This window comes from Schistocerca americana, chromosome 2 (genome assembly GCF_021461395.2).
Source record: "Schistocerca americana isolate TAMUIC-IGC-003095 chromosome 2, iqSchAmer2.1, whole genome shotgun sequence".
Taxonomy (NCBI): Eukaryota; Metazoa; Arthropoda; class Insecta; order Orthoptera; family Acrididae; genus Schistocerca; species Schistocerca americana.
This window is the reverse complement of record NC_060120.1, coordinates 327,568,134-327,712,312: the sequence shown is the minus strand read 5'-3', so window position 1 is coordinate 327,712,312 and position 144,179 is coordinate 327,568,134. Positions and strand designations below refer to the sequence as shown.

The 144,179-nt window shown below is 43.4% G+C and overlaps 1 long non-coding RNA gene across 1 annotated transcript; it reads left to right on the top strand.

The window, feature by feature from the left end:
* The first annotated feature begins 48,131 nt into the window (after nt 1-48,131).
* LOC124596650 lies at nt 48,132-113,872 on the top strand. Its single transcript, XR_006978335.1, has 3 exons — nt 48,132-48,256; nt 74,156-74,325; nt 113,729-113,872. It is a non-coding gene; the product is annotated as an uncharacterized LOC124596650 (long non-coding RNA).
* The last annotated feature ends 30,307 nt before the right edge of the window (nt 113,873-144,179 follow it).

Here is a 144,179-nt window from a genome sequence, read left to right as displayed (position 1 = left end):
TCCACCCCACAGAGTTCGTCTTAGCTTGCGGGAAGTATCCCACGTCCAGAAAGAGAAGCAGTTGAGTAAGTATCTAAAGAGGAGTCGTACGGGTAATTAGGGACAACATCTGTCGTACCAAGAATCAGGCACCTCTCACCAATCTGCAAACCAGGTGGTGCTCGCCTATGTTCAGAACATCACAGTCGACACACAGCGGGGTGTCTGCGAGGTGAATCCTGTGAAGGCGTGACCGTCATACATGCTTCCCACTGACAGTAAGGTACCATGCAGGCTGGACGTCAGTGTCAAGATAAGGAGCGCACACTGATTTCCATACGGCACGCCAGTCGGCATGAGGAAGCTTCCCTTCAACCACGTACGGTGAACTGTACTGCTGAAGGAAACCATAGATAGCCTTCGTGGATGTCAGTTGCGCAGTACGGACGTAGCTCAGTTCAAGGAAAAACTGGCGGAAGTAAAAGAAGGGCGGCGGAACTTCCGAAAGTCACTCTCTGTGAGAGAGTGTGGTGCAAGGGTCTCCAGCAACAGGCTGGTAAGGCACGTAGGACTACGGCGTCACAACGTCATTTGAGAGCCAATGAAAAGGGTACATGATACAGACCTAAACAGCTCCTACACCGCGGGAGAGTGGGGGTTTCCTACCTTATATTGAACAGCAAGCCGTGGTAAACAAACGAACCCAGTGCTGCTAGCATGTGGCGGGCCATGGATGGCGAAATAGGAAGTGTCTGTGCCACTTGGCGGATAAGTGACGCCAAATATACATTTACGTATTATGTGCGTTGCAGAAGATCGATTGCTCGTAAACAGTGATCTAAGAGCCCGGCTCGTAGTTGGAAAAGTAGTCCCAGATCACTTGCGAAGTCGAGTCCTAAGCATTGGAGAGTATCAGCTACACGCAAAGGAGCAGCACTGTCCGCAGGAAGTCCCGCACCTATACTCATGGCGCTCGCTTTGCGGATGTTAAGGCAGCTCCCAGAAGCTTCGCCGTAGGTGGTGACCCATGCCAGTAACTCGCTGACCTCAGCACCGCTGCGAAGTACGATAACGAGATCGTCTGCATGTGCAGTGCAGCAGAATGCCTGGTCACCGAGAGACATCCTAGAGATGCGTTGACGGAGGCCGCATAGCAACGGTTCCATGGCGAATGCATACAACAGTGCAGAGAGTGGACAGCCTTGACGCACTGATCGTCGGATCGAGATGGGAGGAGTAAGACGGCCATTGTAGAGTACACGAGATGTAGCTCAACGTAAGAGATGCATTACGACGTCGACGGTAGTACCAGAGTAGCCCATATTGCGGAGCACTCCTTCCAGGAAGTTTTGATGGACTCGATCGAAGGCCTGACTGAAGTCAAGAGCTGCCGTAAGTCCAGGCACAGGATGAGCCTGAGCAAGAGTGATTATGTTCCGACACTGGCAGAGGGCAGTGCCGATGTTATTGGTACCTCCCAAAGAAGTTTGATAGGGGGAAACCACGTACCGAGCTGTTCCATTTAAGCCGTGGAAGCAACAGCTGGGTAAAGATTTTTGTGTTGAGTAACGTCAAGGGGCGGTAATCGCAGATCTGATATCCCATTGGGTATCAAATCGCTGCCCATCATCGGTCTTAATAACATTCATCGAATTCCTCCGACGGTGGCGTCGTTCCGCTATGACATGATACGTAGATGGACGCTTTTGCACTAACCCATTGTTTGTGCGCCCCTGGCCATACCTTCTTCAAGGATGCGGCGAGAGAAGAACGTGAGATTAATACGATTCACTATCTCCTGGCGCTCTGGCGAATATGGCATCATAGTGCATTCCCGGAGAATCGTGAAATAGAATTCCTGAGTCCATCGCCACCACGCCGCAACCTCCCTTTCGTAACCAATCAATGCCTTGCGGGGAGCAGGCTTTTGCCGGCCGGGGTGACCGAGCGGTTCTAGGCGCTACAGTCTGGAACCGCGCGACCGCTACGGTCGCAGGTTCGAATCCTGCCTCGGGCATGGATGTGTATGATGTCCTTACGTTAGTTAGGTTTAAGTAGTTCTAAGTTCTAGGGGACTGATGACCTCAGAAGTTGAGTCCCATAGCGCTCAGAGTCATTTGAACCATTTTTGGAGCAGGATTTGCACAGAGCACCCACCAAGACAGGGCAGACTGATAGGCATCACGGCTTCGACGACAAGCTCCGCTAGTGGTCTCGATGAGCTGCCGGCAGTCGGATGAAGTAAGGTAAATCGTGTTCAGTTTCCATGGTCCACGGCCGCGCCACATCCTCTGGCGCCAGAGATTGATGGCGCTGATATATGAGCCATGGTCAGAGAACGCAGAGGGCCAGACTTTAGCAGCCTGCACCCCATTGACAATATCGAGGGAGATATAAACACGATCGAGTCGGCTGGAAGAATGGCTAGTGAAATACGTAAACCCCGGACGATCGTCATGAACATGCTCCCAAGAATCCATTAGTCAGGTGCTGGAGAATTGTCGCTAGCGCTGCACACAGAGAGTGACGTGTTAGCTGGTCTTTGGGTGTCTGGGAGCTGTTGAAATCGCCTCCCATGATCAACGCATCTTGCCGACCCAGGAAGAGAGGGGTCACTGTCTCTGAGAAGAAGGTGGAACGTTCACGGCGGCGACACGAATTAGATGGCGCATAGACACTGAAGCACAGGGAACTCCCTGTTAGGCCCCCACAGAAGGGCACAGCACTGTGACGGGGAGCCAACCCGACCAGAATGTCCATCCTCAGCATCGACGTCGTCCGCCTAGCAGACAGACCTGTGACCAGGCCGGTTTAGTGGAACATTATCAGAGGTGCGCCCACAGGTAGCGTCAGGCACAGAAATGGAGGCAAGCGCATCAGGCGCAAGTGGGGGAAGGTCAGTGTCCGGAAGGGACGCTGACTGGAGATGGAGGCAGGGAAGGACGTCGCGTCGTCAGGTGTCAGGACGTCAGACGACAGCGCACCGTCAGTAGCAGGGCCGTCATCCTGTGCAGACATCCGATCGACGCAGTCGTTAGAAGGGGTACGGCGTTGTCTCCTCCGTTTCCTCGGCGACCGTTGCTTCCTAACATGGTGTTCAGAGTCGGATAGCGGGCGGCTATCGTCCGACATGTGGCTAGATGGCAGAAAGGCGGAGATGGGTACATCTCCATGACCAATAGCCATGGAGTCGGGACAGACATCTTGTGCCTGCTGACGGTCGTCGTTAATTTGTACTGCCTCCGACAGGGGTGTAGGAGAGACAGGCGCAACGTCCATCGCATCGTCGAGAGGAACCGACACCGGTACCGACTGATTCAGAGGGGGTGCAGCACGCAGCACTGCCGCAGACGCGTAAAACAGAGGTAACACAGTGGGCGCCGCAGGAGGAGCGACGACTCCGATAGGCTTCTGAACCAGTCTACGTCGGAGACATTCAGAACAGACATAGCCTTCCTGGCCATAGCCTGAACAGGTGCGCGGTTGGCCATCGTACATGACGATAGCCCTGCAGCCGGCAATAACCAAGTAGGAAGGAACCTGTTTCCGTAGTTCCATTTTTTTCTGACGGACACCACTGAGGACACGGTACGTTTCGGACGTCTTCCACTTTTCAGCCACGCGACTGCCGACGTTGCCGTAAGGTTTAAAAGCGGCCACTACAACGTCCGACGGTACTTCAAACGGGAGTTCAAAAACCCGCAACGTTTGGAAGCCAAAACCAGCGCGACCAACCACGACAGTCCCTATATGTCCGTCAGAGTATCGGAACTTGAGATCGTCACCGTGACGCCGCACAACGTCGGCGCACAGCTCGTCATTCGCCAGCTTTATGTATACAGGAGTACTGAGGATCGAAAAATGTATTCCGAGAACATCTTGTGACGGGAGACGCATTTCTTCCCGTGTAAAACGTTCAAATTCATACGCTTTCGGTCGTTCGTGATCTAACGGAATTTAATTGTCGCTCGGCGGTAAGAATACGCCATGATGATCAATGAAGTAGGAAACAAGCCGGTACGCGGATGTAAACAAACACGCCCTCGCTAGCAAGCAGCACAGCAGGCGAGACTCAAACAAGGTGTGTGCGGCTCACCACAGCCAGAGGACGACTGGCCCTAGACCACAGGTGCTACTACTAACCAATCGAATATAGGAATTACATTTCTCTGCCATCCTCCACACCTACGAATCCTATGCTACGCAAATCCAGTCTGGATATGTTTCACACAAGTTCCATCACTCTTTCCCAATCCTTAACACCATACACTCAGCCTTACTTTCTGCATCCATTTACCTTTCCCTACAAGAACCCTTTACCAGGTCATCACTTCCCCTTCCCACATACATCCAACACCTCAGTATATATTCCGCAATCTCGACTCCAACAACGCTATTTTTCCGTTTATTGCCATTCCTGGTATTCTGCTGCACCCATACCTCCATTCCTCACTTACACGATTTTTACAGACTCCCTCTCCCAGACAATGAAATTCAACCAGGTATTTACAGCTCCCGCTCTTCCTATCCAATCCTCACTCATTCTTTACGCCTCACCACCATGGCCTGGTCTCCATACTAGTTACAGCTATCCTACACAGAGGTGACAACAGTCCTGGCATACCTCCTAACATCTTGTCAGACTTCCTTTGCCCGACTTACGGCAGTAACTCCACATGGCATGGTGTCAACAAGACGCTTGAAGCCCCCTGCAGAAATGTTGAACCATGCTGCCTGCATAGCCGTCCAAAATTGCGAAGATTTTGCCAGTGCAGGATTTTGTGCACGAACTCACTTATCGATTACGTCCCATAAATATGCGATGGGATTCATGTTGGACGACCTGGATAGCCAAATCAATCACTCAAATTGTCCAGAATGTTCTTCAAACCACCTACGAACAATTGTGGCTCGGCAACACGGCGCGTTGTCATCCATAAAAATTCCATAGTTGTTTTGAGAACATGGAGTCCATGATTGGCTGAAAATAGTCTCCAAGCAGCCGAAAACAACCATTTACAGCCAATAATAAGTTCAGTTGGACCAGAGAACCCTGTCCATTCCAATGTAACAACAGCTCACATTATTATGGAGCCACTACCGGTTTGCACAGTGCCTTGTTGACAGCCTGGGTGCGTGGCTTCGGATGGTCTGCGACACACACAAACCCTACCATCAGATCTTACCAGCTAAAATCGGTACTTATAAGACCAGACCACGGCTTTCCTGTCGTCTGGAGTCCAACCGATACGGTCACGAGCCCAGGAGAGGCGTTGCAGGCGATGTCGTGCTGTTAGCAAAGGCACCCGCGTCCTTCATGTGCTGCCATAGCACATTAACGCAAAATTTCGCCGCACTGTCCTAACGGATACGTTCGTCGTACGCCCCACATTGATTTCTGCGGTTATTTCATGCAGATGTTGCTTGTCTGTTAGCACTGACAACTATATGCAAACCCGGCTTCTGTCAGTCGTAGGCCACTACGTTATCCGTGGCGAGAGGTAACGCATGAAGTTTGGTATTCTCGGCACTGTCTTGTCACTATGGATCTCGGAATACCCCATTCCCTAACGATTTCCGAAATGGAATATACCATGCCTCTAGCTCCAACTACCATCGCGCATTCAAAGTCTGTTAATTCCCGTCGTGTGACCGGAATCACATCGTAAATCTTTTCCCATGAATCGCCTGAGTACAATGCACTGACCTTTTATACCTCGTATGTGCGATATTACCGCCATGTGTGCATGTGCACTTCGCTGTCCACGAGTTTTGTGACCTCAGTGTAATTCACATATTTCTCTACGACCTGCACTCCCACATTACGCACATTTCCTATTGTCAGCCCTCTCCATTGCCCTAAAAGACCAGATGTTATTCAGTGGACTCAGCGAATGGCGGCGGATTATACCGGTATGTGGCCGACCAATGTTTAATATTTCAAATTTGACGCAACGGTACCTGGACTCTAGTTGTACATTTCACTGCAGTACGCACAACATTAATTTCTGTGCTGGCGAACTAAATAAGAAGAGACTGTTGTACATTACAACAAGCCATATTTGCCTTGTACCGTAATTTCGTTTTTTGTGAGTTGACTGGGTCCGCACTTTGTATCACTGGTGGATCCAGATACACACCGCCTGACAAAAAAAGTGAAGCGTTTAGAAGGAGAGGAGGGAACGAAATGTAGCTTCACACCTTGAGAGCGTATGTGATGTTATTTCAGTGATCCCAAATTCGAGTCAAAGTTACAAAGAACTTGACAGTATAAGCCCACTTACCGGTATGACGTTACATCCTCTCTTACCTGAATGCGTACACTGATTGGGTTAGGAAGGGTGTCATAAATACGTTGTAGCATCTCCTGAGGCAAACTGGTCCACTAATCCTGGCCCTGGCATGGAGCTGACGTCCGAGCTGATCCCACATACGTCTTATCGGGAACAGAGCTGGGGATCTTACAGGCCAACATCACGGACACTGTTCACAGAGACATGTGTCATATGTGGATGAGCAGTCTTCTGTTGAAAAATGTCACTACGGTACCGTCGGATGAGAGATAAAACGTGTGGATGTCCGTGGCGTACCGTTTAGCCGCCAGAGATCCCTCAGTTACTATCAACTGTGACCTGAAGTCATACCTGATGGGTCCCCACACCGTGACGCCAGGAGTAACACCGCTGGGCCTTCCCAGAACATCTGACTAACGGGGCCCCACCCCAGGTCACTATCATGATGGGGATCCGGGATATTGCAAAACCGAGATTCATTACCGAACACACTGCGACGGCATTCATTAGCAGTCCATGCTTTCCAATCAGGGACGACTCCAAACACAGCCGTTTTTGCTGTGATGTTACCAACAGCCTATGCGTGGGACGGTAATTCCCTAGTCCAGCAACGCTAATCTCCGGCCAACGGGGCAAGATGGCGTAGAATGTTTCAGGGTCTCCATTACTTGTTCTTGCATGGCAGATGCAGATATGAAGAGGTTGCGATATGCTTAGTGCACAATGCGGCGATCCTCCCTTGTGATGGTCAAACGTTGTCATACACTTTGTGATCAAAAGTATCCGGACACCACCACAAGCATACGTTTTTCATATTAGGTGCATTGTGCTGTCACCTACTGCCAGGTATTCCATATCAGGGACCTTAGTAGTCATTATACATCGTGAGAGAACAGAACGGGGCACTCCGCCGAACTCACAGACTTCGAACATGGGTGACTGGGTGTCACGTGTGTCATACGTTTGCACGCGAGATTTCCACACTCCTAAACATCCCTAGGTCCACTGTTTCTGATGTGATAGTGAAGTGGAAACGTGAAGTGACACGTACAGCACAAAAGCGTGCAGGCCGACCTCGTCTGTTGACTGACAGAGTTCGCCGGCAATTCAACAGGGTCGTAATGTGTATTAGGCAGACATCTATCGAGACCATCACACAGGAATTCCAAACTGCATCAGGATCCACTGCAAGTACTATCACAGTTAGGCGGGAGGTGAGTAAACTTGGATTTCAGGGTCGAGCAGTTGCTCATAAGCCACACACGACGGTGGTAAATGCCAAACAACGCCTCGTTTGCTGTAAGGAGCGTAAACATTGGACGACTGAACAGTGTAAAAACGTTGTGTGGAGTGAAGAATCACCGTATACAATGTGGCTATCCGGTGGTAGGATGTGGGTATGACGAATGCCCGTTGAACGTCATCTGACAGCGTGTGTAGCGCCAACAGTAAAGTTCGGAGGCGGTGGTGTTACGGTGTGGTCGTGTTTTTCATGGAGGGGGCTTGCACCCCCTGTTGTTTTGCGTGGCACTATCACAGCACAAGTCGACATTGATGTTTTAAGCACCTTCTTGCTTCCCAATGTTGAAGAACAATTCAGGGATGGCGATTGCATCTTTCAACACGATCGAGCGCCTGTTCATAATGCACGGACTGTGACGGAGTGGTTACACGACAATGACATGGCTATAATGGACTGGACTGCACAGAGTCCAGATCTGAATCCTGTAGACCACCTTTTGGAACGCCGACTTCGTGCCAGGCCTGACCGACCGACATCGATACCTCTCCTCAGTGCAGAACTCCGTGAAGAAATGGCTGCCATTCCCCAAGAAACCCTCCAGCACCTGATTGAACATATGACTGCGAGAGTGGAAGCTGTCATCAAGACTAAGGGAGGGCCAACACCATATTTAATCTCAGCATTACTGATAGAGGGAGCCACGAACTTGTAAGTCATTTTCAGCCAGGTCTCCGGATACTTTTGATCACATAGTGTATGTATCCTTGACAACGGGTAAGACTGCCTCTGCTGTCCTATAGACTTCTATTTCAGCCCACTGTCACATACTAATGCCGCAGGAATCTGGATATTGCACGATTCGACCATTGGGACAAATGGAGACCCTCAATGAGGGTATGAGATGTTGACAACGCGGTCTCACACGATTACGTAGCACCTCTGCGCCTTTCACAGTGATCGCTCAACGATTGAGGCTGTCCACGTCCCTTATACATCCTACTCCATCTGGTAACAGACTAAACAGAAGCAGTACTGACGTCGTTTTACCTGTCATAAAGAATACATTTCAACTCTTATCATTTACGTACCCGCCGACACTATGTTATTGTGGCATCCGACATCATCGAAGTACTTTATTTACTTTGTCTGGAAGAGTAATCTGGTACTGATCAAAGCGTTTAAGGGCTAGTTCTACAAAGTAGTTAATTGTACTCGTAGATTAGAACAAATATGGACTTCGGGGAAATTGGACTCAGGAATCTGCTGTGTATTAACATTTATCGCAGAGTATGTCGTCACGACCTAGAACTAACTCTGACTACCAAACTTAAGCAGATCAAGTTCAGTTCTGTTGTAGACGTCGGTTTACAATCTAGTGACATCGTAAAAGTAATGGATTTAGTTTCGCACAAACGGAAGATGAATAAAATAAATAACAAAGAAACTATTGTTGACACGAAAACGTAAGTAAATTGATGAATACACTGAAGTTCAAAATATTTTTCTCGTCTTCAGCTCAGTTAAGTAAGGTAACGGGAACGTAACTGATAGGTGCACACAAAAAATGCTCCTATAAGATTTCTTGGAGACGACTCGCATTTTACGTGAAAAAATTTATTAGCACTTCGTAGACTTTTAGCGGCAGAATAAGAGAGGCAAAATCGAACCATCTGTAGTGAAGAGTAAGAATATGGAGTTCGGCAGCAACTAAAAGTAACTGGACATCTCTTAAAAAATATTCTATAGTCTTGCCTAGCAGTAACTACACTCTTTGTATCAAATACTATGCAAGCCGGTGATCGGAGATGAGCTATAATGTAACTACCGAAAGGTTACATGATGCGTAAACTGCCATGATAGGTGCACCCCGATATAGGTCAATCATACGCGATATCTCTATACCCAGCAAGTTAGAGCTTTCGTCCACACAGAAAACGCTAAAATAAGTAGCCAACGAACTACAATATGTAAATTTGCATCATCCTAAAAAAATACTTAAAAGCCTGAGGAAACGCAATGGTCGGCAATAGTTTGTGTTCGACGTCAAATTGTACGCGACAACTGGAGGCCATCACCTATTGTCATGTATTTTCTCTATTGCACATTGTTGTTGTTGTGGTCTTCAGTCCTGAGACTGGTTTGATGCAGCTCTCCATGCTACTCTATCCTGTGCAAGCTTCTTCATCTCCCAGTACCTACTACAGCCTACATTCTTCTGAATCTGCTTAGTGTATTCATCTCTTTGTCTCCCTCCACGATTTTTACGCTCCACGCTGCCCTCCAGTACCAAATTAGTGATCCCTTGATGCCTCAGAACATGTCCTACCAACCGATCCCTTCTTCTGGTCAAGTTGTGCCACAAACTCCTCTTCTCCCCAATTCTATTCAATACCTCCTCATTACTTATGTGATCTACCCATCTAATCTTCAGCATTCTTCTGTAGCACCACATTTCGAAAGCTTCAATTCTCTTCTTGTCTAAACTATTTATCGTCCATGTTTCACTTCCATACATGGCTACGCTCCATATAAATACTTTCAGAAACGACTTCCTGACACATCTATACTCGATATTAACAAATTTCTCTTCTTCAGAAACGCTTTCCTTGCCATTGCCAGTCTACATTTTATATCCTCTCTACTTCGACCATCATCAGTTATTTTGCTCCCCAAATAGCAAAACTCCTTTACTACTTTAAGTGTCTCATTTCCTAATCTAATTCCCTCAGCATCACCCGACTTAATTCGACTACATTCCATTATCCTCGTTTTGCTTTCGTTGATGTTTATCTTATACCCTTCTTTCAAGACACTGTCCATTCCGTTCAACTACTCTTCCAAGTCCTTTGCTGTCTCTGACATAATTACAATGTCATCGGCAAACCTCAAAGTTTTTATTTCTTCTCCATGGATTTTAATACCTACTCCGAACTTTTCTTTTTGCTTTTGCTTGCTCAATATACAGATTGAATAACATCGGGGAGAGGCTACAACCCTGTCTCACTCCCTTCCCAACCACTGCTTCCCTTTCATGTCTCTCGACTCTTATCACTACCATCTGGTTTCTGTACAAACTGTAAATAGCCTTTCGCTCCCTGTATTTTACCCCTGCCACCTTCAGAATTTGAAAGAGAGTATTCCAGTCAACATTGTCAAAAGCTTTCTCTATGTCTAAAAATGCTAGAAACGTAGGTCTGCCTTTCCTTCATCTTTCTTCTAAGATAAGTCGTAGGGTCAGTATTGCCTCACGTGTTCCAATATTTCTCCGGAATCCAAACTGATCTTCCCCGAGGTCAGCTTCAACCAGTTTTTCCATTCGTCTGTAAAGAATTCGCGTTAGTATTTTGCAGCTGTGACTTATTAAACTGATAGTTCGGTAATTTTCACATCTGTCAACACCTGCTTTCTTTGGGATTGGAATTACAATATTCTTCTTGACGTATGAGGGAATTTCGCCTGTCTCATACATCTTGCTCACCAGATGGTAGAGTTTTGTCAGGACTGGCTCTCCCAAGGCCGTCAGTAGTTCCAATGGAATCTTGTCTACTCCGGGGGCCTTGTTTCGACTCAGGTCTTTCAGTGCTCTGTCAAACTCTTCACGCAGTATCGTATCTCCCATTTCATCTTCATCTACCTCCTCTTCCATTTCCATAATATTGTCCGCAAGAACATCGCCCCTGTATAGATCCTCTATGTGCTCCTTCCACCTTTCTGCTATACCTTCTTTGCTTAGAACTGGCTTTCCATCTGAGCTCTTGACGTTCATGCAAGTGGTTCTCTTTTCTCCAAAGGTCTCTTTAATTTTCCTGTAAGCAGTATCTATCTTGCCCCTAGTGAGATAAGCCTCTACATCCTTACATTTGTCCTCTAGCCATCCCTCCTTAGCCATTTTGCATTTCCTGTCGATCTCATTTTTGAGACGTTTGTATTCCTTCTTGCCTGCTTCACTTACTACATTTTTGTGTTTTCTCCATTCATCAATTAAATTCAGTATCTCTCCTGTTACCCAAGGATTTCTACTAGACCTCGTCTTTTTACCTACTTGATCCTCTGCTGCCTTCACTATTTCATTCTTCAAAGCTACCCATTCTTCTTCTACTCTATTTCTTTCCCACATTCCTGTCAATTGTTCCCTTATGCTCTCCCTGAAACTCTGTACAACGTCTGGTTCTTTCAGTTTATCCAGGTCCCATCCCCTTAAATTTCCACCTTTTTGCAGTTTCTTCAGTTTTAATCTGCTGTTCATAACCAATAGATTGTGGTCAGAGTCCACATCTGGTTCCTTTTAGTTTCTCCAGGGTTCTTCCATGTATACAATCTTCTTTCATAATTCTTGAACCAAGTGTTAGCTATGATTAAGTTATGCTCTGTGCAAAATTCTACCAGGCCGCTTCCTCTTTCGTTTCTTAGTCCCGATCCATATTCACCTACTACGTTTCCTTCTCTTCCTTTTCCTACTGTCGAATTCCAGTCACCCATGACTATTAAATTTTCGTCTCCCTTCACTACCTGAATAATTTCTTTTATCTCATCATACATTTCATCAATTTCTTCATCATCTGCAGAGCTAGTTGGCACATAAACTTGTACTACTGTAGTAGGCGTGGGCTTCGTGTCTATCTTGGCCACAATAATGCGTTCACTATGCTGTTTGTAGTAACTTACCCGCACTCCTGTTTTTTTTATTCATTATTAAACCTACTCCTGCATTACCCCTATTTGATTTTGTATTTATAACCCTGTATTCACCTGACCAAAAGTCTTGTTCCTCCTGCCAGCGAACTTCACTAATTCCCTCTATATCTAACTTTAACCTATCAATTTCCCTTTTTAAATTTGCTAACCTACCTTCCCGATTAAGGGATCTGACATTCGACGCTCCGTTCCGTAGAACGCCAGTTTTCTTTCTCCTGATAACGACGTCCTCCTGAGTAGTCCCCGCCCGGAGATCCGAATGGGGGACTATTTTACCTCCGGAATATTTTACCCAAGAGGCCGCAATCATCATTTAATCATACAGTAAATCTGCATGCCCTCAGGAAAAATTATGGCTGTAGTTTCCCCTTGCTTTCAGCCGTTCGCAGTACCAGCACAGCAAGGCCATTTTGGTTAGTGTTACAAGGCCAGATCAGTCAATCATCCAGACTGTTGCCCCTGCAACTGCTGAAAAGGCTGCTGCCCCTCTTCAGGAACCACGCGTTTGTTTGGCCTCTCAACAGATACCGCTCCGTTGTGGTTGCACCTTCGGTACGGCTATCTGTATCGTTGAGGTACGCAATCCTCCCCACCAACGGCAAGGTTCATGGTTCATTGCACAGTACTCCACAAAAGTTCACTTTCTCACACGCGACTGCTTTAATGGTGTTTTATTAATTATACTGTCGTAAAACACTGATCAGCCGGAAAGTAATGGCCACGAACCTATTATCTGTGTATAGAATGGGGAAGGCAAGCGATCTATATGAGTTTGACCGAGGGCAGATTGTGATGGTCCGAAAGCTCGGTATGAGTATTTCGTAAACTGCACGACTCTCCGGGTGTTCGAGGACTGCTGTGTTGAGTGTCTTCAACACGTGAGAAAGCGAAGATGAAACCACGCCTAGACGTCGTGGGGTTGGGCGGCCACCCCTCATTACAGATGTTGGACATCGTAGGCTGGGCAGACTGGTAAAACAGGACAGGCGGCGAACTGCGGTGGAACTAACACCAAGCTTTAATGCTGGGCAGAGTAAAAGAGTGCCTGAACCCACAGTCCACCAAACACTCCTAACGATGGCCCTCCGCAGCCGACGAACACCGCGACATCGGCAACTACGACTGAAATTCTTGACCATCGGAAATGGACTTCGGCGCAGTGGCAGAAGGTTGCATGGTCTGATGAATCCTGATACCTTCTTCACGCTGATGGGAGGCCGAGAATCCGTCGACTTCCAGGGGAACAGCTCCTTGACGCCTGTGCTTTGGGGGTGGAGACAAGCCGGCGGCCTCTGGAGAACTTTCACCTGGGCATGCATGGGTCTGGTGGAGTTCGTGTAAGGCATCATGATGGTCAAGAAGCATCGCACACCGGTTGCAGACAACGTACCTCCCTTCATGACGATCATGTTTACCGACAGCAGTGGCATAGCAGTGGCATTTTTTAACAAGAAGCATGTCACAAGGCCAGAAAGTGAATGGAGTGGTTGGGGAACACAGCGTGAGTTCTAATTGGTGTGCTGGCCTCAATCCCGCCAAATCTAAACCCGATCGATCACATCTGGGATGTGAATGTGGCGTCAGAGCTAATCGCCCCCCTTCCCATAATTTATGCGAATTAGGTGAGTTGGTTGTGCAGATGTGGTGCCACCTCTCCCCAAAGACACTGTTGTCTGTGCCAAAGGTGGACACACTGGGTATGGTGCCTATAGTGGTCTGGCAGGTGATCATAATGCTCTGGCTGATCAGTGCATATTTTTTAAAATTTTCCGTCCTCAGTATGTTACCATATATGGTTCAAATGGCTCTGAGCACTATGGGACTCAACTGCTGAGGTCATTAGTCCCCTAGAACTTAGAACTAGTTAAACCTAACTAACCTAAGGACATCACAAACATCCATGACCGAGGCAGGATTCGAACCTGCGACCGTAGCGGTCTTGCGGTTACAGACTGCAGCGCCTTTAACCGCACGGCCACTTCGGCCGGCTATGTTACCATATTTTATGTATTAAACTCAATGGTGACTTCTTTGTTGGGCGTATTGCCTTATCATTTTTTTGCGCTATCTTGTATCCTTATACCGGTCGAAACGATTTCTATCAATGAATCTTGTCCGCTATAGAGAGGTAATGCTTATTTTCCTCCATTCTTACGGTACGAAACCGTCAGTAATAAATTTGTATCTACTAGATCACTGGTATCTACGATGCTCGATTAACGTCTGCGATCAAAGCGATAATCGTCTCCATAGCTGAATTATTGTGTTCCCAAGTGCGTTTCTTGCTAATTTAGATCAACACTGAACATCGTTCATTTGATCCAAGTTTAATATTACACAGCATAGCGAATTAGCGAATCCGTTTCATTTGCTGACCTTAGGTAAAATTGAGCTCCAGTCAGCAAAGTTTATGCTATCGGACCTAAAAGCTCAAACTGGATTCCATTTTGCAATGATCTGAAAGCATGTATTAAATTTTTCAGAAAGAGAATCTTATCAAGTGTCTTTATTTAGATGAAGATCTAGCTGTTTCATCCCAGATATTATTGAAAGATTGTATACCTGAAAAAATTAGGAGGTATAACGACTAATGGTGTTCATCATCGATTAAATACAGTAAAGCACAATTTTGGTAGTGTGTTAGTTCTGTCCTGCCACGGTGCATTATCTATGGCAATAACAATGTAGCAGTCGACAGCACTCGTGTCTCGAAACTCTGTCACAAGTTGCACATCTCGTGCAGCTGTTCCCCTGGAAAACGGCCTGTCCTGACATGTAACGCAGTTCATCTACCAAAACAACTTGATTCTACTGCTACCGTCCCTATCACATTATCCTCTGTCCCCTGCAACATCAATCGACGACATCATTCACCCACAAGAGAAACAACGTTGGGTTGTCATCTGCGGAGCCCAGAAATCAAAATGTGTCATGGACCACATGATTCCAATCATCCTCGACTTGCTCAGCTTTCGTCTCCGCCAAGCATTGGCGCCCGTTTTACAGGGCTGTACAGAAGGGGAAAACCTACGGTATCCACCTCGTTGGATGATGCGAGGATGGCCGACACCTTTTCATCTTCTTGCAGTTGACCGTTATTCGTTCATTTTCCACAGCTCGACGTAGGCGGTCACAATTCAAGTATTGAATCACCGTTAATAATGTACACATATGAGAATCCTCTCGAACGCTTCTTATCTGATAGATTATAATTTATTCGCCGCTAGTAATCGATGGTTGTCATTACCCTGCTGTAGATCAGATCTGCGTCTTACGCACTAAAGTAAAGGGAATTCTAATGAGCACATACTTTTCTAAGGAAAGGTGTTGTGTTCTTTGATTATTTGAAATTTAAGTACATTACTCCATTTCTGAGAACAGACACGACTATTTGAAGTTTCTCAAGTTGCGCAATATAGGAAAACCCAGCACAGTACCCAGTTTATATGAAGCGCATACGCCTTACTAAATACAGCAATAATTATCTCTGTTTGCTCTTTATAATCGCTTTATCCCAGAACTACTCTTCTTGTAGGAGCAAAGTGTGCGTTGTAATGAAACTTCATGGTAAGTTAAATCTGTATGTGGGATAAGAACTCAAATTCGGGCCCTTTGCATCCGAGGGCTAACCAGTTACTGAGGTCCTATCCAAAAGTGTCTCACAACATGACTCAAGGAGTCAATACGGCCTACTTCTGCAGCGATTCGCCTGTATCTTTTGCTGTACTTTAATTGGGGCAGAAGAGGAAATCTAAATTTACTCTACCAGAAAGTTTAAGTAAAAACCCAGTTTCTCTGTAACTTATCGGAGTGTGATGAATTCCATTCCAAGTTTGAGGTACCATAGGTAACACTTCCGAGGTATGCTGTACTTCATCCTTCAAATCGTAGGCTGACAAAGAGAGTCCAGAGGTTGTCAGCCAAAACAAAGACTCAGTCCACGCGAATAATCAGTACCTTCGTCTTTGTTTTCTCTCCTGTTGCTTCATGTGCTAGCTGAAGTCATCCTGGCCTGCGTACAATGTTTAACAATCTAGTAAGAAATTAGAACAATGGACTATCCCTATAGCAAGCGAAGTTTTGAAGTGTGTGAGAAAAGTGATGAGACTGGCAACACCGCGTGCCATCTGGCAACGCTGTGCTGTTCTAATCGTCTGTTCACTCTCTCGCAGATGCTCACTCCAAATTTCGGCTCCGACCAGGTATCAAATGATTTTTGAGAGCGCCATCAGTGAAGTTGTGTTTTTGTAGTTTGTTATGAAAACGGAACAGCGGAATTTAGTGCAATGTTATGCCATTAAGTTTTGTGTTAAACTTGGGAGTGTAACCTAGGAAAAGTTGAAATAGGCCTATGCCGAACATTCCTTAATGAAGAGTACAAGTTTTTCACTGGCATAAATCATTTTTGGAAGGCCGGGCACACGTTGAAGATGAACCTCACTCAGGATGACATCGAACTTCAAAACCAACTGAGCAGAAGCACAATCCGAGAAACGTGTGTGTTGATTTTTGAGAGGATTGCGAGTGGTTCAGTCGTGTGATCACAGGTGATGAATCCTGGATTTTTGAGTTCGATCCTGAGACAAAGCGGCAAAGTTGAAAAATGGGTCTGAGAACTACGGAACTTAACTGCTGAGGTCATCAGTCCCCTAGAACTAAGAACTACTTAAACCTAACTTACCTAAGGACATCACACACATCCATGCCCGAGGCAGGATTCGAACTTGCCACCGTAGCGGTCGCGCGGTTCCAGACTGTAGCGCCTAGAACCGCTCCGTCACTTCGGCCGGCAGCGGCAAAGTGAGGAGTGGCACTCACCTTGATCGAAGAAGCTCGAATGAGCAAATCAAAGATCAAAACAGTACTCATTTGCTTTTTTGACAGTACGGGTATCGTGTTCCTTCAGGACAAACTGTCGACTAAGTGTTTTGCAAAAACGTCCTTGAAAGGAAATGAGCGCATCGAGTGAGACCATGCATTGTAGGCAATTGATGCTGCATCACGACGACGCCCAATGAAACACGGTCACTTCCATCACGGAACTATTGACCTCAAAAAGCATTCCTGTTGTTCCACAGCCCCTCTATTCACCTGATCTGAGTCCTTGTAGGTTTTTTCTTTTCTCGAAATTGAAAAATGCCTTAAAAGGACGTCGTTTTGGGACTCTGGAGAACATTCAAAGCGATGTGAACGACATGTTCAAGGCTCTACCACTTGAAGCCTTTCAGTACTGCTACCAAGACTGTGAAGACTCCGTCGGTGTATAGCTGTCAAAGGGGACTACTTGAAAGGGGCAATATTATTGTTTGAAAAAATAAAAACTTCGGTAGATAAAAAAATCAGTCCCATTGTTTTTCTCGCACACTTCGTATAATAAGTAAGTACTCCGTCACAAGACTACGCTCAGAATTATCGCTATCCCTCCACAATTGGCCCATGAAAAATTGATGATACCATGTCAGGTCGACTACCAGTTCGTACAGCAAGACGTGCAGCGCGCTAACTTGCGAGACAGGGAAGTGAACCACGCACTTATCGAATCCGCACGGCGGGTTAATGAAAGTGGGCTTGTACACAGGCCAGTATGAGTGTGTTTTGCAGGCAGTTTCCCACACTCTTTTAGGCAACTGGTTCTCAACTTCAGAAAATACGGCACACAAACAGTTAAAATACGATCACAAACAGAACACAGTTTACATAAAGACTGACAGATGGCGGACGTAACTTCCCTCACTTAGGTACCTGATGACTGCATCTAACCGAAAGAATTAAATAAAATAAATTTCACAGTTTTGGGTACAGTGGAGCCCGTACTAGACGGAATTAACACAAACAAGAAGAAGAAGAAGAAGGACATCAAGTCGACTTAGTTCTCAATTTTCTTTTCTCATTTTCAACTTGGATTTCAGGTCTATTACGCTTGAATAAGTGGATTTCTTGCACAGTTTGCACATTGATGTTAGTAACGTTAGGTCTAACCATGTCGTAGGGAACTTAAAAATAGATGCTTGAGATCCGAAATCGGTACTGTGCAAGTGAGACTGTGTACTGCATAGTCTGACCACTTGCTGTTACTCCGTGCAACAATGACAAAGGAAATTTTCGAGATAATTTTCTGATGATGAGATCTCACTACATACACTTGCTACCCGACACTATTCTGCATCAGCATCAGAAATCACCATTACAATCTGTCACATTCCCAAATGGCCAACTTTATTTTAAGCATATTTTAAATTAATTCTAACATTTTAATAGTATACAAAATTTTATTTCAGTCTTATTTACACGCAGGCTGATCATAAGCTGATTAACAGCCACTCCCCGATAAAGGCACAGAATGAAACGACTGAAAATATACGTAGACCAGTCGTTCCACATCGTCATATTTGGACTATGGGAGCTACAAATCAAGAAACACATCCACAAGTTGTAGATCCGATACAGGATACATATGTCTGGTTAAACTCAAGAGGTTCGTGTACCAGAAAGATTAAAAGGATTATGCCTTGATTATTTCCCCTCAAACAGTGGAAAACGCCAAATAAGATTCTGGAACAAAACAAATTCATTTGTTGCTTTCCTTTAAATTTTACAATCTTTTCTGTCAGTGGTTCCCTGTAAAGAAAGAGTGAACAGTTTATAAATTGACTGCGCCATATACCCATAGCAGAAATCTAGCAACGTTCGTTTTGACTCACTGATTAACTGAGATGGAAAAGTCGCTCGAAATGAAATAGCGTTAATCATATAGATTTGAGTAAACAATGTTGCAGGCCGGAATCAAAAAATACCCCTTATAAGATAAAATATCAAAACTAGTGGTTTAATAAAAACTGAAATATTCAGCTGAGTGACATAAATATTTCGTTTAAGAGGAACAATTATTGGATCTATTTTTGAATTGGAACTAGTTAATATCTTTCTTGTAAATGGAAGTGAAGAAGTGGGTGTCTGAGTAGTTGAAGTATGTAAAATGTAAAAATTAATTCTCTGTTTACTGTGCTGAATGCTGAAAACGTAAATGAAACATCATAAAAATCGCCTTAAACATATCTTCAGCACTCACTGTCAACGAGTGCCCAACATCCCTGACCTACTGCCATTATGTATCCATTGGAAATGGGCGTTAGTTGGTAGTTACGTAACAAAGTGATGTTTGCTTAAGTAAGAGTACAAGATTATCACGCCACTCGCAACAGTTATAACAAGGCTATGTTACAGAGGAAATTAGATAACGGTTATCGATAAGCTAAAGTAATGAAGCCAATAAAAAAAAGATAATTGCACGTAGTTGAAATGTCCTTCAAGATTTTTCTGTTCTAAATGGTATTCCAACAAACAAGAAAAACAAATATTGCGTGAAGAAGTTCAATAGAGTTGTTAAAAGTGAGCTAATCGAAGCAACAACAGAACTTAGGCAGAAACATTCTGGAATACAAATGAGTCATTGGAGTGTTGGTTAAAAATGGCGGATTGTACGGATTCATTAGTGTTTTCCGGGTAAATTTTTTTCCAAAATTTATTCCCGTTAAATAGAGTCTTGAGCCTTAGTTCAAAGTAGCGATTTTTCTGCAGGTATACTTGCGAAGCTCATCTTCTGCTTCATGCCAAGTTTTCCGAAAGAATATCCTTTTATTCTGGGCTGAATAGACTTGATGCGAGGACATATCTCTTGTCCCGTAGAGGAAGGACCTGTCAGTCGGACCCCTGCCTTCAAATCTCACTGCATGGGAAAAATATAAAAGCATGTGGCGGGAATGACATCAACCGCAAACTTACAAGTAGATTTGAACTACACAACCTGATACTCTCTGCATTTCAGAGATTGCTTCGTTCTCAACAGTAGAATACCCCAGAACCCACCTAGGCGAATTCTGCTCACCTAAAATGTCCTGACACGACCTAGAATCTACTGGAAAAACCACGAATCCGTTAGAGGCGGTAAGGACAAAACAGTTTTGCGAAGTAATACTGAATACATTGTCTCGACATCTGCCTTGAACGACTAGACAGATAACCAACACGCGGAAGAAATATTTTGCATCTCCTGGCTACTAACAGGCACAATCTTTTCGAAAATGTCACTGAGGAGCCACGTATTGTTGAGCATAATGGCATTACAGGAACAGTAGTCACCAAAAGCGCAAAGATCATCTCGAAAGCTAGGAGAGCATTTATGATTCGTCAAATATTAGTCACTACCAACTTAATTAAAGGACGAAATGAGAACATTTAGTTTATGTCTGGCAAACGAAGAACAATGCTGGTTAAACTTGATATACATTATACACTGAGGAGACAAAAGTCGTGGGATAGCGATATGTACTTATACAAATGACGGTAGTGTCCTGCACATAAGGTATAAAAGGGCAGTACATTGGCGGAGCTGTCATTCGCTCTCAGGTAATTCATGTGAAAAGGTTTCCGACGTCATTATGACCGCATTACGTGAAGTAACAGACTCTGAAGGCGCAGTGGTAGCTGGAGCTAGACGTGTGGGACATTCCATTTCGGAAATAGTCGGGAATCCAGTATTCCGAGATACACAGTGTCAAGAGAGTGCCGAGAATACCAAATTTTAGGCATTACCTCTCATATTGGACAACAAAGCAGTCGACGACCTTCACTTAACCTCCAAGAGCAGCGATGTTTGCGTGTAGTTGTTAGTGCTCACAGACCGACGACCTCACTGTTTGGTCTCCTTCCCCAAAACAACCCAACCCAGTGCTCACAGACAGGCAACACGGCTAGAAATCAATGCGGAACGTATGACGAACGTATCCGTTAGGATAGTGCTGCGAAATTTGGGCTGTGGCGGTAGATGACCGACGCGAGTGCCTTTGCTAACGCCGCGGCATCACCTGCAGAGCCTCTCCTGGGCTCATGCCCATGTCGTTTGGACCCTAGGCGACTGGAAAACCGTGGCCTAGTCAGAAGAGTCCCGATTTCAGTTGGTAAGACCTGATGGTAGGGTTTGAGTGCGGTGCAGACCCCACGAAGCCATAGACCCAGGTTGTCAACAAAGCACTGTGCAAGCTGGTGGTGGCTCCACAGTGGTGTGGGCTGTGGGGCATGGACTAGTGACTGGAAATGGTTGTGATCGGCTATTTGGAGACCATTTGCAGCCATGTACTTCATGTGCCCAAACAGCGGTAGAAATTTTTTGTGGATGACAACGCACCATGTCACCGGCCACAATTGTGCACGAGTGATTTTGTAACGCCAGAAATGCATATCCTTCTATTTCCATCTACTGTACGATAGATTTTTCCTTATTTTTTTTACCTGAAGATATGACATTTCTGTGTCTTTATGTATTGTAATTGTTTTACTATATATATATATCCCCCCATGAACCATGGACCCTGCCGTTGGTGGGGAGGCTTGCGTGCCTCAGCGATACAGATGGCCGTACCGTAGGTGCAACCACAACGGAGGGGTATCTGTTGAGAGGCCAGACAAACATGTGGTTCCTGAAGAGGGGCAGCAGCCTTTTCAGTAGTTGCAGGGGCAACAGTCTGGATGATTGACTGATCTGGCCTTGTAACATTAACCAAAACGGCCTTGCTGTGCTGGTACTGCGAACGGCTGAAAGCAAGGGGAAACTACAGCCGTAATTTTTCCCGAGGACATGCAGCTTTACTGTATAATTAAATGATGATGGCGTCCTCTTGGGTAAAATATTCCGGAGGTAAAATAGTCCCCCATTCGGATCTCCGGGCGGGGACTACTCAAGAGGACGTCGTTATCAGAATCTATTGGTTATGAATTGCAGATTGAAACTGAAGAAACTGCAAAAAGGTGGGAATCTAATGAGATGGGACCTGGATAAACTGAAAGAACCAGAGGTTGTAGAGAGTTTCAGGGAGAGCATAAGGGAACAATTGACAGGATTGGGGGAAAGAAATACAGTAGAAGAAGAATGGGTAGCTCTGAGAGATGACGTAGTGAAGGCAGCAGACGATCAAGTAGGTAAAAAGGCGAGGGCTAATAGAAATCCTTGGGTAACAGAAGAAATATTGAATTTAATTGATGAAAGGAGAAAATATAAAAATGCAGTAAATGAAGCAGGCAAAAAGGAATACAAAGGAATATAATAATTCCAATCCCAAAGAAAGCAGGTGTTGACAGATGTGAAAATTACCGAACTATCAGTTTAATAAGTCACAGCTGCAAAATACTAACGCGAATTCTTTACAGACGAGTGGAAAAACTGGTAGAAACGGACCACGGGGAAGATCAGTTTGGATTCCGTAGAAATGTTGGAACACGTGAGGCAATACAAACCTTACGACTTATTTTAGAAGAAAGATTAAGAAAAGGCAAACCTACGTTTCTAGCATTTGTAGACTTAGAGAAAGCTTTTGACAATGTTAACTGGAATGCTCTCTTTCAAATTCTGAAGGTGGCAGGTATAAAATACAGGGAGCGAAAGGCTATTTACAATTTGTACAGAAATCAGATGGCAGTTATAAGAGTCGAGGGGCATGAAAGGGAAGCAGTGGTTGGGAAAGGAGTGAGACAGGGTTGTAGCCTCTCCCCGATGTTATTCAATCTGTATATTGAGCAAGCAGTAAAGGAAACAAAAGAAAAATTCGGAGTAGGTATTAAAATTCATGGAGAAGAAGTAAAAACTTTGAGGTTCGCCGATGACATTGTAATTCTGTCAGAGACAGCAAAGGACTTGGAACAGCAGTTGAACGGAATGGACAGTGTCTTGAAAGGAGGATATAAGATGAACATCAACAAAAGCAAAACGAGGATAATGGAATGTAGTCAAATTAAATCGGGTGATGCTGAGGGAATTAGATTAGGAAATGAGACACTTAAAGTAGTAAAGGAGTTTTGCTATTTAGGGAGTAAAATAACTGATGATGGTCGAAGTAGAGAGGATATAAAATGTAGACTGGCAATGGCAAGGAAATCGTTTCTGAAGAAGCGAAATTTGTTAACATCGAATATAGATTTAAGTGTCAGGAAGTCGTTTCTGAAAGTATTTGTATGGAGTGTAGCCATGTATGGAAGTGAAACATGGACGATAACTCGTTTGGACAAGAAGAGAATAGAAGCTTTCGAAATGTGGCGCTACAGAAGAATGCTGAGGATAAGGTGGGTAGATCACGTAACTAATGAGGAGGTATTGAATAGGATTGGGGAGAAGAGAAGTTTGTGGCACAGTTTGACTAGAAGAAGGGATCGGTTGGTAGGACATGTTTTGAGGCATCAAGGGCTCACAAATTTAGCATTGGAGGGCAGCATGGAGGGTAAAAATCGTAGAGGGAGACCAAGAGATGAATACACTAAGCAGATTCAGAAGGATGTAGGTTGCAGTAGGTACTGGGAGATGAAGAAGCTTGCACAGGATAGAGTAGCATGGAGAGCTGCATCAAACCAGTCTCAGGACTGAAGACCACAACAACATATATATATATATATATATATATATATATATATATATATATATATATATATATATATATATATATGTCGATGTATAATTGGTTTGTTTTGTGAATATTATTTGTATTTATACGCTGGGTCTGGCCTAGGGAAAACTATGCTATCGAACGAATACATCGATAGGTCGTGTGGAGAACCAAAGTGTTTAGGATGTTTGGTAGGGTTAACTTTGTCGCGTGGAGCGCGGGCAGAGGGGGAGTCTGGCTCGAGTAGGGCAGTGGAGCAGGTGTGTTGTGTGACGCTCCCGCGAGTTGCCGCGCTTCCGGGGTTTGGAGCATGTAATTGCGCTCGACTTGATATGATAGTTTCTAGCACGGTGTCGCGGACGGGAAGCATTAGCTGACACACATCAAGAGCCCGTTTCGCCTGGTGATCGTGTCGAGAAGAAGGCGCGCCAACATCCAGCTTCTGTAACAGCGACGGCCGACAATGAGTGACTGTCGCCATCTCCTCGATCGGCGAGGAAGACTAAAAGCATGTAAAGTTTCAGAGCTGTACATCAGACCTCAGCTTTTAAAATTATTGCATCACAAAATTACAGCAACTTAGCATGAACCTTTGCATTCCCAAGCAGGGTCCCTTTTTTTCCAGAATGAACCCGAGTGTTGTTGAAATTAATACGCCAGCATTAAAGTAATATCATTCCATTTCACTGCTTTAAGTTCAAAGTTCAGTTAAAGTATTCATAGCTGGCTACAATATTTAGATTACACAAGCACAAATTAAGAGTGCGAGTTTTGTTGCCATATTTTAGCTTACCTGTGACTGCAGCTCAGCTTGGTACGTACTAAATTTTACTATTGTTATTTGTTCAGAATCATTTAATTCAAGTTCAAAGTTAAATCTCTTATTTCAAAATTGCGTAGATTCAAGTAGCTTTTGAAACGATTGTTGAGGTAGCCTAAGACTAACCGTATTTTACTGAATTTCGATGTGCTTCAGAAACAAAGCTCACTATTAATTTCAGTCACTAAATTAACTTTCAATTTTCCGGTTTTATTAATTCTTTTGCTATATTAAGTCAGAGTGTAGCGAAATTTATTACTTCTGACAAACATTCAGTTTTCACACTACACGTGTGAAACTTCAGTTGCCACGCTTCTAGTGCTAATTATATGTGCAATAACCTTTCTTTTTCAGTTACTATAGTAATTGTCCATAGGACTGGCGACCGTAATTTTCCCCAAATCTCAAATATCTAATTACCGCTAGTTACTTGTTAACATAACGGCCGCACATTTACTTTCTTTATTAACTTTACCCCTTTTCAAAATTAATTTCCACCAGTTTCATTTGCATTTTTCCTTTCATTTAGATGTATCCCTTTCCTCCCTCTTTACTGACAGATAAACTTCGGTGACGATTGCTTTTCCCAAATTCCCATTAGGTACACGCGGTTTAATTTTTCACTGTCATTAAGGTCGATAAGTGAGGGGGAGGTTACAATTTGAAGACCATTCTGGACAGTTCGAGCGAATGACTTGGCAACGTATCGAATATTGGTGGGTCATTACTGAGAGGTCAGTTAGTGCACAAAATCCTGCGCCGGCAACACTTCTGCAATTATGGATGGCTGTAGAGGCATCATGGCCGAATATTTCTGCAAGAGACTTCCGACGACTTGAGTCCATGGCAAGTCGAACTGCTGCATACGCTGGGCGATAGGAGGTCCGACACGATATTAGGAGGTATCCCAGCCGGCCGGTTTGGCCGAGCGGTTCTAGGCGCTTCAGTCTGGAACCGGGCGACCGCTACGGCCGCAGGTTCGAATCCTGCCTCGGACGTGGTTGTGTGTGATGTCCTTAGGTTAGTTAGGTTTAAGTAGTTCTAATTTCTAGGGGACTGATGACCTCAGATGTTAAGTCCCATAGTGGTCAGAGCCATTTTTGAGGTATCCCATGACTTCTGTAACATGAGTGTAAACTACGTTCTAGGTAAGTGCGTTCCAAGTAAAATTATAAAATGTGGCAAAGACTCATTCTGATCTTACTGTGTCATACGAAGAATTCTGTGAAAAAACATGCTATTACACTGCCGCTATAAAAGAAAAGACTGCAAGGAAGCCGAAAGAGAAAACCATATCAAGTCGTGCATCCATTAGATGGCCCTTGCGTCAGACTTACAATAATTTTCTCTGACATAGGCTAATGGCAGATGTGTCAGAAAATTCTGGGAAGTCCTGGTCCACCGTAAATTCAATAAGAGGGTTCAAACCTTGCATCTAATGGTGGATCTGCCTAGTACTGAAACTGAAGACAGCAGACAAACAGTTGAAATATCAAATTACGCACGCAATAATTCGTTTATGCTTTATGCTATGGCACCATTACTAGACGGCCACACAGAGTGGCATGTTGGTAATGTACAGTTCACAAGATTAGGTACACACGTGACGTCATTTCGAAGATGGAAAGAGCTATCCATCGACAGGCAGCTAACAAGGAACCCCTTGAGTGCGGAGTCGCAAAAGGCCTATGAGGTTCACGGCATTCGACGCTCCACATGTTGCCTGTCATGTAACCACAATATTGGCTACTAATGGAAACAGCATGAGGCTACAGTACTTAGTTGAACTGCTTAGTAGAAGAGTAACAACTGTGCTGCAGTTCTAGTGGTGTTGACACAAAGCAGAGCAACAGTAACAGTAAACAAAGCAAACACGGCTTTATATCTACAACAATAGTTGCCAAAATTGGCATTTCGTCAGAAAGGAACCCAAAGAATTTCACAGAGTGGGAATGAAGTGGCAGATACAATACTGGCGTTTATGCAAGATGAGGAGGTAGAATGTGTGTGTCGTATGCGCTCCACTGTGCGGACATGTACATGAGGAATACATTGAGGGCGATAGTGATTAACGAGGGTATCGAGCCATGTAGTTCACCATCCCTATCAGACAGGAAGCCACAAATCCTGTCTGCAGTGAAACATAGTAAAGGACAATCGTTGTCCAAGCAACATGGAAGAACATCCACTGCATAGTAAAAAAAAAAAAAAAAAAAAAAATATGATCATACTTCAAATAAGTCTGTAACAATATGACCGTGTAGTGCTTAAGAAAAACGACGGATATTCTATGATGCTGGACAGAATTTTACAGGATGTGCATGTTAGTGACTCTACGTCATGCCATCAGATTTCGCGCTATATAGATTACAGTGATCTCAAGGAAAGCAGTGGTTGGTTGCGTAACTGCAAACACTGCTACAGAACTGGAAGACGCAAGATAACGAAATATCAAACAAGGCGTCAACTTGACGATGCACAGCGAACTGCGGAATTGGCCTGAAAGTTTGTTAATGAAATATAGAAATTTATCCCCTCACCCAGTAAGGAATTTGTTTTCAACTCCGACTAGTCGGGATCAGAAAAGGAAATGCATACGAAAGGAATCCTGGAAATCAGAGGAACCAAGGCAATTGTGTCAAGGTCAACTAACATCAATGCCTTAACGCATTCGTATAGAATTATATCGAATGTTAATCTGGATCCTAAATTGGCTAGAAAGTTATTTATTGTACTGCGAGAAGTTGGACGTGCTCTGCCTCCTTCGATTCATTATCGTGTGCGTGATCTTGCAAGGATAGTGGGGAACACTTGCGTCACAGCAAGCAAGAGTGGGAAAATGGATGACCTCGGGAGGATGACGGTTCAATCCCGCGTCCGGCCATCCTGATGTAGGTTTTCCGTGATTTCCCTAAATCACTCCAGGCAAATCCCGGGATGGTTCCTCTGAAAGGGCACGGCCGACTTCCTTCCCCATCCTTTCCTAATTCGATGAGACCGATGACCACGCTGTCTGGTCTCCTTCCCCAAACAACCAAACTATGGTATGACCACTGCTTTTGGCCAACAGCAGGTCGAAATAACTTGCTTTTGGTTGATTCCTAGTCTGCTTATAAAAATCATACTCCTTTCGTGCAAACTATCCCTCCTGAAACTTGTGTGATATTGCAATTCATACCACCTGGAACCACTGGACAAATTCAGTCTCTGGATGTTTCTTTTCTCAGTGTCTACAAAACATATTACAGCACTACCTGCAGCTACGCCTTAAAGGATAGCCTGTTTCACTATAAGCTCCACGACAGACTGTCTCACATCCGGGTGCACGCCATCACATTCCACGAGTTTTCATCGTCCCGTTACACCAATATGATTCCATATGCATTCTGTTAGAGTTGATACCTAGCCGAACGTCCCGCACGGTTTGTAACTCCCAAGGAGTTCGCCTTCGATTTTGATGGTGCGAAGCTCTGTGATCACTTTGGTGCGCCATTTTTCATTCGTTGTTCACGGCGCAAGTTAATGGTTTGTTTTGAACATTTCTTGAATGTCGAATATGTCCATTTTGTGAAGTGTAGTACGTACAACTAACAGAAGGTTGATCTCTACATTTCCTGGACACTCATTTTCTGTCGCCCTCCTGAGTTATTAGCAGCTATTATTTTTCCTGTCATAATCGTTAACAACACTTTTAGATGATTCTTACTAAAGACTGAATTTGCGACCTCGGACTCATAAGTTCCTCGTAAGGAGACAGCGTTGGATGCTATGCTTTTTCTTTACTGCACGTAACGTTAACCTCGAAGTTACGTCGTTCACAGATGTGTATAGAGAGAGCAGAGAGAAAGACCATTCTTACATATACACAGTATCAAATATTACAGGACATACTTCTATTAAATTAACGGGGAAGTCCCAGAACGTTTCAGAAATGTGAAGGAGAAAAAGAAAAAAGAAATGTGGACACTGCAGGACGCAAACCAGATATTTTACGCTTCGTAACCCTACATTTATAGCCACGACATCACGGTGAACCTGCGAAATTTCAGCATTTGTTCTGTAACGACACTCTCATGAAGGCTTTAACTGCCAATATGTCATTACGAGACGTTTAATTATAACAAATCGTCGGATCGTCGGATAGACCGTCAGTGACAGAACACCTCGTGTTCCTGCTGCTAAGAAGGAGAGTACACCGTTCGTTTGTTGTACATTTTTACGAGTTTCTAGCAGGAACGACTTACTAGATTATTTTTGTAATTTCTTGCGTGTTCGAGTGCTTACTACGCACAAGCTTTTATTTTGATAACAGTGTAGTGTACAGTACCGCTGTTGCTATCGACCCTCGCATCGACTCACGGATCGTACAGGCTTTTGTTTGTTTTGGTTAGTGTAGCTCAGTGTCGGATAGACCATCAGTGACAGAGCACCTCGTGTTCCTGCTGCTAAGAAGGCGACTACACCGTTCGTTTGTTGCATATTTTTACGGGCTTCCAGCAGGAGCGACTTATTTATTTACGGGTACCAGTGTAGTTACTAGATTATTTTTGTAATTTCTTGTGTGTTCAGATGCCTACTAGGCACAAGCTTTTATTTTAATAACAGTGTAGCGTGCCGTCCCGCCGTTGCTATCGACCCTTACATCGACGCTCGAATTGTACAGGCTTTTGTTTGTTTTCGTTAGTGTAGCTCAGTGTCGTTTAGACGGTTAGTGAGAGAGCACTTCGAATTCCTACTGCTAATAAGCTGAGTATACCGTTCGTTTACTGTATATTTTTACGAGCTTCAAACAGGAGCGACTGCAATAATGGATAAGAACTGTGATTGCTGTGCACAGATGCAAGTTGAGTTGGCTACACTTCGCTCACAACTCTAGGCTGCGTTGGCTTCCGTCACACAGCTTGAGACTGCTGCCAAGGGGCATCACTGTGGGAGGCAGATGCGGGGATGTGAGAGACGTCGAGCACATCCCACGTGTCCCCCGTTCGGTCCACTGCTGTGGCCGCCCCGGGTACTGCCTGTACTGAGGTTGACCCCTCACCCATGGTCGAGTGGGGGATCATTCCAAAGTCTGGCAGGCAGCGAAAAACTTTCCGAAAGGCCGATCGGAGGGCCTCCCCAGTTCGTTTGACGAACAGGTTTCGGGCGTTATCTGTGGCTGACGATGTCCCTGAGCCGGATGCAGTCTTCCACTCTGTTCTGGAGGAAGCCTCTCGGCCCGCAAGGTCTGGGTGTTCACAGAGGGTGGATTTTCTGGTAATTGGGAGCTCCAACGTTAGGTGCGTAATGGGCCCCTTGGGAACATGGGTTCCAAGGAGGGGAAGGAAGCCAGTGTGCACTCCGTGTGCATACTGGGGGGAGTCATTCCAGATGTGGAAGGCTGCTTCCGCATGCCATGAAGAGTACACTGTGCAGCCAACTGCAGGTGGTGGCTCATGTCAGTACCAATGATGTATGTCGCTTAGGATCGGAGGAGATTCTCTCTGGTTTTGGGTGACTAGCGGATATGGTAAAGACCGCCAGTCTTGCTTGCGAGATTAAGGCGGAGCTCACCACTGCAGCATCGTCGATAGTACTGACTGTGGTCCTTTGGTGCAGAGCCAAGTGTAGCGTCTGAATCAGAGGCTCAGGCAGTCCTGGGACCGTGTAGGCTGCAATTCCTTGACTTGCGCCATCGGGTGGTGGGTTTCCGGGTTCTGCTTAATAGGTCAGGAGTCCACTACATACAGAAAGCGGCTACACGGGTAGCGGGGGCTGTGTGGAAGGGACTGGACGGTTTTTTAAGTTAGAGAGCCTCAGGGAACCACAGAAAGGGCGTACATCTAAAACGGGGCAGGTGAAACACAGCAAGTTAGTTGTAGAAACAATCGGTATTGTAAATTATCGTAGCTGCGTTGGGAAAGAACCAGAGCTCCAAGCCCTAATAGAAAGCAATGAAGCTCAAATAGTTATAGGTACAGAAAGCTGGCTAAAGCCGGAAATAAATTCAGCAGAATTTTTTTCTAACGATCTAACAGTGTTCGGAAAGGATAGATTAAATACAGTTGGTGGTGGAGTATTTATTGCTGTCAGAAGTAGTTTGCCTTCTAGTGAAATTGAAGTAGATAGTTCCTGCGAAACAGAATGGGTAGAGGTTATACTTCACAATCGGATTATACTATATAATTGGGTCGTTTTACCGAGCCCCGACTCAGAAGATATAGCTGTTGAACAGTTCAAAGAAAACTTGAGTCTCGTTTCAAATAGGTACCCCACTCATACAATTACAGTCGGTGGTGACTTTAATTTAGCCTTGATATACTGGAAAAATTATACGTTAAAAGCCGGCAGTAGGCATAAAACGTCATCCAAAATTTTACTGAATGCTTTGTACATCTACATCTACATCTACATCTACATGACTACTCTGCAATTCATATTGTTTGGCAGAGGGTTCATCGAACCACAATCATACTATCTCTCCACCATTCCACTCCCGAACAGCGCGCGGGAAAAACGAACACCTAAGCCGGCCGCGGTGGCCGTGCGGTTCTAGGCGCTCCAGTCCGGAGCCGCGCTGTTGCTACGGTCGCAGGTTCGAATCCTGCCTCGGGCATGGGTGTATGTGATGTTCTTAGGTTAGTTAGGTTTAAGTAGTTCTAAGTTCTAGGGGACTGATGACCACAGCAGTTGAGTCCCATAGTGCTCAGAGCCATTTGAACCAAACGAACACCTAAACCTTTCTGTTGGAGCTCTGATTTCTCTTATTTTATTTTGATAATCATTCCTACCTATGTAGGTTGGGCTCAACAAAATATTTTCGCATTCGGAAGAGAAAATTGGTGACTGAAATTTCGTAAATAGATCTCGCCGCGACGAAAAACGTCTTTGCTTTAATGACTTCCATCCCAAATCGCGTATCATATCTGCCACACTCTCTCCCCTATTACATGAAAATACAAAACGAGCTGCCCTTTTTGGACCCTTTCGATGTCCTCCGTCAATCCCACCTGGTAAGGATCCCACACCGCGCAGCAATATTCTAACAGAGGACGAACGAGTGTAGTGTAAGCTGTCTCTTTAGCGAACTTGTTGCATCTTCTAAGTGTCCTGCCAATGAAACGCAACCTTTGGCTCGCCTTCCCCACAATATTATCTATGTGGTCTTTCCAACTGAAGTTGTTCGTAATTTTAACAGCCTTGAGAATTGTACTATTTATCGAGTAATCGAATTCCAACGGATTTCTTTTGGAACTCATGTGGATCACCTCACACTTTTCGTTATTTAGCGTCAACTGCCACCTGCCACACCATACAGCAATCTTTTCTAAATCGCTTTGCAACTGATACTGGTCTTCGGATGACCTTACTAGACGGTAAATTACAGCATCATCTGCGAACAACCTAAGAGAACTGCACAGATTGTCACCCAGGTCATTTATATAGACCAGGAACAGCAGAGGTCCCAGGACGCTTCCCTGGGGAACACCTGATATCACTTCAGTTTTACTCGATGATTTGCCGTCTATTACTACGAACTGCGACCTTCCTGACAGGAAATCACGAATCCAGTCGCACAACTGAGACGATACCCCATAGGCCCGCAGCTTGATTAAAGTCGCTGGTGAGGAACGGTGTCAAAAGCTTTCCGGAAATCTAGAAATACGGAATCAACTTGAGATCCCCTGTCGATAGCGGCCATTACTTCATGCGAATAAAGAGCTAGCTGCGTTGCACAAGAACGATGTTTTCTGAAAGCATGCTGATTACGTATCAATAGATCGTTCCCTTCGAGGTGATCCACAGTGTTTGAATACAGTATGTGCTCCAAAACTCTACTGCAAACCGACGTCAATGATATAGGTCTGTAGTTCGATGGATTACTCCTACTACCCTTCTTAATCACTGGTGCGACCTGCGCAATTTTCCAATCTGTAGGTACAGATCTATCGGTGAGCGAGCGGTTGTATATGATTGCTAAGTAGGAAGCTATTGTATCAGCGTAATCTGAAAGGAACCTAATCGGTATACAATCTTTCTCAGTAAATTATTTTGAACAGTTAGTTCATGAGCCCACTCGAAGCGTCCCTGATAACCACGCTCTTTCAGAAATCCCCACAACCAGAAGTCATATGGATTTCGGTTGGAGGATCTGAAAGGCCACGCAGTTTGAAATTGCTTAGAGATGATGTCATCGTTACCGACTGTTTCTCGAAGCAAATTATTCACCTGATAAACGACATGTTGTGTCGCCTCATCTTGTATGGAAATAATGGTGAGAACACAGTTGCGTTCTCGCAAAGATGGCATCACTTGTTGCACAAGGAGGTCCTTATCACGTGCAGATCTCACTGTACACGTAAGAGGTCCGCAAGGTGTCATCTTATCGAAGAAATACGGATCGAGAATAGAGGAACTTCTGAAACCACATCACACAATGACATAAAGTGAATGCAGTGGATGTTCCGGCACAACATGTGGGGGAGTAGAAGTTTTGTGCATTCACGGCACCATACAGAATAAAATGTGCCCATCCAAAGAACACTCCCCAGCCACATATCATTCATTTCCATGCTTGCCAAGAAACGAAGGGCAACATCACGGCGTTTTAGCCTATCTTGAGGTTTCATTTGGTGCACATTCTGAATCTTGTAGGGATACCAATGTAAAATGGGCCGCAAAATATTTGGAACTGTTCACTAGGGCAGAGACGATTCCCATGTCACAGCTCGAGCACCGGCTGCAGAATTTGAGGCATCTGCTGCACTGTCGGCTACAGCAACTTCATCAACTACTGGCATGGGAGTGGGCAGCCTCCCTCTCCCTGCTGCAACACCTAATTCGCCTGTTTCTTCAAATTTTTTGATCATATTCTTCAGTCTATTTACTGACGTGAGGTTTCTTCGCAGCTGTATCCGACGACGCCATTCCCGCAATGCAGTGCTGCTATTTCTACCTTTATGGTAAAACAATCATACCAGCAGTGCACTGACTTTCTTCACAATAGCCATTGCATTTCTTTCGGAAAACTTCTTTTTAACGCTTTACATCACACCTCACCCCACAAAAGAAATCAGCGCGCGTTGCCAAGCGACAAACAGCATAATGACGCCAAAACAGAAAACATCTGACATTCTGACTCATTAGAGCATCATATTTTTACTTGGTGGCAGAAAGTGGAACTATTAATGTTTTTCAGCATTCTTCGCGAGAGCACCAGTTAATGAACATAACTACGATGTTTCAGCGTCCTGCGACCCATGCAGCTCGCACTGAAACTCTTGGAACACCATCACTTTAATTATAAACAGCCGGCATATTTCGTAAAGAGAATATGAACTGAGAGATCGTAGAGATTAGGGCACGTACAAAGCCATACAGGCAGTCATTTTTTCCTTCGCTCGATACACGAACGGAAAAGAGAAATGAATGGTACGACGTACTCTCCGACATTCACTGTATAGTGGCTTGAGGAGTCTCTGAACGATTCACGAAGTATTATAATGGGTTTAACAGGATGCCTAAGTCCAACTCCACGCAGCGTGATACAACTGTTTATGAGCACAGTACCTCCATATGCCAGTCCAAGAACAGCGCGTGGCTGTCAGAGCCAACTCTCAGATCAATTAAGGCTTTCCTGGAGGCAACTGAGCAATCACCATCTTTGTTAGTTTTGTTTCTATATTCAGTCACCTTTGTTTGTATTGTTTTAATATAAGCGTCTCTCTGAAAGCCATTGTAGGAACAGTCCAAAGACAGTGACTCAAGGCTTGTTACTGACCTGCATATCAATAACAACGCACAATAGAGCCGATAGTGTAAGTACATTAAAAGATCGATGTTGCATGATAGTTGCAGCTTACAAGAGATATCATCTAAATGAAGCATTAGATATTTGATAAAATTGTGTTTCTTTGTATCTTAAGGAACGACGTTACGCAACAGCAGCAAAAGTTGTTATCAAGCATTTCGATTGGTGGGCTGAACACCTAAGATGGCTTATCAAACATAAAGAAACACACAGGGAAAATTTTGCTGAACGCAAGCAGAGAGAAGAGACAGGAGACGGAGGTACGGAGATTCTTCTAACATGACGGGCGGTGACCGATTAAGCCAGCTGCCGCCATAGCCGCAGTCGCCTTCCTTGCAGTTGACCAACTCAAGACTTCTATTTGTTATTGACTGCAAACGATATATTCGAGTTCATTTTCTATACTGCTGTTGATAAATGTAACTAATATCTTAGCTTCTCAAATGCAACACAACAGAAATTAGCTTACCAAAAATGGCCTAACAACAGTAGCACAACACATAACACCTGCCCAATATTGGGCCAACAACAAATTTGTGGTGGGGTTTGGGGTTGCGCTCAATAGGTCACGGCTCCACCACACACACAGGAGGCGGCTACATGGATAGCGGACAAAATACAGAAAGGGCGTCAGTCTAAAAGTGTGCAGACCGAACACAGGAAGAGGTTAGACATTGCAGCAGCCGGTATTGTAGTTGTAAATTGTCGTAGCTGTGTTGGGAAACAACCAGAGCCCCAAGCGTTAATAGAAAGCACTGAAGTTCAAATTGTTATAGATCTTAAAAAACTGGCTAGAGCTCGATGTAAGTTCAGACGAAATTTTTACAAAGGACCTAACGGTGATCGGAAGGGATAGATTAAATGCAGTACGGCCCGTTTGTTGCTGTCAGAAGTAGTTTATTATATAGCGAAACAAGTATGTAGGTCCTACGAGTCAGTATGGATAGAGGTCATGCCTGACAAATGGAATAAATTAATAACTTGTTCCCTTAACCCCCGCCTCAGATGATACACTTGCTGAACAGAACAAAGAAAGTTTGAGTATCATCTGAAAAAGGTACCCCACTCATACAATTATAGTTGGTGGTGACATCAATCTAACGTCGACATGTTGGCGAAAATACATGTCCGTAGCTGGTGGTAATAATAAAACATCTTGAGAAATTGTACTATACGCTTCCTCAGAAAAATATTTTGAGCAAATAGTTCCGGAGCCCACTCGAAGCGTAAACGATTGCCAAAGCATACTTGACGTCTTAGCAACAAATAATCCTAAGCAAATAGGAAGCATCATAAAAGTGCGGGAATTAGTGTCTACAAGATCGGTTTAGTGAGACTGACAACAACAAAATTCAAATACACCAAAAGTGAACGAAAAATATACATATTTAAAAAGTAGATAAAAATTCGCTTGACGCCTTCCAAAGAGGCAGTCTCCACTCCTTCTTAACCAGCTATGCAACTATAGAACAGATGTGACTTGAATTCAAAGAAATAGTATCTGCGGAAGTTGAGACATTTATAGTGGATACATTAATAAAACGTAATCTGACCTCCCAGTTCAGGACACTGCTGCAGATGCAACGAAAAATGCATGCCAAGTCCAGAACATAAAAAAAATTCCAAAGATGGCGATTTTTATTGAAGCTCGAAACTTAGCGCAGACTTCAATGCGAGATGCTTTTAATGGCTTCTACAACGAAACTCTGTCTCGAAATCTAACAGAAAATTCAAAGAGACTCTTAAAGTACGTCAGTGGCAAAAGACAATCGATACCTTCACTGCACGATGCCAATGAAAGTATTTTCAGTGACAACACTACTAAACCGGATTCATGAAACACAGTTTTCCAAAATTCCTTCAACAAAGATGACGAAATAAATATTCATGAATTCGAATGAAGAACAGCTGCCAACATAAGTAACTTCGAAGTAGATATCCTCGGTGAAGCGAAGCATCTTAAATCAATTAATAAGGCAAGTCCTCCAGTCCAGACTTTATACCTTTCAGGTTCCTTTCGCAGTATGCTGATACAACAGCCCCACACTTAGTAGTTATATACTGCCGCTCTCTCGACGAAAGAACTGTAGCTAAGGAAATATGAGTGTTCCGGTGAATTACAGACCCTTATCATTGGCATCGTTTTTCAGTAGCATTAGATACACTGATTTCTAACATCATGAATTACCTCGAAAGTAACGGTATATTGACTCATAGCACGGATACAGAAAACCTCCTTCTTATGAAAAAAAAACTAGCTCTTTATTCACACGAAGTAGGCCTAATAAGAGCTATCGGCAGGGGATCTTAAACTGATCCCATATTTATAGATTTCCAAACGGTTTTTGCCACCGTTCTCACAAGAGACAATTATTCAGAATGCGTGCCTATGGAGTATCGCTTCAGTTGTGCGACTGTATTCGTGGCTTCCTGTCAGAAAGTTTACAGTACGCAGCAATCGAACAAAAATCGTGGAGTAAAACAGAAGTGATATCTACCGTTACCTAAGAAAGTGACATATGTTCTTTACTTTTTCTAGTCTATACAAACATTTAAGCGCCTAGTAAAGTTATCATTGCAAAATGACTTAGACACGATATGATACGGGAACTAGCAACTGTCTTTGAATAAGGGAAAGTGTGAGGTCAACCACATTAGTTGTAAACAATATCCGTTAAATTTCGGTTGCACGATAAATCACACAAATTTAAACGCTGTCAATTCAACTAAATATCTTCGAATTACAATTACGAACAACTTAAATTGAAAGTGTCTCATGGATAATGTTGTGCAGAAAACACACCAAAGACTGCGTTTTACTGGCAGAGTACTTGCAAGGTGCAACAGGTCTACAAATGAGACTTGTTGCACTACGCTTGTCCGTCCTCTGCTTAAGTATTGCTGTGTGATATGAGAGTCATACCAAATAGGACTGACTGAGGATATCGAAAAAGTCCAAAGAAATGCGGTTCGTTTTGTGTTACCGCGAAATAGGGGAAAGAGTGGCACGGATATGAAACCGAGTTGGATTGGTAATCATTAAAACAAAGGTGTTTTCCGTTAAGGAAGATCTTTTCACGAAATTTCAGTCACAAACTTTCTCCACTGAATGTGAAAATATTTTTGTTGTCGCCGACCTACATAGGGAGAAATGATTATCATAATAAAATAAGAGAAATCAGAGCTCGTACAGAACGATTTTGTGTACATTTGCGTGCTGTTTTAGAGTGGGTCGGTAGAATGAAAATGGTTCAAATGGCTCTGAGCACCCTATGTGACTTAGCTTCTGAGGTCATCAGTCCCCTAGAACTTAGAACTATTTAAACCTAACTAACCTAAGGACATCACACACATCCAAGCCCGAGGCAGGATTCGAACCTGCGACCGTAGCGGTCGGGCGGTTCCAGACCGTAGCGCCTAGAACCGCTCGGCCACTCCGGCCGGCGGAGCGGTAGAGAAATGGTCTGTAGATGGTACTAGATGGTACGGTGAACCGCCTGCCAGACACTCAAGTGGGGATTGCAGAGCAGTCTTTTAGTTATAAATATAGATGCAAATGTAGATACAGTACCCTATACTTTGGGGGGGGGGGGGGGGTAATATCCTCTTCCGTGCTTTGTTGTATTATTTTGTAATCTGGTATCCCACACCTGCAAACAATACTAATAATTAAAGCATAGACAGCATGATGTTTGTTACAGTGTTCGTATGCTTCAACGCCAGCCATCTAGATGTGTGTGAGGTTCTCATCTGAATAAGTTACTTTAAAAAAAAAGGGGGGGTTGTATGCATATAATGCAATCAGTTCCATATTAAATAAATGGATACGATAATAAAAGCAAATTTCTGCAAGAGCAGATATTCTGTGTCATCGTGCACCAATGGTCGCAGATTGACAGTGGCCGGACTAGGGAATTACTGTCTCAGCCGTAGACTGCCGGCGACCCACAACGGCAATGGTTGCACTTGGGGTGGCGACGAGACCCAAGACGCATGGACTGCTGATGAAAGGCGTTCCATCGCGTTCAGCGATGGATCTCGGCTCTTAGCTATTCTAGATGACCATCGTCGGCGAATATGTCGGCGACCTGGACAGAGGTCTCGTTCTTCCAATGTTTTGGGAAGGCGCAGCGGTGTTGATCCTGACGTCATGGTGTGGGGAGCCATCGGGTATGACTTCAGGTAAAGGCCGGCAGTGATTGAGAGAAGTCTAACGGCACTACGTCACGGACATTCTGCGTCATCATGTGTTACCACTGTACGTCCATGTCGTAGTGGCATTTTCCAACGGGTCATAAAAGCTCGTCCACACATGGAACGTGTCTCTATGAACCGTCTGAGTGATGTTGAGGTACTTCTGTGGCCAGCAAGCTCATCAGACTTGTCACCGATAGAACATGCGTGGGTCCAACTCGAATGTCAGCTACATCCCAGCGCCAGTATCCAGATATCAAGGACCAACTAGAACAGTTATGGACCAGTTTACCTCAGGAGATGATACAACGTCTTTGTGAAACCCTTCCCATCTGAATCAGTGCATGCACCCGGGTCAGAGGGAGTGCAACGTCATAGTGATAAGTGCTTTCAGACTGCTAGATTCTTTATAATTCTGACTAGATTTTATAAACATTGAAATAGCTTCAAACGCTCTCTCAACCACTCCAATTTTGGGTACTTCAAGCACTTTATAGTTCTTTTAGATTATTGAGGAAAAAAAAAATAAAAGCAGAAGAACATTAACTTTCTCAGAAGTGATATTGTGACAGTTACACAATGACTTCCATAAGGTACAGATTAAGCAATACGTACAAACGGCGCTATCTCGTGACAAACAGTACGTAATCTGTTAAGTTTTACACACAGGATCGCCATACATGTCTTAAAAACCCGCATTTGTAATTAATTACCGAAGACCATGGGGAAAATCTCTAGCGTACTAAGTCTTAAGGACAATTTGGTAAGCGATAGGGACGTATCTATGTAATTACCTTTTTGTAACCTTCATGAAATGAGAAATAATTTCGTTATATCACTTCAGAACGTGTTTAATCTATTTGTACGTCTCTTCCCCAATAAACTAAAAGAATTGAATTTGTTGCCTGCTACCATTATGTATGAGAGGAATATAGAAGAAGACTTTTTTTCGTTCATCATATGCGATGTTTATGGAACGTCTGCAACGACGTCATTAAGTAAATAATGAAACTGCACCGGTTACGCGTTTTTCATGCTTAGCACAACGCGTTCCAAGAATTTATTCTGAAGTGCAAATTTTTACTTGCGAATTATGTGTGATGTTTGCATGTGTGTTTCTCCACCTCTCATGCAAAGTAGTCGTCTTTATGAGGTTGTACTGCAGTCGGAAAACTGGGCAAAATAAGTCTTGTGATATTACATTGTCACATTTAAAATATCCACACAGAATTGCTGACGAAAAATGACGAAGACCTAGACCGATAGACTGAATTAAAGGAAAGTTTAGAGTCACTGTCTTTGGTGCTGAAGGACCCGGGTACGTTCCCCGATCCTCCTCAGGCCTTTGCTGAGGTAAGAAGGTCTGACGCAGGGTTCACTCAGCCCTTGCCTATTCACAATAACAGCTGGAGGGATTGGCGACTTGCTGATGAATGTCCCACGATCATAGCTCACTCCTCAGACTACCTTGTACGTACCAGTCGGAACAGGCCTCAGGCCTAAGGACTAACCTGTAAGTGGTGTTTACTTGCTTTGGATGAAAGTAAACTCGAAATAGCGTAAGTATGGTTACCATAACTGTGTTATACGTCATATGGAGAGTGGAACTGAGATCACAGCTATTAGACAGCATTTAGCCTGCTCCAGGCAAGAGAATAAGATTTTAGATGACATAACAGACTGGCGGAACTTCGTACAGTAGGTGCTTATATTTTATTCAGCCAGGCTGAATACGACGCAGAGGGAGTCCCAGTTCGGTACGTCTGGGAGGCGACTTCCCGTTCCAGCATTAAACAAGAGAAACCTTCCAAAAAATACCTGAGACAAAGTTCTCCATAGACGCAGGCAAAGATTGAAACTTTGTGTGTATATGTCTGTATGTAGGTAAGTGTATAAGTGTCCCAACAACCAATGCTCAGACGATACATTGCTTATTAATATTTGCTAGTAGAGTTACCAGCCACGAGAGAGAAGTGTTGGCAGATAAAACAGGAGACGAATTCAACAGCTACGAAACGGAAGTCGCAATGTCTTACTTAATCTACTGATTGAGTCGTAGAAGAAGAACGAATCAACGAGCAGATTATTCAGTGTCTTTCTTGTAAACAAACTGACTCCGCCACCATCCACATGATAAAGAAACACTCGGAGGAAAATGTGGGAAGTGAAGCAGATATATATTAGACCTGCATCTATACTCCGCAAAGGTAGTGTATCAGTGTCCTTTCACCTTGTCCTGTTCGCGGGAAGAACGATTGCCGGTAATCTTCCGTGTGCTCTTGAATCTCCGTAAGTTTAAATTCGTAGTCTTTTCGCTAAAAACACGTAGGAGAAAGCAATATACAGGGTGTACATAAAAAAAGTCCAGGAACACTTTCAATAATTTATTGCACAAGAATCAAACATTGTACAGATATCATACATAAGTGATTTTGAGGAGATATCCTGAAAGTTTTTTTTTTCCGTGTATACCGCCACAGCATAGTTTGGAAATTTGCCGATAGTCAGCGCTAGTCGCAAACATGGCGAGTTTAGGTACAGTGTGAGATTTCTGTGTGTTGGAGGTCGACAAAAACAAGTGTGCAAAAGCTGTTCAACGGATGTTTAGAACCAAGTACGGTAAGAAGCCACCAACTAGGAAGGCCATTTACCACTGGAACAACAAATTCGTTACGACGGGTTGCTAGTGCCCGGCAAGGAGAAGTGGACGTCCCAGTGTGAGTGAAGTGAATGTGGAGCGCGTACTAGAGACATACATAAGGAGTCCAAAGAAATCGGTGCATAGTGCAACCCGTGAACTCGAAATTACTCCAATAACAGGGTTGGAAGTCCTGCGGCAGAAGCTGTCTACGAAACCATTCAAATTGGAGTTAGTGCAGAAGCTCAATGACGACGACAAAGACAAGCGTTTAGAGTTTTGTTCGCAGTTGCAACAATTGAATGAGGATGGGGATGGCATTGTTGATCGCTTAATTTTTAGCGACGAAGCCACTTTTCACACTAATGAGAAAATGAACAGGCATAATTCTCGAATCTTGAGTACAAAGCATCCACACAAATGCATTGAATTGGAGCGTGATTCCCCAAAGGTAAATGTTTCTTGTGCCTTATCACGTCGAAAACTGTGCAGGCCATTCTTCTTCGCCGAGAGCACTGTCACTTTATATTCCTACTTGGACATGTTGCAGCAATGGCTGATGCCTCAAATGCAATCAGACTCTCTTTTCCTCTTTCAGCAGGATGGGGCTCCAATCCATTTTCATAGTGAAGTTCGTGGGTACCTGAAGACGGATCTGCTGCATAGATGGATCGGCTGTGCTACAGAAGGGGACAGCTGTTTCGTCAAATGGCCTCCCCGATCACCAGATCTCACTCTGTGTGACTTTTTTCTTTGGGGACACATTAAAGGTCTGGTGTATGTACCGGCGCTACCATATGATGTAGCAGAGATCTGGGAGAGAATACGGGAAGCGACTGTCACAGTCGACGATGCCATGCTGGGACAAGTATGACAAGAATTCGATTACTGCAATGAAGTCTGCCCTGGTCGCATATCGAGTGTTTGTAAAAAAAAAAAAAAAAAAAAAAAAAAAAAAAAAAAAAAAAAAAAAAAAAAAAAAAAAAAAAAAAACTTTCGGCAGAGTTTCTCTTCAAAATGCAATATGTATGACATCTGTACAATATTTAGTTCTTGAGCAATAAATAATTGAGAGTGTTTCTGGGCCTTATGTACACCTTGTATATGTTGAATCTTAGGGGAACGTTCGTTGTCAGAACTTCGACAGTAAACCACGCCATGATGGAAAGCGTTTGCAACTAGAGTTGGCTCAGCATGTCGGTGATACTTTCGGGCTTACTAACCGAACCTGTAGAGAAAAGTGCAGCTCTTCATTGTGTCTCAATTTCCTCTACAAATTCTATCTGGTGCGGATCCCAGACTGACCAGCGGTATTGAAGTATTGATTGAACGAATGTTTTGTAAGCTACTTCTTTTGTTGATGGATTACATTTCATGAGGATTGTTCCAATAAAAGTCAGTCTGGAATCTGCCAGAATTTTATGTGCTTCGTTCCACTTCATATTGCCATGTACACATCCTCCTATATATTTTTTGAAAGGAACTGCCTCCCTTGATTATGTGCAATTGTGTAATCTACAGTAAATGATCTATGTATTCGCAATACATTACATTTTTTATGTTGGGGATCAAATGGCACTCGCTTTACCAAACGTCGAACCTATACAGGGCTTCCTGCATTTTGCTGCGGTTTTCTAGCCTTGCGACTCCTCTGTATACTACAGCATCATCCGCAAAAAGCCTCGTGGAACTTCCGACGTTACCTAAACTGCCGGAAATAAAATCGCAGTACCAAGGAGGAACTGAGCGACATAAACGAAAGTCCGTATGTGTGTTTCTACATCTGAAACACGATACACGTTGAAATTTTAGGCCAGTCATATACAATTTGTACAGAAACCAGATGGCAGTTATAAGAGTCGAGGGGCATGAAAGGGAAGCAGTGGTTGGGAAGGGAGTGAGACAGGGCTGTAGCCTCTCCCCGATGTTATTCAACCTGTACGAGGTGCATTCAAGTTCTAAGGCCTCCGATTTTTTTTCTAATTAACTACTCACCCGAAATTGATGAAACTGGCGTTACTTCTCGACGTAATCGCCCTGCAGACGTACACATTTTTCACGCTGACGCCATGATTCCATGGCAGCGGCGAAGGCTTCTTTAGGAGTCTGTTTTGACCGCTGGAAAATCGCTGAGGCAATAGCAGCATGGATGGTGAATGTGCGACCACGGAGAGTGTCTTTCATTGTTGGAAAAAGCCAAAAGTCACTAGGAGCCAGGTCAGGTGAGTAGGGAGCATGAGGAATCACTTCAAAGTTGTTATCACGAATAAACTGTTGCGTAGCATTAGCTCGATGTGCGGGTGCGTTGTCTTGGTGAAACAGCATACGCGCAGCTCTTCCCGGTCGTTGGGAAGGAAGGAATTTGTTCTTCAAAACATTTTCGTAGGATGCACCTGTTACCGTAGCGCCATTTGGAACGCAATGTGTAAGGATTACGCCCTCGCTGTCCCAGAACATGGACACCATCATTTTTTCAGCACTGGCGGTTACCAGAAATTTTTTTGGTGGCGGTGAATCTGTGTGCTTCCATTGAGCTGACTGGCGCTTTGTTTCTGGATTGAAAAATGGCATCCACGTCTCATCCATTGTCACAACCGACGAAAAGAAAGTCCCATTGATGCTGTCGTTGCGCGTCAACATTGCTTGGCAACATGCCACATGGGCAGCCATGTGGTCGTCCGTCAGCATTCGTGGCACCCACCTGGATGACACTTTTCGCATTTTCAGGTCGTCGTGCAGGATTGTGTGGACAGAACCCATAGAAATGCCAACTCTGGAGGCGATCTGTTCAACAGTCATTCGGCGATCCCCCAAAACAATTCTCTCCACTTTCTCGATCATGTCGTCAGACCACCTTGTGCGAGCCCGAGGTTGTTTCGGTTCGTTGTCACACGATGTTCTGCCTTCATTAAAGTGTCGCACCCACGAACGCACTTTCGACACATCCATAACTCCATCACCACATGTCTCCTTCAACTGTCGATGAATTTCAATTGGTTGCACACCACGCAAATTCAGAAAACGAATGATTGCACACTATTCAAGTAAGGAAAACGTCGCCGTTTTAAGTATTTAAAACAGTTCTCATTCTCGCCGCTGGCGGTAAAATTCCATCTGCCATATGGTGCTGCCATATCTGGGACGTATTGACGATGAACCCGGCCTCATTTTAAAACAATGCGCATGTTTCTATCTCTTTCCAGCCCGGAGAAAAAAAATCGGAGGCCTTAGAACTTGAATGCACCTCGTATATTGAGCAAGCAATAAAGGAAACAAAAGAAAAGTTCGGAATAGATATTAAAATCCATGGAGAAGAAATAAAAACTTTGAGGTACGCCAATGACATTGTAATTCTGCCTGAGACAGCAAAGGACTTGGAAGAGCAGTTGAACGGAATTGACAGTGTCTTGAAAGGAGGGTATAAGATGAACATCAACAAAAGCAAAACGAGGATAATGGAATGTAGTCGAATTAAGTCGGTTCATGCTGAGGGAATTAGATTAGGAAATGAGACACTTAAAGTAGTAAATGAGTTTTGCTATTTGGGGAGCAAAATAACTGATGATGGTCGAAGTAGAGAGGATATAAAACGTAGACTGGCAATGGCAAGGAAAGCGTTTCTGAAGAAGAAAAATTTGTTAACATCGAGTATAGATTTAAATGTCAGGAAGTCATTTCTGAAAGTATTTGTATGGAGTGTAGCCATGTATGGAAGTAAAACGTGGACGATAAATAGTTCAGACAAGAAGAGAATAGAAGCTTTCGAAATGTGGTGCTACAGAAGAATGCTGAAGATTAGATTGGTAGATCACATAACTAATGAAGAGGTATTGAATAGAATTGGGGAGAAGAGGAGTTTGTGGCACAACTTGACTAGAAGAAGGGATTGGTTGCTAGGACATGTTCTGAGACATCGAGGGATCACCAGTTTAGTATTGGAGGGCAGCGTGGACGGTAAAAATCGTAGAGGGAGACCAAGAGATGAATACACTAAGCAGATTCAGAAGGATGTAGGCTGCAGTAGGTATTGGGAGATGAAGAAGCTTGCACAGGATAGAGTAGCATGGAGAGCTGCATCAAACCAGTCTCAGGACTGAAGACCACAACAACAACGTATAAGAGTTACACTAATAGCGTTACTGTGAGGATGCAAATCAGGTATGCTTTAAATACGTGGGTCTAGCGGTGACGAAAGTTAGTTACCTTTGAAATTGGACTAAGTGAGCTGATGGTAGTCAAGAACCACTTTAAGGCGACAAAGACGCCATGATCAACAGCTGACTGAGTTTGAATGAGATTGTATAATAGGGCTACAAGAAGCTGGATGTTCCTTTTGCGATATTGAGAAAGACTTGACAGGAACGTAGCCACTGTAGACGACTGCTGGTTGCGGTGGTCACGGGAACGTACGGTTGCAAGAAGAGAGCCACGTGTCAGTACCGAGAGCGAATACCTCTGCCCTGGTGCATCGTGATGCATCTGCAGCAGCAATCTGAGCAGCAGTTGGCACCACAGTGACACTACTAACTGTCATAAATCTGTTACTTCAAGGATAGCTCCGAGTCAGACGACTTATAGCGTGCATTCCACTCATCTCAAACCATCGCCATTTGTGACTTCAGTGGTGTCAAGCGAGAGCTCATTGCTAGAGGCGCCTTCTGTTTTCTGATGAAAGGGATTTATTGCTAGCACACTCGAGCAGGTGTAATTTCGATGGATTGCTCATGCACTGCCTGCGATATGTAAGCTATAAGAGAATCTCAGACCAGAGAGCAGTGTTGGCTGCAGTAAGGGCAGTGGCAGTAGTAGTAGTAGGTAGCAGTCTGGTGTATGGAGTTGGCGGGACCGGTCGTGGGGACCGATGGCGATGCCTGAGCGATGTAGTATAAGGTAAAAGCAGCCGCGCGCATATGTAGTTTGTTACAACAAATACGTTCTATTGTTATATCAAGTCCCATGTAAATGTTTCAAAAAAATTTTTAGTAATAATCCTTTTTATAAAATTAACTTTTTGACAATCATTCATCTGAATTTAAAGAATTTATTAATTTCTGCAATCTATGGTCATCCCGATTATCGTAAGGAAAATCAGTCATTTCCTTTTATACATGACAAATCTAGCGGCCAGCATTGCACTGGAACGTGCCAGAAAAATTTCTTATAGGAGCAGATATACACGCGTTATCCGGCGACTTCATTGAGGTAAGAGTTTTCAATTTATCCAGAATGCTCTTTCAGGGCCATGAAGCAGCACTGCTGACGTCCAAAATTTACCAGTTTAAATTCACAGTCAATTATTGAAAGGTTATAAGTAAGTCACAGTTTTACTGAGAGATTAGTCACATTTTATTATTCCGAGGTTATGGAAGTAAACGGTTGGGAGGTTACACTAAAGGTGAATGATATACATAATTTTTACTGTTAGGAGGTTACATGGTTAGAAGGAGGCCAGTTGAGGTCCCAAAACCAACCTGTTTGCATAATAGACACACTGGAGCTACATTTGGAGTTATGGTCTGAGGTGCGATTTCTAATGACAGGAGAGCATTCTCGTGGTTTCGGACGCGCCCTGACTGCAAATTTGTACATTAATCTGGTGATTCAAGCTGCTGTGCTGTCATTCGAGAACAGCACTCCAGGGGTGCTTTCAAACAGGGTAACGCTCCCACACACACCGCTGTTGTAACCCGACATGCACTACAGGGTGTCAACATGTTGCCTTGGCCTGCTCTATTACCATCTTTCTCAATGACCACATATGGGGCACTATTGGACAACAACTCCAGCGGCATCTATAAACAATATTAACTTTCCAGTCTCGTACACTTTTCAAAGTGCCGTCAATGCGAACAAGAGGTGACCGAGACGTGTAACCAATGGCACCCCATACCATCACGCCGTGTGATACGCCAGTATGGCGATGATGAATACACGCTTGTAATGTGCGTTCACCGCGATGTCGCCTAACACGGATGCGACCATCATGATGCTGTAAACAGAACCTGGATTCATCCGAAAAAATGACGTTTTGCCATTCGTGCACCCAAAGTTCGTCGTTGAGTACACCATCGCAGGCGCTCCTGTCTGTGCTGTAGCGTCAAGGGTAACCGCAGCCATGGTCTCCGAGCTGATAGTCCATGCTGCTGCAAACGTCGTCGAACTGTTCGTGCAGATGGTTGTTGTCTGCAGACGTCCCCATCTGTTGACTAAGGGATCGAGACGTGGCTGCACGATCCGTTACAGCCATGCGGATAAGATGCCTGTCATCTCGACTGCTAGTGATACGAGGCCGTTGGGATCCAGCACGGCGTTCCGTATTAACCTCCTGAACCCACCGATTCCATATTCTGCTAACAGTCGTTGGATCTCGCCCAACGCGAGCAGCAATGTCGCGATACGGTAAACCGCAATCGCGATAGGCTACAATCCGACCTTTATTAAAGTCGGAAACGTGATGGTACGTATTTCTCCTCCTTACACGAGGCATCGCAACAACGTTTCACCAGGCAACGCCGGTCAACTGCTGTTTGTGTATGAGAAATCGGTTGGAAACTTTCCTCATGTCAGCTCGTTGTAGGTGTCGCCCCCGGCGCCAACGTTGTGTGAATGCTCTGTAAAGCTAATCATTTGCATATCACAGCATCTTCTTCCTGTCTGTTAAATTTCGCGTCTGTAGCACGTCATCTTTCTGGTGTAGCAATTTTAATGGCCAGTAGTGTATGTCACCGAAGCCAATGTATTCCCGAAATTTCATTATTCTATATTAATTATTTTTTGGTGTTGAGGTTTTTCATTAGTGTATTAGGTAATTTAAATATAATGGTCGTATAACACTCCCTTGGCGCACGCCCGAAGTTACTATTACGTCTGAAGAATACTCTCCGTTCTGAATGACATACTGTTTTCCCTTCAGTTCAATCACACATGTGGACTGATATACCGTGCGCTCAGGTGTTGTCCATTAGGCGGCAGTGTGTAACTACATCGAACGCCTTCCGCCTTAGCAAGCGATAAGAACCGCTATTAAATGCCTCGGAGATCTGCCGAAGCATTAGACGCTGGTCGATAGCGATTCGAGACTCCCGCCGCCATGGATCGCAAGCTGCTACTGACGTTCGCCCTTCTGCTTGTGGCCCTCGTCTGCAGCGCCGCTGCCGAGGAAACCAAACCTGCCGGTATGTGACGAGGCACAGCAGTTGGCTTCTGGGAAACATTCCTGTAGCTCCATTGTTTACGTATTACGTCAGAATCCAGGCCTCATAGCAACGATTATCTGTGTCTTTAACCGGAAGCCTGAGTTATAGACATATACAAAATGTTTCCATATCTGTCTATCTATATAAATAAAAATCGGTTGCCGATGTATGAAAGATCATCTCTTGAGAACGTCTCGCCCGATTTGGCGGACTTTTTGTGTTCTTAATAATTGTCAAGACATGGTTCGTATGAAAGAAAATTTTTGGAAAAACCCACTGAAAAAGTCGGAAATATGGTGGTATTTTTGTATGAAAACATCGATGAAAGAAATTTGCCTGTCGATTTGATAGTTTTGTTGTCACATGTTTTCTCAACTACAAAAACAACAAATGTGGCATTCACTGTCGCATGTTTTCGTAACAACAACAAATTCCGTATTGAATATTGATATTTTGCGAAAAATAATACAATTGAAAACGATATTTCAGTGTGTTATCGGCGGGAATCATATCTCTGGTGTGTTGTAAAGATTGAGTTGATGACAGTTCGAGGTAATGTGGTGGGTTGCGAGCATTCGATTGATTTCAGTTCGTCGTTTAATTCCTTGGAAAAAGAAAATGCCACCAGTGAGGCGTCGAAATATCCATCGGCGTAACAGCAACACAAGTCAATGAGACTGACGAGGGGCGTCTGAGGGTTTGAATGCGGGGCACTAAGGATTTCTCACGCGCGTTCCACTATGATTCCACGGTAGTCAATTCCGATGTAACATAATTCATTTCAGTACATACATTTCTTAGATAACATTCGGCTTGATGAATCTATTCTCGATTCCTGAGTGACGTACAACGAATAATATTCGGCTTGATCTATCTATTCTCGATTCCTCATTAACGTACAACGAACAACCCCCTGCGATGTGTTTTTTATTTTTAATGGACTTGTAGTCCAGGGTGATATTATTCTCGATTCCTCATTTACGTACAACGAACAGGGCAGTGACTGCATCACTGCAATTCACTTTGGATGTGTGGCGGTGGGACTTGTAATCCCGTACCACTCTCTGACGGTGAGAGCGCTGCATGAGTCTGGCAGAAAAATTTTATCCAACATGGGCAGGTGAAGTTGTGCTGCGATGTCATTAAAGACATGTTATATAACAAAAACTTTCTTGCAAAACCAGCTGCGAGAAAGAACATGCTAAGCTATGCTGTAAAATTTGCGGTTTTTCCTTTTCGCAGTCGTTTTCAACATAAAAGAGGAGGGTTGTGTTTACGGCTAACTTTATAATCCTACCTGTTAGTAGATTAAAACCATGCAAAATATTGTCATTTAAGCTATTATCCTCACAGATCCACCAGCTGGAAAAGTCTCTCTCATACTCCGTGTACTAATAATTCCAATCGAATTACCCATTCATTTTGACTTCTGTTACCAATAAAGGTTTCGTTTGCAACACCAATAAATAAGAATAGGGGTGGGGGGAGGAGAATATGGACAGAAGGAGGGAGGAAATTGATATATGGTAGATGAAAGAGGATGTGGTCAGAGAGATGAGGGAGGAGATGGATAGATAGTGTGGGAGTGGAGAGGAAGGTGACGCACAGAGATAGGGGAGAGGAGGAAGAAATGGACACAGGCAGGGGGCAGGACGAAGGGGATATAGAGAAGGGGGCAGAAGGAGATCAGGATCTGTATACAATTCCCATACATATTTAGCAATTGCGAAGTATTGCTGGGCCCACTCGTAAATAGATAAAGTAACACAATCAAACTGTCGTTGATTTGTTTTCACTTAAGTATTTAGTAATCTGACTGTCGTTGTTAGTACCGTAAGTACTAGTATCTTAGGCATAATATAAAACCAGGAATGATGCCACGGATTAAAATTGTCTGCCCGAACATAATCAGAACACCGCGTTGATTCTAGCCACACAAAATGTCCCCAACAACTAAAATAACTTCCCTTTTAACTTTATTTTCAAAATCAAGCGCACAAAACTCGCTGAAGAAAGGCTGTGTAAAAGATCAACTAAAAGAAAACCATGATGTAGTAAAACAGCGAAGTATGCTAGTTCAAATACCAAAGAAATTAATATTTCATTGTTGATGCGGGAAACTATAAATGTGAACAATAGATTGCGTTGAAAAGCAACACGTTGCACTATATGATCTTCTAATGCCCCAACCAAATGAATTTTAAAATTAGTGTAGTCGACGTTCGTGCTTCGGTGCCCTACTCAATAATTCTTCTTTCTTTTATGGAACTTCGTAATAAATAAACAATCAAGTAAAAACCACTGAAAATTTTCAAACGTTAACAATCTTATTTGTTTGATGTTTTATTCAGAAATAACACAAGTACTTTATTCACTTTTAGCCGATTTAGTTTCTTTCAGTTTAAAAGTACAATAAATTTTTCTCAATCTATAGCGACAGTGTGAGACATAAAATAATTTCAGGAGAAATCGGTTAAAAATACTTATGAATAACAAAGCTCTCTTTGATATAGCATGTGCGACAGAAAAATTATGAACATCTGAGCTCTGTTTGATGTAGCATGTGCGACGGAACAGTTACGGTTGATGAATAAACGAAAAATATATCTATTCAAAAAAGCAGATAAAAATTCTCTTGACGGCTTCCTGATAGACAATCTCAACACCTTCCAAATTAATAATATAAGTGTAGACCAGATGTGGCTTGAATTCAAAGAAACAGTATAGGCAGCAAGTGGGAGATTAATACGAAATAAATTAACAAACGACGGAGCTGATCCTCCTTGGTACACATAACGGGTCAGAACACTGTTGTAGAAACAACGAAAAAACGTGCCAAATTTAAACAGACGCAAAATCTCCAAGACTGGCGATCTTTTGCAGAAGCTCGAAATGTAGTGCGGACTTCAACGCGAGATGCTTGTAACAGTTTCCACAACGAAACTTTGTCTCGAAACCTGGCAGAAAATCCAAAGAGATTCTGGTCGTATGTGAAGTATGTTAGCGGCAAGAAACAATCAATGCCTTCTCTGCGCGATAGCAATGGAGATAATATCTAAGACAGAGCTGCCAAAGCAGAGTTACTAAACACAGCCTTCCGAGATGCCCTCACAAAAGAAGACGAGGTAAATATTCCAGAATCCGGATCAAGAACAGCTGCCAACGTGAGTAACGTAGAAGTAAATATCCTCGGAGTAGTGAAGCAACTTAAATCACTTAATAAAAGCAAGTCTTCTGGTACAGACTATATACCAATTAGATTCCCTTCAGAGTATGCTGATGCATTAGGTCCATACTTAACAATTATATACAACCGTTCGCTCGACGAGAGATCCGTATCCAAAGACTGTAAAGTTGCACAGGTCACAATATTCAAGAAAGGTAGTAGGAGTAATCGACTAAATTACAGGCCCATATTGTTAACGTCGATATGCAGCAGGATTTTGGAACGCATATTGTGTTCAAACATTATGAATTAACTCGAAGAAAACGCTCTACTGGCGCACAGTCAACATGGGTTTAGAAAACATCGTTCTTGTGAAACACAACTAGCTCTTTATTCACATGAAGAGTGCTATTGACAAGGGATTTCAGATCGATTCCGTATTTTTGGATTTCTGGAAGGCTTTTGACGCTGTACCACACAAGCGGCTTGCAGAGAAATTGCGTGCTTATGGAATATCGTCGCAGTTATGTGACTGGATTTGTGATTTCCTGTCAGAGAGGTCACAGTTCGTAGCAATTGACGGAAAGTCATCGAGTAAAACAGAAGTGATTTCTGGTGTTCCCCAAGGTAGTGCTATAGGCCCTTTGCTGTTCCTTATGTGAGACAATTTGAGCAGCCGTCTTAGGTTGTTTGCAAATGACGCTGTTGTTTATCAACTAATAAAGATATCACAAGATCAAAACATATAGCAAAACGATTTAGAAAAGATATCTGAATGGTGTGAAAATTGGCGGTTGATCATAAATGACGAAAAATATGAGGTCATCCACATGAGTGCTGGAAGGAATTCGTTAAACTTCGGTTACACGATAAATCAGCCTAATCTAAAGGCCGTAAATTCAACCAAATACCTGTTGTTGTTGTTGTGGTCTTCAGTCCTGAGACTGGTTTGATGCAGCTCTCCATGCTACTCTATCCTGTGCAAGCTTCTTCATCTCCCAGTACCTACTGCAACCTACATCCTTTTGAATCTGCATAGTGTATTCATCTCTTGGTCTCCCCCTACGATTTTTACCCTCCACGCTGCCCTCCAATACTAAACTGGTGATCCCTGGATGCCTCAGAACATGTCCTACCAACCGATCCCTTCTTCTGGTCAAGTTGTGCCACAAACTTCTCTTCTCCCCAATCCTATTCAATACTTCCTCATTAGTTATGTGATCTACCCACCTAATCTTCAGCATTCTTCTGTAGCACCACATTTCGAAAGCTTCTATTCTCTTCTTGTCCAAACTATTTACCGTCCATGTTTCACTTCCATACATGGCTACACTCCATACAAATACTTTCAGAAATGACTTCCTGACACTTAAATCTATACTCGATGTTAACAAATTTCTCTTCTTCAGAAACGCTTTCCTTGCCATTGCCAGTCTACATTTAATATCCTCTCTACTTCGACCATCATCAGTTATTTTGCTCCCCAAATAGCAGAACTCCTTTACTACTTTAAGTGTCTCATTTCCTAATCTAATACCCTCAACATCACCCGACTTAATTCGACTACATTCCATCATCCTCGGTTTGTTTTTGTTAATGTTCATCTTATATCCTCCCTTCAAGACACCATCCATTCCGTTCAACTGGTCTTCCAAGTCCTTTGCTGTCTCTGACAGAATTACAATGTCATCGGCGAAACTCAGAGTTTTTATTTCTTCTCCATGGGTTTTAATACCTACTCCGAATTTTTCTTTTGTTTCCTTTACTGCTTGCTCAATATACAGATTGAATAACATCGGGGAGAGGCTACAACCCTGTCTTACTCCCTTCCCAACCACTGCTTCCCTTTCATGTCCCTCGACTCTTATAACTGCCATCTGGTTTCTGTACAAATTGTAAATAGCCTTTCGCTCCCTGTATTTTACCCCTGCCACCTTTAGAATTTGAAAGAGAGTATTCCAGTCAACATTGTCAAAAGCTTTCTCTAAGTCTACAAATGCTAGAAACGTAGGTTTGCCTTTCCTTAATCTTTCTTCTAAGATAAGTCGTAAGGTCAGTATTGCCTCACGTGTTCCAGTATTTCTACGGAATCCACACCGATCTTCCCCGAGGTCGGTTTCTACTAGTTTTTCCATTCGTCTGTAAAGAATTCGTGTTAGTACTTTGCAGCTGTGGCTTATTAAACTGATTGTTCGGTAATTTTCACATCTGTCAACACCTGCTTTCTTTGGGATTGGAATAATTATATTCTTCTTGACGTCTGAGGGTATTTCGCCTGTTTCATACATCTTGCTCACCAGATGGTAGAGTTTTGTCGGGACTGGCTCTCCCAAGGCCGTCAGTAGTTCCAATGGAATGTTGTCTACTCCGGGGGCCTTGTTTCGACTCAGGTCTTTCAGTGCTCTGTCAAACTCTTCACGCAGTATCGTATCTCCCATTTCATCTTCATCTACATCCTCTTCCATTTCCATAATATTGTCCTCAAGTACATCGCCCTTGTATAGACCCTTTATATACTCATTCCACCTTTCTGCTTTCCCTTCTTTGCTTAGAACTGTGTTTCCATCTGAGCTCTTGATGTTCATACAAGTGGTTCTCTTATCTCCAAAGGTGTCTTTAATTTTCCTGTAGGCAGTATCTATCTTACCCCTAGTGAGATACGCCTCTACGTCCTTACATTTGTCCTCTAGCCATCCCTGCTTAGCCATTTTGCACTTCCTGTCGATCTCATTTTTGAGACGTTGTATTCCTTTTTGCCTGCTTCATTTACCGCATTTTTATATTTTCTCCTTTCATCAATTAAATTCAATATTTCTTCTCTTACCCAAGGATTTCTACTAGCCCTCGTCTTTTTACCTACTTGATCCTCTGCTGCCTTCACTACTTCATCCCTCAAAGCTACCCATTCTTCTTCTACTGTATTTCTTTCCCCCATTCCTGTCAATTGTTCCCTTATGCTCTCCCTCAAACTCTGTAAAACCTCTGGTTCTTTCAGTTTATCCAGGTCCCATCTCCTTAAATTCCCACCTTTTTGCAGTTTCTTAAGTTTTAATCTACAGGTCATAACCAATAGATTGTGGTCAGAGTCCACATCTGCTCCTGGAAATGTCTTACAATTCAAAACCTGGTTCCTAGGAATTACAATTACGAACAACTTAAACTGGAAGCAACGCATAGAAAATGTTGTGGGGAAGGCTAACCAAAGACTGTATTTTATTGGCAGGACACTTAGAAATTGTAACAGATCTACTAAGGAGACTGCCTACACAACGCTTGTCCGTCATCTTTTAGAATACTGCTGCGTGATGTGGGATCCTTACCAGATAGGACTGACGGAGTACATCGGAAAAGTTCAAAGAAGGGCAGCATGTTTCGTATCATCGCGAAATTTGGGAGAGAGTGTCACTGAAATGATACAGGATTTGGGCTGGACATCATTAAAGAAAGGCGTTTTTCGTTGCGACGAAATCTGCTCACGAAATTCCAATCGCCAACTTTCTCCTCCGAATGCGAATATTTTGTTGACACCGACTTACATAGAGAGAAACGATCATTACGATAAAATAAGGGAAATCAGAGCTCGTACGTAAAGATATAGGTATTCGTTCTTTCCTCACTCTATACGAGATTGGAATAATAGAGAATTGTGAAGGTGGTTCGATGAACCCTCTGCCAGGCACTTAAATGTGATTTGCAGAGTACCCTAGATGCGAAAAATTACTCGAGCAGATGCTTCTTCCGAAGATATCAAAGAATTCCAGGCACGTCTGGTGTTACTGATACGTTTAGCATATCAGCACGAATGCATACTACAAACAGAATCTGCAGAAAGAGCTAAAAAAGCAATGGCCTGTCAACAGTTAGTTCTAGAAGCATAAGGAAGCGTAGTGTCATTCGCTTGAAGTGGTTTAGGCCAATCGCACTGTGTTACGAGTATTCTGCTGAGGAATAATCATAATATGAGACGTGAACACGAAAACTGAAGTAGCGTCTTTTAATATTAATTATACAAGGAGGCCAATTATCCTTACATAATTCTAAATGTACTTTGGCCATAGATGTGCAAAAAGAAAAATTATGTGTGTATGTAGCTGTTAAGGGTGATAAAAGGGCAGCTTTCACATTGATAACACTGATGTTTCATTCTCTATCACGCATTAAAATCTCCTGTATCTGAACATCGAAAACTGAAGAGCTACCAACCTCTGCCCTGCGCACCGGTCGAAATGATACACGAAAGTAACAAGATTTCGTGAAATCGCGTCCTAGGGGCTTTAATGTTTACATGGTTCATTTGCAGTAAAACATGCATACCGTGCAGCTACAATGCGACAATCGCTAGTCGATGATGTTGTCAACAGTGAAAATCGACATATCGTAGAACTGTAAATAACGTTGTAGATTGGCGTCGATACTTTGCTTACGTTTCTGTAAGAGTACCTGTGTGGTCATTTGCTCCCATTACCAGAAAATTCCTAATTTTTAATATCTTCATTTTCAATAACTACGACTTTCGACTTCCCTTATTATATTTGTTTTTGGGTATGCCTAGAAGGAAAATGCAAATAAGTCAGATTGAAAGCCGCAGAGCTAGACAGATACTCTTTTTGCGTGGAGGAAGTAATAGCAATGTGGACAATCATAACAATAATGCATCTGTTTTATTTAACGATCATAAAATTAATACGTGAGCATCGTAAATCGAATTTTTAAAATTAATTATACAAGGAGCCAATGAAACTTACATGATTCCAAAGAAACTTTGCTGTGGATGTGCACAAAAAAAACATGTTTTATACGTAGCCATTAGGAGACATAAAAGGAAATAGATACATACATGCAAAAAGTTTACTTTTTGTCTCTGACATTGCTAGCGACTTCTACCACGCGTAACTATCAGGTTTTGTTTCCATCACTTTTCTGACTGGTATGATGCAGCTCGCTGCGTATTCCTCTCCTGCAGCCTAAGTCTCCAGTTGCTTGCTGGATGTATTCCAATCTCTGTCTTCCATCACAGTTTCTACCCTCTACAGCTCCCTCTAGTACCATGAAAGTAATTCCTTCATATCTTAACAGATGTCCTATCATCCTCTCCCTTCTCCTCGTCAGTGTTTTCCACATATTCCTTTCCAATTCCGCGCAGAACCTCCTCATTCCTCACCTTACCAGTCGACCTAGTTTTCAACATTCTTCTGTAGCGCCACTTCGCAAATGCCTCGATTCTCTTCTGTTCTGGTTTTCCCGCTGTCCATGTTGAACAACCATACAATGCTTTGCTCCCAACGTACATTCTCATAAATATCTTCCTCAAATAAAGACCTATGTTTGATACTAATAGACTTCTCTTGACCAAGAATGCCCTTCTTGCCAGAGCTAGTCTGCTTTTGATGTCCTCCTTGCCCCGATCGTCATTGGTTATTTTACTGCCTAGGTGGTCGAATTCCTTAACTTCATCTACTTCGTGACCATCAACCCTGGTGTTAAGTTTGTTGCTGTTCTCATTTCTGCTACTTCTCATTAGTTTCGTCTTTCTTCGACTTACTCTCAATCCATATTCTATATTCATTAGACTGTTCATTCCATTCAGTAGATCTTGTAACTCTTCTTCACTTTCACTCAGGATAGCAATGTCATCAGAGAATCGTATCATTCGTATCCTTACAACTTAAATTTTAATTCCACTCCCGAACCTTTCTTTTATTTACATCATTGCTTCTTCGATGAACAGACTGAACGGTAGGGGTGAAAGACTACTTCCTCTTCTCACACCCTTTTTAACCTGAGCACGAAGTTATTTTCAATAACTGCGACTTTTGACTTCCCTTATTATATTTGTTTTTGGGTATGCCTAGAAGGAGAATGCAAATGAGTCAAATTGAAAGTCGCAGAGCTAGACAGATACTATTTTTGCATGGAGGAAGTAATAGCAATGTGGACATTCATAATGATAATGCATCAGTTTTATTTAACGATCATAAAATTAATACGTGAGCATCGTAAATTGAATTTTTAAAATTAATTATACAAGGAGCCACTGAAACTTCCGTGATTCCAAAGAAACATTGCTGTAGACGTGCACAAAAAAAACATGTGCATACATAGCCATTAGGAGACATAAAAGGAAATAGATACACACATGCAAAAAGTTTACTTTTTGTCTCTGACATTGCTACCGACTTCTACCAATCGTAACTATCAGGTTTTTTTCCATCACTTTCTGACTGGTTTGATGCAGCTTGCTGCGAATTCCTCTCCTGCACCCTACGTCCTCAATTATTTGCCAGATATATTCCAATCACTGTCTTCCACCACAGTTTCTACCCTCTACAGCTCCCTCTAGTACCATGAAAGTCATTCCTTCATGTCTTAACTGATCATAATAAGAATCGTCGTCCATTCTTATTATTCCCTCTTGGCTCTTGTACATTCTGTATATTACCCATCTCTCCCTATAGCTTACCCTATTTTTCTCAGTATTTCGAAAATCTTACACCATTTTACACTGTCGAACGCTTTTCCCAGGACGACAGATCCCATGAACGTGTCTTGATTTTTCATTAGTCTTGCTTCTATTATCAACCGCAACATCAAAATTGCCTTTCCTAAAGCGAAACTGATCTTATCGAACACATATCAATTTTCTTTTCTATTCTTCTGTGTATTATCCTGGTCAGCAACTTGGGTGAGTGAGCTGTTAAGTTGACTGTGCGATAATTCTCGCACTTGTCAGCTCTTGCAGCCTTCGGAATAGTGTTAGTGATATTTTCCCGAAAGCCAAATGGTATGTCGACAGACTCATGCACCCTACACACCAACGTGAATAATCGTTTCGTTGCCACTTCCCGATGGTTTTAGAAATTGAGATGGAATGTTATCTATCCATTCTCCCTTATTTGATCTAAAGTCCTCCAAAGCTCTCTTAAATTTTGATTCTAATACTGGTCTATCCAGGGAGACAATATTCTGCTGCCATTGTCGAAATTCCACTATGACAACTTACATAAAACCGTTGGCGTTCAGTGTTCTCATTTCTCCTTACCTTTTTAGTCTTCATTGCCTTTATGCGTTCCAATTTACATTTGTTGTAGCAGTGTATCTTCCATACTGCTATACTCGCATTTGAAGGCCTTGTTTCAGTAGTGACAAACCTCCAATTTTGTTCTTTCAGAGGTAGTGAGGCTTAAACATAATTGAGTAATGGTAATAGAAAGAAACGGTAGTCCCTTGCAACGAGCAATATTTCAGGTTGTATGAATTCACTACAGTTCTTTTCATAATTTCATGATGCTGCCTGCTTAAGAGTTTTCTTAAAAACATCATACTCTTTTATTTTTCATTCAGTTCGTGTCTACTGCTACCTTAAACTCCCGTTCATCAAATGTCGGTAACATATGTTACCGACATTGTGTGAAATCCCGGTATTCTATAGAATGCTTAGGTGATGTACACAATGCCTGATGGTTTTGGGCAAACTATGAAATACAAGTTTTTTGTGAAAATGCTGCATACTTAACCTAGGCATTCTATATAATTCCTAGGCATTATACAGAATGACCAGTACCATTTACGCAAAGTATTAAAAGGGCGCAAGATGAGACCCCTTTATTAATAAATAGGCATTTGAAACTGAATAAACAAAACTATGAAATAAAGCAGGGATATTCTTTATGGAAAACAATGTAAGCAGAAGTCAGATTAAAGTACTTGTTACAGTGAGTACTCACACAAAAAACACTTTATATTTTGGCAATTCGATCTTGTACATACATTTTAATGCGAACAGAATATTGCTACTGGTAAAACAGAAAGCAGACCTACGTGTTGCACCAGGGAAGGCTAGAGTGACATTTTGAATTGTACTTAATTTTCTTTTCAAACAAAAACACCTCATACTTTGGCATTTCGTGTTGCACATACACCTGACGAATCCTTGGCCGCTTCCTGTGGACTGAGAATCAGCTGCAAGTGTTTGGTGGAACGTGTTCAATTCTCATGAAGTTCTTTGGACATACTGTGAATTCTGGTCTTGCGTAGAGCTGCTTCAAGATTCCTTCTCCAGTTCGAAGTCGGTAAAAGCTATATTCCGCCACGTTCATAACAACGGCCAACAGATTCTGTGAGTCACCCAGCCCTTTGTCGATGTCGGGAATTGGAAGTCGCACAGTGGCACCCAAAGGCACAGGACGATTTTTATTATCAGAACCCATTCTCATTTTTTGGCCTAAAACTCATAGTTCAGTTTCGATTCCGCTTTAGTTTGAGTGGCTTTCTCAATATTGAAGCAAACACTGCACATGGTGCTAACACCATAACCTTCTATTTCATTGCCGTCATCGTCTTTAGGAGAATGTACTCAGATTACATGAACGTTTTGGCAAAATTTTTGACATGTATGAGCACCGCTGGTTTCTTTTAAGGAGACGTAACATGTATCAGAAAAAGGATTTTCTGTAACCACAGAAATGGAAAGCTCTTCGGTAACCAAGGCTTCGTTACTGTTTTGGTTTCCTCCAACATGGATTCCATTCTCAGATAGTAGTGGTCAATCCAAGGATTGGTTTGCAACAGCTACAATGGCAGCTTGTCTCCATTCTGTGCGTCTTTCAGCTTTTCTCTTCATTTCTTTATAGGTGTTACATCCCACATCTTTCACGATTTGATCGATGTACCTCAGTCGTGGTCTTCCTCTTGGTCTTTTTCCCTCGACATATCCCTCTATGATTGTGTTCAGGAGTCCTTTATGTCTTCATAGATGGCCTGTAAATTTCACTCTTCTTTTAACAATGAAACTCCAGAAGCTTCTCTTCTCGCCTGCTCTTTCGAGAACCACTTCGTTTGTGACCTTGTCGATAAATTTTATTTTGCGCATGCGTCTATAGCACCACATTTCAAAAGAATTTAGCTTCTGGTCTTCCTCTGTCCCTAGAGTCCATGTTTCACACCCATAGCATGCCACACTCCACACATATGGTTTCAAAAATCTTTTCCTGATTTCAAGGCTGATGCTCTTAGATGTTAAGATGTTCTTCTTCTTGTTAAAAGCAGCCTTTGCTTGAGAAATTCTACTTCTCACTTCTGCCTTGCTCCTTCCATCCCTGGTAATATTACTGCCCAGATAAGTAAATTTATCAACTTGTTCAAGCAGTTCATTGCCTACATGAACTTGGACTTTCACTTGATCTTTTTCGTAGCATGCCGTTACTTTTGTTTTTGCTTTATTATTTCTCATATTACGAAGGCAGTTCAATAAGTAATGCAACACATTTTTTTTCTCGGCCAATTTTTGTTGAAAAAACCGGAAATTTCTTGTGGAATATTTTCAAACATTCCCGCTTCGTCTCGTATAGTTTCATTGACTTCCGACAAGTGGCAGCGCTGTACGGAGCTGTTAAAATGGCGTCTGTAACGAATGTGCGTTGCAAACAACGGGCAGTGATCGAGTTTCTTTTGGCGGAAAACCAGGGCATCTCAGATATTCATAGGCGCTTGCAGAATGTCTACGGTGATCTGGCAGTGGACAAAAGCACGGTGAGTCGTTGGGCAAAGCGTGTGTCATCATCGCCGCAAGGTCAAGCAAGACTGTCTGATCTCCCGCGTGCGGGCCGGCCGTGCACAGCTGTGACTCCTGCAATGGCGGAGCGTGCGAACACACTCGTTCGAGATGATCGACGGATCACCATCAAACAACTCAGTGCTCAACTTGACATCTCTGTTGGTAGTGCTGTCACAATTGTTCACCAGTTGGGATATTCAAAGGTTTGTTCCCGCTGGGTCCCTCGTTGTCTAACCGAACACCATAAAGAGCAAAGGAGAACCATCTGTGCGGAATTGCTTGCTCGTCATGTGGCTGAGGGTGACAATTTCTTGTCAAAGATTGTTACAGGCGATGAAACATGGGTTCATCACTTCGAACCTGAAACAAAACGGCAATCAATGGAGTGGCGCCACACCCACTCTCCTACCAAGAAAAAGTTTAAAGCCATACCCTCAGCCGGTAAAGTCATGGTTACAGTCTTCTGGGACGCTGAAGGGGTTATTCTGTTCGATGTCCTTCCCCATGGTCAAACGATCAACTCTGAAGTGTATTGTGCTACTCTTCAGAAATTGAAGAAACGACTTCAGCGTGTTCGTAGGCACAAAAATCTGAACGAACTTCTCCTTCTTCATGACAACGCAAGACCTCACACAAGTCTTCGCACCCAAGAGGAGCTCACAAAACTTCAGTGGACTGTTCTTCCTCATGCACCCTATAGCCCCGATCTCGCACCGTCGGATTTCCATATGTTTGGCCCAATGAAGGATGCAATCCGTGGGAGGCACTACGCGGATGATGAAGAAGTTATTGATGCAGTACGACGTTGGCTCCGACATCGACCAGTGGAATGGTACCGTGCAGGCATACAGGCACTCATTTCAAGGTGGCGTAAGGCCGTAGCATGGAATGGAGATTACGTTGAAAAATAGTGTTGTGTAGCTAAAAGATTGGGGAATAACCTGGTGTATTTCAATGCTGAATAAAACAACCCCTGTTTCAGAAAAAAAATGTTATTGATCTGCCCTCGTATATTCTTCCCCCATAACTTTTCCATTCTATTCAGTAGGACTACAAGATCTTCTTCACTTTCAGCCAGGACAGCTATATCATCGGCATATCTTATCATATCTATTCGTTGGCCATGAATTACGCTTTATTAAACGCCGTCAGGCAGGGATGACGTCGAGAGACCTACTCTAGCTTTGTAGCCGAACAGAGCTTTGTGTGATGACCTTTTAATCCCAAAATGGAAAGCACTGTTTTTCGTAAGTTGGACTAACCGCAGTCTATCATTCCAGCAGCTAGTTTTTTCATCTTGCAGCCAAGAACACAGTATATTCTCAATGTCCTGATTTGCTATTTTGACGCTCCCCTGACTTTGTCGGCGTCGCGGCTTATCATGGACGACTGTCAAGGTGAACCAATACTCCTTTAGGCTGCTTGTCATATTGTCTGCAAATTCCCTGGCTTTATAGGACTATAGAAACATTGGAGCACCAAGCAACGTAAATACATCGATTAGGAAAGGCTACTTCTTCCGCTCTCTTTGGTTTCAGAGCCCTGAGAATTACAAAATTAGTGAGATGATCTTGGCACACCACTATAAACTTGTACTCTCTATCGGGAGGGAACTGAAAATGGATGATATCGACTTGACAACGGGAACGGAATTCTGAAAAAAACCATTGCCTTGGCCACAACACCTTCTTTTAACACATTTTTGCTTCTTCTGGCAAGGCTCACAAAGGTGAATGACGGCCCAATATCATGACGGGAGATGTTCTTATACTTGGGTGAAAATTCTTTCAACATCCTGTCCCGCCCTCCATGACCAATAGCCAAATGGGCCTTATGGAGTATGTCAAATAACTCGGATCCGGCGGTGTAAAGATTAATAGCACTCGAACCTTCCTTAACAGGATAGATCAACTTAGTCTTATACGAGGTGCGGCTAGAAAAAAACCGGACTGATGCTGGAAAAAACATTTATTTACAATTATTTACAATTTCATGTTATCTCCTTCAATGTACTCTCCTCCTCGGTCTCTACACCGCTCCATACGAATTTTCCACTGTTCATAGCAATGCTGCAGATCATTTTCGGTAAGTCCATACATTACTTCCGTCGCTTTTTCTTTTACTGCTTCAACAGTCTCAAATCTAGTTCCTTTCAAAGCTGACTTGACTTTAGGGAAAAGAAAAAAGTCACAGGGGCCCAAATCAGGTGAGTAGGGTGGATGATCTAAGATGGGAATGTTGTGTTTTGCCAAAAACGTCTTCACTGACAACGCACTGTGAGCTGGGGCATTGTCTTGGTGAAGGATCCATGACTTTTTTCTCCACAAATCGTTCAGTTTTCTCCGTACTCGCTCACGTAGGGTAGCCAGGACCCTAACGTAGTAATGCTGATTCACTGTTTGTCCCTCTGGTACCCAATCAATGTGCACAATCCCTTTGATGTCAAAAAAAACAATCATCATTGCCTTGAATTTCGATTTTGACATTCGTGCTTTTTTTTGTCGTGGAGAACCAGGAGTTTTCCAATGCATCGATTGGCGTTTAGTTTCGGGATCGTAAGTAAAAAACCACGATTCATCGCAAGTAATAACATTTTGTAAGAAGGTGGGATCACTTTCAATGTTTTCCAGGATGTCAGAACAAATCATTCTTCGGCGTTCCTTCTGTTCAATTGTGAGACACTTTGGAACCATTTTTAAACACACTTTGTTCATGTTGAAACTTTCATGAAGAATCTGCCTAACACTTTCCTTGTCAACTCCTGTTAACTCAGACACTGCTCTGATTGTTAAACGGCGATCTTGTCGAACAAGTTTACCGATTTTTTCAATGTTTGCATCAGTTTTTGCTGACAATGGTCTGCCAGTGCGAGTGTCATCACTGGTGTCTTCGCGGCCATCTTTAAATCGTTTAAACCACTCAAACACTTGTGTTTGCGATAAACAATCATCGCCGTACACTTGTTGTAACATTACAAACGTTTCACTTGCAGATTTTCCTAGTTTGAAACAAAATTTGATGTTAACACGCTGTTCTTTCTGTACACTCAACATTTTCCGACGCACAGACAAAACGTCAACTACTTAAAACAGACGCCACGGGCAGACTGAGTGCAGGAGGCAGATGAAACTCGCGCAGTAGGCGGAGCGAGAGTCACGTGACAGGCCACGCGACTTTCAGCCTTATTGCATTCGTTTTATTGTTTCACCAGTACTAGTCCGGTTTTTTTCTAGTCACACCTCGTATTGTTTCAGCAATCAATAGTCCCGTGGTTCCATCTTCGTGATCGTCTTAGCCTTTTTCACATCGTTGGCTGACATTTGGTTTCACTTAGGAAAACATAGTTTTTAGCTGTATTGGCTCTTACTTGAGATAATTCATCGCAGTAGCGTCGTTGCATGACAGCATGGCGTAATTCCTGTCTTGGCACTACACACTCTCCCGAGGAGGTGATACAAGAACAACGAGAAAGGATGACGGGAGAGCGAGCGTCTGTCGAACTTCAGCCAGATGCCATACACTGGAGAACTATTATGGCGATAACCGTCGTGTGGTAGTGGAACCTCGTCTGCGCAACCATTAAACAAACAACCGAACGGCACCGCAGACAGTGGTAACGGGAAAAAATGGTGGGATTAGGCGTATTATATACTTTGGCAGCGGACAATCCGGCAAAATATACAATACCTAGGTAATGTGTAAAATATCAATCTTTTCACACTTTTACGTTCGATTTCGGAATTCTATACATAACCTAGGCATTCTATAGAATGTTGGATTTCACACAATGCCAGTAAAATGTGCATCCTCGCGTTTATGTCTTCCCGCCGTCTGAAGTTAGCTATATAACTCATCATAAGATAATTACTCATTAGTTCCCAGAATGAGATTTTCACTCTGCAGCGGAGTGTGCGCTGATATGAAACTTCCTGGCAGATTAAAACTGTGTGCCCGACCGAGACTCGAACTCGGGACCTTTGCCTTTCGCGGGCAAGTGCTCTACCATCTCACGCCCGGCACTCACAGCTTTACTTCTGCCAGTACCTCGTACGAGGTACTGGCAGAAGTAAAGCTGTGAGTGCCGGGCGTGAGTCGTGCTTCGGTAGCTCAGATGGTAGAGCACTTGCCCGCGAAAGGCAAAGGTCCCGAGTTCGAGTCTCGGTCGGGCACACAGTTTTAATCTGCCAGGAAGTTTCATACTCATTAGTTCTTACTTCACTGCATTTTAAGTGTGTGTTAGCGTTTTTCGGTTTACCGTAGAAGTATCGTCATGTGTAAAAAATATAGTTGTTGTCGTAGGCTAGCAAGTATGGCGGAAACATATCAGGACTGTGGGCTGGTGTTTCATTGAGGAGACTGTACTGGGGAGGCCAGTAAAACATCAGATGAGGCTCTGTCATGGAGCTGTAGATTATGCAGTCGAGACAAGAGAATCTTGGAATAGGGAGGAAAGATTTGTGTCCTTCAGGCACGATTAAAGGTAATGGATTTTGAATTGGATAGGTTGAAAATGGAAAGAGACAATGGGAACTGGTAAAACACAACAAGCAATAACCAACGGGAGAAAACCTACAAAGATCGCAGTTCAGACTCCCATTAATAATCATTTTGATATGCTACCTGAAACACGAGAAAATCCTAAGCCTGTGTTTGAGTCAAGTAGAAAGCAGCACACCCATAAGAACAACATTCAAGACTAATTAAGTAGAAAAGTCACATAGGAAGAAAAGAGCCCCGCTGCTATGTATCAGTCAAGCGAGGGGTTTAGGGCAAATGCTACGAGAAAAACCAAGTGTAGATTACCAGATCATAACCACTGTGAAACCTAGTGGCGAGCTTAGCTAGGTGATGGAGAACATAATTTTGTGTCGAGTTTCTGATGAAGAAGATCAGGTGCTTACAGCAGCAGTTCTAACATGCGTGAGACTGGTTCTGATCTACCTTCCTAACACAGTTGGACAAGGACGCTCTGTGGCTGTTTTAGGAATTTATGCTGAAACTACGGCCTGCAAGGTAGGAAGACACCAGCTCACCATGCAGAGTTCAGAAGAGTGTAGCAGTACGGAGAGTGATGTAATGAGACAATGAGCTCAGTGTCGGTTCCACTACGCTCCCTGCAAAGGAAACATCATCGCTAACAGAAATGAGTGTATGGGTTCAGGTATAACTATATGTTAGCAAGAATGAAAATCTTAGATTCTCGTTATTAAGGTTATTTTTACTCTAAGTATGACCTCATGACATAGTAATCATAATTATAATGTGTACAAGATGGTAAAATGTTGATATTGGGTGTTCACAACTGTGAAGCGAAATTCTAAGGTTCCAGAATGAAATTTTCGCTCTGCAACGGAGTGTATGCTGATTTGAAATTCCCTGGCAGATTAAAACTGTGTGCCGGACCGAGACTCGAACTCGGGACCTTTGCCTTTCAAATCAGCGCATACTCCACTGCATAGTGAAAAGTTCATTCTGGAAACATGCCCCAGGTTGTGGCCAAGCCATGTCTCTGCAATATCCTTTCTTACAGCAGTCCTAGTCCTGCAAGTTTTGCAGAAGAACTTCTGTGAAGTTTGGAAGGTAGGAGACGAGGTACTGGGGAAAGTAAAATTGTGAGGATGGGTCGTGTGTCGTGCTTGGGTAGCTCAGTTGGTAGAGCACTTGTCCATGAAAGGTAAAGGTCCTGAGTTTGAGTCCCGGTCCGGCATGCAGTTTTAATCTGCCAGGAAGTATTCTAAGGTTCTTCAGAAGTAAGATGGTTGATGACCATGTTGGGGGTCGATAGAATACAAAAAAATTAAATACAATTGGGGCCAGAGATATTAATTAAGCTAAAATGTGCAATGAAAGTACCCAAAAATGAATGGTGTCTGTATAGGGTATGTAAATATCACTGCAAATATAATTGCAGAATTAAAACAGTTCAGTAACTTCAGAGTATAAAGCACTGTGCAGTGGCTGATCAGTCCTTTCTGTTATATTGGATATATCGTGTGTTTTCCTTTCAATTAAGCCCGACAATCGTGAATATGTTTAACTACAAGTCACGGTTGAATGTACGAAAAAAATAGGAGACGACCACAGTTCCGAGTGTCGGTTGAATATCACGTGCTGCATGAGCGCGCATGTTTACCTTTCGTCGTCGGCGGCAGTGGCTGTTGTCGGCATGAACTGTGAACCTGAGAATCTATTCTAAGACTCTCTCGGCTGTTAAACACCGTGTGATACATTTCCTATGCATTAGGTGAAGCCTAGACTCCTAGTTATAGCCTACTAAGTTTATTAGCATGGTGCACGTCATTTAGATGGAATAGCGTGTACATCTTTGATCTCAAATTTCTCGCAAGCGTTAACTGTCAGTGGTCGGTGCAATTCTCCATACTAGGAGACTTTGCAGTTTAACTCCTTATAGATGGAATAGCGTGTACATCTTTGATCTCAAATTTCTCGCAAGCGTTAACTGTCAGTGGTCGGTGCAATTCTCCATACTAGGAGACTTTGCAGTTTAACTCCTTAATAGGCTGCGTTCACACTGCCGGCCGGGCCGAGCCGAGCCTGGCCGGGCCGCCGCCCGCTTCGATATCAAACACATGGTTTTGAATTGCGGTGTTCACACCGGCGGCCGGGCCGCGCCGACACGGCGTGAGCCTCCCGGAGCCGAGCCGACGACATTCGGAGTGTTTAATATTGCCGGCGCGAGCCGACCGCAGGCGCGAGCCTGTGGAGCAGCACTACAGCTTCTGCAGTACACGCATCACACGTCTCCCTTCTGCTTTCATCACAAGTGGGACTGAACACGTCTTTTATTTTAAGATGTTACCTCACATTTCACAATCAGTGAGGAAAAATTACGTTTATTATGATGATACATGCGATATTACTTTTATTTCATTTATTTAATCTACCGTATTTGCATGCATTTACAACAATAGCTTGCCAGCGATCGCGGCATTGCCGCCACTGAATAGTTCGCATTTACTTGTAAACGGAGACAGATATGAGTGTCACTGAGGGACGGAAAGGTGTCCCTACCAGATGATAATGCATTGTAAAGTCATGCTGTGGCAGTTCCTTATCAGTGGAGATAGAACCACTGAGTCAAAGGGCATTATCTCAAAACTCTTCGCCTATCAATCTGTCTATCTTACAAGGTAATGAAAAGAATTCTGTGAGGTCATCAGTGGCTCCACATGATGAACCATCACCACTGCCAAGCGCTGCATCATGAAGAAAAGAGAAGAAAAAAGTTGGAAAATTCTGAAGGAGTATTTCTGCGATTCTTCGTTGAAGGCACAGCAAGACATTACCCAAAATGACGAAGCTAATTACTTCCTAATGATTCTCAGGAGTCCCATAAACTCTCTTCCCCTCAGAGGTTAGTGTTTGTGAAATTTAAAATACAAAAGCATGACTACAATTAACTGGAGGTAGCGAATGCTGTACAAAGTTCTACCGTAAACCAAAAAGTGTGTACTAACGAATCTTACCTTATCGTTATACACAATTTTTCTTCTGCTGTTATACTTCTGCGAAAATTTGTGTTCTGTTTAGAAATTTTGTCTTGAATGTTCTGCAGCACATACTGAAATGTATGATGATTCATTCTGTAATTTGAATAAAATTTTTCAGGATAGTTTTTAAGTTCTTCATATAAAGAGAAAAACTCTCCTAAATGCAGAGTCAAAACAATACCAATAAAAGAGTGAAGACATTGTTCTACACAGCACAGACTAGGTAAATGCGAGCAGCTGTTGGCTGCAGCTGCGTTTTCTACTGACTTGCTTGTCAGCTGTCGAAGGGTGGGGATTTTTTAAAATTTATTTATTTGGCCTCCGGCAGCTGACATCCATTTAGCCAAAGAGTGGGTATTACCTTGACAGTGCAGCGCAGCCCGCCAAGGAAGAAAAAAAAAAACAATGAAGAACAATGAAACGCACATCTGTGTCGATGTACAGTAGTTTCATTAACTCTCCATTATTTTTTCTGTCAAAGTAGACAACGAGACTACAGAATTGCGCTTCAGTTTCTGCAGTAAACGTATCACAAATCTCCAGTTTGTTTTTGTGATTAGTTTTACACCACTGATCACTAGTAATTAGTTTTTTTCTGTCCTGCATTATATGACTACATTAAACCAAGCTGTAACCGCTCGAACTCCGTGGCTTGCGGACGCGGCACTGACGCCACTGAATATCTCGCATTCCTTGTGGCCAGAGACAGATATCAGTGTCATTATCATTTCAAAAACTTTTTGGTACTTTTAGCTACATTTCATTCGCAACAATGTATGGTGTAAAACGCATCTAACAGTAAGCTACCCGCTACGTAACTTTTTCACTACAAGATTTGTAAATCAAGTGCACAACGTTGACAAATAGCATCATTTCACAATGGCTGTTAAGAAATATGAAAAGATAAATGATTCAATACGAAGCTAAGATGTTACACTAGCACGTGTACAAAAATCAGATTTTTTAGCCGCATACTTTCTTCAAAATCGGTTGGGAAGCGTTACGAAACTAAGAAATCACGCGAAACGAAAAGTAGACTTTTTCATTTTTCGCGACGTAAGTAACGCTTTTAAGGAAAAAATGAGTTCATAAAACGATGTGGCGCAGTCTTATATGCCGCTAAGAATTTTTAAAACATGAAAATCGGAGAAGTGGATTTTCCCCCATTTCGCCGACCCGGCTCGGCGCGGCGCGCAGTGTGAATGCACTACTCGTCGGCCTGAGCTGGATAGGCACGAGCCGAGCCAGAAAGAGTTAAGATGAGCCTGTGTTGACATAATTATTCTCACAATCGTCTCAACGCAGCGCTAGTGGCCTCGCTCACTCTATGATTTGCTGCAAGAGAAAAGCAAATTTTTCTGTCTGCATTTTGCCTATATCAAAGCTGGTGGTTTCGCTTTTTCTTTCTGGACAATGAGAGCGTTCATACTTGTTGTAATTCCATGCACTGGAGTTTCTGTGGCCTGCCAAAAGCGTCGTTTCTTTCGTAGGACAGAGACTAACTTCTGCTACCTAATACTGAGACAAACAGCTTTTTCCAAAATCAAATGTTCAAATGTGTGTGAAATCTTATGGGACCTAACTGCTAAGGTCATCAGTCCCTAAGCTTACACACTGTTGTTGTTGTTGTCTTCAGTCCTGAGACTGGTTTGATGCAGCTCTCCATGCTACTCTATCCTTTGCAAGCTTCATCTCCAAGTACTTACTGCAACCTACATCCTTCTGAATCTGCTTAGTGTATTCATCTCTTGGTCTCCCTCTACGATTTTTACTCTTCACGCTGCCCTCCAATGCTAAATTTGTGATCCCTTGATGCCTCAGAACATGTCCTACCAACCGGTCCCTTCTTCTTGTCAAGTTGTACCACAAACTCTTCTCCCCAATTCTATTCAGTACCTCCTCATTAGTTATGTGATCTACCCATCTAATCTTCAGCATTCTTCTGTAGCACCACATTTCGAAAGCTTCTATTCTCTTCTTGTCCAAACTATTTATCGTCCACGTTTCACTTCCATACATGGCTACACTCCATACAAATACTCCTCTATACTCAATGTTAACAAATCTCCCTTCTTCAGAAACGCTTTCCTTGCCATTGCCAGTCTACATTTTATAATCTCTCTACTTCGATCATCATCAGTTATTTTGCTCCCCAAATAGCAAAACTCCTTTACTACTTTAAGTGTCCCATTTCATAATCTAATTCCCTCAGCATCACCCGACTTAATTCGACTACATTCCAATATCCTGGTTTTGCTTTCGTTGATGTTCATCTTGTATCCTCACTGTCCATTCCGTTCACTACTTAACCTAAATTATCCTAAGGACAAACACACACACCCATGCCCGAGGGAGGACTCGAACCTCCGCCGGCACCAGCCGCACAGTCCACGACTGCAGCGCCCTAGACCGCTCGGCTAATCCTGCACGGCACAGCTTTTTTCCACGCGGGTTTTAACACAGGTGGCCACAGTGCGTCACCAATGTTTTAAGTTGGGTTTCTCCGGACGCCTATCTCCCATCTCCAGCTGTGTTCCTGCAGAAGGGCTTTCGGAAGGGTCGTTGTTAAAATCAGGGACAAGGGCGGCTTTTGCCGGCGGCCTGCACAGTGGCTGCCCTGAAGGCTTCGACCGAACATGGGACGAGCGTTGCCGTCATAAAATTCTCCTTTCCTCTGAACTGCGACTCATAGCTCAGGTCTGGGAAATCACTTGCATGCAATTACTAGTGTGAGTGTTAGTGGGTTATATTCCCAAAATGTCGGCTTGTTTATTCGATTTGCCTACCAATAAAATTCATACATTTTCACGTAACTATCTTGTGTGACATATCAGTTTCATAAGAATTGTTTCAGGAATTCAGTGTGTGTTATTTGACTGACGCCTTACGGAGCAGGATACAGCCTTACTAACAACTTAGAGAATACACTGAGGTGACATAAAACAGAGATACCTCCTAATATCGCTTCGGACTTCCTTTTGCCAGCATAGTGTGGCAACTCGACACGGCTTTGTCTAAACAGGTCTTTGGAAGTTCCTACAGAAATACTGAGCCATGCTCCCTCTATAGCCCACCACAATTGCGAAAGTGTTGCCGGTACAGGATTTTGTGCATGAACTGACCTCTAAATTATGTCACATTAATGTTGGATGGGATTCATATCAGGCAATCTGGGTGGCCATGTCACTCGGTCAAATTGACCAGAATGCTCTCCGAACCAACTAGGAAAAACTGCGGCTCAGTGACAATTCCATCATTGTTTGGGAACAAGAAATGCATGAAATGCAACAAATGGTCTCCAGAACAATTTTGTCAATTTGTGATCCAGCTGGTCAGTAGACCCAATCCATTCCATGCAAACACAACCCACACCATTATGGAGCCACCACAGGCTTGCACAGTGCCTTACTGACAACGTGAGTCATGGCCTCATGGGGTCTGCGCCAATCAAACTGGAACCAGGACTCGTCTGACAAGGCAACAGTTTTCCAGTTGTCTAGGACGCAACCTAAATGGTCACAAGCCCTGGAGAGGCACTGCAAGCTATGTTGTGCTGTAAGCAAAGGCACGCGGGCCTCTTGTCTGCTGCCATAGCCCATTAACGCCTAATTTCGTCGCATTGTCCTAATGGATACGTTTGTCGTATGTCCCACTTTGATTTCTATGGTTAATTCAGGCAATGCTACTTATCCGTTAGCACTGACAACTCTACGCAAATGCTGGTGCTCTCGGTTGTTAAGTGATGGCTGTCGGCCACAGAGTTGTCCATGGTGAGAGGCAATACCAGAAATTTCGTATTCTTGGCACACTCTTGACACTATGCATCTCAGAATATTGAATTCCCTAACGATATCTGAAGTAGGATGTCCCATGCATCTAGCTCCAACTACCATTCCGCGTTCAGAGACAGTTAATTTCCGTCGTGGGCCCAGAATCACGTCGGAAACCTTTTCAAGTGAATCACCTGAATACAAATGATAGCTTTGCCAATGTGCTAACCTTTTATACCTTGTGTACGAGATACTAACGCCATCTGCATATGTGCATATCGCTGTCCCATGACTTTTGTCATCTTAGTGTAGTACTGCTTGTTGTCTGTGAATTTAGAGTAGATCAAAAGAATGTTTATCTAAGTACCCATTTCAGAACTAAACTACATAAAAATTACATTAACGCTGATGGTGACGTAGTATTTAAAATGCAGGGTGCTTCAAAAAGAATCATCCGATTTGGCAAGTCTATATTTATGAAACTAATAAACATATACAATGAATTTTGTTTTTTGATGAATGGAAAACTCAAAAAGCTTTTTTTCATACATTGTCATAGGTGTTCAATATACCCTTCTTGAGACACAGGGCGTATGTTATTGTGGCATCCAAATTGTTCCCACACTGCAGCGAGCACGTCTTGAGTTACAGCTTCCACAGCTGCTGTTATGTGATGTCTCAGTTCATTAATTTTTGTTGTTGGCGGAGACACATAAACAGAGTCTTTTATGAACCTCTGCAAGAAATAATCGCATACAGTGAAGTCCGGTGACCTTTGAGGTCAGTAATGTAAGGCTGAATCATTTGGTCCAGTGTGACCGATCCATCGTTCAGTAATCCTTTGATTTAAAAATTTCCACACTTCCAGATGCCAGTGTGGCGGTGCCCCATCCTGTTGGTAAATGAAGTCGTTCGAATCCGTCTCCAACTGTGGGAAAAGAAAGTTCTCAAGCATATCGAGATATGTGCTTCCTGTAACAGTGTTCTCGGCAAAGAAAAATGGGCCATACATCTTTTCCTGTGAAAATGCCAAAAACACATTAAATTTTGGAGAGCCCCTCTCATGTTGTACAACTTCATGTAGCTGTTCCATACCCCATATTCTCACATTATCACGCTTCACCTTTCCATTTAAATGGAATGTTGCCTCGTCATTAAGCACTAAGTGTGGAAGAAAACTGTCATACTCCATCTTGTCAAGAACGAAAAAGTACTCCACATGTTGTTGTTTGTCACCTTCACAAAGAGCTTGCAGTAGCTAAATTTTGTATGATCTCATCGACGCAACACACGCCAGACGGACATCGGGGACATGAGCTGTCGAGCTGCACGGCGACCGTATTTCTGCCGACTCCTTGTTATACTATGACGGATGCGTTCGACGTCTTTGTCAGACACTGAGGGACGGCCCGGCGATTTGCCTTTACACAAACAACCTGTTTCTGGGAACTGTTCACGCCATTTTCTAATGCTCTGTGCTGTGGGAGGATCCACACCACACCTAGGACGAATGTCACGCTGAACAGCTATTACTGACTCGCACTGCGCAAAACGTAGGACACAAAACGCTTTTTGTTGTCCCGACACCGTTTTTACTATAATTAAAGCGGGCGCACACTGCTGCTACCTAGCGGGAGCCATGTAACACTTGAGAGTTTACTCTTTCCAACACTGTGTCGTTCCCTCACATATCTCAAATAACAAAACAGTTATGATTTATTAAAACTGGATGATTCTTTTTGATACACCATGTATATTCTTATGCACAGCACTGAAGAACACAATTCGCTGGAGATTGTTTGACACCGCCATAACAGGCGGTGGCTTCGCTACGAGGGACGGCCACGGACACTGAAACAAGTACTGTTGCCGTTTCAGGGGGCATAAAGACGACTTACAACATCTGCTGGCTGGGCAACTGGGCGTGCGACTGCTACTGCAACTTGTTCGGCCAGCCGGGCTTCCAGGTGGGGCAGTGTGTCGCCGGGGACTGCCTCTGCACTTCTGGATAGCGAACCAGTGACTGAAACTGCGCTTCGACACCACAGGTAACCGCGTGCTACTGCCATCAATATCTGTTATGTGTGACATACCGTGTTCTCAGAATGAGATTTTCACTCTGCAGCGGAGTGTGCGCTGATATGAAACTTCCTGGCAGATTAAAACTGTGTGCCGGACCGAGACTCGAACTCGGGACCTTTGCCTTTAGCGGGCAAGTGCTCTCAAGTCGCGGTCCGTCACACAGTTTTAATCTGCCGGGAAGTTTCATATCAGCGCACACTCCGCTGCAGAGTGAAAATCTCAATCTGGAAACATCCCCTAGGCTGTGGCTAAGCCATGTCTCCGCAAATCCTTTCTTTCAGGAGTGCTTGTCCTGCATGGTTCGCAGGAGAGCTTCTGTAAAGTTTGGAAGGTAGGAGACGAGGTACTGGCGGTAGTAAAGCTGTGAGCACTGGGCGTGAGTCGTGCTTGGGTAGCTCAGTTGGTAGGGCACTTGCCCGCAAAAGCCAAACGCCCCGAGTTCGAGTCTCGGTTCGTCACACAGTTTTAATCTGCCAGGAAGTTTCATACCGTGTTCTGTTCTTTCTTAAATTACGTATTTAGCTCCGATCTGCAGGTGCCCACGTGAATCAGCTTGCTCATGGTACTGCAAGTTGAAAAAGATGTATATATATATATATATATATATATATATATATATATATATATATCATCCGCATATATATATGCGGATGATAAACCCCTTCCCTCTAAAAATTTCCCTCCTTCATACCTCCTCTGTGTTACTACAGATGATGTGTCACTGATCTCATATGTACTAAGATTACAGTACACGCGAGGTGCCTATTTGCTTCCACAGCCCTGAGTGGAATGCGTAAGTTCTATTGACCTGCAGCCTTCTATAGTCGTTGTCCCCAGCGCAGAAAACAGCACTTAGATCGTGAATCTGTTATTTTGAGGCTGTAGCTCTTAGCGATGAATTGATATTATGTAATAATTAAATTTCCAGTTAGTTTGTTTACATGGGATGCCACTCGCTTTTCCTTGGCAGAACACGAGAAATTGCACAATTACATTCCTCTTCAGTCACAAATAATTTCCATTCTTCAAAAAATAATGAACTACGCATTTCCTTAATTATTATGGTACTGTTCTCAAGTATATGTCCAAATAACAAGAGTTTGCTAATAAAGTCTTAACACCGACTGCGGCAGAAAACATGTCTATCCTCCGAGGTTACCCAATCGGCTCTATTCACAGACTAGACACTGCAAATTAAATCTTAACTGATACCGCCGCGGACAATATATCCGTCCTCAGAGACTGCCGAAGCAGCTATGATCTAAGAGCCGGACCACTTCGCCCGCCACCCAAGTTAGGCGCAATCCGAAGATCACCGAAGTGCTTCGCCTGCCTTTTCGTTAAGCAGTCGTTTATTATTCTACTGCCTATTAATACTTGTGAAGTAATGGAATCATAGCATGCTATTGAGAGATGCTTTAATGTGAAATACAAGTAAATACGCTGTTTAGTACGTCTACTATTAATAACAGAAGTTATCATTCTGGTTCGCAACTTCCGAACGCAGCAGCCAATCGCGGAGAAGGACCACAATTCAAGCAATCTTTCTCACGATACCGGTACAGAACAACCATCTGTTTTGGTACCTCACACCACATTACGTTATCTTGCCACTGTTACCTTCTCAACTGCTCTAAAAAGAGCTTGTTGTACCTGAGTATGATGCTGCAAAGCCATAAATATTAAATGTGACATAGTTCTCCATGTAAGTTATATCTTGCTTACGATGCCGCTGATCCGATGAAAAGAACACAATTTTATTACAAAGTGACGTCAGTGCTATAGCACTCGTCCAGTTACCTCACTTCAGAATATCTTCCCAGTGCTGTCACATCTGCATCTAAGCCTATATCCACACTCTGCAGACGATCGTGAACTCCATGGCAGAGAGTATTTTGCAGAGTATCACGTATTAGAGTTTCATCCCGTTCCATTCATGCATTGAGCGCGAGAAGAATAACCTCTGTGCGCATAGTAATTCACCTAATCTTAATAAGACATAATGAAAATGAAAGCTACAAACCTAGCTGCAATAAGGCCTGTTTCAGCTTCATTACCATATCAAGCCAACTTCAAAAATAACATTGGTGAAATTAGCCTTGCGTAAATCGTCTCTTTTTTGTTTTGTAAACATATAGAACCGCAGTAAAGAGCTGTCAAAATGCTGAATTGTCAAAATATTTGTCAAAACGTATTTTTAACGTTTTTTAACTACAAAAAAAAGTGTACTTACCATGACATGAAAGAAAAAATTTACTATAGATGCAATATGGTCGTCACTTCCAACTAGACGTAAGTGCCGGTGCAAATGTAAACATAACACACCCGCGATTTACGTATGGTTACTCTTACCAATGCCAACGCCCTTTCCGCAGTGGTAACACCGGTTCCCGTCAGATCACAGAAGTTAAGCGCTGTCTCGGGCTGGGCTAGCACTTGGATGGTGACCATCCGGTCTGCCGAGCGCTGTTGGCAAGTGGGGTGCACTCAGCCCTTGTGAGGTAAACTGAGGAGCTACTTGATTGAGAAGTAGCGGCTCCTCTCTCAGAAACTAACATACGGCCGGGAGAGCGGTGTGTTGACCACATGCCCCTCCATATCCGCATCCAGTGACGCCTATAGGCTGAGGATGACACGGCGGCCGGTCGGTACCGCTGGGCCTTCATGGCCTGTTCGGGAGGTGTGTAGTCTACTCTTACCAATGTTATTTTTCCCGTTCATTTGATAAAGGCAATTAAGCCGAAACAGGCCTGTCGTGCAAGATAATTAACTATATTAACTTATTGCAGCTAGTTTTGGAGCTTTCATTTTCATTTTGCTGCGAGTCCAACAGAACGTAAAATAATATAATCTTGTCTTCTTGTTCCCTACAGGAGCAATAGGCGGTATAGTATATCCCTTGAGTTTCCTCTTAATACTGATTACGTCGTTGATAGTTGCAATGCCTGTGTTTATACAGTGTCTGTATCTTCACAGTAGAACGCCCATCAGACTGCAACCACGTCTGAAGGAACAGACACTGCCGCTGACAATTGCAGCTGTTGTAAACATTAGACAGCTGTGGTAAACATTAGATTCTCATTCTGCGACTGTGCACTGACGTCAGCTGTCAGAGCGGACTCGAAACCTTATTTCCCGCTAATCACGAGCGGTCGCCTCGACCTCTTCAACTATTCGAGCACGCCTACAGGATAGATCTAAACATCTTTACGTCACGTAGCAAAACCCTTAAGCCCACACATTTCATGATTCCTGCACAGGGAGATAAATATTACACAACTAAATTTCCCCCATTGAGGCACTGTAACCATCATTGATATCTCCAAGTCTCGACGGACCAAAATGACGAGCGGCAATCACGAATTTTGCGATCGTAAGGGTTTTACGTGACATACATGGTAGAGGTTCGGCCCTGGAGGCTGCTCGGATAGCCAAAGTTGTTGAGGCGACCACTCACGATAAGCAGGATATCCGGGTTCATTTCAAACAGCTGACGTCAGTGCATAGTCGCAGAAACTAGGTTTGCGTGGGATAATTAACAGTCTATTTTTAAGTGTCTGCCTGTTTAGGTTATTACGGCCCAAACAAACCAATGACCATTCGTGCTGGCCTTCTTTGCATACGTTCACCAACCCGTGTCAGTCCTATTCGGTATGGATTCCACACATTCTGTCAAGAAAAATGCATACTTCAGTAACTGTTGAGCCATTGGCCTCCGGAAGTGTATCACATGCCTCCGCGATGTTTTCAGATCGCAAGAAGGAACAGAGGGTAGTGAATAAGGAAGCAAGGAATATTATAAAATCATGTGATTAAGAATCAAGGTAGGAAAGTAAAACAAGGTTATCTTCTCGCTGCCTAGTATGCTGGCGTATCTGTATGCCTAGTATGCTGGCGTATCTGTACGATCTGTTACAAACAGTTAGAAAGGGGTAATCTCCGCAGGTGTGATCCCTTTGCGCTCCTGGTAAAAAGCATCCAAGATCTGAAGTATAGAAGTCTCACTGTGATTACTCTGATATGGATGTAATAATGTAATACGACACACTGTACTACATGCATGTGAACATCACATTTCCACTGCAAGCTAGAAACAGTCGAAAAGCACTCACAAATAACAATGTTTTAATTGGTTCGCCGTTATGAAAAAAAAAAAAAACATTTCAATTGTTGCATGCACATTATCAGCATTAATAAACTAATTATACAACAGGCTACACAAATGAAGAAAATGGTCGGTATTATTACGAAAGTAGGAATATCCTAAAAGAGTGTTATGATTAGATATATTTAATTTGTTGAAATGTACTGCGGATCTACTTTCATGACAATGTTTTTCGAACTCCAATTCACAGGGTACACGTGGCTAGCTTGTGCATTCCTGTCGCGCGCATTATCCTCCGCTACTCACAATACACTGACCATTGTGTTGTGCGACAGATCAGTTGTTTATTTTTCTCAGTAACAACTATTTTATTCGCGATCACACATTGTCAGTTTGGCAAGCCGTAGGTGAGTAAACAGTATCTGGCATGTGCCTATCATTCCGCCTGAAGGAACGCTCGTCATTACTTTAATACTGCTCGGATCAAGAGAAGGAATAAAATCCTTTGGTAAGTTTCCATTCCAGTCGCTCAGTGTTAAAAATACGATGGGTTACGGGGATTCTCCAAAATTCCAACAGAACTGGCAATCTATTTTTGTGTGAGTTGTTAACCTTTTCTCATTCGAAGAAGCATCACCGTTTGTGAGTAACGGCCACATTTCTCTTGGTGACTGGTTTAATTGTACTTTTTTTCTCACAGTGTAATTTGCCAAACTCATCTCACAGGAGCTATTGAGACAGAATTCCGAAACGGAGTGCCTCATTAAACAAGTTATTGGCAATCACAGAGCTCAATAGCTTACGAAAAACCTCATAGTGTCGGTTTGCAGTAACATAAAAGAAGAAATTTCATGTTTATTTTCATACGAGGAAGCTCTTGTTTCGCTAGCTGTGGATAACTCTTCAAAAATTACAGTCACTGGAATGAAATATATATAAAGGGAAGTACAAGTACTCATATATCGCCATAGATAAAAAAGTTCCGTGTGTTCAAGAATTGGCAAAACACTCTCCTCCTTGTGTGGTATCATTCGCTAAACTTTCGTTTCGATGTCTCGAGCGGTTTAGGAGATGTGAGAAATGTTACGAGTATTTCATTCAAGCGGGCGTGCGATCGGAAGTGAGCGCGCTACGTGGGATCAATTTTCTCGAGATCGGAGGCAAAAACAGAGACCTCCTCCCAAGTCAAAACAAATATTCAGCATGTTAGCTAAATTTCATACGCAGCAACATATGGTGTAATACGCACCAAACGCAAAATCATAGCGACCCCTAATTTTCGTTGCAAACTTTTTGAGTTTTGCGTAGTGTCTTACTAAAATGTGTACATCAGAATAAGAATGGTCATTAGCGAGATGATGGGCACTTCGCCACGAAGCTGACATATAACGCTACAAGTAAGGCAAAAATCATATATTTTCAGTGAATAGTTTCTGTAAAATCGTTTGAGAAAGATAACAGGTTGCGCGCGCTTCGGTTCTGTCAGCGCAGAGCGTCGCCAGTCGGCGCGTGCGAAGTATGGTGTATGCGTCGCAATATGCGCTGCACCCGCGCGACTCGTGCGGCACGTGCGTGTCGCGCTGTAGTGTCGTGTCACGTCACACGTGCTATACGCGTCTCAATTTGCGCCTAGCCTAAAAACATCTGCAGCGTATCGCGTTTACGAGTACCACCAGAGATAATCCTCGACAACCGATAACAAAAATTACGAAATGCAAAGAGTAGTTTAATCTACAAACTCTGCTATAAAAATTTTATTGACTCGAAAAACTTCAGTATTTAAATACTGGCAAAAAATCTATGTAGGTGAGATTACAGAATCCATACCAGATGAGCCAATACTCCATTTCTAATGACTCCCTGACGGATCACCTTTCCTTCTTATTTTTCGGTTACTTCATCGATAATGAATGCAGGATACAAATTGACTAATTTGTAAGTGATGTTGTTCCTTTGCACACCCTTGAGGTCATAGGCTATTTTACTTTTTTTATTCGTCTGCACTCAAGAAGGCTACAACGTTTACTCGTAGCCGCGGCGATGGGGTGGGAGATGTCTGACATTCGTAGAGTGCGTGCGAAACTATTTGGCCACCAGCTGCACAGACGGCGTGGTACAGGAGGGGACAACGGCACTGATGGTGACGGTTTCCTTGCGGACGAGACATGGCAATAGGAGAGGTGTGGTTGTAAAACTGAAGCCGTTACACAAAAAGCTATCTCACAGAACTCCTGAGTTACAGCCAAACAGTTTGCGATGATCGTATTGATAGGTCATGTCAATACGACCAATTATTCGAAAAGTCAACCGTTCATTATTAAAAACACAGTGGGTTAAAGGATTACGCTGAAATTTCAGCAGAAGGAACGATTTATTTTCAACAGACTTATTTTTCTTTCTTTTGTTGTCATGTTGAAATTAATTCCTTTTGCCAAAACACAGAAGGGTTTACACAACTTCACCTCTCTAGCTACTAGTGCAGTTGCGATTGCAACAGAATCCTGAAACAACCTGTTATTAAATAAATAATTCATGACACGTCAAGTCAATAGCTTACAAAAAGGTCATGGTCTGTGTAAAAATAAACGTGTCATTTCTTCACTTGTATTGTTACAAATCCATATTGATTATCAATAGCCCTTAAAATCATTACGTTATTCCATTGAAAAAATCTATCGCCACACATATATCACAGCATACAAGAAAGTTTTGTATGTTCACTATACGAGGCGATCAAAAAGTTTCCGTTCGAAAGCTGTTTAGTCTAGAATCGGAACGCCAATACTAAAAATCGCCGTGAGTATTGAGGCAATCAGTTCACCGACGCAACAGTCGAAGATACCCATTTGGTAAAACATCGTGTCCTGCTGCGTGAAGAAGTCGGTAACTGCCTGGCGCACATCTTTGTCCGACAGTGATCGTTGGACCCTTCAAGGCCTTTTTTAGGGGATCGTAGGTGTGATAATCGCTTAGGGAGAGATCAGCAATATAGACGGGGTCTCCCACTGGAGGTGGAATAACTTCTGCATTACGACGTTTGCGGTATGGGGACATGCGTTGTAGTGAAGCAGCAGTACCCCTTGTCACAGTAATCAAAGAACAAGGTGAACATCATCTTCCCGGCAGGTGGCTGGCTTTTGAACGTTTTGGGACGCGAGACGATGGATGACACTACTGCGTCGTCGACGCTTTCGACTCTGATTCCCAGTGAAGGCGCTACCTTTCGTCGCCTGCAACAACACATGCATTTCAGAAAGACGCGAATGCCACACTGATCCCCAGCTTACATATCGGCTCTTATACACCGATCAGCCAAAACAATGTGACCACTGCCCACCGCCACGTTGGATGCCGCCCGGTGGCGTTGCGGTAATAAAACTATGTAAGCAGAGCAGACACGGACGCGGATCATCCTGGCGAAGATACAGGCTGTAAATGCGGAAATCCATTAAGATAAGTGTCTTTGACAAAGGGCGGATTATTATTAAGTAGAGCCTGTGAACGAGTATCACGAAAACGGTGAAGCTGGTCGAATGTTCACGTGCTACTGTCGTGAGCATCTACGGAAAGAGGTAGAAGGACAGTGAAACTACCACGAGCCGCTAAATGGTTGAACGTCCACGACTTTTCCCAGAACGTGGGGCTCCGAGGCTTGTCTGCTCTGTAAAGTAGAACAGACGGTGATCTGTAGCATCTCTGCTAAAATGGCACAACGCTGGTGAACGCACAAGTGTTTCAGAACACACCATTCATCGTACTATGTTGAACATGGAGCTCTGCAGCAGGCCACCCCTACGTGTTCACACGTTGACCAACAACATCGTCAATTACAACTACAGTGGGGTCTCAGGGGTTCAGCATTCGTTGGCTGGATACAGGCTTGGCGACCCTGGGGTTTCTGAGCTGGGAGCTGATAAGCGCCTCCAGTCCCATGTCATCGTAAGTACTGGCCATGCTTCAGGGACCACTATCAAGCGCTTCAGTGGAACATTATATGTCACAAGGAATGGGTGTCCTGGCTTGACCTCCCAGATCTCGAGGATGGTAAAAACCTCTATAAAAAGCACTTCAGTCTCAAGGTGTGCTGCACGTTGATGAGATGCATGGTTATTGAAGTGGAACAGTCGTTAGCGGGCAACCTATGGGGAACGTGCCACACTTCAGTTGTATAAGGCTTACCGAGGCACGCAGGGCTCTGTATAGGTGCACTTTTTTTTCAATAACTGCTCCTGGGACCGAGATGACTCTTCAAAGTTTTCTCTTTCCCCTCTCAGCGGAATGAGAGGGCCACTAGTAGGTATTAACACGCAATCAAATAAGAGGACTCGAGTAGCCAGTCTCCCGCGCTCAGAGGCATTGAGGAATTCTAGTGGGTTTAGAAACAGAATGCATGCTGCTGGCTAGAGTACGTTTTTATTCGTTAGAAGGAAAGATGGAAGTTTTGAAAAAGTATCACCTTTTCCATAAAAAAGGGTGTAAAGGGTATTTAAGGTACTTTAAAATCAGATAAGCAGTTACAAACTGGGACACTGTTGGTGGAAATATCAAGTTCCCAACAAGTAACAAATCTATGGAAAGCCAAAACCCTTGGTGAATATGCCATTGATACTGAGCTCCACGCCACATTTAACTACAGTAAATGTATTGCGACATGCACAGACTTGACGGACATCCCGAAAGAAGATCTGAAAGTTGAATGGGCGCAAGAAGGAATATTATGAAGAGAGTGGAAGTGATGTGATTAAATCCGACTCGTTCATTCTCACTTTTAATAGCACAGAACTCCCCGAACATATTAAAACCACACGATTGATCCCCTATACTGAGGCCAAGAAGGTTTATAAGACTATGCAGGCCCCGATGTTTGCTAGCTCCTTTGTTCCAGTTGTTAAACAGGCAGTACGGAAAAGTGATGCTGCTACATAAATGGAGGTAGCTAGTGTTAGCACAACTGCGTTTGTCAGTGCACTTGTGCTGTTGCAGTTGCTTCACAGTCCACAATTGCTCCCAAAACATCGGAAAAGTCTGTGGTCGCTGACGTTGTGTTATCTGCTCTAAGGTTGAATCTGGTCCACCGCTTAGCGCTACCACTGCCACTGCTGCAGTCGTGGCTCTGATGCCTACCTAGGACAAAATGTCAAAGACCAAGCGTCCCCCACTGACGGAGTCGGAAAGTAAACAGTGCGACGACGTCGACGCTATAGTATCTGACATCTCTGTTGAGTCTTCGGTACAGCTAATGGAGACTGATGTCAGACTAGGGCAATGATCTCGCCCAAGACTGAGGCCCCGACCATTATGGACTACCTCCCCTCTCCGGTGAATGTGAAAGGACAACTCCCATCATAGATGGCTCCCATATTACAGGGGAACATTAAATGGTTCAGGACACTTGTGGAGGAACTGAAACTGCTAGTGCAGGAATGACGCCAGTGCCTGTGTTCACAAGAAACTCATTTTAAAGCCACTGACATTCCTGTGCTACGGGGCTTTACCCTAATCAAAAGGATGGTCTGACTGGGGACAGAGCCAAGGGATGGGTTGCTGTGTTCGTCAATGATGCGCATCACTCCTCTGCTCTCCCCCTGGCTACTGACTTGCAAGCAGTTGCTCTCGAGGTTCATAGGTGTTGGAGGGTCAGTGTTTGCTCGCCGTATCTACCTCCACCAGATGCAACAGACTCTGAGGCTCTCATAGATCTTGAGGAACAACTCCCCCAACTATTTCTCGAACTGGGAGACTTCAATACCCGTCATATGTTGTGGGGCTGGACCTATGCTTCCTTGGAGTCATGTTTTTGAGAGCCTCATGACGTCTCATGAGCTGTGCATCCTCAACAAAGATACACACACTAGTTTTTGCACTCCTATGGAATCATTGACAGCTATCGACCTCTCTTTCTGCTCTCGAACCCTTGCAGACTCCGTTCAGTGGGAGATCGTTGACGACCTTCATTCCAATGAACACTCCTCACTCTGCATTCACCTACTGGATGGAGAACTACCTTAAGAGAAGCCATGCATACTATGGTTGGCAGGACTAACTGGACACTGTCCAGCCAGCTAGTTGTGTTTGAACATCACAACAGCGTCCAAGAATAGGTGGACCACATCACATGAGTGATCAGTCGTGCCACTGACTTATCTTCACAAAGTCCTCAGGTCATCTTAGGAGGCGACATGTGCCTTGGTGGACAGATGAGTGCCATTCAGCCATCCGGGACAGGTGTACAGTTCTTTGAAGATTTAAATGCCACCTTACAGGGGCAACCTCATAGCCTTTCGAGTCGCAAGAGCCAAGGCTCCATGCATAATTAAGGAGAGCAAGAAAAGGAAATTGCAAGCGTTTCTGGGCTCTGTCAATCGTTTCACTTACTCTATGAAAGTATGGGAGACCATCAGGGGGATTTCTCTTCAACGCAGCCGTTTACCAATAGTAGCAGTGCTGAAATGGGCATGTCTCCAAACAGTGACAGGAGATATAACTCAGACCCTGGCAGAGAATTTTGCACAAACTACTGAGAATTCACCAGGACCCAGCATTTCGTCGTTACCATGCAATTGTAGAGAGGGGAAAATTGGACTTCAGATTCAACAGGTCTGAGACGTACAACTACGCTTTCTCCATGTGGGAGCTGGAATCGATCCTGTCTCAGAAACTCGTGATACTGCACCTGGTCATGACCAAATCCACTACTGCATGCTTCCCATTTCGCAGCAGCGCTAAGGAAATCCTGCTCGAATGTTTTAATCGTACATGGCAGGCAGGTGGTAACTTCCCCAACTCTTAGAGAGAGGCACTTTTACAACTCTCCTCAGACGAGGAAAGGACTGCACATGTTCCAGTCGTTGTCGGAGTATCTCCTTAACGAGCTGTGTGGGAAAGACCTAAACGGAATGATTAACCGTCGTCTGGTCTGGTTGTTAGAGACCAGGCAACTCCTTACTCGCTCTCACTATCAGTTCTGGAGATTTCGGTCCACTGTCGGCAACCTGACCCTGCTAGAGGCCGCTGTTCAACAGGTTTTCCTACGTAAACATCACTGAATCGGCATATTCTTCGACTGCATCACTGGGGCTTTAGTGGCCACCTTCCCATCTTCCCTGTCTCAGCGGTTTTTTAGGACCTGTGTTGGTGACTCACTGATAGAGCATTCTGAGCAGGAAATGTGTCAGTCAGGGCAGTGTTTTAAGAGTTACCTCTTTGCCATAGCCATAGACAGTATCATGTCTACGGTAAGGAGTCCTGCTCCTTATTTGTGGACGATTTTGCTATTTACCAGTGATGGAACAGCATGCCACCATGCCACCAGTTGCAGCTTACATTGTGGAGGCTAGATAAGGGGACTGCAAAGTCGTGTTTTCAGTTTTTTGCGCGTATGTGTGGGTGTGTTCATTTTAATCGTTATCGTCGTATTTTTAATTTACCTGTCTTGCATATGAGAGACACCATCCTGTATTTTAGAGACTCATATAGGTTTCTGGACCTCATTTTGTACTGCAAATTGTCGTGTTTCTCACACCTGAGAGAGCTGAAATCCAGAACTCTGAAGACAATGAATACCTTAACGTGCATTAGCCACAGGTCTTGGGGAGCGGACAGCGCGCGTTGCTTCAGTTTTATATGGCTTTCGTGCGTTCGTGGCTGGACTATGGATGCGCGGTGTATGGATCAGCGAGACCTTCTTATTTGAAGATCATTGACACTGTCCACCATGAGGGGATTTGGCTGGTCACAGGTGCTAATGGTACTAGCCCCGTACCTAGTCTCGGTGCTGAGGCTGCAGAACCGCCACTGACCACCCGGCGGCAGCTCCTCATGGTGTATCAGGCATGTAAGTTCCTCGCAGCTCCGACTTCACCTGCACACCATACTGTTGCTCGTCTGCCTCTGGAATGCCTTTTCTCCAACCGTCCACGAGCTACAATGCCGCTTGGGATACGCATATAGTATATGCTGGAGTCACTCTATGTTGAGCAAGTACAATCCCAAATCAAGGGTTTTAACCATCTGCCACTCTGGTAACTGAAGAAACCCACCGTAATTTTAGATGTAGTGCAGTACAGTAGAGACTGCACTCTTACTTCTGTTTTTGATGCAATATTTTCTAACACTTTATATTAGCACCACAACTATGTAACTTTCTTTACGGATGGGTCTAAGCAGTAGGACTCCGTTGGTTGCTCTGTCGTGTTCCCCCGGATCGTGTCCTGGGGGTCCGACTGCCTCAAGAATTCACTGTCTTCGACTCAGAATTGTATGCGATCTTGCTAGCACTGGATCAGGAGAGACGTTCTTGCAGTGTTAAATTTCTTGTGTGTTCCGATTGTATGAGCGCCCTTCACTCTTTCCAACGTTTGCACCCAGCAGGTAAAGTAATCCAGAATATCCAGGATGCCCTCCTCCAACTACAACTACTGCGGAAGGAGGTGTCTTTCTGTTGCCTACCAGGGCACATGGGTATTGCAGGAATGAAAGGGCAGATATAACAGCCAAGGAGGTGTGTCGTTGTCCCCAGTTCCTCCAGTGTGCCATTCCCCTGCATGCTACCAGCTCTCTGTTGAGGTACAAAGTCATGTGTAGATAGGAAGCTAAGTGGCTGTATCCTGAGTACCTCTATCGGTTCTCCCTTCTATTCCAGTCTCGTATTGTTCGTGGAAAGAAGGATTGTCGGTATGCTTCTGCGTGGGCTCTAATCTCTCTGATTTTATCCTCATGGTCTCTTCGCGAGATGTACGTAGGAGGGAGCAATATACTGCTTGACTCTTCGGTGAAGGTATGTTCTCGAAACTTTAACAAAAGCCCGTACCGAGCTACTGAGCGTCTCTCCTGCAGAGTCTTCCACTGGAGTTTATAATTTTCGTAACGCTATCGCGATTACTAAATGATCCTGTAACGAAGCGCGCTGCTCTCCGTTGGATCTTCTCTATCTCTTCTATCAACCCTATCTGGTACGGATCCCACACTGCTGAGCAGTATTCAAGCAGTGGGCGAACAAGCGTACTGTAACCTACTTCCTTTGTTTTCGGATTGCATTTCCTTAGGATTCTTCCAATGAATCTCAGTCTGGCATCTGCTTTACCGACAATCAACTTTATATGATCATTCCATTTCAAATCACTCCTACTGCGTACTCCCAGATAATTTATGCAATTAACTGCTTTCAGTTGCTGACCTGCTATTTTGTAGCTAAATGATAAGGGATCTATCTTTCTATGTATTCGCAGCACATTACACTTGTCCACTTTGAGATTCAATTGCCCTTCCCTGCACCATGCGTCAATTCGTTGCAGATCCTCCTGTATTTCAGTACAATTTTTCATTGTTACAACCTCTCGATACACCACAGCATCATCTGCAAAAAGCCTCAGTGAACTTCCAATGTCATCCACAAGGTCATTTATGTATATTGTGAATAGCAACGGTCCTACGACACTCCCCTGCGGCACACCTGAAATCACTCTCACTTCGGAAGACTTCTCTCCATTGAGAATGACATGCTGCGTTCTGTTATCTAGGAACTCTCCAATCCAGTCACACAATTGGTCTGATAGTCCATATGCTCTTACTTTGTTCATTTAACGACTGTGGGGAACTGTATCGAACGCCTTGCGGAAGTCAAGAAACACGGCATCTACCTGGGAACCCGTGTCTATGGCCCTCTGAGTCTCGTGGACGAATAGCGCGAGCTGGGTCTCACACGACCGTCTTTTTCGAAACCCATGCTGATTCCTACAGAGTAGATTTCTAGTCTCCAGAAAAGTCATTATACTCGAACATAATACGTGTTCCAAAATTCTACAACTATTGCACTGTGTTTTATTTTCTGACCGGCGAGTCGCGGCGGATTTGCCGACGGATCTGCCCTCTACTTTAAGTGAAATTGAAACGAATGTGCTTCGACTTTTAAAGTTTTGTGAATTGTCCAATATTTTTCCCAAGATTTTAGGGAATGGTTTTAACGTGTTCACAGGGTGACTGGCGCACCCGTGTTTTTTTCTAAATGGCCAGCCAGTCACATTTCTATGTGCCTTTCATTCAGCTCGTCTGTCGTTTTACTTACGTTTGAATCTCCTGTATAGCTCATTTTTCCATTTCTTCGTTGTCTCGACGCGTATGTTAACATTTCGCTATTTTATACACATTCGTTTCCTAAGGGCGCTGGTAACCACGCCGTTGGGCGCCCTTAAACTCCAAACACACTCAAACACACACACACACACACACACACACACACACACACACAAACAACACACACACACACACACACACTCACGATTGCAGTGACCATGGGACCATTGGGATTCGACCTCGTCTCCACAAACGCCACCATCGAGGTGAACGGTGGCTCGAGACGTGCAGTACCCCATGGACGCAGGCTGGTGGAAGTAGTATTATGCCATTGGAGGCATTCTTCTGCGCTGGCGTGGCACCTGTGGTAGTAATCGAAGATACGCTGACAGCTGTGAACCACCTGCATCCCTTGATGCTTGATGCCTTCCCAGACAGCGGTGCTATCTTCCGGCAGTATAAACATAGTGTCCCGGAGCAAGAACCACGCTACAGAGGTTTGTGGAGCATATCAGTGAACTCACGCTGATGTCTCAGAGACCAATTTCGCCTTATGTAACCCCTCTGGGTCGCTATTGGGCGCCATCACCGCGTACGCAAATCAGCCTTACGTTATTTACGTGAATTACATGACATGTACGTAGACACTTAATGCCACATATCTCCACAAACCTACCAACAAACTGTCGGATCACTGATACGCAGAATCAGTTATGTATTTCGTTCCAAAGACGGACAAACAAGCTATTAAGCAGGTAGTCATAGTGTTTTGGCTTATCAGTTTATGCCCGTATCAGTCACGCTACGTTGCATAGCCACTGCAGCAACGCTCTCAAACGGAACTTTTTGCCTTACCCTTATATAAGGTTGCATACTCTCCTCTTTGCGTGCTGTCATTTGCCATAAACTTTTTTAGGTATTTCGAATTTTTTATGAGATATGAGGGATGTTATGAACATTTAACTTTCACTCTGTTGTTCGCACGTGTGGTCACAAGTGACTGCACTACATAGAATCCGTTTTCTCGAGATTGGAGATGTAGATCTCAACTCAAGTTTACATAAAAATTCAATGTGTTAGCTACATTACTTATGCACAATGTATGACCTAACGGGCACCAAAGGCAAATGTACCAAACGCAAACTCATAGCGACCCCTATTTTTCATTGCGAACTATTCGAATATGCGCAGATCCTTACTTAATGTCGAAATATCACTTTGTCACCATTGGCAAAATGACGGGCGGTTCACCATGAAGCTGACAAATCAGGGTATGAGATACGAGAGAACTAATTTTTTTTACCAGATAGTTTCTTTAAATCCGTCTGAGAACGATTGCTCAGAAACTGGTGTGCAAACGCCTCCATTTCCGCAGTGTAGCAGAAGTGGCCAGAGAATGTTTCGTTTATAATGGACTTAGTGCACAGCTCAGGAGACAGCAAGCAGAGGCGGCCACCCCTTAGAAACAGAGAGGTGGACTCGCCCAGCGCTTAGAACGAAAATGCATTTCATCGGATGCCTCCTAACATGGGTCGGACCTCCTTTTGTCGACCATCGTGTAGCAGTTCGACGTGCCATGGACTCAACAAATCGCTGTAAGTCCCCTGCGGAAATATTGAGCCATGCTGGAGGATTTTGTGCACGAACTAACCTCTCGATTATGTCCCATAAACGTTCGATGGGTGGCGAAATCATTCGCTTGAATTGTTCTGAATTGTCTTCAAATCAATTGTGGACAATTGTGGCCCAGCGAAATGGAGAATTGTCATCCATAGAAGTTCCATAGTTATTTGGGAACATGAAGTCCATGAATGGCTACAAATGGTTTCCAAGTAGCCGAACGTAACCATTTCCAGTCAATAACCGGTTCGGTTGGACCAGAGGATCCAGTCTATTCCCATAAACACAGCCCACACCATTATGGAGCCACCACCAGCTTGCACACCTTGTTGGCAGCTTGGATCCATGGCTTTATGGGGTCTGCGGCGCACTCGCACCATACGATCAGCTCATACCAACTGAAGTCTGGACTTATCTGACCAGGCCACGATTTTCCAGTCGTCTAGGGCCCAATCGATATAGTTACAAGTCCAGGAGAGTCACTGCAGGCGATGACGCACTGTTACCGAAAGCACTCGCGTCGGTCGTCTGTTGCCATAGCCCATTAAAGCCCAATTTCGCCGCAGTGTCCTAACGGATACGTTCTGTCGTACATCTACACTGACTTCTGTGGTTATTTCACGTATTGTTGTTTGTCTGTTAGCACAGACAGCTCTACGCAAACACCGCTGCTCTCGGTCGTTAAGTGAAGGCCGTCGGCAACTAAGTTGTCCGTGGTGGGAAGTAACGGCAGAAACTTGGTGTTCTCGGCACACTCTTGACAGTGTGGATCTCGGAATATTGAATTCCCTAACGATTTCCGAAATGTATTGTTCTATGCTTCTAGCTGAAACTATCATTCCGCTTTCAAAGTCTGATAATTCCCGTCGTGCGCCCGAAATCGCATCGGGAACTTTTTCACATGAATCATCTGAGTGCAAATGACAGCTCCACTAATGCACTGCCTTTGTATACCTTGTGTTCGCTGTACTACTGCCATCTGTATAAGTACATATCGCTATCCCATGATTTTCGTCATGGGTCAGGGATCAGACTGCAGTACAACAGAGCAGTGAAAATTAACGTTTACTGTAACGAATTTTACATTTATATTACTAAACAATTAACCCTGTTCATGGTACACGGTCCAGTTGCTGTGGCCGAGCGGTTCTAGGCGCTTCAGTACGGAACCGCGCTGCTGCTACGGTCGCAGGTTCGAATCCTGCCTCGGGCGTGGATGTGTATGATGTCCTTAGGTTAGTTAGGTTTAAGGAGATCTAGATTCTAGGGGACTGATGACCTCAGATGTTATGTCCCATAGTGCTCAGCGCCATTTGAGCCACTTGAACCACGGTCCAGTTGCAGGATGTCTAACGGCTCGTGGGCGCAACAAGAGTTTCTTTTTCAGTATTTCGTATAATTATTGAGCGAACTGAAAATTTAAAATGCTGTCGTATTATACTCATTACGGTGTACAGTCTCATATTAAAGTTTTAACACAGTAAGACAGGTATTACAGTTACAAGCTGTGTGTATGTCTTGGGGCAGTGTAACTCAGCCAAACCGAGTATTTGAGAATGACAGCATTTAGCGACTTCCAAAAAACTTTCCTCAATTTTCAGGACCTTTACGAAACGTTTTTACACTGAAAAAATGATGTTACAAAATGATGAAAGGAGGAAAGTTTGCAGCAGATGACGATGTTTGGTTTGTGGGGCGCTCAGCTGCGCAGTCATCAGTGCCCGTAAAAAGTCCCAAATTTTTTTTCCACACTCAATGTTTTGCGCAGTCCAATCTAGCCACTGTCACGAATTATGATGATGATGAAGCGATGAGGACAACACAAACACCCTGTCCTGCAGCAAAGAAAATCCCCAACCCGGCCGGGAATCGAACTCGGGACCCCACGATTCAAAGGCTAGCCTCTAGACCACGAGCTGCGGAGAAGTTTGCAGCAGAACGTCATTATCAGGCATGACGCTTTAATTTATTATCTCTGTAACACCAGCTCCATCCGCAACATATTTTGGAGACAGCTTCCTATATATATCACTGGATGTACCTGCAAAATTATGTTATTGCACGACACATTGTTCAGGAGATAATTCCAACGTCATAAACATTGAGATGCGTTAAAAACTAGCTTTTATTAAAGAAAGGCGCGCATATTATCCCGTCTACTCTCATCCAGTGTTTGAGAATGAGAACACGTAGCGACTTACAATAAACTGTAAACATAATTCCAAACCTTTGATAAAATTTTCTAGCATAAATACGTAACGTCAAATATTTAGTGATCAAAAATTTGAAGCTGTTTTGTATATAGAAGTACGATTCTTTAACTAATCGTGTATATACTAGTTTGTTGATGGGTGAACATGATCGTGGCATTCTGTTGCTACACATACGTGTGTACTCCTCGAGCCATTGGACAGTGCACGGCAGAAGATGCTTCATTCAAAAGTAACCGATTGTCCGTATTATTCCACACACGTAATGAGCGAGAGAAAAAAAATTACTGTCCATATGTCTCTGTAAGCGCAGTAATCTCTCATATCTTATTGTCAAGGCCCTACGCGAGGTGCGCAACATAGCCAGAAATGGGTGTAGTCCTTGTGAAGTAGCATTACGTGGGGAGGCGAGGTAACTGGCTCTGGGTTTTGGGTTTCTTCATTCCGTCGGTTGGTAGCTGTTCTCGCGAACGATTGTGAACACTCTACCTTGCCACTCACTTAGCAAGGACCAGCGGAAGACATGGAGAGAAGCAGAAAGTAGTGAAAACCTGATAACCAGCGATCTACTTTCCGCATGCTGATGACATCTGAGCTACTATACAGAAAAATATCTTATCACGACCGTCGATAGAAACAGAGCTAAGATCTGCGTTAGGCTAACTAAAAGTTTGCCGTTCAGTGAACAAGACCTCGTTTATTGATTTATAAATGCGTATTGCTTCAAAATGTTCCAAACACTCACGATATATTAACAAAATTTAGCTAAAATCATTTCATATTCTGTGGAGGTTCCTTAGTTCATCACACCGAATCGAAAGCAGTGGGCAGGCATAGTACAGATTTCCTCGTCATTAAACTCGATATTTAGTTCTCGTAAGGTTACACCTCTTACGCAGTATGTCATGTAGGAAGCATACACTCGTTTCCTGGCATCTGGAAGGCAGGTAATTGAAATCACACTACATTTCCATAACGGTGTGTTACTCACGAAACGTCGGTTAAGAAGTTCTTCGCTATGCGATAAAACAGTTCTTGCCGCGATACCACTGTGTTATCTCCGACCGTAAATTTTTAAAAGTCCATTCACGATAAGACGGTTTACTCCTACCACCTTCATCGAAGGGGCTCAATCTTCCCTCACAGCCTGACTGTCGGGATTCTATGGTGGAGACTGCGATGATAATGAGATGATGATGATGTTGTTTGTGGGTCGCTCAACATCGTGGTTATCAGCGTCTGTACAAATTCCCAATCTTTCCATTTCCTGTCTCATCTATTTCCGAATGATGAGAAGATGATGAGGACAACACAAATCCTCAGTTCCTGGGCGGAGAAAATCCTCAGCCCGGCCAGGAATCGAACGCGGGACCCCATGATCGAGAGGCAGTAATACTAACCATTAGACCACGAGCTGCAGACGTGGAGACTGGGAGCAGCCACTGTGCTGACTGTCTGTAGCGATCCTAGACATACGCTATCTGATCTGAAGTACCCAGCACATGTACACTATGTGATCAAAAGTATCCGGAGACCTGGCTGAAAACGACTTACAAGTTCGTGGCGCCCTCCATCGGTAACGCTGGAATTCAGTATGATGTTGGCCCACTCTTAGCCTTGTTGATAGCTTCCACTCTCGCAGACATACGGTCAATCAGTTGCTGGAAGGTTTCTTGGGGAATGACAGCCCATTTTTCACGGAGTGCTACACTGAGGTATCAATGTCGGTCGGTGAGGCCTGGTACGAATTCGGCGTTCCAAAATATCCCAAAGGTCTTCTATAGAATTCAGGTCAGGACTCTGTGCAGGCCATTCCATTACGGGGATGTTATTGTCGTGTAACCAGTCCGCCACAGTCCGAGCATTATTAACAGGTGCTCGATCGTGTTGAAAGATGCAATTGCCATCACCGAATTGCTCTTCAACAGTGGGAAGCAAGAAGCTCCTTAAAACATCAATGTAAGCCTGTGCTGTGATAGTGCCACGGAAAACAACAAGGGGTGCAAGCCCCTCCATGAAAAACACGACCACACCATAACACCACCGCCTCCGAACTTTACTGTTGGCACTACACACGCTAGCAGATGACGTTCACCGAGCATTCGCCATACCAATATACACACTACCATCTGATTGACACATTGTGTATCGTGATTCGTCACTCCAGACAAAGTTTTTCCACTGTTCAATCGTCCAACAATGCTTACGCTCCTAACACCAAGCGAGGCGACGTTTGCAATTTACCGGAGTGATGTGTGGCTTATGAGCAGCCGCTCGACAATGAAATCCAAGTTTTCTCACCTCCCACCTAACTGTCAAAGTACTTGCAGTTTGAAATTCCTGTGTGATGGTCTGGGTAGATGTCTGCCTATTACACATTACGACCCTCTTCAACTGTCGGCGTTCTCTGTCAGTCAACAGACGAAGTCGGCCTGAACACTTTTGTGGTGTACGTGTCCCTTCACGTTTCCACTTCACTGTCACATCGGAAACAGTGTACCTAGGGATGTTTAGGAGTGTAGAAATCTCGCGTACAGACGTATGACACAAGTGACACCCAATCACCTGACCAGGTTCAAGGTCCGTGAGTTCCGCGGAGCGCCCCATTCTGCTCTCTCACCATGTCTAATGACTACTGAGGTCGCTGATATGGAGTACCTGGCAGTAGGTGGCACCACTGTGCAAATAATATGAAAAACGTATGTTTTTTTTGGGTGTCCGGGCACTTTTGATAAAATAGTGTATGTAATAATGAATTGGCGGCTAGATGTCAGGACAGGCGGCCCTACCAGTTTAAAAGCAGGCGGGGAGTACCGTGGAGTCAGTAGAGAAGCAGTAACAGCAGTGCTTCAGGTGTTAGGGACTGGATTACATTGCCGCCCACTGCCAGATGCCCGTGTGCTGTAGAAAATGTGCCGAACCCCACGACACCAGAACTTGCACAATAAAACACATGGACCCGCAGATAAGGTGCGCGCTGTGTGGGAAAAACCACATGGCCGGGTACCAAGGCTGCGACGTCCACAAGAAACACACACAGAAGGCAAAGGGTGTGAAGGCCGCCCCCACACACGAAAACAAGACACTGCAACCCCATCAAACCACACACAGAGACAAAACAGGACAACACACGCAGACAAAACTTGGGTAAAACCACGGCGTGACACTCCAAGGGCAACATATGCAGAAGAGGTCTCTCCACCAAAAAGCCACGAAAACGTCGAGAAATCGACGCAAGCCATGTCACCACAACACCTGACACAGAACAACACTGGGAGAAACACAGCAACGACCAGGTCCACCAAGACAGAGGAAGCTCTAGGGAACCCGACACTCACTCCACCCCCTCAGATCAATTGTTTGGCATTATGATGAACCTCATCATGGAAATGATGAAGGAATTCAGGGAGGCCTAGAAGCAGAACACTCAGATCACCATTTCCCTTCAGGCAACAGTCCAGCAGTCGCTCCCCTCTGCGACTTCCTCAGTAGTTACAAAATCCCATCATAGATAGACGACCAAATATCCAAGGCCTGACAATGTCCATCTTTAAAGCAGACGGCATTGTTAATGAAGAGGTCTAGTTCAGAGAACTCATGAATGAGTTCTTCATCGACACATGCATGATGGGTGAAACCCACCTAAAACTGGGAATAAAAGCGACAGTTCCCAACCGTAAAGATAGGCCAACACAAGGCGGAGGAGTGGCCATTTACATAAAAAGAGGGATCCCCCACCACCATGTATTCATACCACCTACCAATAAAATCGAAGCAGTGGCCGTGGAAGTAACCACTGCCACTGGACCCCTAACAATCGTTGCAATCTACCAACCCCCACAAGACGAGATAGACGAGGGAGACACAGCTGCTCTAGGGAAAATTGAAGGCAAACTTATAATAGGGGGCGACTTCAATGCCAAACACCCTGATTGGAACTCTAGATTAACCTCCAGAGCAGGCGCCAAACTGCAACGACTAGCACGCGACCATCACATTTTTCAGAAAATGGAGGTAGACCCAACGTGTTAGACATAGCCCTCACTAGGAGGATGGTTCAAATGGCTCTTAGCACTACGGGACTTAACATCTGTGGTCATCAGTCCCCTAGAACTTAGAACTACTTAAACCTAACTAACCTAAGGACATCACACACATCCATGCCCGAGGCAGGATTCGAACCTGCGACCGTAGCAGTCGCGCGGTTCCGGACTGAGCGCCTAGAACCGCTAGACCACCGCGGCCGGCTCACTAGGAGGATCAGGGGGTTTGTGGCCGGAAGGACAATCAGCAGAATGTCGTCCGATCACAACCCAGTGCTTCTAGAGGTCGATATGAGTGAATGGGTAACACTCCCAAGGTACCAGACGTCCTACAAACGTACTGGGAACCATACCGAGAAACTGTCGCCTCTGATATCGCTCGCGCTCCGCCACCTACTGCAGAAACAGTAGAACAAGCGCTACAAGACCTAACAGGGACCATCTTGCAGGCAGCGGAAGATGCCATTCCCCCACAAATGGATGGCCCGCCCCCGCAAGTACAACTCCTGGAGCATCTACTAGCCCAAATCCGTAACAAGAACAGAGTGGCAAAAGAGTGTAAGATCACCAGAAATCAGGCCACCAGGAGGCTGCTCAATCGTTGAGCTGAAGGTAGCGCTCAGTGAGCACAGAAACCAGCAATGGAAAAGCGCCTCGCAGCCCTGAAAGTAGACGATCACACACTACGGCAGGCAACCAAACAATTTATCAAGAGACCCACTAGGCTGCCGCCACTGCACGGTGAGAGGGGTCTGGCCTACAGCCATGCTGAAAAGGCCAGCGCCTTCACCGATACCTACGAGAAGCAGTTTCAAGCGGCAGAACTCCAGGATGACGAACATGAAGAGGTAGTCCGTCGTCAACTGACTGTCTTCCTCAATGCTAAGGAGGACCCAGAGGACGAACCCCCACTTTTCGCCCCCGAAAACGTGGCAAAAGTAATTATGTCCCTCCCTACAAAAAAGGTGCCAGGACACGACAGCGTCACCAACCAGTTAGTTGAAAACCTCCCGCCCTCGGCTATCGAACACCTCGCGAACGTCTTCAACGAGTTGTACCAGCGAGTTCCCAGCATACTGGAAACACGCGGAAGTGATCGCGATACACAAATTAGGTTAAAAAAAATGGCTCTGAGCACTATGTGATTTAACATCTGTGGTCATCGGTCCCCTAGAACTTAGAACTACTTAAACCTAACTAACCTAAGGACATCACACACATCCATGCCCGAGGCAGGATTCGAACCTGCGACCGTAGCGGTCACGCGGTTCCAGACTGACGCGCCTAGAACCGCACGGCCACACCGGCTGGCACAAATTAGGGAAAGACCCTTTATTGCCGCAGCACTACAGGCCGATTAGCCTCTTGCCAACTCTCAGCAAGATCTAAGAGTGTCTCCTCTTTATTCCCATACGAGACCACATCACCAACGAGCGACTTTTGCCGGATTTCCAATTCGGATTCCCACAGAAGCACTCCGCCCCACAACAGATCATGAGAATAGTGGAAGCAGCCACAGAGGGCTTCAACCATAGAGGCTACTGCGGGATAGTGCTATTTGATGTAGCCAAAGCCTTCGACTCAGTATGGCATAAAGGGCTGCTATACAGGTTATACACACAAGGGTTCTGCGGGAGCGTAGTCAGGTTAATCCAAATCTATCTCACTAATAGAGCCTTTTCTGTCAAGGTAGAGTCACCTCTACCAAAAGGCGAATTCGTGCTGGGGTGCCACAGGGATCGGTCCTGGGGCCCGTTTTGTACAGTCTGTACACAGAGGACACTCCAACGGCCCCCCTGGTGCACACCGCACAGTACGCTGAAGACACCGCCTATTACACTCGCAATGCGAAAAAGGACCTGGTCATTCGTAGCCTACAAAGGGTTTTAGATAACACAGAAACCTGGGCCCGTTGCTGGCGCATCACCATCAATCCGGAAAAGACACAGGCTATGCTGATCACCCAGAGAATCGGGAGACATGGACCACCTCAACGCTCCCAACGCTCCCCCCCTTCACCTGTACCTGCATAGATCCCGACTCCCCTGGCGCAGATCCGCCAGGTATCTCGGTGTAGCCTTGGACTCGAGACTAACGTGGAAACCCCATATAGAGGAGATCCACAGGAAGGTCTGCGCCAGAATGTCCATCCCATACCCAGTCCTCAACACAACCAGCTCCCTTCCCTGCTCTGTAGGACTAAACGTCTATCAGGCCCTCATACGTCCAGTAATGGAGTATGCGTGCCCTGTCTGGGGATACGCGCCGAAGCAGCACCTGGACAAACTCCAGAGGCTGCACAACCGCGCCCATAGGATTCCCCACAGACGACCTGCACGCCGCTGCCGAAATCCCACTCTTCAAAGAAAGATTACAGGATGGGGCAACGGCTTTCTACGAGAGCTCTTCCAGATCTGGAAATAGCCTCATCCAATCCTTTGATCGGTACATGACCCGCGATAATCACAAACGCCCCATGACAATCTTCGACGACTAAGTCGAAGAGAAAAATCCCAAAAAACCTCCAGATCCTAACACCAATCCTTAATCCTTAAAATACCAAACATCTCGCCAAGCTCAGGCAAGTACTAGACACCACCATAACACCTACACAACACACAGACAACAAAAACAGTCAAAGACAATCACACACTCACAACACACATTGTGGAGTAAAAGCCAGCAGGCTACAAACTCCTCTATACACTTCCCCAAGGAGGGGAAAGTAAAAGGTGGGAGAGAGAGAGTAACAGAATCGATCGGTCAGGAGAGCTGAGTGACTTCTGACATGGACCAGTGTCATAGGGCTCAGCCTGGCTGCACGTGCCCCTCACCGCCACGGCACACTGACTGAGAGTGAGTTACAGATTCATCAGGGACATTTGAACCCTTCTAAAGCTGCCCAAGCTGCCTGTTGGTGATGCGATTGTGAAGTGGAAACGCGAACGAACAACCACAGCTAAACCGAGACCAGGCAGACGTCATGTACTGACGGACAAGGACTGTCGAACGTTGCAGAGGGCGGTAGTAAGAAATCGCATCAGATCAGCGGAAGGAATCACTCAAAATTTTTAAGGTGCTACCAGTAGTCCAGCTAGCACAATTATTGTGTGTAGGGAGCTGAAAAGAATGGCATACAATGATCGAGCAAAAGATCAAAAGCTACACATTTCGGTGGTCACTGTTGAGCAACGCATGACCAGCTGTAAAAAGTGACGACGTTGTACAGTGGGTGATAGGAAACGAGTGATTTGGAGTGATGAATCACTCTATATCGTGTGGTAATCGGATGTAAGAGTCTGAGTTTGCCGAATGACAGGTGAACGTTACCTGCTACCATGTGTAGGGCCAACAGTGGAGTACGGAAGCGGTGGTTTAACGGTATAAGGGTTTCGTAATTAGAGTGAGGTCCCACTATTGCGCTTAAGAAAACGCTAAATTTGGAAAGATATGAACACATTTTACAACATAGTGGACTGCACACTATAGGAACATTTCGAAGACGATTATTGTTTGTGCCAGTATGAGAATGTACCCTGTCACAAATCAACATCTGTGAGGCAATTTTTTGTGGACAATAACATTCTTGGAACGGCCTGACCTACCCAGCGTCCCGATCTAAATCTGTGGGATGAGTTAGAAAGTCGACTTCGATCCAGACCACAGAGTATTGCATCACTATCTTTGCTGCCTTCGGCTCTTGAGGAAGAATGGGCTACCATTGCTCTACAGACATTCAGACACCTCACTGAAAGTACCTCTAGTAGAGTTCAAGCCATCATAAAGGCGAACTGTGGATACATCCCATATTAATGTCCACCAACAGGCGCATAGATACTTTTGATAAGATAATGTAACTCCGTGCGAACGGCACACGAAACAGTTCTCCGAAACTCGGCGCAGTAGCTGATCGTGACGGAGAAATTCACGCACTTTTTTATTTAATCGCATATAACTTTTGCATGTGAGTTTTTGTCGGACGAATTTTATTTCTGTTAGAGGGCTGTTTGGTAATGGATCTGGAAAAATTAGATCCCCTACATCAACAAATATTGCTAGCATAAAATGACAAGTATGTCAAATAAAAGCCCTTCACACCCAGCACTCTATACTTAAAGTTCACCGTTGTACATAATATTAAAACTACGAATCCAAACGATCATTATGTGCATTATGTGTCATACACAGAAATCTATGTGTCTCCATGTTCTTCTTGACATCTCGCCGATGTGACGTAGTGGCTGGATTGGAGTAACCAATAAAAGAAGTCAAACCAATCGTCAGATGATGTTAATTAGTTGTTACCTAACCATCTGAGAACGAGTACCCAACCACAAATCATTTCAGTGACTCGTTCGCTGACATCTGGGTTTGGTTGCGGACTGTTGTACTGTTTCCTTTACATGTAAGAAACCCAACTTAATGCGTAATTAGCGAATAATATACAAAGCAAAGGATAAATGAAATTTATTAAATACAGGAGATACAGGAATTGTGTTAGGATTCACTCTGTACGTTGATTAATTTTATAATCTTTTTAGTTAAATATTGTACACTAAAAATCAGAATTGCAGGGAGCAGCTTTATTCGTCCTGTCAGTTCCTCGTTACCTTACTCAAGTGGCTACTTTTCAAACATTGATTGACAAATTTCTTACTAAATGAGTGCAAACAATTAAGAATAATAGTACAAATTTTTCATGCTGAAACTAACCTTTTCGTGTAACTGTGCAGAACTATTTGCTTTGGCGCTGAATAAAGAATTGTGCAATAATTTATTTATAGCAAATGCACTCTAAGGCAAGAAAAACGACGCACCACGAAGGACTAATCCGAATGAGACGGAAATCGGCAGATGTGATGTACATGTACGGACAACGAAATGATTACAATTTCAGAAAAACTGGAGAATTTATTCAAGAGAAGCAGCTTCACAAATTGAGCGAGTCAATAACCGTTGATCCGCTTCTGGCCCTTATACAAGCAGTTAATCGGATTGGCATTGATTTATAAAGTTCTTGCATGCTCTCCTGAGAGATATCGTATGACATTATGTCCAACTGGCGCATTAGATCGTCAAAATACCGAGATGATTGGAGGGCCTGTCCAGAATGCTCCAGGCGTTCTCATTTGGCGAGAGATCCGGCGACCTCGCTGGCCAAGATAGGATTTGATAAGCCCGAAGCAGTAGAAACTCTCGCAGTGTGCAGGCGGTCATTATCGTGCTGAAATGTAAGCCCATGATGTCTTGCCATGAAGGACACCAAAACGGGGCATAGAATATCGTTGACATACCGCTGTGCTGTAAGGGTGTCGCGAATAACAACCAAATGGGTCCTGCTGTAAAAAGAAATGTCACCCTGGCCACCAGTCCTGGTTGTCGGGCCGTGTGGTGGGCGGCAGACAGGCTGGTACCACACCGTTGTCCGGCGCAACTCCGGGCACGTCTTGGGCGGGGAATCCCATTGACTGGAGCAGAATTGTCATGCTTCGATCTGAGTCCTGATGACCAGTGAAGACGCCCTGGAGAGTGATGGGATGCCATACCGCTCTATAGTCAGGAGTGATGGTCTGGCGTGTCATTTCTTTTCATAGCAGGACCCCATTGAAACTTCCTGGCAGATTAAAACTGTGTGCCGGACCGAGACTCGAACTCGGCACCTTTGCCTTTCGCGGGCAAGTGCTTGAGTAGCTCAGATGGTAGAGCACTTGCCCGCGAAAGGCAAAGGTCCCGAGTTCGAGTCTCGGTCCAGCACACAGTTTTAATCTGCCAGGAAGTTTCATATCAGCGCACACTCCGCTGCAGAATGGAAATTCTCATTCAGGACCCCATTGATTGTCGTACGCAGCACCCTTATAGCACAGCTCTGTGTCGAGGATATTCTACGCCCCGTTTTATTGCCCTTCATGACAAGCCACCCTGGGCTTACACTTCAGCAAGATAATGCCCACCCGCACATGGCGACAATTTCCACTGCTTGTCTTCGTACTTGCCAAATCGTACCTCGGCCAGCAAGGTCGCCGGATCTCTCCCCAGTTCAAGACGCTTGGAGCATTATGGGCAGGGCTCTCCAAACATATCGGAATTTCGTTGATCTAAAGCGCCAATTGGACAGAATGCGTCACGATATCCGTCAGGAGGACATACTACAACTCTGTCAATCGGTGCCAAGCCTCATCTGCTTGCATAAGGGCCAGAGGTGAACTAACCCGTTATTGATTTGCTCAGTTTCTGAAACTCTTTTTCTTGAATAAATCATCCAGTTTTTTCCTGAAATTGTCTGTCTGTACATGTACATCACATCGACATATTTCCGTCCCATTCGGGTAACTCCTTCGCGGTGCTTTTTTTCTCTATTAGAGTATAGCTGGTTTGTTTATCAGTATTTTAAATATATTCATCAAAGGAGGTATCGTATGGAAGTTTAGTATGTCTACATCTACATCCATACTCCGCAAGCCACCTGATGCTGTGTGGCGGAGGGTACATTGAGTACCTCTATCGGTTCTCCCTTCTATTCCAGTCTCTTATTGTTCGTGGAAAGAAAGATTGTCGGTGTGCCTCTGTGTGGGCTCTAATTTCTCTGATTTTGTCCTCATGGTCTCTTCGCGAGATATACGTAGGAGGGAGCAATATACTGCTTGACTCCTCGGTGAAGGTATGTCTTTGCTTTTGTTGCTGTTGTTATAAACAATTTTATACATAGGCGTGAATATCTTTGCTAAGATTGGTTGTACAAATATGGTAATACTTGTATTGTAATCATCTCTTTATCACGGATTCATTGCTGTGTATTCAGATTTGTTGTAGCTTCTCTGGAAGCAATTTTAATGTTTTCGTAAGTATTTGAGACTTCAAATATTGACGCAGTCGGACATTTGGCCTTGGGTGCTTGTCGCCCACTAGCACACTGCGGGTAACCATCACAGGAATTTCAAGAAGTGAGCACACACCCAGTCTACTCATCCACTCGCAGTCTGTTCACCAGCCTAATTTCGTTACCTTGCTGCAACTCGTCCACGACATGGCACTCAACTTGTCCTTCCTTTTCTGTGACTAATTTATACATAGCAGACACACCATTTGTAACCTCACACGGACCATCTCTTAGGTAATCCTTCGAAAGGCTTCCTCAACACTTTTGCGAAGTGCTTCGTTAGTCTTACACCAATTATTCACTATAGTAACGAACTTGATCATCTGGTGCCAAAGCTCGTGCTTGGAAGCAGAGAGCTCTCGGGATCAAATCTTGGTTGGATCACAGGTTTTTCCGTCTGCGTTTCAACCTAGTCTTCACCTCTCAACTATCTGAAAAGTCACCAGGCACCACAAGCGGTTCGGATTCCAGGTTTACCTGTAGGTTCCCTTTCCCCTGTTACATAACGGAGGTAGGTTAGGGGCACACAAGTTCGCCAAAATGGCGTCCAATTGAGAGACTTGCACCAGGCCACTGAGCCGCGCGAAATTATTATTATTCCTTACGATGAGTTTTTTGGTATGGTAAGGTCTGGGCTTCGTGGTAGCCATTTCAGTGGCGCTAGACTTGTTGCTGAACCGCACCCGTGTTCATCAAAGAACTCGCACCGATGAATACCAAAGTGTGCTGGGAGGTTCGCCCTGCTCTTAACCACACCTAATCCATGACACCTTTGTCTTCTAGTCGTGGTATTATCAATGTCTGCGACATGTCCGAACAGGAATTGCCACAAATGTATATTTTTTTTAAAAAAAAAAGTCATTAAAACAGGTATAGAGATGATAACCTGGCCCACATTGTAACATGAGGTGTGCTTGGTTCCACCTCTTGCGCATAATCGGGGTTTTTCTTAGACCAAAAAACCACATTCCTCACGTGTCATCTGTTGCATGCTAGCTCTGGAGCAGAGAAACAGTGGAACCTCGCATTGTAATACATGATAGGCACTCTTGGAGTGATATCGCTTTGGTTCATGTCTTTCTTTAAGGACTTTTCGCGTTCGCTCGGGTCTTAGAAAATTTTTCACTGATGAGCCGCAGAGAAGGGAGGATGTAAGAAACAAGGGACACCTGGCTATTCCACGAATATTTGTCTCATCCGGTTGCGGCAAAGTATGTGCTGCAGCTGCAGTTTCCGGCACACAGTTGGTAAGATGTATCTGCGGCACAGAGTTTCGAGACTTTGATGTAGTTTACTCTGATCCGACCATTATTGTACTGAAACTGAAATATATAAATATTCACTTGGAGCACCAGAGATTTATACCTCTAGAGTATGGTGTCTGAAACTATACACAACACCGTGGTCAGATTTGCGTAACCTCAGGTGCAGTCAGCTACTAATGATAAATTCTGTATTTCTGATCTAGTATGGTATTATCCATCTTCTCAATCGTTACTAGTATGGCCGTGCCACCCTTGTATTGCACTAATTAACTGTACCAATGTTTGTATGTGGTATGATGCCATTATTCCATCAGACTTCGTGATATCAAATAACTGTACCTTATGGATCTCATGTCAATACATACAGAGAAAATAAATCTCGTAATTTCAGTGGTTTCTTGAGTCCGCCCCCCGTAGCTGACTGGTAGCCGGCACGGTAGCTCAGCGTGTTCGGTCAGAGGGCTAGCTGCCCTCTGTAATAAAAAAAACTGGGTTAATGGATCAACAACGAACTGAAACGGGTGTCTTTCGACGTCCGACCAGAGCAGACACAACAAACGAAAACGAACAAAATGAGATTTAAAACAAAACAAAAAAGAAAAAGAAAGTGGTCAGGGCGACAGAATGTCAATCCTAAAGGCCCGGGTTCGATTCCCGGCTGGGTCGGAGATTTTCTCCCTTCACGGACTGGGTGTTGTCCTAATCATCATCATTTCATCCCCATCGACGCGTAAGTCGCCGAAGTGACGTCAGATCGAAAGACTTGCACCCGGTGAACGTTCTATCCGACGGGAGGCCCTAGTCACACGACACTTACGTTATTATTTTTACTGGTTCTTGAATATAATAAATTTAAGTATTTAGAAATTTTGTCCCACTTCATGTTAGGTATCGTAAATGCAGCTGAGGTAACATCATAACCCAGTTACTTAGGTTCATTGCCGGTCGAAGTGGCCGCGCGGTTCTGGCGCTGCAGTCTGGAACCGCGAGACCGCTACGGTCGCAGGTTCGAATCCTGCCTCGGGCATGAATGTGTGTGATGTCCTTAGGATAGTTATGTTTAACTAGTCCTAAGTTCTAGGGGACTAATGACCTCAGCAGTTGAGTCCCATAGTGCTCAGAGCCAGAGCCTTAGGTTCATTTTATGTCATTCAAATAATTAAATGTCATTAAGATAATCAGTGTTTTCTATGTGTAAAAATTTTAATAGGTAGTCAGGCTCATGAGAGCCGTCTTCTCACTTAGGTCCAGGCAGAGTGGACACTTTTCATCGAACTTTGGTTCGGGGCTCGGTTGGTATCTTGCAGACGCACGCATTATCTCCGTCGTTTCACTGTCCTGTCTGTGGAAGTTCGTGCTGCAGACCATTCGTGATACAGTGATACAAGACGTCTCTTCCTTCACAGAGTGTGAGGTTCCTTGCCGGATATGGCTGCAGATGTAGCATCGGAGCTATAGCTATTATTTGCAGCAGCTCTAAAATTTAAAAATAAAAATCTCTCAATGAATATGGCCCACATATCAATTGTTTTGATGAATGGTATTGCACGATCTGTACCATCAAGTGCGAGCTATTGCGTGCAGTTCAGGAAGTCTTCTGCCCTCTGCAGTCGAGGCACAGTAACACGTCGGTCTTGTGCAGCAAGTGGTACACAGGTGCCCCTCAAGTTCTCCAAATTTACTCAACACGTTTCCACGAGAGCAACGTGGTGGCCTTTCTTTAAATAGTCGCATTTACGTTCCACAGACTTCTCTAATACAAAGGGTGAATGTGAACTTCTCCGTCAAAATGTCGAAGGTTGTTCAGAGATAATTTCAGAGTATATTGGTATAAATGATCTTTGGTGTCCAGTAGTTCATCAGAGAATATTTCGTTCGATTTCTTAGCCCCATTTATCTGTGCACTTGTTTTATAGCTTGATTTCAGTACTGATCAGCTCTATCTCCGGTTTATTTTTCCAGCAGTTTTAGTTGTACATCAACGGTGATAAACAGTAATTTGAAGGAGACGAGGTACTGGCAGAAGTAAAGCCGTGAGGACAGGGCGTGAGTTGTGCTTGGGTAGCTCAGTTACTGCCGGCATGGTAGCTCAGCGTGTTCGGTCAGAGGGTTAGCTGCCCTCTGTAATAAAAAAACTGAGTTAATGGATCAACGACGAGCTGAAACGGGTGTCTTGCGACGTCCTCCCAGAGCAAATGCAATGAACGAAAACGAACAAAATTAGATGACACAAAAAAAAGTTGGTAGAGCACTTGCCCGCGAAAGGCAAAGGTCCCGAGTTCGAGTCTCGGTCCGGCACACAGTTTTAATCTGCCAGGAAGTTTCAGCAATATGAAAAGATTTAGTGTTGACAATTTGTGCAGTTATTCTTTATTTGCTATTTCCTTTTAGTCTGTTATCTAGATGCAAGAACGGACCAGACGTTGCGCATGAATTGGCATGAATACAGCACATACTTTTTTAACATAATTTCAAATATGGTTGTATAACTACATATTACTGTGTTTAAGAGGGATGGGAAAATCTACATAAAAATGTCATAGTAATTTTAACAGAAAGAAAAAAAGAACTCTCTGGCCAACTGTTCAACAGATACATGTTATATTGTTCTGTTGTACTACGCTGCTTTGCAAATTCTGCAATTTGTAATTCTGGACTACACTACTATACAACACTACACTACACAACACTACTGTACTTAGCGTCAGAATCAGGCTAGATTCCTCATTTCTCTGTACAGTTAGTCCTCAGCACGCTGAGGCACAACTCAGGATTCACAGAGGCTGCGCTGCTGTGATCCCCAAAGTATAGAGATTGGGAGATAGCTGTGCAGATAGCGAGACTTAGAGTATTATTAGCATACTCATATTATTTGTCCCATGTCACGGTCAGTGCGGACTTAGACTCTGCGGCAGCCGGCCGCTGGTCAGTTTTTATGTCAAACGGTTCACACTGAGAACCTTAGTGCCCATTTCGTGTACCTTAAAGAGCACACCAGTGCACACGCTGAAGCGAACGGGAATAGCCGCGTGTGGTCAGACATGCCACAAGCTGCACATCAGAAGTCAATGCTGCGTGCAGGGAGCTGTCATGGCGTCAAGTGCTACTAGGGAATCAACAATTCTTGCTTTCTATATGGCTATTTGATTGTACACTGAGGCGCCAAAGACACTGGTATAGGCATGGATATTCAAATACAGAGATATGTAAACACGCAGAATACGGCGCTGCGGTCGGCAACGCCTGCTTAAGTCAACAAGTGTCTGGCGCAGTTGTTAGATCGGTTACTGCTGCTACAATGGCAGGTTATCACGATTTATGTGAGTTTGAACGTGGTGTTATAGTCGGCGCACGAGCGAGGTAGCAATAAAGTGGGGATTTTCCCGTACGACCATTTCACGATTGTACCGTGAATATCAGGAATCCGATAAAACACCAAATCTCCGACATTGCTGTGGCCGGAAAAACATGCTTCAAGAACGGGACCAACGACGAGAATCGTTCAACGCGACAGAAGTGCAACCGTTCTGTAAATTACTGCAGATTTGAATGCTGTGCCATCAACAAGTGTCAGAGTGCGAACTATTCAACGAAACGAAATAGAGCCGAAGGCCCACTCGTGTACCCTTGACGACTGCACGACACAAAGATTTAAGCCTCACCTGGGCCTGTCAACATCGACATTGGACTGTTGATGATTGGTTACCTGGTCGGACAAGTCTCGTTTCAAATTGTATAGAGCGGATGGATTTGTACGGGTATGGAGACAACCTCACGAATCCATGGACCCTGCATGTCAGCAAGGGAGTGTTGAAGCTGGTGGAGGCTCTGTGACTGTATGTGGCATGTGCAGTTGGAGTGATATAGGACCCCTGATACGTCTAGATACGACTCTGACAAGTGACACGTGCGTAAGCGTCCTGTCTTATCATCTGCATCCATTCATGTCCATTGTGCAGTCCGATGGACTTGGGCTATTCCAGCAGGACATTGATACACCCCAAACGTCCAGAATTGCTACAGAGTGGCTCCAGAAACGCTCTTCTAAGTTTATACACTTCCGATCTCCACCAAACTCCCCAGACATATTATTGGACATATCTGGGATGCCTTGCAACGTACTGTACAGAAGAGGTCTCCACACCCTCGTTCTCTTACGGATTCATGGACAGCCCTGCAGGATTCATGGTGTCGATTCCCTCCAGCACTTCTTCAGACATTAGTCGAGTCCATGCCACGTCATGTTGCGGCACTTCTGCGAGCTCGCGGAGGCCCACCATGATATTAGGCAGGTGTACCACTTTCTTTGGCTCTTCAGTTTATATCGTGGCAGCGCACAACACTAATGTAAGAAAACGGCAATTATCGGTGAAAAACTGGATGAGCAGATTGGAGGAGTGTTGAGACTTAGGGGAAACTAGCAGACCTGTCAACTTTGCACTATGGGAAAGTTCTACAGCAGTCTCTTCTCTTTTGCAAAAATATTCACTTCCGACATTCATTCTTCCATTACTTTCGACTTGGGCCCGGGGGACGAAGGGTATACAGGTAGCTACTGATATTCTACGTTGAATTTCATGGGCTTTCGCAAATCACAACACTGATTAGGTACACTCTGCAATTTTCTACACGTATCTGACATCTGGATGTGGTACCAGTATATCTCTTATCAAAAGACGTTGTATTTCATGGGCTTTCGCAATTATTGGTGAAAAACTGGATGAGCAGATTGGAGGAGTGTTGAGACTTAGGGGAAACTAGCAGACCTGTCAACTTTGCACTATTGGGAAAGTTCTACAGCAGTCTCTTCTCTTTTCCAAAAATATTCACTTCCGACATTCATTCTTCCATTACTTTCGACTTGGGCCCGGGGGACGAAGGGTATACAGGTAGCTACTAATATTCTACGTTGTATTTCATGGGCTTTCGCAAATCACAACACTGATTAGGTACACTCTGCAATTTTCTACACGTATCTGACATCTGGATGTGGTACCAGTATTTCTCTTATCAAAGACGTTGTATTTCATGGGCTTTCGCAAATCACAATACTGATTAGGTTCACTCTGCAATTTTCTACACGTATCTGACATCTGGATGTGGTACCAGAACTAACAAGAAATTTAGTGTGTTGTCATATGTACCTGATAATTTACAGTTTTTTCCTGTTATGTAAAAGGCTTTTGCTCTTGCTTTGCCTGCTAGTACATGCACAATCCTTCCGACTCTAGGAAGGGTAAAACTGTGGTTGTATGCTACAAAGAATGAAAACAGGTTATGTGAGTTCTACCCGCTAACTATTCACAGGAGGAGAAAGACTGCAACATATGACCTTTAATAACTTAGTCATTGACAAACTTTATGAACAGTCTGGGCGTAATATTACATTTTGTGTAGTTTCATATCACATGTGATTGTTCACAGTTCGCCTATCTTCACCAGCTCTTGCTGGGATGTAAATTAATTATTTTGAACTGCAATTTCATTTCATGCATTTTTGGCTGTGTGAATGAGTGTATTTTTTCCAAGTAGAGTTTTAGATAACAGTGTATAAGCGTTTTTAAAATTTACTGTTTCACTTTCCACGAAGATTAATGAAAGACTCTTCATGACTAGTTATTTTTGTTTATAACTGTGTTCTCATTTCTGATTTTTCCCACTTTTGAATTTTTGCTTCAGTTTCACTTCAACATTACTCATGTATCAATAAAAATATATATTCTAAATATTTTATGCTTTATTTCATTAACTTATTGATCACTTTGTTGAATATGTGTCCGATTTAAGCATAATCGCCGGCCATGGTGGCCGAGCGGTTCTAGGCGCTTCATTCCGGAACCTCGCGCCTGCTACGGTCGCAGGTTCGAATCCTGCCTCGGCATGGATGTGTGTGATGTCCTTAGGTTAGTTAGGTTTAAGTAGTTCTAAGTTCTAGGGAACTGATAACCTCAGATGTTAAGTCCCATAGTGCTAAGAGCCATTTGAACCATTTTAAGCATAAACCATGGTTTCTCTGGGATATAATAATAATCGGCAATTTTAGACTCATGACGCCCCCCCCCCCCCCCCGCCCCGCCCCGCCCCGCCCCGCCCCGCCCCGCCCCGCCCCGCCCCCCACCTGGAAAAATTTCTGCAGTCTCCTATGCGCACTGTGTTTTGTTGCAGTTAACTGCAAATCACTTCTCCGAAAGCCACGTGCTTATGTTACTGGATACAATAATAGATGTATCATTTATATTATTTCCACGTCTTTCACAATAACATTTGTGTCATCTGGAAGGACAAACATTATGAGTCATCTGTCACGTTTAGCGGCAATCACTGACTCATATCAAGAAAAACAACGCCAAGAACAGACCCAGATCTCAGATTCGTATTTGTTGACTCTAGATGACAGACTCCTGCTTCCAATTTTCCAGATATGAAGTATACCGTTTTTGAAGTTTTTCTCTAATCCCGTAATATTCCATTTTTTGCAAAAATATTGTCCACTGATTCCAACGTTTTTTATTCCAAATCAAAGAAATTACCTGCTGTCCTCAACCTATCATTTAGTCCTGAAATTACCTTACACACACAAAAGAGTAAATTTCATTTCCTGTGGACACCCTTCACCTCAAACTAAACTGCTAATTTGGCAGCAAGTTCTTTGTACTTAGATGTACACTTTTGAAATTGCTGGTAACACTGAAATTGGCTGTTAATTAAGTACATTGTCTTTTTCACCCTTTTTTAAGTATTTGTAAAGTATTTCAGTCTATCACGAAATTCCCCACACCTGTATGACTCATCCCGCAAATGACTGAGTATAGAACTAATGCATGATGCACCGATATTCATAATCCTATCTGAAATTTCGACATACCAGTGGGTGTCTTTTATTAACAATTCTGATTATTAAATATTTTGCACATTATTGATACATCAGAAACAGTTTCCTCACACAATAGATCTGTAATATGTTGAGCACCCTCATTCTGCCTTGACACCTCTTTCACAACTGATCAAATAGTTTTAAATTTGTTCTGAGATCTTTCTATTCTCTTGGTGTAATATACTGTTTCGGTTCGTCTGACGACATTTTTCAGCATTTTGGAACATGCTCTGTGGTGGGATTCTGTTTCAAACCTGAGACTGTTATTCGTATTATGATACAGCTCCTTTTTATATGATATTCCATATCGATTGCTTATTAGTATTGCATAAGTGCCTACACTTTTGAAGGGCTATAGCTGTGAAGCTTTGAAGAAATACGTTATATCTGTCGTTCACGTCGTCTGTATTTTAGACTTCTTGCAAAGTTAGTCCTTCAAGGTTGTCTTTAAATATCTTCATTGCGAATGGACCCATAAGTCTTTTGTTTACTACCTTTCGATATGACTCTGCCTTGATTTCGACCTGAGCACCGTCGTGCAACTAATTAGTAATTTTGCTCACAATGTGCCTATCGACTAGAGAACCGCTTATGAAGACTGTGTGTACGATTGTGCTTCTGTTTCCTCGAACTTTAGTTGGAAAGTATGCTGTCTCTGCTGCGGTCTATGATTCAAGTACATTAACATTATTTTCGCTTGAGAATCTACTACAAAGATTGTACTGAAATCCTAACACGTTCTTCTTAAGAACCTTGCCTAGCACTGCTTCAAGTCTGGAGAGGAAACCCTGTAATGTGAACGGGGTACCTGTACAGTCATATACTTAAAAGGTCTCTCCTTGAAAATTCACAAACTCTCCTGCACAGCCTTCAAATATAAGGTCTTTACAATGTTTTGATATATAGCTCTTTTGAATGAATCATTACAATTAGTATAACTCGCCACTCCTCCTTTCTGCAACGAACCCCTTGCATAGAAATCAGATAGAATGAACGCCTTCAATGAAGCCTTCGTATTTCTTAGTTATGTAAGAAATGGAAATAATGTCAGTGTCAGGATATGTTACCAATTCATCTACTTTACCTTTAATTTTCCTATTATTTTTATGAAATAAGAGTACTGACCTTTCTGATCTGCATTCCCCATTCATTGTACTAATTTCCAGCATTAAAGAAACCTTCCTCAAACAGGGCTATTGCCTACGTGACATCATTCTTATTGTATCTAGTCCCTCTATACATTATCACCGGAAATCCAGCTGCTGTACTGTGATTTGTAAGTTTCACCAACCACCTCTTCCCAATCACATTAAGGTGTAGGCCATTCCTGATACAGCCCGACCCATGGATACTCTCAACTGGCACAACCGAATTGTGTGCCTCCTCAGCAGTCAACAGCTTCCTCTCGAGTCCCATATTAACTCGCCTCACAGCACTGTCGCGACGGTATTGATCGTAAAGACGGAACATCTGTACAAAATGACCATTAGTGGACCATAATATCGTATTAGTGGAACAAGTTTCAGGAGCAGGCCTGTCCAAGATCACTCCCAGCCTCTCACACAATCACTACTAGTTCTTCCTTAGAAAAATAGTGACACAAATCCCTGTGTCGCCTTATTGAGTTCAGCACTAGGTTTAAAAATGCCTTACCTAATGTCTCCTGCAGTATCTCCTGGGGACTACCCCGCGGCCATGACTGCTTAAACAATAGTTCGATGGAAGAAAATGCTAATCCACTTGAGCTTAATTTTAGTTTCAGTTTGTCATATGTTTTACTGAATTACGAGACAAGAATATAAACACAGTAGAAAAAAAATACACGCTAGACAATGGTTACCAGTGAAACACATGGAACTATTTGTTACCAAGATGTGATACATTCGAAAACACAACAGATACCATAATCAGACTAGCGCTAAATTCATCCACTGACCCCTCCAATTCTTTTATAACATCAGTGGAGGAGGTATCACTGACAGTGCCCGTCTACCAGATTTGCAAGCCGGCCGCTGTGGACGCGCGGTTCTAGGCGCTTCAGTCCAGAACCACGCTGCTGCTACGGTCGCAGGTTCGAATCCTGCATCGGGCATGGATGTGTGTGATGTCCTTAGGTTAGTCAGGTTTAAGTAGTTCTAAGTCTAGGGGACTGATGACCTCAGATGTTAAGTCCCATAGTGCTTAGAGTCATTTGAACCAGATTTGCAAATTAACTATGCTTCCTTGTCCGGAAAAAGGCCTCTAAAACTAGATCTGCCAAATCAAAAGAATTCATCATTAAACGAAGTGTTTTTTTCTTTACAGGTTTACCTACACACAGGCTCCGTGCATCATCAGGCGGTAGACATAACGACTTGAGAGCTACAGTGGACCAAACACCATATAAACGTTGTCATTGATGTATGTCATGTATCGAAAATAAATCTGCAACTGTTCTGTAAGATCTAATAACCTTCACTTATTATTAACAAATTAATCCACTATTTTTCAGTGGCACGTCTATTAATTTTCTGATATGAAATACAAATAAAAAATGATTCATTGTATTGCATGGGTGTTATACTAGTGTTTATGTACTAGCACTGTAAGGACGTGCAAATAATGTGGGTAATTTCGAGGTGTGTGGCTGGTGGATACTTTCACCACGAGCAATTCACACGTCTAACGTTCGCACCTCCACAGTCCCTCGCTTCGGTTACCACTCTTACAGCCTAAATTGCTGCACCATCCAGCTCTGTGATAAAGAACGCAGTATTATACAATCAATGTCACCGTGTTTTCCGAGGTTTGCAGATTTAATTTTAGAAATGAAAGAAACTGCCTCCCTTTCCAGAAGATATATTGGAAAAACTTTTACACACACACACACACACACACACATATATATATATATATATATATATATATATATATATATATATATATATATATATGACATACACACAATACATCCACCCATAATCACGGACGGGAAGAGACCAACAGCTGAAGAGTGAAAAATTTTATATCTGCTGAAGGTAACATTAGGATACAGATATATGTTCATCTTTCTTTCCGTGTATATCTCATTTTGGCGCGGGCAGGTTCATATTGAATCTTTGCCCCTTGCAGTGTTCCGATACTTATTAAATGACATATACTTTATCGCTAAATGAAAATGAGATCTATCACGACTGTCCCCTCCCCTCCCACCCCCGCCCCCTCCTACTGTACATCGGTGCTTTCCATCCTTACTGGACGACAGTATACAGCAGTGGTGCATTTTACAAAGATACATACCGTAAATAATCAAATTTCATATGGAAGTATTACTTACACTACTTTTTGTAGTTCGGCCAAGTTTTTATCTTATTTATCCCCTGCATTAATCAGCTTTATTTATATTACAATTAACTTGCTGAAATTTACAAAACTTTGGTTCAAATGGCTCTGAGCACTATGGGACTCAACTGCTGAGGTCATTAGTCCCCTAGAACTTAGAACTAGTTAAACCTAACTAACCTAAGGACACCACAAACATCCATGCCCGAGGCAGGATTCGAACCTGCGACCGTAGCGGTCTTGCGGTTCCAGACTGCAGCGCCTTTAGCCGCACGGCCACTTCGGCCGGCCTACAAAACTTTAAAAGTTCAGTTTCTGAGAGATCATCACTCGACAATAGATATGTTTGAATTAGAGCCTTTTGCTCCATTATTGAACTGTAACTGACAACCATAGTTTGCGCGGCCACATCTCCACAACGTTCGCTGCGTACCGTCGCTGCAACTACTCGCGTCTATATCTTTATAGATGACTACGAATTGCAGGTCGTTATAGCGTCCATAGGGTAGCCCCGTAAGATAAGTGCATGCTGATGTGTGTTTGGTTAAAAAGTTCGAAGCCGCGACGGAGAAGCCATAAAGTTCCGACCAAGGTTATCGGCATCACGTCGAGAACTCCATATTCCAGGTAAGCCCTTAAGTTGCTTGCTTTAATTCCACCTTCATTGTAAGGTTCGGCTTCCAACGCCGCTACAAAGGCCACTTAGAACGTTTTCGTCATTGTAGACAGACGCAAGTTTGATCACTACTTCACACGAGTGTGTATTCCTTGTTCAACGAACACTAAACATATCATATGTCAACAGTTTTTCTTGCAGACTCTTTTCATTTCACATATGGTAAAAACCCTTTTCATATATAGTTTACTTACATGTCTTAGTAAAAGTGCATAAAGTTTTCCATGACTGACATACAGAAATAAAAACATGTAAATTTGCTCCTTGTAACTACGCATAAATGTCATTTCAATATTGGCTGACACGCGAGGTCTAATACATTTCACTTATTTTACTTATACACAAGTTTATACATGTATCTGTCACAACATTTTCCATGTTTGCATAGCAATATTTCAATGCAAGTGAATAACTTTTAAGATGTCGTTTTCACCTTCAAAACTGGTAAGGCAACATTTATGTTTACAACTTTTTATGATGAGCTAGCACTACAACTTCTAAACTCGTGACGTAATCTTTGTTTACATGAATAATTTTTGCAAAACATGTTACATGTCGAGACTGGAAAATCAATATACATATATGCAATCTGTTTGCATGAATGACTGGCATTATCTCATTTAATTCAAACGTCTGTAATTCCAGATTGCTAACAAAAGGAATAGAGAACTTCACTCTCGCGTTTTCAACACAAACAAGCATAACTACACTTAGCTAAGCGTTTCTCAAATGTACCAGGTGATGGTCTACTAATCTAATCTACAGGGAGGTATGATGAGTCTTGGAAAGAAGCATTTATCATCTGCTGAAATCCATCATTTACACATCACACAATAATTGAGCAAATTCTCTGTGAACGCTTCCTTGTGTTTTCCGACGAACTATTTACTCAGCGATTGCAGCAATACAGATAAAATTCTAACATCATTGTGTTATATAAGTTTATTAATGTAATTTGCTTAAAAGTACCTGTAATTATTGTACTTCAGTGTCCTTAATTTATACTTTTCATTGCGGGATACAGCTCCTCTGTACTATAATATGTATTTATGTAAATAATATGCTACGAAAGCTGTATCAAAAGAAATGTTTATGGGACATACAGGTAAGTCATGACCATGTGTAATTGTGTCTTGAAAACTTGTATTCGGCTTTCATATCTGTTACTTGCATTCTTCAATGTACGATCCGACCCCCTGTTTTTATTCTGTAGTAGTACAGGATCTCGACTCCATTTCGCAACATTTTACGTACTACAACTTCTTTATATTCACACGTAGCATTCACACTGTCGCATTCATACACATATTTATATACAATTAAACACTCATATTGCCGTGTGGCCCGTTTCTTTTGGTACCAGCTACCTAAATTCTCTTTCTGCTCCTTACTGGGACCCGTCCTTGCATTGCTCCCTGTAAAAAACTTAACTTCACTTGTAGACTAAGTACGTCCTTGCTCCAAGGGCAACTTACGTATCGTGCATCATTCGCAGTATATATACAATGTAGCCATAATGTAGATTCTTGTATTTATATTGTAAATAGTAACTTGGTGCGTAGATATCTTCCCACAATCAGTTCAATTTCTTTCCTTGCATGTAAATATGTCCTCATCTTTTCTAATATTAGTGTTCTTCTTATAGCGTAGACCATAGTATTTATTTTAGTAATCAATTTATATTCAAATCTTCCGGGTATACTTTACTTGCTATACACGTACTAATGTTAGCTGAGCGTCTAACGTGTTGAGCAGAGTGTTGTACTTGTTTTGCCTTCACGCATACGCCGAGATCAGTGCCCTGCGATGAAAATATCTACTGCGGTTGTGCTTTGCCTCTCGTTGTAATGCTACATCATTTATTTCTTCCCACCACGTTTATCAGTTTGCGGTTGGAGGGTGTGAGTATTTTAGTAGTGAATTTGCATCATGGCGATTAAATTCAGTTTACTTATTTCACAACATCCTTCTGTCAGTGAACAAAATCTTAAATAACTAATGACTCACATTGTTTCTATTTACACACTTTTGCTAGGCGTAGGGCAACAACTCAACGTGGCATTGACTCAACAAGTTGTTGGAAGCCCCTTGCAGAAATGTTGAGTCACGCTGCCTCTGTTGCCGTTCATAAATCAGAAAGTGTTGCCGGTGTAGGATTTTGTGCATGAACTGGCCTCTCGATTATGTCCCATAAATGTTCGATGAGATTCTTGTTGGGCGATCTGAGTGGCCAAATCATTCACTCGAACTGTCCAGAACGTTCTTCAAACCAATTGTGAAAAATTGTGATCCAGTGACATGGCTCATTATCATCCATAAAAAGGCCACCGTTGATTGGGAACATGAAGTCCATGAAAGGATGCAAATTATCTCCATTTCCAGTCAATGATCCATGCACACATAGCCCACGCCAATATCGAGCCATCACCAGCTTGCAAAGTGTCCTGTTGACAACTTGGGTCCATGCCTTCGTGGGGTCTGCGCCACACTGGCACCCCACCATCAACTCTTACCAACTGAAATTGGGTTCAATTGATCAGGTCACGGTTTTTCAACCGGCTAGGGTCCCATCGATATGGTCACGAGAGCAGCAGAGGCGTCGTGCTGTTAGTAAAGGCACTCGCATCGGTCATCTGCTGCCACAGCCCATTAACGCAAATGTAGCCGCACTGTCCTAACGGATACGTTCATCGTAAGTCCCACATTGACTTCTGGGGTTACTTCACGAAGTGTTTCTTGTCTGTTAGCACTGACGACCCGGCGCAAACGGCGCTGCTCTCTGTCATAAGTGAACGCCGTCGACCAATGCGTTGTCCGCACTCTTGACACTGAGGAACTCGAAATGTCGAATTCTCTAACGATTTCCGAAGTGGAATGTGCCATGCCTCTAGCTCCAACTACCATTCCGCGTTTTAAGTCTGTTAATTCCCGTCGTGCCCCATAACCATGTCGGCTCCCCTGATTACAAATGGCGGCTCCGCCAATCCACTGCCCCATTATAAGTTGTGTACGCGATACTACCGCCATCTGTATATAAGCACATCGCTGTCTCATGACTTTTGTCAACTAAGTGTGCATCTTGCGAAATTACCACAAAGAGAAAATTCGATAAATTTGAGTTAATACGGACATTTTCGCGCCATTCTCGAATTGAACAGGGAAGGACAAATTCGATGCTGGTACCAGAAGTACCCTCCGTCACACAGTTTCGCGTGGCTCGCGGAGTATAGATGTAGATGTAAATCCAATGCCTTACCACTACACCACGTCGCTCAGCCGCTGTCAGATACAGCTAGCACCAAAGGATCGTACACAAACTACAGTGGTGTGCAAAGATTAAGAACCTAAGTAATTTTCTCATGAGTCAATATCAAAGAACATGGCTCGATGAAACTTGGACCGTACATACGACGGTCACTCCAAAAGAAACGCACACTATTTTTTTTAAAATCCATCTTTTATTCTACATGGTTCAAAGTTTTACCGTGTGTAGAAACATCCCTTAGGAACAATATTTTCATTTCTCCATATAAATTCCATCCCTCTCAACTGCCTTACGCCATCTTGGAATCAGCGCCTGTATACTCACACGGTAAAATTCTGGATCAACCTGTTGGAGCCACTGTTTGGCAGCGAAGAGAGTCTTTCAGGTTCCCAAAGAGATGATAGTCACATGGAGCCAGGTCAGGACTGCAAGGCAGGTGTTTCAGTGTTGTCCGTCCGAGTTTTGTCATCGCTTCCATGGTTTTTTGACTGACATGTGGCTGTGCATTGTCGTGCAACAGCATAACATCCTGCTTTTGCCGATGTGGTCGAACACGACTCAGTCAAGCTTGAAGTTTCTTCAGTATCGTCACATATGCACCAGAATTTATGGTGGTTCCACTTGGCATGATGTCGACAAGTAAGAGTCATTCGGAATGGAAAAACACTGTAGCCATAAGTTTTCCAGCAGAAGGTATGGTTTTGAATTTTTTTTTCTTGGGTGAATTTGCATGATGCCACTCCACTGATTGCCTCTTCGTCTCTGGTGAAAAATGATGGAGCCATGTTTCATCACCTGTCACAATTTTTCCAAGAAATTCATCTCCACCGTTCTCGTACTGTTCCAAAAGTTCGCTGCATATCTTTTTTCTTGTTTCTCTGTGAGTCACTGTCAACATCTTGGGAACCCACCTGGCACAAACCTTTTTTAACGCCAACACTTTCAGTATTTTGCAAACACTTCCTTCCCCTATCCCAACGTAGCGTGACAATTCGTTCAATGTGATGCATCTGTCAGTAGTCACCAATTCGTTAACTCTCTGCTCATTGTCTGGAGTGTGTGCAGTACGGGGCCTGCCGTTGCGAGGACAATCCTCAATATTGCCGTGCCCGCTTTCATCACGTAACCTGCTTGCCCACCTACTAACTGTACTGCGATCGACAGCAGCATCTCCATACACCTTTTTCAACCTCTTGTGGATGTTTCCCACTGTCTCGTTTTCACGACACAGGAATTCTATGACAGCACGTTGCTTCTGACGGACGTCAAGTGTAGTAGCCATCTTGAAGACATGCTGTGACGGCGCCACTCTCGGGAACAGGTTGAACTAAGTTTGAAAACAAGCAGGAAGGATGTATCTACACACTGTAAAACTTTCACACATGCAGAATGAAAACTGTATTTTTACAAAAATAGTGTGCATTTCTTTTGGAGTGACCCTCGTAGAAAAAACTGCTACAGTACAGTAGAGAACGTAACTGAAAGAAATACACAATGAGACGAACAGAAATGACACTTCTATTCAAAGAAAATAATTGGACCAAAGTCACTGCGATTCATGAAGGTTCCCTGGACCTCACTAATGGCGGGACATCATTATTAACAGTGTATGCGATTCCGGACAGGAATGACGGAGTGCAACGTGCTCCCATGATAGCAATGAGGCTAGTAAGGAATTTTTGGGTTGGGCGTACCATTTCTCCGCCAGCGAGGTTGACAATAGTCGTATTGTCGTTGCTGCAGTACATCTCCCCAACGCAACCTAGACGCGCTCGATGGGAGGTAAGTCAGGGGAAAGGGCAGGTCGGTGCATCAGCCGAATATCTTCTCTTTGTAAGACCTACTTCGCCTGCGCTGTTCGATGCGATCGCATCTTGTCATCCACAAATTGAAATAGAGCCTAATTCACCCCTGAAAAGACGCACAAGTGGAAGGAGTACAGTGTCACAATATCGTTGACCAGTGACTGTACAGTGTTCAGAGATCTGGAGGTCAGAATTCCCATGTAACATTACGAGTCCCCACACCATAAAATAAAGGAAACAAGAGCTACAAACAAAGTAACTTTACTGTCCTTCACGACAATCACCATTAGGTACATTTATGACATCGGTTGTAAAGCTGTACGAAACTCTCAGCAATCGCTTCTTGTGGAATCGCTTGAACAACTGTGATCACGAGTGGTTGGAATTCGCATTAGTACAGGAGATGAGACCTGGTGTTCCAGACACGATCTGGAGACCATGCGTCATTCGGTGGCGCGATCTTCTTCGTCTTCTCCACCTCCCTCAGGTAGAAACTCGTGATGGATCAAGCCCTTGTCGTCGCAAAACGCGGTCGATATCGTCTTAATCTTGGATTTTGAGAGCCGACATATTTTGGGAGGTGAGGAAGACGATGAACACCATGCCATTGAGTGTCGCTTGGTCTCAGCATCATATCGGTACCACAATGTCTCATGTCTTGTAATGATGCATATAGCAAAGCATGAACATGGTAGTTCGAGCGATTCCACAAGAAGCGTTTGCTGACAGTTTTCAACTACTTTACAACCGATATTAGCAGTGTGTTGTAGCTAACGGTGATTTTGAAGTCCAGTAAAGGTATTTCGTTTGTAACTATCGTTTCCTTTAATTTCTGAGATCGTTCACAGAACTTTTCAGACGCATCTTGTGCTTAAAATAAAATGATTGGTTTTCTTATGTTTATGTTACTTGTTTCATTTTTTGACTCGTGTAAGAGGAAAGTGGCCAGGAAATTGTGTAGTGTAGAGGGGCGGAGGATAACTGGCTGTAGGAGGTGATGTGTGGGCGACGTTTTGTGGGGTTGCGAGTGGGTAATGTGGGCGTAGATCGGCAGGATGGAGTGGGTACCCTACTTTATGCAACTGTCCTGGGGCCTCCACATCCGTACTTACGTCCCTGCGTGTAGTGATGTACAAATGGTTCAAAACAAAATTGTACTTATACTTACATAAAACATGATCAGCTGAGAATCATACAGAACCTAGTCTTCCTTTAGTAAGACTGCATTAGCGGAATTTATCTGTAATATAAATTTTATGCAATATATCGACCTAGAAAGTATGTCATATATTCAACATGTAACTGATGTTCTTTGAGAAACACTGGATTAGTAGACAGGTCAAACGTCGTCGCCTTTCGTGACTTCTGGCAGCGAAGAAAATATTCCTTCTTCAAATGATTCAAATGGCTCTAAGCACTATGGCACTTAACATCTGAGGTCATCAGTCCCCTAGAACTTAGAACTACGTAAACCTAACTAACCTAAGAACATCACACACATCCATGCCCGTGTCAGGATTCGAACCTGCGACCGTAGCAGCCGTGTGGTTCCGGGCTGAAGCGCCTAGAACCGCTCGGCCACAGCGGCCGGCCTATTGCTTCTTAATGTCCCCACTGGAAACAATATTAGTATCTTAGGGTTAACTGCCGAAGCATTTGCAACAAAGTGCGAAGTTTGAAGCAGTCATCAAAAGCGGTGAAGCCGACATAGCACTAGGTGCAGAAAGGTGATTAAATCTCAAAGTTGACGGCAGTGAGATAATTGAAAGGATAAGCTATTGGAAAATGGAGGTGGAGTATTTATCGCAATAGGCAAGACACTTAAATTCGCCAAAATAGTATTGAAACTTTATGTGCAATTCTTATTATCAGGGGTGGGATAAAATTATAATTGGATCCTTCTATCGACCACCAGACTCCCCTCCTGATGTAATCGAAAAGTTTAAAGGAAACCCCGGATCTCTAGTACGTAAGTTCCTGAATCATACTGCAGTCATCGGAGGAGACTTTAGTCATCCAATAATCATCTGGGAAAATCACAGTTTTGTCAGTGGTGGGCGTGACAAGTAACTGTGAAGTTCTTTGATACCTACGTACAACAGGGGTTCGGAACCCCACTCGTTATGGAAATATATTAGATCTATCCGCACCAAATAGACCTGATCTGTTTGAGGACGTCCACATCAAAAGTGTTATCAGAGATAATGAGGCATTTGTAGCAACCAAAGTACAATTAAAACACTAAGGCAGTTACAAGAAATAGTAAGATGCATATGTTCAGTAAGGTAGATAAAGTATCAGTAGAATCAAATCTCAATGACGAAACTTTAAGCTCAAGACAGGGGCATGCAGAGACACTATTACGCAAGTTTAAACGAATAAGTGGCAATGTACGGAATAGATATGTACCCAGTACAACATTTCATGGTGGGAGGGATCCTGCCTGTATACAGCCACTGTAATGAAACTTCTAAAGAAACAGAGCCCACTGCGTAATAGGTGTCAAACGCAGCAAATGGCTATAGATAGGGAGATACTGCATTAAATCAGTTTGGCGGTCAAGAGCGCAGTGTGTCAAGCCTTCAGTGACTACCGGAGCAGAAGGTTGTAGAAAGATCTTTAACAAAAATAAATTCTGCTCGTGTGTAAGGGCTGTTAGTAGCACTAAAGTTAGTGTTCAGTCATGAGACAGGAACTGAAACTGAGGGTACTAAGGCAAAAGCAGAAATTCTTAGCTCCGTTTTCAAATGTTCCTGTACAAAGGAAAACCCAAGAGTAATGCCCCAATTTAATTATTATTATTAGTGAAAAGATTAGTGACATAGATGTTAGTGTCAGTGGCATTGAGAAACATCTGAGATCGTTAAAACTTAACCAAACTCCAGAGACCAATGGAATCTCTATCAGATTCTGTACCAAATTTGCGGCTGACTTAGCCCTTCTTTTAACTATAATCTACAGTAGAACTCTTGAACCCAAAACCGTACCCAGTAGTTGTAAGAAAGCACAGGTAACATACGTCTCGAAAAGAGGTAACAGAAGTGGTCCACAGAACTATCGTAGAACATTTTTTTCATACATTTCTTATAGAACTTTAGAACACGTTCTGCGCACAAACGTAATGAGGTAAATAAATTAGAATGACCTCCTCCACGCCAGCCAGCGTAGATTCCGGAAACATCGATAGTGAGAAACCTAATTCGCACTTCTTTCACATGACATATTGAAAGCTATGGATCAAGGCAGTCAGGTAGACGCAATATTTCTTGATACCAGATCTGCGCTCGTTATCAAAAATGTACGATCGCACGGGGTAAAAGAAAGGATTGTGTGGCATTGTTGGCCTGGATGTCCCATCCGAGGGAGTTCGGCCGTCGACTGCAAGTCTTATTACAGGTAACGCCACATTGGGCGACTTGCGCGTCCGTGATGATGATGAGGACAACACAACACACAGTCCACGGGGGAAGAAAATCTCCAACCCGACCGGGAATCGAACCTGGGCCAACTGCACGGTAGGCAAGCACGTTACCACTGAGCTAAGCAGGCGCACTATCGTTTGGGATGCCAAGTGAAATTTACGACCGGACTGAGGATGTTTTGATAGGGAGGACTCAGCAAGTTATCTTGGATGGATTTATTATTTTTATTTAGCGTATGGCAAGTACAAATCACGTATGAAAAATCTAAAAGTACATAACACACAAAACAGTTACAATATCACAAACAAACATCTAGATTAGAAATATAATCGATTGCACTGTTAGTCGCATCCATGAAGTCCCTTGTTGGCCCAGGGTAGGCCCTCAGAGGGCATTCTACCACGATATGGTGAATTGTCTGCCTGTCAGCGCCGCAGTCGCTCTGTGGTGATGGCACTATGCTCCATTTGTACAAGGAGTCCGCACAACGGCCGTGGTTCGTCCTGATCCTGTTAAGGGTAGACCAGATTTTGCGGGGCAAGTCAAAGCCCCGAGGTCTGTTAGATGTTCCCAATAAGGTGTTAACCTGAGGCGGTGTCTTTTCCTCCCATTCTTCTCTCCAGCGGTCCTCAAGAATAAAAGCGTTCTTTACCAGATCTTTGGCACTTGCGAGAGGGGGGGTGTCTGGATTTCAATCTACTTTGCTCAATATCATTACTCAGGGTGTGGATAGGAAGATCTGGGCTATTTTGGATTTTTCGACACTCCCTGACAAGTGCGTGTTCTCTGCGCAAATGTGGCGGCGGGATATGGCTCAATACAGGCAGCCATTGGACAGGAGTTGACCTGATCGTTCCAGAGATAATCCTCATCGTTTGGTTCAAGACTGCATCCACCTTCTTGATGTGAGCACTATTTAACCATATTGGGGAACAGTACTCTGCTGCAGAATAGACAAGTCCTAGTGCACAGCTACGCAGAACGGAGGCAGTGGACCACCAACTAGTGCCACAAAGCTTTTGGACAATGTTGTTTCTAGTTCTGACTTTTTCAGCAGTGTTTACAAGGTGTTGTTTATAGCTCAATGTTCTATCGAGTGTCACGCCCAGATACTTTGGTGTTCTATTTTATGGAAGAATGCCGCCATCAAAGCGGATCTTGAGCTCTTTGTTTGCTAATTTGTTATTCAGGTGGAAACAAGTGGCCTCTGTTTTGGATGGGCTGGGTTGGAGCCTCCAGTCACGGAAGTATTTTCCTAGAGTGGTCAAATCGCTGGATAGTGTGATCTCAGTTGGATGGAGAGTCATCGACATATATAGAAATAATTTCAGTCGTTGGGAGCCTTGCTGTTCAGGTTGCTTATTAATGACGTTGCAGACAATGTTAATAATAAAATAGACTTTTTGCATTTACAAATGGGTTACAAACAGTCTCGACCGCAATAAAACATTTATTTCAATGGTGACCGGTTTCCGTCAGTATGTGACCATCCTCTGACCCGTATACCATGACGGTAGGCGGTGGCGGTGAACGGATTTGGCGTTATGACTCTGCGAACAATTGAAATAAATGTTTTAGTGCCGTTGAGACTGCTTGTACTCCATTTTTAAAGTACTTTTAACCAGGCCGCTGTTTTTCCACAAGAAATGTTCTCAAAAATTACAGCGTTTTCGCAGTTATCTTGCTAAGATTTCAAAATAGTGCGAAGCCTGGCAACTTGCTTTATATGCTCAGAAATGAAAAACTGTGCACTTCACAAAAAAAGTATCCTGTGATCACAATATCAATGAATCACGGTTGGACCTGGTGAGGGATTTCGCCCGTTGTCAGGCAGTCCATATAACATAATTGTCACGCGTTTTCCTCTTTATGACAATTCTCGGCCACATTCTGTAGGGACAATGAAGCCATCACAGCAGCATTTTCGGTGGAAAGCGTTTTATCACCCACAATACAGGTCCCCGGGGTTTTATCTCTGCTCACATGAACCGCTGGCTATGAAGACAACATTTCGGCACAGACAACGAACTGAAGACCAGCATAGAGAATTGGCGGAAACCTTCTATGACGAGGGTATTGGAAAGATGATACAGCACTACGACAAATGTTCTAAGCCAGAGCGGCGACTTAAGCAGAAAAGAAGCTGGGAAGCGTAGCCAACTGTTGTCAACAAAACATTTTTGATTTTTACGGTGGTTTCCATTTCGCGACCGATCGGACCTTACTTGCTGAATATCCCTCATAAGTATTGCTAGAACTTTCAGCAATGTTATTTTCTTGCTGATAGAGGTAGCCTGAAAATGGTCCAATATAGACAAAAGCAGTTTGCGGAATGACAAATAAAAAACAAACTCGACCATCGTAGATACAGTGAAATGACTCCTCAAGCACATAACAGCTGTCAACGACTGCTTACACAAAATACAGCCAATTTCATTCTGAAACAAATTAACTATTTTTTCAAACATTTTACCAATAAATGAAAAGATATAATCTAAGAAAGAGTTAGAAAATTCTTAGAGTAAAAGTGAATCTGAATACACAAAAGAACAATGTAATTCGCTCATCTAAAGATAACAGTAGAACGAGCAAAAAGCAGTTCACCTGTAAGGCTGAAGAATAACATTTTCATTAAGCACACGAAAACTGTTGGCTCCAGACAAACATCCCAGAGATTACTGCGTGTCAGAGGAGGGCCAGAGATTAGGACAGGCAACACAGCGTGCACGTGATAATCCTACACGATGAGCATGCTTAGACTGCGACGGTGATAACTTCTTATACAAAGGTACGTACGCATTCTGAGTGTAAGCTGTGTGGCATTCACCGACTGATGTCTCCAACGCTGAAATCGAGAGGAAAAAAAATGTAAAATTAGAAGTTTCTCGCACAAACTGAAACAATTCATAACAATTATACAAACTTCCCACAGACGGACAATTGCATTGTAGAGGGCAGATTGAGTACTCTACATAATCAAAAGCATCCTGATATCCCTATGTACAGGCTGACAATTATTGAACTATGTAAAAAAAGTAATTAGTTACAAACTGCGGGGTGCACAAACTTTATTCAACATGTAAACGTCACTGTAGATATTGGAATTTATTTATGACATGTTCGATATAGCTGCCATCCTTGGCGATGACGTGGCGCAGACGAATAGCGAAATTCTGCATGACCCGCTGTGTCGGAACATCGATGCTGTCGATGACCTCCTGAATGGCTGTTTTCAACTCAGCAATGGCTTTGGGGCTATTTCTGTACGCCTTGTCTTTAATATAGCCCCACAAAAAGGAGTCGCATGGGTTCAGATTCTAAGAATATGGCGGCCAATCGAGGCCCACGCCACTGGCCTCTGGGAACCCTAGATCCACAATGCGGTTCCCAAAGTTCTCCTCCAGGACATCAAGTACTCTCCTACTTCGATGAGGTCGAGCTCCGTCTTGCATGTACCACATCTTGTCGGAATCATGGTCCATTTGGATAATGGGGATGAAATCATCTTCCGCGACTGGACATTGCACACCCCACAGACTACCCACTGAGGACGAAGAGACTTCTCGATCGCGAAATGCGGGTTCTCGATCCCTCAAGTGCGCAAATTTTGCTGATTGACGAATCCACCCAAATGAAAGTGGACTTCGTCGTTAAACCAAAGTCCTGTTCGACAATTCTGCGGACAATAGTGTTGGCGAAACACAACTGCTGTTCCATGGCCCTGGGGCTTAATGGCTGATGGATTTGAATTTTGTATGGGAAAAGATGCTGGCCTTTAACAACAATTTCTCGCAGTGTCTCCTGGTTGATTACCACCTGTTGTGCAGCTTGTCTGATCGATTTCCTGGGGCTGGTTTAAAACACAACGCGTGTCTTCTCGAGGTTTTCATGCGTTTTCACACTTTTTGGACGACCAACATTGCCAACATTGTCGTCACGGACACTACCCGTTCTCTCAAATATACGAATCAAATTATTGGTTGTTAGCACACGTGGGCTGATTGTCTTCAGCTTGAACTCGATCGCAAACTTCGTTTGAGCCGCAGATTGGCTGTTATTGCTCGCATAGTAGGCCTTTACAAAAGCTATATGCTCAGGCGGGCGTCACTGTCACATTTTAACGTGCAAATTGCCGAGAACAACAAGGTACATGCGCATGCGCGCACTAATTCCCATCATTCCCCGCCATCCGTGCAATTTGAAAGCCCTGACGCAAACCTTTCTGAAGCTATAACAATTTTATTTCATATGGTTCAATAATTGTCACCCTGTAGTTGACAACTAGATATCACGGGAGGCGGATCCGTCAGAATAAAAAAAGGCGTGAAGTATTGTGTTGTCAGAAAAGATGCACTAATAGCAGAATGGGTCGGTCAGCATGTGACTCAACTGCTTCATTTAATAAATAAACACCATAAAATTCATGATTTGTTGACTAATATTTTGTATCGAAGTACTTTACTAATGGCAGTATTCTGAATCTTTGGAACGGCGTTTATGTAAGTGTATTAATATCAACATATACATCGATATTCCGCAAGCGGCCTAAAGGTGTATAGTGGAGGGTGCTTCTTACACCACTAATAGATCCTCCCTTCCCTCTTCCACTGGCGAAAGGCGCATGGGAAAAATCGTTGCCAGCAAGCCTCTGCATTACCTCGAATTTCTCGGATTTTTTCATTGTGGACATTTCGCTAGATTTGTGTACTAAGAAGCCATATAATGTTTGACCGTTCCTGGAAAGTGCTCTCTCGAAATTTCAATAGTATACCTCTTTGTGTTGACAAGGCCTTTCTTGTAACGCTTGCCACTGAAGTTTGTTCAGTATCTCTGTAACGCTGTCGCCCCGACTAACACTAAACGATCCCGTGACGTAACAAGCCACTTTTAGTTGGATCTTCTCTACAGCCCTCGCAGGATACGGTGGCCGATGCGCAGTGACCAGTTTTCGTCCAAAACGGTGGGCGAGTTCACTCGTTTGTTCAGAAGGGGAGGCCGACAAGTGTTTTCCGCCTTTCGTCCGGTCAGCGATGATAGAATCGAGACTCACGCCCTGCATTCTTTTTTAGACGATTTCACAGAAACAGTTCGGTAAAAAATTTCAATTTTGCTTTACTTATAGCTTTATATTTCAGGTTCATGATGTGTCCATCATTTCGCTAATGGTCGTGGTTTTTGTGATATTTACGTGGGATTAAGACGCTGCGCGGAATTCGGAAAAGTTTGCAATGAAAATCAGAGGTCGCTATGATTTTGCATTTGGTGCATATTACATAATATATTGTTGTGTATGAAATTAAGCTAACATATTGATTTTTTACATTAAACAGTGGGCCACAATCTTCAACAAAGTGCTAGTGGCTGTCAAGATAACTACGTTTTCAATGAAGTTCACGAAGCCTGTCTATATCAGTATGTGTATTCTGTATCTCTCCAAACTCCACAGGTACTGATTCCACAAATCCAAACTTTGCTGATCCCAAGTTACTTTATATGGATACAGATAATTTCACCTGCTGAGTAAAATGCTGTGATCAATATGAAGGAATTAGGTACAATCCCAAGGAATTCATGTCTGGATATGTGGCCAATAATTCTTACAGCGTAAGACTTCAGAACAAGAAAGTTGTAGACCTAATGAAAGACAAAGCGGATGGCTCGCAGAGTTTGCAGGGCACAGATCAAAGACGTATGCATAGCGTATAGATGCAAGCGTCACCCAGAGAGGCTAAGCGTGTGCATTGTGCAGCCTCACAGGCTCTCACGATCAAAAACTATGAAGAGTATCCACTCGGTGATGATACATCTTCACATGTCCCATTCTCATACTATTTGCTGGAGTGATTTTGTGTGTGTGTGTGTGTGTGTGTGTGTGTGTGTAGTAGATAGCTGTTGTCATTGTTCTGTGTATGTGTGTGTATGCATGTAAATGACTGCACACTTCGTGTGCTTGCAAATTATGTAGTAATATGTGTACTATGTACACTTTTACTGTACACTATGTGTGTTTGTATTCTGTACACATACTAAGGTACACATACAAACAACTTGAGTGGAAACAAGGCCCCCGGAGTAGACAACATTCCATTAGAACTACTGACAGCCTTGGGAGAGCCAGTCCTGACAAAACTCTACCATCTGGTGAGCAAGATGTATGAGAGAGGCGAAATTCCCTCAGACTTCAAGAAGAATATAATAATCTCAAACCCAAAGAAAGCAGGTGTTGGCACATGTGAAAATTACCGAACTATCAGTTTAATAAGTCACAGCTGCAAAATACTAACGCGAATTCTTTACAGACGAATGGAAAAACTGATAGAAGCCGACCTCGGGGAAGATCAGTTTGGATTCCGTAGAAATGTTGGAATACGTGAGGCAATTCTGACTCTACGACTTATCTTAGAAGAAAGATTAAGGAAAGGCAAACCTACGTTTCTAGTATTTGTAGACTTAGAGAAAGCTTTTGACAATGTTGATTGGAATACTCTCTTTCAAATTCTGAAGGTAGCAGGGGTAAAATACAGAGAGCGAAAGGCTATTTACAATTTGTACAGAAACCAGATGGCAGCTATAAGAGTCGAGGGGTATGAAAGGGAAGCAGTGGTTGGGAAGGGAGTGGACGGGGTTGTAGCCTACCCCCGATGTCATTCAATCTGTATATTGAGCAAGCAATAAAGGAAACAAAAGAAAAGTTCGGAGTAGGTATTAAAACCCAAGGAGAAGAAATAAAAACTTTGAGGTTCGCCGATGACATTGTAATTCTGTCAGAGACAGCAAAGGACTTGGAAGAGCAGTTGAACGGAATGGACAGTGTCTTGAAAGGAGGGTATAAGATGAACATCAACAAAAGCAAAACGAGGATAATGGAATGTAGTCGAATTAAGTCGGGTGATGCTGAGGGAATTAGATTAGGAAATGAGACACTTAAAGTAGTAAAGGAGTTTTGCTATTTGGGGAGCAAAAGTAACTGATGATGGTCGAAGTTGAGAGGATATGAAATGTAGACTGGCAATGGCAAGGAAAGCGTTCCTGAAGAAGAGAAATTTGTTGACATCGAGTATAGATTTAAGTGTCAGAAAGTCGTTTCTGAAAGTATTTGTATGGAGTGTAGCCATGTATGGAAGTGAAACATGGACGATAAATAGCTTAGACAAGAATAGAATAGAAGCTTTCGAAATGTGGTGCTACAGAAGAATGCTGAAGATTAGATGAGTAGATCACATAACTAATGAGGAGGCACTGAATGGATTTGGGGAGAACAGGAGCTTGTGGCACAACTTGACTAGAAAAAGGGATCAGTTGGTAGGACATTGTCTGAGACATCGAGGATCACCAATTTAGTATTGGAGGGAGCGTGGGGGGTAAAAATCGTAGAGGGAGACCCAGAGATGAATACACTAAGCCGATTCAGAAGGATGTAGGTTGCAGTAAGTACTGGGAGATGAAGAAGCTTGCACAGGATAGAGTAGCATGGAGAGCTGCATCAAACCAGTCTCAGGACTGAAGACCACAACAACAACATGTGTGTTTGTACAAAAAATGGTTCAAATGGCTGTGAGCACTATGGGACTTAACATCTATGGTCGATAGTCCCCTAGAACTTAGAACTATTTAAACCTAACTAACCTAAGGACATCACACAACACCCAGTCATCATGAGGCAGAGAAAATCCCTGACCCCGCCGGGAATCGAACCCGGGAACCCGGGCGCGGGAAGCGAGAATGCTACCGCACGACCACGAGCTGCGGACTGTGTTTGTACACATGTGTGTACTTTTGGTTCTTTCTTCATCTCCCCAGTGGCTGCTAGTCCCCTTACACTATAAACAATGCATATACTCGTAAAACTCTGTAGTAGTTACGGTGTATCACAGCAGTCAGGTGCTGTTACGCAATTATTGTATTTAACACCATACTTCTCCTCATGTCTTAGTATTAGTATGATGTATCTCTGCTATAGTGTGACCATCATTCACAGACTTAGATCCATCTCCAGTGAAACTGTACATATTTGTTAACAGCAGTATTCTGCTAGCAGTTACCTGATACTCAAGTTTCAGCTTTGGTTGTGCTTCGGCAAAGATGAACAACATTAGGCTCGATATGTTGGGAAGACATCCTGTGGAGAGTCTGGTGGTGCTGCTGAGGCTGTGGTTCATGTCAGCACATCTGTGTTCCCTTGTCTATCAGTTGAACCAATCAGTGGTTGTAACAATAACAACAAAACCTCAGTTCAAACAGAGAATATCATGAAGTCATTTGTTTATCTGTACATAGATATACATCTGTTCATGCAAGGAAGCAGTATAATGTTAGACGGTGGGTTATGCTAATCATGAACATATTGTTGTAAGAGAAATCAAATACTTATCAATAGGTTACTTCTTCCCAGCTGATTTCTGCTTCTGTTGGCAGTGTTTCATGCTGGACATAAAATGACACCGCACACAGAATAAGGTTATGAAGAAAGTTGCTTGCCTGTCTTTGCAGGCCTCTGGCAGACAGCATGATGACATCAATGAGCGAGGGTCAGTGGTGTGTGGACGGTGGGGCCAATGGGGTGGGAGGCACTGTGGTGGGAGGCAATGGTGTAGTGGTACCTTCACACAGCAATGATGAATTCCTGGAATGACCATGATGCACACAGCTAGATGCAATTCCAGGAATGTTGATGCTGATGTCATAGAAATTCTTGCTTGTATGCCCCCCCCCCCCCTACTTCTATCTCCTTCTTCAGAAGATGTGTGAGGAGTTCCACTATTTTAGGAAATTTTGGCACAAATTTCCTGTAGTAATTAGTCAAACCTGAAAAGTTCTTTAACTCTTTTCCTATACTAGGAGTAGGAAATTCCTGCACGGCTTGTACAAGCTGGGGTCTGTTCACACGCCATCCTAGCCGATAATACACCATAAATACTGAACTTGGTTTAAAACAAAATAGCATTTCTCTAACCTTAATGTTAACTATGCCACTCGTAATCGACTAAATATGTTCTGTAACTGTACTACATGCTTTTAGACGTTCTTGGAAAACACTACAATATTATCCAAGTACATCACACACTGCCTTGGTTTTATGCCTCGTAGCACTGCGTCTAACAGATGATGGAGCATTGCCAGTGCATTCAACAATCCAGATGACGTTCGATAGTATTATTACTGACTAAATCGAACAAAAAAAAATGCGATCTCGGGTCCATCCTTTGGTGCTACTTCTAATTGACAGTACCCACTCCGCAAATCCATAGTTGCAAAATATAGACCAAGCTCCAGGTTATCTAAAGTTTCTGTGATATTAGACATAGGTTATCATCCATGACTGTGTGCTGATTTCAGTGTCGATAATCACCATGAAACTGATATGCTTTACTATCATATGAGTTTTACTTGGTTACAATTACTACCAGCGCCCCTTTCCCTCCTCCCCCGCAAGGGCTGGTACTTTCTGCTCCAATGTTGTCGTGAAGATGCTGATTTATAAATTCTTCCATAGTGATTGAAGGTGATGCGCAACTTGGTACCGTTTCTTGTACACTGGCATTTCATTCCCAGTGGGAATCCTCTACTGTCATATCAGAATTTCTGGCAAAGGGCTCGGAGGGCTAAATAACACTGCATATTCCTACAACAATATTTTAGTTTCTTTCCTATCACTTCCCTGTGTATATGACACTTTCTTCTACACTGCATCTGAATTGGTAGTGTGTCCTAGCTTAGAGCACTCAAAATCTAATCTACATCTACATCTACAACTACATGGATACTCTGCAAATCACATTTAAGTTCCTGGCAGAGGGTTCACCGAACCACCTTCACAATTCTTTATTATTCCAATCTAGTATAGCACGGGGAAAGAACAAACGCCTATATCTTTCCGTACGAGCTCTGATTTCCCTTATTTTATCGTGGTGATCGTTTCTCCCTATGTATATCGGCGTCAACAAAATACTTTCGCATTCGCAGGAGAAAGTTGGTGATTGGAATTTCGTGAGAAGATTCCGCCGCAACGAAAAACGCCTTTCTTTTAATGATGTCCAGCCCACATCCTGTATCATTTCTGTGACACTCTCTCCCATATTTCGCGATAATACAAAACTTGCTGCCTTTCTTTGAACTTCTTAAATGTACTCCGTCAGTCCTATCTGGTAAGGATCCCACACAGTGCAGCAGTATTCTAAAAGAGGACGAACAAGCGTAGTGTAGGCAGTCTCCTTAGTAGATCTGTTAGATTTTCTAAGTGTCCTGCCAATAAAACGCAGTCTTTGGTTAGCCTTCCCCATAACATTTTCTATGGGTTCCTTCCAATTTAAGTTGTTCGTAATTGTAGTACCCAGGTATTCAGTTGAATTTACGACTTCTAGATTAGACTGTTTTATTGTGTAACCGAAGTTCAACGAATTCCTTTTAGCACTCATGTAGATGACCTCACACTTTTCGTTATTTAGGGTCAACTGCCAATTTTCGCACCATTCAGATATCTTTTCTAAATCGTTTTGCAGTTTGTTTCAAAATGGCTCAAATGGCTCTGAGGACTATGGGACTTAACATCTGAGGTCATCAGTCCCCTAGAACTTAGAACTACTTAAACCTAACTAACCTAAGGAATCACACACATCCATGCCCCAGGCAGGATTCGAACCTGCGACCGTTGCGGTCGCAAGGTTCCAGACTGAAGCGTTAGAGCCGCATGGCCACAACGGCCGGCGCAGTTTGTTTTCATCTTCTGATGACTTTATTAGTCGATAAACGACAGCGTCACCTGCAAACAACCTAAGGCGCCTGCTCAGATTGTCTACCAAATCGTTTATATAGATAAGGAATAGCAAAGGGCCTATCACACTACCTTGGGGACGCCAGAAATCACTTCAGTTTTACTCGATAACCTTCCGTCAATTGCTACGAACTCTGACCTCTCTAACAGGAAATCACGAACGCAGTCACATAACTGAGACGATATTCCATAAGTACGCAATTTCACTACAAGCCGCTTGTGTGGTACAGCGTCAAAAGTCTTCCGGAAATCCAGATATACGGAATCGATCTGAAATCTTTTGTCAATAGCACTCAACACTTCATGTGAATAAAGAACTAGTTGTGTTTCACAGGAACGATGTTTTCTAAACCCATGTTGACTGTGTTTCAATAAACAGTTTTCTTCGAGGTAATTCATAATGTTTGAACACAATATATGTTCCAAAGTCCTGCTGCATATCGACGTTAACGATATGGGCCTGTAATTTAGTGTATTACTCCTACTACCTTTCCTGAATAATGTTGTGACCTGTGCAACTTTCCAGTCTTTGGATACGGTTCTTTCGTCGAGAGAGCGGTTGTATATTAGTGTTAAGTATGGAGCTAATGCATCAGCATACTCCGAAAGGAACTTAATTGGTATACAATCTGGACCAGAAGACTTGCTTTTATTAAGCGATTTAAGTTGCTTCGCTACTCCGAGGATATTTACTTTTACGTTATTCATGTTGGCAGCTGTTCTCGTTTCGAGTTCTGGAATATTCACTTCGTCTTCTTTTGTGAAGGCATTTCGGAAGGCTGTGTTTAGTAACTCTTCTTTGGCAGCACTGTCTTCCATAGTATCTCCATTGCTATCGCGCAGAGAAGGCATTGATTGTTTCTTGTCGCTAACATACTTCACATACGACCGGAATCTCTTTGGATTTTCTGCCAGGTTTTGAGACAAAGTTTCGATATGGAAACTCTTATACGCATCTCGCATTGAAGTCCGCGCTAAATTTCGAGTTTCTGTAAAAGATCACCAATCTTGGGGATTTTGCTACTGTTTAAATTTGGCATGTTTGTTTCGTTGTTTCTGCAACAGTGTTCTAACCCGTTTTGTGTACCAAAGAGCATCAGCTCCGTCGTTTGTTAATTTATTTGGTATAAATCTCTCAATTGCTGCCGATAGTATTTCTTTGAATTCAAGCCACATCTGGTCTACACTTATATTGTTAATTTGGGAGGAGTGGAGATTGTCTCTCAGGAAGGCGTCAAGTGAATTTTTATCTGCTTTTTTGAATAGGTATATTTTTCGCTTATTTTTGGAGGAATTTGGGAATACAATTTTCAATCTCGCTACGACAACCCTTTGTTCACTAATCCCTGTATCGGTTTTGATGCTCGTTATTAACTCAGTATTATTTGTTGCTAAGAGGTCAAGTGTGTTTTCACAACCGTTTATTATTCGCATGGGCTCATGAAGTATCTGCTCGAAATAATTTTCTGAGAATGCGTTTAGCACAATTTCGGATGATATTTTATGCGTACCTCCAGAATTAAACATGTATTTTCGCCAGCATATTGAGAGTAAATTAGTCATTACCAACCATAATTGTGTGAGTCGGGTATGTGTTCGAAATCAAACTAAGTTTTCTTTGAACCTTTCAGCAACTGTATCATCTGAATTTGGAGGTCGGTAAAAGGATCCGATTATTATTTTGTTCCGGTTGCCAACAAGATCTCTCTGCCCATACTAACTCACAGGAAGCATCTACTTCAATTTCGCGACAAGTTAAACTACTTCTAACAGCAACAAACACGCCACCGCCAACCGTGTTTAGCCTATCCTCTCGGAACACCGTTAGGTTCTTCGCAAAAATTTCGGCTGAGCTTATATCCGGGTTTAGCCAGCTTTCAGTGCCTATAACGATTTGAGCATCAGTGTTTTCTATTAGCGTTTGGAGCTCTGATACTTTCCCAACACAGCTACGACAGTTTACAACTGTTATACCAATGGTTCCTGTATCTACGTTCTTCCTGTGTTCAGCTTGCACCCTTTGTGACTGAAGCCATTTTTGTGTTTTCCTGAGACCCTCTATCCTAAAAAACCGCCCAGTCCACGCCACACAGCACTGCCACCCGTGTAGCCGCCTCCTGCGTATAGTGTACACCTGTTCAGTGGAACCCGAAACCCAACCACGCTTTGGCGCAAGTCGAGGAATCTGCAGCCTACACGGTCACAGAACCGTCTGAGCCTCTAATTCAGACCCTCCACTCGGCTCAGTACCAGAGGTCCGCAATCGGTCCTGTCGACTATGATGCAAATGGTCAGCTCTGCTTTTATCTTGCAAGCAAGACTGGCAGCCTTTACCGCTTCCGTTAGCCACTCAAAGCCAGAGAGAATCTCTTCTGATCCAAAGTGACACACATCATTGGTACTAACGTGAGCAACCACCTGCAGTTGGCTGCACCCTGTGCTCTTCATAGCATCCGGGAGGACCCTTTCCACTTCTGGAATGACTCCACCCAGTATGCACACGGAGTGCACATTAGTTTTCTTCCCCTTCTTGTCAGCCAAGTCCCTAAGCTGCCCCATAACGCCCCTAAAGTTGGAGCTCCCAACTACCAATATTCCCACCCTCTGTGATTGCCCAGATCTTGCAGGCTGAGTAGTTTCCTCTGAAACAGGACAGGCGACAGCATCTGGCTCAGTGACAGTGTCAGCCACAGACAGCACCTGGAACCTGTTTGTTAACAAACCGGGGAGACCTTACGTGCGACCTCCTGAGAAGTCTTTCGCCGCCTGCTTCACCCTGGGGCGACCTCCCCTTCGACCACAGGTGAGGGATCAGACTCAGTGTGAGCAGTAACTGGGTTGGCCACTGGTGAGGACTGATCAGAGGACTCTGACGTGCTGGACGTCCGTTGGATCCCCACAGCCGGCCCACAACAGTGGTGTCCATCCACTGCAGCCTCAAGCTGTGTAACCGAACCCATCACAGCCTGAAGCTGAGAGCAAAGTGTCACCAACTCGGCTCGCATCCGCACACAACAATCGCAGTCCCTGTCCATACTAAAGACTGTGGAAAAATAAACTGTGCAGATGAACAGAAAATCGGTACGTGCTGCGCAACCTACTGTAGACCCTGGCGAAAACGCAGGAACTGTGTCTAATAATACGCACGTATTCAAAAGCCTAACTATCGAAGCACTCAGGTAAAACTAAATAATTCGCCCCTGATTAGGAACTTGTAATATGTCACAAAATCGGTTTGCTTTCCGACGCAGACGAAAACTTAAGAATTGCGGCTGTCAGATATTAAATTTACACGAAGAAACTCAAGAAAATAAACTATTAAACCACACAGGTGATATAATAAAATTCGCTCCTGGTTAGGAACTCGTAAATGTCACAAAAGCGGTTACTCCCCTGTTGCTGCGTCTGTCTCGGTCGGCTACTACTGTTGCATGGGGGCTTAATTAAATATATATATTTGAAAATATTTTTAGTAGCTGTATGTCCGATTACGCAGTGTCTCGTAATCGGTTGGCCCTGACTAGTATATTTACGCTATCTGACTGCAACAAACAATGTAAGAAAATTTTCGTAAACACAGTTAATTAATTAAGTCCCCAGCAACTATAAAAATCTACGAAGCCAACAAGCACAAGAGTAACTGTTCTGTATGTGGGAGTGTGACTCAACGTACACATCTGGCACGGTTCTTTTCCAACAAGACAAGAATTTTTTAAATACCAACTATGCTGACGTGACAAAAGAAATTTAGAAAAACTGTAATTGCGTAAGAAAACCAGAATTCACTCTAATACAAGAACACAAGCCAGATGCTTTGTTGACTGAACCTGTAGTGACGCATTATTTCAGATACACAATTAATAAAAGAACATTGTAGTGTTTACCTTCATATATATTGACGAAATGCACTCATTACAATAACATCTGCTATCTCTCCCATCAAATAACTGCATAAGACATGGAACAACACTCTTTACTACAACATCTCGCTCCGACTTCACGACAAGCAGTGCCCACTAGCACATCTCGGCACGACTCTTAACACGCACTGTCCTCTACGAGCTCTCTACTAGCACTGACTGCTACGAGCTCTTAACACATACTGCCCTCTACGAACTCCCAACAAGCACTGACTTCTACGATCTCTTCACACGCACTGTGGAGGCGGCTTAATAGTACTCTTTGGCGCACTCTCTGGCGCAGTGGTACAGTGTAGCCACCTTTCATATGCCCCTCCTCCACAGGCCAGAATTTGATGGTATTTTTGCCAGCATTGGTGGTGAAAATACCACCAAATTCGTCCACAAAAATACAGACAAAAACAAAAGATAATATTAATACCTAAACATCACATAATTAGTTAAAATTTTGGCTTTGCACTGACCTTTTACTAACCTAATATGAAATACAGTAAGCAATACAACTTCTTTTCATACAGGTGACTTTACATAATAGTTTACACAATATAAAAAAAATCAGTTTATACAAATGTTCACATAAAATGCTTTCAATGATTAGTTTATACAAAAAAGAACACCAACAGGTAACATCTTTTCAGTAAAAGCAGTCCATCAGTTGCACCCAGTAAAGTTTAGCAGGTACACCCAGCAACAAGTCACATTAGTTCACTAGAAGCAATCCATCAGATGCACCCAGCAATGTTAAGCAGGTGCAGACGCCAACAAGTGACTTCATTTCAGTAAAAGCAGTTCACCAGTTGCACCCAGCAATGTTGAGAGCAGGTGCAGACACCAACAAGTGATACCATTTCAGTAAAAACAGTCCATCTGTGGCACCCAGCAATGCTGAGTAGGTGCAGACAGCAAAAAGTAACATCATTTCAGTAGAAACAGTTCTAACAGTGGCACTCAGTAAAGTTCAAGAGGTACACACAGCAACAAGTCACATTAGTTCAGTAGAAGCAGTCCATCAGAGGCACCCAGCAATGTTGAGTAGGTGCAGACACCAACAAGTGACATCATTTCAGTAGAAGCAGTCCATCAGAGGCACCCAGCAATGTTGAGTAGGTGCAGACAGCAACAAGTGACTTCATTTCAGTAAAAACAGTTCATCAGTTGCACCCAGCAATGTTGAGCAGGTGCAAACAGCAACAAGTGACTTCATTTCAGTAGAAACAGTTCATCAGTTGCACCCAGCAATGTTGAGTGCAGGTGCAGACACCAACAAGTGACACCATTTCAGTAGGAGTAGTCCATCAGTTGCACCCAGCAATGTTGAGCAGGTGCACACAGCAACAGGGGACATCTTTTCAGTAGAAGCAGTCCATCAGTGGCACCCAGCAATGTTGAGTGCAGGTGCAGACACCAACAAGTGACACCATTTCAGTAGAAGCAGTCCATTAGTGGCATCAGCAATGTTGATCAGGTGCACACAGCAACAGGGGACATCTCTTCAGTAGACGCAGTCTGTCAGTGGCACCCAGCAATATTGAGTAGGTGCAGACAGCAAAAAGTCACCTCTCTCAGCAGAAGCAGTTCGATAAAATTCACTAGCACTGATCACACTGTTCATCAGAGTTTATGAGCAGAAATTAAACATGTCCTGCTGGCACCAATCATGTAGAAAAGGTACAAGTAACAGTCCATAATTTTTTTTACAATCACTGATCACACAGTTCATCAGCAGAAATTAAACACGACCAAATGTCACACATCATGTTGAAAAGTGCAGGTAACAGTTCAGAATATTTATCTTCACTAATCAGACAGTTCAGGCATGAACAATAGTTTGAATGCACATACAAATGCTTTTACACTAAACATACAAATCATAACAAACACACAAATGATGTCAGATAATTTTCATATTAACTATTACAAATACTCATATCAGTAAACCTATAATATTTATGGGTGTCAGTGCAAGCCACTACAAACAAATAAAATAATATTTAGGAGATAGGTGGGTAGGATTAGGAATGGAAAACACACAAAACACACTCATTCATCTTTCATCCACATTAGTGCTACTGTGTAATTGAATAGTGTTAATTGTGTAAATGTAATTCTGTCAAAATCTGATGTTCATCATGTGTATCAAGTAGTACTGGCAGCAATGTATAACAGTCAATAATAGTTAGTCAACGTCATAGTCATCATGTCAAGACCAATGTTTGCCAAGCCAGATCAAAATGTACTGTTGTTGAACAACTGTCAGCGAGCCAAGATATGCAATTACTTCCTCTCTCCAAAAAAAAGTATATACTGCTTAGTTATTTAACAAAGTGTGTGTATAGACTATCTTCCTTCTATTTTAGTGTTCTAGTCTGCTCTCTTCATCCTCCTTGTTCCATAAGACCAACAAAAAAAAATATGCTCCTCACTTACTTTACCTCTTATACACCAAAACTCCAACAATCATCAGCTTCACACAATCTCAATAATACCTCAATAATACCTCTTTAATACATCTTATCATCAATATCATTTACCTTACCTCTTGTCCACAAAAACTCCATAATCATAAACTTCATATACTCTCAATACCTCAATAATACGTCGATAAATATAAACCTCAGCACCAATATCATTTCACTTCCAACACAACTCTTTCCTCTAGTCAGTCTCCTCGAACAAGTACAGATAAAATCCTAATGCAACTTCAATTCAGCATCCCATACAATCCGAAGACACATTGTCAACACACAACCTCTGTGTAATCCATCTGACCCAAATTTTCTACTCATTATAAATTATAAGATACATTTTGGTTCCTTGTCCATCATTAAATAAAAGAAATGCATACCTGACCTCTAACAGACTTAGTTCGAATAACTCTCAGTAATTAAGTACGATTACGGAGTGTGAATGATCATAATATTTCACAGTGTGTACACCACTTCAAGTATCATAGCAGAAGCAAACATGTGGAGTATTTCTTGTGTCAAGTGTCACTTCCTATTTCAATTGCTCACGAAAATGCAGTGTAATAACTATTAATGGTCTAAACCTAGTATTGGTATGTCATGTCGTTAGCTTCCTTCCTATTAGCATAAATGTATACAGCTTTCATAAAACCTCAGCTCATGTGACTTCTATGACTTTCTTGTACTAATGTCGTTCGTCGAATTATAGCAGTTAATTTTCTTATCTTAAAACTATAAGGCACTGAGCGTAAGCAAAACTTGCAATAGCGAGTAAATATACCAGTAGAGAACACAATGTCAACAAGTGGATGCAGCACAATCCTTACCACGAGGCTCTGCCAAGCGAACAATCTATAATTAATCCAATAGTGTGACCTAAACTCTATGTACACTGTACATCAGCATTGCTATATACCAAATTAAAGAGTAGTTATGACAACAAAACAGAAATGTGTAAATATGCAATCCATAAGCATAGCAGCAAACAGGTCATTAGCACCATATCAGCATAAGCAAATAAATGTTCATATGTAATCTTAATAAGTAAACATGAGGGCGCAAGCAGATAAATCACAAAGTATAACTTACATACCTAACCACATCAGCACAATTAATCAGGTGACAATTATAATTTAAATAAATAAGCACAGCAGGCACATAATAGAAAAATATGACATCAGTGAAAAAGCATAGCAGCCAAGCGATGCATAATATATACAAATAACAATCCTGTTCATTAATAAAACATTGACAAAATCAGTTAACGTACGCAAGCACGTCGCTTCACAAGTAAATTCATAGCACATGAAATTAGCACAAAGTATGAATCACGTAATCGCGAGCAGCAAATTACGTCTAAAGTACGTACCTAAGTGGAAATTTGTTACCTGAAAATAAACTCAATTAATAGTTACCCTTTTTAGTTTATTAGTTTCTTCTTGGAAATTACATTCTTCCTGAAAATTTCTCGATAGCAAGTCGTCTTAACGTCGGAGACACACAGAATTTACCTGAAGGTCTTAAATATTTTATAGAACCGTATCCTGAAAAATACTGAATGTTAATAACATAATTCATCAAGTCACTATAGCTTTATACTGAATTTAATCGGAGACATTAGACTGTGTGTTTGTTTACGGCTGTCAGTGCATTCGCACTGAGCGCTCGATCAGCTGTGGGCGCGTGACGTAGGAAGCTATTGTTCGCGGTCAACGACTGCCTTGTGCGGCGCGCAGACTTGCCTGTTGCTTTGAGTATGTGCCGCCGCCAAAACACAGCGCGGTATCCTTGTACTCTCTGCGTGTTTACATCTAGCTGTTGGTTTCTCACAAGTATGTCATTCCACAAAAATTTTAACGTTTGATATACGATGTATTCCTTTAGAGCGTCGAGATTTAAGAGTTTCTACTTCAACAGTGTTATCATGAATAATTTTGCGAACCCTATATGGACCGTTATAAAGCAGAAAAAATTTGCGACACAACCCCTTTCCTTTATGAGACAAACGATGGGACTTAATTAATACCTTTTGACCAACTGAAAAAGTTTTTAAACGACCAGGACGCTTAGCTGATTTCTCTCTTCTAGCAGCCGCAGATGCAATATTTCGTAGAGCCACGTTCACAACTTCAGAATGCCGCAGTTTCCGTGAAGGCGGAAAAGGAACTATTTCAGAAATGCGATTTGTTGGTACTTTATTTTTTAATATCACTAGAGGCGGTAAAGAAGTTGAGTCATTAGGAAGTTCATTCAGAATGTTTTGAAAAATATGAAGATACTGATCCCAAGTTCTGTGATTCTGATGACAATAAAGACGGCACAATTTATTGATTTCCTTCATCCATCTCTCTGAAGCGTTAGATTGAGGGTGAAAAAGTGAAATGAAGATTGGTTTAATTTTACGACGGTGTAGAGTACGAAGCCAAATTTTAGAACGAAACTGTGATCCATTATCTGATATAACCTTGTCAACATGACCAACTTCTTTAAGAAAATGTTTGATGAAAGCGTTAGATACTGAACGAGCTGTTGCTTTGCGTAACGGTGTAAAACACACATATTTTGACGTCAACTCCACTGCTACGAAAATGTACGCAAAACCATTAGTAGATCGAACCACTGGACCAAACAAATCGACTGCAGCCATCTCCTTTAATTTCGCTGGAATGATGGGAAACAACGGTGCTCTGTGAGAAATCGTTGGAGGCTTAGCCATTTGACATAATTTGCATTTGGCCAGAACAGATCGAATACGTTTTTCCATATTACTGAAATAACAATTTTCTCGTAATCTGTGAAAGCATTTTCTGGGACCAAAGTGTGCATAACTGAAATGCGTATACCAAATCAATTTATTGACCCACTCATCAGGAATACAAACTAACCAAACAGAGTTGTCGACGGTTTTCGTTTAAAAAGAACTTTCCAGATAGATCGCAAAAACGAGGTGTGGCCAAATCGTCCAATCTAACAAAGCGTCGAAGAAAATTACAGACACCAAGAAAACTACGAACATCACGTTTTGTGGTAGGAACAGCATAATTACGAATAGCATCTAATTTCTCTGGATCAGGAAGAATACCTTCTGTAGAAATAATGTGACCGAGAAA